Below are 144179 nucleotides of genomic sequence, written 5' to 3' on the forward strand. Positions count from 1 at the left end.
TTGATGAGCAAGAGGACCAAGGGGCTAATGTCTTTTAGATGTTAGCTTTTTATTCCATGCCTATAGGGACTAAGTTGGTAGGTGGAAAGATAAGGTATACTCCAACAAATAAACCTCCACAAGAGGATTGGAATCAATTTCCACCTTATTCATAAGGACCTTCAAGTGCTCCACCATCACCAAGTCAAGATTTATCTTGCTTGGATAAAGGTTCAGCTACTCCTCTCCCTCTGGGTAATGAAGAATAGGTGCAAGCTAAATAGAAAGAAGAGACACAAAAAATACCCACCAATGAAGTGTTAGAGGAAGGGATAATATATGAGGAACCTCAAAAAACTTCCCAAGATACATAGGTGAGGACTGTGGACTTGACAGACACATAGATGCCTGATGTGGATCTCTCACAAAAGGAGAAGACTCTAGAGAGGAGTGATAACTGAAAAAGCATAGCAGTACAAGCTCCTTCTTCATCAAGGATGAATCTCCAATGGAAGATGCTCCAAGATGGTTGAGAAAAGAGGTGATAGTTAGACACAAAATATAGTTGTATTGTATTGAGGAAGAGGGAATGGTAGAATTAATTGAAGCTTTGAAGAAACCTGAGCCACATATAGGTGATGCACAAACACTGGCCTTTGTTATGGGTGATCAAAATTAAGACTTGTCTGCCCATATTGCTATCCATCCTCCACATATAGATATTGAGGATTTGACTCCAAAATATTATCAAATCAAGAAGGTTTTGCTTGGAAAACCCACTATGGATACTACCAAATTGATAGTTACTACAGGAATCAAAGAAGTGTTTAGGCACTTAGAACAGAATGAGTGAGAATTGTTAAACCTCCAAAAGAAAAATGAAATCCTAAGAGGGTATTTGAATGAATTAGTTGGCCCATTGGATCCTAAAAACCTTGAGGAGACTCTAAATGTGGCACTTGATAAAAGGGATAAGGAGACTGCACAATTAGATCCATTTTTGAAGGCTTGTCAATAATGGTGAGAAAGTTTTGACTAGAAAGGTGTGCAGATTGTACAAGGAAATCTTAAACTACTACACCACATGCAAAATAATGCAGATAAGTTGGTTGCTATATTGAACTAGGATTTTTGGTTAATAGATGTACATACCTGGGGTAAGGACTTGTAAGCATTACAGTCAATAAAGGGTCAGAGATATCAGATGTTGATGGATGTATATGCTAGAAATGAGTTAGATAAAATAGATAATTGGATAGAGAAGATTGCAGATAGTAATAAAGGAATAGAAACATTACACGCAAATATTCATAAGGTCAAGGATTAAACCCAAGAAAAAATTTTGGAGGCAGAGAGACATTACAGTGATGCTTTCTTGGACATTTTTGAAGATGATTCAAGAGATAAACTAATGATTGTACAAGTGGTTGTTGAAAAATTTTGAAATATTTTTGAAGAAGCTTCCACTGATGAGGATATCAAATAGGAATTTAAGACTGAAGAGGCATTAGGAGATTTAAGGTCTTTACTTTTTGCTCTAGACTCGCATAGAGGTGGGAAACTATAGGTAAAAAGTAAAGGATAAATATAATGCTTTAGATTTTCTAGATGCAACTCAAGTCACGAAGATTATAGATGAATTCAAGAGAAAATAGCTAGACATAGCCCTAGTATGAAGGGGAACAAAACCCAGAAGCAAGAATTTCAATTTTGACACTTGGTAAAAAAATTTATTTTTTGGACTTAGCTTCTAAGGTACGCTAGGTGTGAAAGGTGCACTTTTTCAAGGTGCACCTCTTCAAAGGTGCGTCAAATGTGTTTGAAGAATTTAGAGGTGCACCTACAGTTAACTACTAGTTCCAAATTTATAGCTTTCCATGGATTGGAAATGCATTTTGACTATATTTCAACTCCTACAAACATCCAAAGAAGGTTGAGCTTCTATTTTTGGCACCTCCAGAGACTCCTACATCATCTAATAGCTTTCTTCTTCTTATTTTCTCATGCTTTCTTTGTTTTAAGACATGTAAAGGCTCATGCATCCATTAAATGATATAAATGAGGATGGAGTCCTACTGAGCACTAGTTAGAAAGTCAGTATGTACATAAATAGATGTGCTTTATTAGTTTAGAAGCATATGTTTGCATAAAGAGATCTCTCACTCTCAACACAAATTGAGGAGATGATTTCTTATAAATTTAGGAATGTAACATTTATTCTAAGCCATTTTTTTGATGCAATAATATATGCTATTAGTGCTCTCATTCATAGTGTAGCTATTCTTTCCTAAGTGTGTTAAATTTTGTGAATGTATGTTCATGGAGTGTAATGGAGTCAATATTTTTATTGCATTATTTTGATTGAGTGATATTTTAATTTTGGCATTTTTCGTGTCTCTACAAATTTCACTGATGTACTTATTTTGAGAAGATATCATCCTATTGTTCTTGCATAGCTTTTTATCTCGCATGAGTGCACTTTCCATGGCCGTGCAATATGATGAAAAATGAAACATCTTACACTTACTAAATTCCCATTGACGATTGCATTAGTGGAATTAAGGAAGCATTTCTCCTATTTCCATTGGTTACCTACTGATCTTTTCAAAGGCTTAATTTGCAGATGTGTTATTTTTATGACTTATTTCCATTAGAGATTTACTTTTCAAGTCATTTTCTTAAACTTCTTGTTACCCTATCTTTGCTATTTTCATTTACAAACACTTGGTTAATTTAGGAATTCATATAGTTGTATTGTTAGATTGCATTCATTAAAAAACAAAAAAATACAAAAATATATTTCTTTTGTGTGGTTTTTCTTTTGAGATAGCAAAAAATTCAAAATCTTATCTGAAATCGGTCAGAGCTAGCAAAGGCCTCCTCATGAACAAACACATTTATCTTCTATTGAGTGGATTCCAATAGGTCACAATATCACTCAGAACCTTGGAGTTGATCCCAAATTAGCTTTTCAAGAGAAGAGTTTGAAAGCATTCCTATCATTAAGCATCGTGCAAAATGACAGCTCAACACTTATGAATTATGGTATGGATATAAGCCTAATGCTTCTAATCTTAGAGTATTGAGAATAAAATGTTATATCTTAAAAGAGGTAAGAAAAGGAAAACTTGATGCAAAGGGTGATGAAGGAATATTAGTAAGGTACTCAAATAAAAGAAAGCAATACAATTGTCTAAATAGATCCACTCACAAAGTTATAGAAAGTGAACATGTGAAAATTGATGAGTTTGTTGAAAGAAGTGAAGAATAGAGCAACAAAGAGCCTAAGGTTTATAGAAAGTTTATATGCTATGAAGAACCTAAAACCTTGCCTTAGAAAGTTAAATACAATCAGTAACCAAGTACATCTAGCAACAGACTAGTAGTTCAACCTAAGTCACAATTAGTTCAACACAAGTTACAGCCCCAAGTAGTGCAACTTGAGTCACAAGCAGTACTACCTGAGCTTCAGCAAGATCAGCTAGAGGAATCTAAGAAAAAAGAGGAAAACCAAGTTAACCAAGTTCTGAGCAAAGAAAGAAAGATCCAAGGCTTGCATAATATGTTAGAAGGCATCATACATCTAACCAAATAATTTCAAAAGAAATAAATGGCATACTAACAAAGAAAAAATTAAAAGGTACATGTTTACTTATTGAAGTTGAACCAAGATCTATAAAATATTCTTTATAAGATGAAAATTGGATAGAAGAAATGAATCAAGAGATTGAGAAAATAGAAAAGAATAAAACCCGGTCTCTTGTTCCCAAACCCAAGGATAAAAAATTAATTGGTACATAATGGATATTCAGGAATAAAATGAATGAAAAAGGTGAAGTAACAAGAAACAAGGCAATACTTCTCCAGTTAAGAATAAGGTTTTGATTATGGGGAAACATTTTTCCATACTACAAGACTAGAAGGAGTAAGAACACTTCTACCATATGCAACACAAAAGTGATTCAAAATATATCAGATGGATGTCAAATCAACTTTCTTGAATGGGGTCTTGGAGGAAGAAGTCTACATTGATCAGCCTAAAGGTTTCATAGATCCAAGCCAAAGAGACATGGTATTTAAACTTCATAAAGCCCTATATGGTTTAAAGAAATATCCTAGAGTGTGGTATGAAAGACTTCATGGATACCTAGTAAAAATTGGTTTTGAAGAGATAAATGATAATAGCAATTTTTATATCAAGGAAGGACCTTAGGACATGATATTGCTTGCAAAAATATTTGTACAGATGATATCTTATTCATAGGACATGATAATTTATGCAAATCATTCTCTGAAGAAATGAGGAAAGAATTTGAAATGTCTATGTTTGGTGAAATAAAATTCTTTGTGGGTCTACAAGTCAATTAGATAAAGGATGGGATATTTATCACTCAATCAAAGTACATCAAGGAAAAATTAAAAATATTTGGAATGGAAGATTCCAAACTAGTTGTTACACCTATGTCTACTAGACATAAGCTCTCAAAGGATGATGATTCAAAGAAGGTAAGCCAAACTTCTTATAGATCAATGATTGGGAAACTTTAGTATGTGGTTCACCCAAGACCTGATATTGCATCGAAAGTTTGCATAGTTGCAAGATTATCTACTAATCCTTAAGAAAATCACACAATGGCAGTCAAAAGAATCTTGAGATATCCAAAAGGAACTGAGGATTATGGGTTATGGTACAAGAAAGGAGGAAATCTTAAATTAAGATCCTTCATTGATGTATATTGGGCAAGAAACATTGATGATAGAAAAAGTACTAGTGGATGAGCATTCTTTCTTGGAAAGAGGCTAGTGTCTTGGACATATAAGAAGTAGAATTGTATTTCTCGATCCACAACAGAAGTAGAATATGTTACTGCAGTAGTCAATTGTTCTAACATAATGTGGATCAAGAAATTGATGTTAGGAATGAAGAAAGAAATCAATGAAATAGTAGTTATCTATTGTGATAGCACAAGTGCAATCAATATATTCAAAAATTTAGTGATTCACTCTAAGACAAAATACATTGCAATCAAATATCATTTGCTAAGAGAATTGATTCAAGACAAAGAGGTGAGATTAGAATAGGTAAATATCAAGGAGTAGATAGATGAAATAGTCACCAAAATATTACCTCAGGGTGCAATTTTGCATCTAAGTGGTAAGATAGGGGTCATTCCCCTATCTGATGCTCACTAGAGTATAGATTAATGATGCATCAACCAAGTTATCTTGAAGATTTATCAAGTTGATGCAAGATATTTTAGAGTACATTGCATATGAATTAGTACATTGGGTACATTGCAAACTCATTGAATGAATTCTTTAGCATTTGATGTCAAAGAGGGAGAGATTGATGTCATGTCAAAGAAAATAATCAAAGAAAGAGATTTGTATAAGAGCAAGAGGGAGAATCTCAAAGAGTTTGAAGATAAGATGTGAAAGGGATTTCTCATGGATGATGAATTGGAATCAAACTAAGGATATTTTCTCCAAAGCTTTATTTGCATAATGACATCTTGTGTTTCCATGAATGCCAAAGAGGGATATTATTCAAAAAAATCCAAATATCTATTATCATTGATGTTACACAAATTTCACACTCTAGATGAGCACAACTAGTGTTAACCAAGCTCAGTCAAGCACTATGGAAGTTTCTATATCAACCAAGTAGATTATAGTATAAACTAAGTTAGGCTGGTCAATGAAGAAAGTTGGTGTAAACTGAGTCAGGTTACTCAATAAAGAAAGCTAGTATTAACCAAGTTTTATTAGTTATTAAAGAAATTTTTTTATTAACCCAGTGTTCAGTCTAGTGTTAGCTAACTAACAACAGATTATCAAGTTGACTAAATGGATTTTTATTGATGTTTTGAAAAGGTTTACAAGATGGATTTTCCTAGCCAAGTATATAAGAAAGGTCAAATTGTGGGGATAAGTGAAAGTATTAAGTTGAACAAATAAAGATGGATATGTGAGTAAAGACAAGGTAGAGAAAAAAGTGTCAAGGTTAAGCTAAATGAAACATCTGATTAGGAAGGATCTAGAGGCTAAGTCAAAATAATGATCTAAATTTGCAAATTTAGTTGCTTCACCAATCAAGTCAAACTGATGCTGCTTTCTAACCATTGTAGTAGTAAATAAATATCTTAATAGAGTTTACTTAATAGTCATTTTGTAAATAATTTTAACAAGGTAACATTTCTTGATTGAAGTGTCTAAAGAACTCTAAAAAGGCCACTCGTAATAGCATGATTCAAATCCTCTAATAGGGTCACACTTAACCATGTGTTGTGTAACCTTTAATAGGGCTGGCTCCTAACAAGGTTCACTTCAGAAGAGTGAAAGATGTAATTATTTACATTGGTGGTTTTTCCTAAATTGGGTTTCGAAACCCAATCTTGGTGTCTCGTGTGTTCATGTTATTTTCTAAATGTTTTATGTTTCTACAACTAAGTTACTAATGGTTAATATACATTAATATCTTAAGATTTCTTTGTTAACCAAGCTATAGTGAATATCTAGTTCTAACCGAGTAGTGCAAGTATATGGTTTAGGAAGTAAAAGTCTGTGTTGTCATCTAAGGGACTTGGATTTGTTTTTATGGTAACTAATTCACCCCTCCCCTCTTAATTACTTCTCTTACATTTCCAATAGTGTGATCTATTGAGGTTTTTAAACCTCTTTATTTCTTGAAAATTATTCTTGTCTATCCTTTGTAACTTCCTCTACTCCTTCTTTTGTTTCTTTAACTTTAGCCTTCTCTTCATCAAAGCTAGGATAATCAACTAGGTGCTCGGTGGCCAAATTGTTAACATTTCTATCTTGGTCCCTAAATGAATCTTTTGTCTCATCATCAATGATATGTGTGTTGTCAATGTTCATGGTATCATCATCAATGGTGATCTGTGGTAGCTCATTAACTGATTCCTTAAGGTTTACTTATGATTCCTTATTGATTCATTCTTCCATTACAATGTCCTTTTCTATATTTACCTTTGTGGTAGTAGGAGTTGGGGTCTCTATGTTGCTACTGCTATAGTTTCTAATATCTATATGCTAGGTGGTTCTACTAAATTTGTGACTCTTTGATTTTCTACCTCTTAAATGTAGGCTCCTCTCACTAGTTCACTCAGTATTTTCTTTACAAGTTAGTCGATGCCCTTTATCACTTCTTCCTTATGTCCTCCCATTAGTCTTATTGGATTAAGTCTATGCACTATCATTTTCATTTTTTCATTATTATTTACATCATGGAATCTTCTTATAACTTCTCTCAAAGTTGGAATCTTCTTATAACTTCTCTCAAAGTTTTTTCTTCCTTCTTTGTCCTCAATCTGACTTCATTCAATCTTTCATATAAATCTTTTGGTAGTTCTCCATGAATTATTAGTAAAGGTTTCTTGAATTTGATCATGTAATGAATAAATGTTCCATCCAAATTCATTTTCTCTTACACTGGTCATCTAACATAATATTGCACTAATTTCTTGAGATGTCCTTCATTCAAGATAAAATCATTTAGGTTCTCAATTCTTGGTTTCCAACTTTCTTTATTTTTGTTGTTGCCTTCTCCTTCCTCTTGATCTTGTTATGGTGGTTGTTGTTGAAATTAGGCTTTAGGTGGATTAATTTGTGCTCTCATCTTCCTCCCTTCATAATTAGTTATAACCTTATGTCTTTTACCTAGACCAATAGCCATCTCTTTAACTCTCTTGGGTTTAGATTCTTCTACTTGTTCTTGTTTAACCTCAACCAATTTGGCTAATCTCCTTATGCTTGGAGGTATGGATGATTGAACATGTATAAAACTGACATCTACTTACATAATTTTATCCACTACAACTATCAATGTTGATGGTGGTGAAACAAATTGTGATATAGGTGTTGATGGTGCAGTCCTAGAGCCTTCTATTCACAATGGTGGAACAACCAAAATTTTCTTTTGACCAATCTACCTCATCTCAGATATATTTTTCTTAACATCAGAAAACTCTTGGAATTTCATCTTAGACTCCTTCAAAATATTCCTCATTTCTCTATCAACTTTCATCTTCACAGACTTTTCAAGATTTATCTAATAAGCCATCTTCATGTTTTCTTCACAAGTTCCAAGTCTTGAAATATTAGGATCTAAATCTACATTTAGGATCCTTTTTGTATATTCTTCAATACTCATTTTGTGACTTCATAACCAAGTGGATCTATATACATCTCTCTAGGAGTGACTACCTCCATATTGGTGAAATCGGTGTCAACCATGAAGCATAATTCATCTCTATATTTCTCAACTATATATTTTAGTATTCTTGATCTCTGCATCATTTCTAACTAAAAGGTTTTCAAAATTAGTGTTGCATTGTCATAAACCTTCACCATAGGATGCTTCATATATAAATTTGTGATCTTTTCTATTACACATTTCTCACTTGTCCAATCAAATATAGGCATAAATGGGAATCTCTTCAATAGATGGAAAATATATATGTTATTCATGATTGAAATATGAATTGTGCATTTCTAGTTTTCCTTATCCTTTCCAGATTATCTATCAATTGAATTCTCATAATTTCACATAGGTTTACTTCAACTTTCTCAACACATAACTTATAAGCTTCATGTACAAATCCAACTTCTAACTCATCATTCCTTGAACTAGAACATAGCTTAGTGGGAATTATTTTATTTATAAACCTCACATCATCCTATTTAATCTTACTACTGACTATACCTCTGCCATTGTAGGTAGATTTGGTGCTTTAAGTCAATTTTTTCTTAAAATTATTTTCATTAAGTGGAATTGATCCTTTATTAGATAGACAAATTACCTCATGAATCAATTCAAATAAAATGTCTATTACATTGTCACCCATCCAAAACTTCTCATCCTGAATTTTACTCAAAATAATCTTGGTCAAGTCCTCATAATCAAACAAATGATAAAACATATACTTTGGTACATCAACTTGACCTAAGTGTTCAAACACTTCCTTGCATGACATATCATATTTGTATATCTTATAAAATTAATCTAAAATGTTGTTTTCTCCTATAGTCTCAAACTTACAATGGGTATAACTTCTAATCTTCCAAATACAAGACTCTTTTAGAAATTTGAGAAATGTGGTGTTAGGGTCATCTTCCATAAATGGTATAGGATTTATCTTCAATTTAGGTCTTGGAACATCCACAACATTTTGTAACATTGATTCTTCCATTTTTATATGATTAAAAACTCAACCACACTTCACAAAGATGTAAATACCTTTAATTTGCAAACTAGGGCTTACTACATAAAAATAATTGAACTCTTTGGAAAATCCTTCAAAGTGCTTGTAATTCACTCTCCACTCCACTTCTCAAGGATCTTTAACTTTTTGATTGATCAAATGGTTTTTATTTCATCAATTTCCACTATTATATTTGATTCAATTCAATTTTGCATTAATTGCACAAGTACACAAGGCTAAAATGTTGTTTCCTTTAACTAGAGAACTATTTTTTGTTTATGCACTCACATATGAACTTATAAGTGCATGTGCACTTAATTGTAGCTTCCTTTTATCCACATTAACTATTTCCAACTTCATAGGTCTTAATTCAATCTTGCAAGGGTTAAATAAATTTCTAGTGTTATTTCCCTTTTACCTTTTAATGAATAGACTTCTTATATTGATAAAGATTTGTCACCAACTATTACTGACTTTAACTTATTTTTAGATGCATTGTGTGTCTTATTTTCAACCCATATTTTTGTGCTTTCTGGTATCTTATGTTAGAATATATAGTTCACTTATATAACGAGGGGGTTGTGAATCAATTATCCAAATATTATCACAATTATCAACCTTAAATAAACTTAACCATATGAGAAATATAAACTGAAACCACAAAAAGATATGCATACACAATGACACTAGATATGTTAACTAGGGAAATCCTTGATCAAAGGGATAACTATTAGAAACAATTGTCCACCAAGATAACTAGGGGGTGGGGGGTGAATTAGTTATTCAACAATTTTAAAAATTTATCCTCCTTAAACAAACTTAACCATTCAACCAAAGTAAACAACAACCATAAAGAGATGCACATAAACAATTACACCAAATATGTTGACTAGGGAAACCCTTGATTAGAGGGAAAACCCCAGTGGGAATGATGCCCAGAAGATAATGTACTAATATGAATATTCCTTGTTAGAGGATGGACCCTGTTAGGAGTCTATTACAACATTTAGTAAAAAGAGTCCCTGTTAGGAGATTCTAACCCTATTAGGAGTTATGGAAACTCTGTTAGGAGTTGTGGTAGGTATTTGAACCCACTATCCAAATGACTTCAGGATCAGATCAATGAACCCACTATCCAATTGACCTTGGCACTATTCCTTTCAGAACAATAGATATAAAACAAATTTTTTTTACTTCTACCTCTATCTAGTACGTCGAACTTCTTCTCCTTCAGACCATGCAATCAAATCTAGAACATTTTATTTAGTAAAAATTACCCTTAAAGTCACTTACATGCATTGGTAAGTCACTCTTCTCTACTGCTCAATAATTTGCAATACTCATCTGCATGCTATATGTTAAACACATATAACATCTTTCCTTTATACCATGCTCAATACTAAATCCTCAAGTTAGGTTCCCACTTTATTATAATATGTTAATTAAATGAATACACATTTGATTAATGATATCGGCTCACTATTATAAACAAACTTTCACATGTGCGACTTCTGTACATGTGTACTCTCTGATATCATCAATGGTCAGTATGTTGGATACAGTTATCTAATTATGTGTTATCTTTGATGTTAGACAAGTGTCATATCAATTTTTAGTCTTTCTTACCTAGCTCACTTGGTCAACAAGGCAATTTTCCTTGTCTACTGAACATTCCTAGAGATTACTCTACGAAGACAATGTCTACTGAGCTCACTCGAGCATCAAAGGAAATTATGGTAGAAAGTAGTGTTAACCAAGCTCTCATGGTTAACAAAGGAAATTTGACCAAAGTTAGTGTCTATTGAGTTCACTTGGTTACCAAAGGATTTTTCAAGTTTGCAGTGTTAACCAAGCATCTGTTGGTCAACACAGGAAATCATTTTAGGATCAGTGTTTATCAAGCAGGGTCAGCCAATGAAGGATTTTGTTGACTTAAGATATGAAGTTTAATTAATTCAAGTATTTTTTCTAGCCAACTATGGTAATGTTTATTGGTCATTGTAAGTTGTAATTGAGCTAACTTGATAATTTGTATGGTATAAATGAAAGGTCAAGTTGAGGTTCTAAATGTATGAGCAAGTATGCAAGTGTATTGATTGTTTAAGAAGGAAAGCATGAGTGAACTTGAAGGATGGTCAAATATCCTTGAGGAGCAGCAAAGTTATATTCAATCAGGGAGGATCTAGCATGAAGTAGAATAGAGATCTATAATCAGCAATTTAGTTGCATCTCATTTAGTTCATTTCATTGTTACTTTCTTACCATTGTAGCAATTATTCCAAAATCTCTTAACAGAGTTGGTTTAATAGCCAATTGTAAATCCTCTAACAAGGTGATAGTTCCATTGAATTTTTTTAAGACCTCTTGCAAGGCCACACCTAATAGGGTGATTAAATCCTCTAACAAGGTCACACCTAACAGTATGTTTTGTAACCTTTAACTAGGTTGGCTCGTAACAAAGCTCACTTCAGAAGAGTAAAAATTAGTAGCTAGTTACTTGGTGGTTTTTCCCATATTGGGTTTCCATGTTAAATCGAGTGTCTCATGTGTTCATGTTATTTCTTTTATGCTTTCAAATTAATCACTATGAATATTTAAGATCTATTAAAGTATAACATATACTACATTTATCGAGTTACAGTATTTTTAGTATGTTTACTGAGTGACAGCAGTAAATAGTTTTATCAGACATCTAAGGGATCTATGAAATATTTTTGTGGTAACTAATTCACCCCCCCTCTTAGTTACTCCATCTATATTTCCAACACAGTATATTGTCTCCAGCTAACTACACAACTCTTCACTATATTTGTGATGAACTGTAGCAATCACATAATAGGAACTACTTTCCTAATACTCTCTTTCCATATAGTTCTTTTTAGATCAATCATATCTTCCATACACTGTCAAATTAGTTTTTTCATACTTTCCCTTGTGACAAATACATACTGTAGTATGCACTGGAAACTATGCATTATCAGATAAGTAATACAATGTCCTTAATGCAAAAATCACAGTTTATTTCTCTATTAGTCTTTACAAACTTATTACTATGTTGTCATCAATGAAAAACCTAGTCATGAATACATCATATCAATGTTTTTAAATGCTCCCCCATAACATGAGCATTCATGCTAACAATCTTCCCCTTTGGCATTAATGGCAACATAGATGAAAAACATCTAAGTTCGAAGAATACCAAATATACATCTTCTTCATCATCATATTCTACTTTCTTCCCAATTGAATGACATAGAATTTTTTTCATGTCACTCTCTCCCCCATTGACATCAATGTCAAAGATAATACACAAATGGTTCAATTACTTGAACATTCAATAATTTATCAACATGACCACAAGCTAGTCTATTGCTTTACAAATTTTGTATATAAATCCATAAACAACTCAAGTGTCTAGAGACACTATTTCATACCAATTACCAATTACCAAGAGTCCTTTGTTGACTCTATTCATCACAAATACTCCCCATTTGAGGAAGCATCATCATTCAATCTAGTCTAACAATGGTGTTATGTACCCTAGACTGGTGTACTTTTGCATCTTCTATTTAGAAGTAGGCAGGGGCATAACCCCAAGCATACCTCTTAGTAACTCAAATGTGTCCTTTGGTAAGGCATTTTTGAAAATGTTTACAATATGTTCCTTAGTGTTAATATACTCTAGTCTTATTTCTTTCTCTACAACTTTCTCTCTCAACACATGATACTTTATAGAGATATTCTTCGTCTTAGAATGTAAAATAGGATTCTTAGACATGCTTAATGTACTTATGTTATCACAATAAATGATAATAGGTTCTTTGAATGTAGTTCCAATATCCTTCATCATCTACTTCATCCATATAACTTGATTACACTTGTTTGCTACTACAACATATTCTACCTCTATAGTACTTTGTGAAGTGCAATCTTGTTTCTTGTTGAGCCAAGAAACTAGTCTTCCACCGAGAAAGTATGCTCCTCCACTAGTGCTTTTTCTATCATCCATATCTCCATCCCAATCAGCATCAATATAAGTGTAAAGAGTAAAATCATTACTTATGTCATACCAAATTCCATAATCAGATGTCCCTTTCAAATATATGAATATCCTTTTTACTGCTGCATAGTGATATTCTTTAGGATCAGCCTGAAATCTTGCCACTATTCCAACTACATTAGCTATATCTGCTCTACTATCAATCAGAATCCTCCAATCATAGATTTTTACTTCTTTTGTTCAATAGTATTTGTCTCATCCTTGCTTGATAACTTGTGACTAGTTGCCATAGGAGTTCTAATAGGTTTACAATTTTCTAGTCCAAATCTTTTTAGCAAATCTTTCAAATAATTAGTCTAAGAAATAAAGATACCTCTTTTATTTTGAACAATTTTCAATCCTAAGAAAAATTTCATTTCTCCTATCATACTCATCTCAAATTCATTCTTCATATCTTCTGAGAATTTGTTATTGGCTTCATCATTTCCTTCAAAAATGATATCATCAACAAATACAATGATTATCAACAAACCATTTTCTATTTCTTTCAAATACAAGTTTTTGCATGCTATCCCTTTAGCAAATCTAATATTTTCTAATTATTTATCTAACCTTTCATACCAAGTTCTAAGTGCTTGTTTTAATCCATACAAGGCTTTCTTTAATCTTCAAACCTTATCCTTCTCTTTTGTCAAAGGAAAACCTTATGGCTGCTCAATATAAACTTCTTCTTCAAATTCTCCATTCAAGAATGTTGACTTAAGATCCATCTGATATACCTTGAAGTTTTTATTTGTTGCATATGCCAAGAACATTGTGATTGCTTCCATTCTTGCTATAGGTGCATATGTTTCCTTATATTCTATTCCTTCTTGCTAAGAATAGCCTTTGTATACTATTCTTGCTTTATTTCTTATTACTTCTCCTTGTTCATTCATTTTGTTTCTGAATACCCACTTAGTGGCAATCACATCCTTTTCCTTAGGTCTAGGAACTAATTCCCATGTGTTATTCTTTATTATCTATTGAAGTTCTTCCTCCATTACTTTCATCCAATGATCATCCTTGATTTCTTTATTTGCACTCTTTGGTTCTACTTGAGATATTAGGCATAGTTATTCATTGATTCTACTTCTTGTCATTACTCCTTTTTCTTTACTTCCTATTATCTAATCATTAGTATGATTTCTCATCTCATTCTTATTTGGGGTAGGAGTTCCTATTTCAACTCTTATTTTAGGTATTGCACTTTTTTCTTCTCTTACTTCTTCAGTTTCCACATTATTCTGCAAGTCATTATTAGTCTTGAGAAATAATTCATTACATCTATTGGTGATCCCAGAATAATTATCTTCATCAGAGTTATAATCCATCATCTTCTTTTTGGTGTCAAACTTTTCATCTATTCTCACATTTGTGCACTCTACTATAGTTTTCTTTCTACAGTTGAAACATTTGTAAGCTTTACTTTTTAATGAATAGCCAAGAAACATACCTTCATTGCTCCTTGGATCAAACTTACCAATATCATCATCTCTTTTGATGTAACATTTGCTCCAAAATATTATGAGATATTTGACTGATAGTGAGTATCCAAACCATAACTCATAAGGTGTTGTCTTCATACTTTTTTTGATCTGTACTCTGTTTAGAGTGTATATTGTTGTATTGATTTCTTCTCTCCAAAATTTCTTTGGTACATCATTCTCAAATAATATAGCTCTTGCTACTTCAGCAATTAATTTGTTTCTTCTTTCAGAAATCCCATTCTACTCAAGTGAATGAGGTAAAGATAGCTATCTTCTGATGCCATGCTCTTCACAGTAGATATTGAATTCTCTAGAAGTGAATTCTCATATACCAGATCTTAAGCTCTTGATTTTAACTCTAGATACATTCTCTACTTTATTTTGTGCCGTACCAAACTGCTTGCTAGAAAATGAAACTTTCTTATGCTTAGCCAAGATACATTCCTTACAAACAATGTTAGTGGGCTTAGTAATATTAGGTAAATCTCTCACAACAAGTGTATTACTAGCTTTCACAATGTTATCAAAGTTTATGTGAAAAAATATTCTATGCCATAACCAACTATTGTCAACTTTAGCTACTAAACATGTTATTTTAGTAGTAGTCAACTGAAATACATTATCTCTAGTTTTTGTGCTTTTACCAAGAAATTTTCCTTCCTTGTCCTTGATGATACATGTGTTATTACCAAACTATAATTGGTAACCCTTGTCCATAAGATGTCCAAAACTCAACAAGTTATGTTTTAGTCCATCAAAAAAGTAAACATCATCAATATTTATTTTACCATCAAGTGTGATAGATCCAGTTCCTATAATGTGATAGGTTGCATTGTTCCCTAGTCTAACAATCCGTCCATCATTACTTTTGAATTTGACAAATTTTCTCATATCACTAGTCATTGATGTGAACAACCACTATTAATGACCCAATATTTTCTTTCAACTTGTGAAATTAGCACACTTTCTTCTCTAATCTCTTTGTCAAGATCATCCTCCTTTATATCTACAAATCCCAATTCATCTTCACTTTTTCTTTGATCAAATTCTTCTTCTTCATTAGCATATAAGCAATTCCTAGGTCTTCTAGATTTGAATCTTCCTTTATACTTCCTTTCTCTTTTAGAAAACTTAGATGCATTATGACCATATTCATTACATGTCCAACACTTAAAGATATCATTACCATATTTTCTTTTTCCACAAGAAAAGCCACTTCTTCCTTGATCTTTTCTTCAATAGACTTGTTGTTGCTAGCGATGTCTCCTTGCTCTTTTGTGTTCTTTGCTAGACTAAGTTTGACACTTAATGCACTAAATGTTGTCTCAACTTTAGCTAATTCACCATATTATTTTAGATCAAATTATGTAGCTTCCAATCTACCAAGCAATTTTTCTTTGGTGAAATTTTCAGTACAGGGTATCATCAATTGAATCATTTGTGTTATTGTCTTGAAAGGTGGTGTCAAACTTTTCAAGATGTTCCATATTACTTCATCATTAGATTTCTTTCCACCATGAGATGTGATTCTTGTAACAATCTTAGATATTCTATCAGTATAGCTTCTTAAAATTTCATCTTCCATCATTCTAGCATCTTGAAATGCACAATTGAAGTTTTGTAATCTAATTCTTTTTGCATGTGTATCACCCTCATAATTAGCTTCTAAAATTTTCCAAATTTCATGAGGTGTTTTGAGTAGTTCTACCTGACTATACTCAGTTTCAAGTAGAGCTAAAAATATTATTTCTCTTACCCTTATGTTGCACATAAATACTTCTCTCTTCTCCTTGGAACAACTTTCAAGATTTTCTTCTTTTGTAATATTCTTAGATGCCTCAGTTACAAGCCAATATCCTAAACCCATGCACAAAAGATGAGTCTTCATCTTATCCTTCCAGTTGTCATAATTGGTGCCATCAAATCATGGAATTTCCTTTCTAAACATGTTTTCCATGGATCTCCCAAAATTGTTAAACTTTTTATTTAAGGACCTAATGCTCTGATACCAATTGTTAGAAATAATAGTTCACCAAGATAATTAAGAGGGGGAGGGGGGGTGAATCAATTATTCAAAAAAATTAAAACTTTATCCTCTTTAAACAAACTTAACCATTCAACCAAAGTAAATAGCTACCATAAAGAGATGCACATAAACAATTATACCAGATATGTTGACTAGGGAAACCCTTGATCAGAGGGAAAACCCTAGTGGAAATGATGCCCACAAGATGATGTACTAATAAAAATATTCCTTGTTAGAGGATGGACCCTATTAGGATTCTATTACAACATTTAGTACAAAGAGTCCCTATTCGAAGACTTTGAATCCCTATTAGGAGATTCCAACCTTATTAGGAGTGGTGCCAACCCTATTAGGATTTGTGGAAGGTAGTTGAACCCACTGTCCAAATAGCTTCAAGATCAGATCAATGATCCCACTATCCAATTAACCTCGATACTATTCCTTTTAGAATAATAGATATGAAACAAGCTTTTGACTTCTTCCTCTATCCAGTACATTGGACTTCTTCTCCTTCAAACCATGCACTTAGATCTAGAACTTTGTACTCAGTAGAAATAACCCTTAAGGTCACTTACATGCATTGGTAAGTCACTCTACTCTACTGCTCAATAATTTTCAAGTCTCATCTACATGCTATATGTTAAACACGAAAAACATCTTTCCTTTATACCATGCTCAATAATAAATCCTTGAGTTAGCTTCCCACTTTATTATAATATGTTAATTAAATGAATACACAATTAAATAATGTTGTCAGCTCATAGTTATAAGCAAACTTTCACACATGTGACTTCCATACATGCTCACTCTCTAACATCATCAATGGTTAGTATACTATCTCCAGTTAATTGTGCAACTCTTCACTATATTTGTGATGAACTATAGCAATCACACAATAGAAAATTACTTTCTCAATACTCTATTTCCATACATTTCTCTTTAGATCAATCATATCTTCTATACACTATTAAATTAGGTCATGTGCACTTGCCCTTGTGACAATACATACTATAGTATACACTGGAAACTATGCATCATCAGATAAGTAATATAATGATCTTAATACAAAAATCACAATCGGTTGCTCTGTTAGTCTTTAAAAACTTATTACTATGTTACTATCAATGACAAACACAGTCATGAATACATCATATCAATGTTCTGCAATGCTCCCTCATAGCATTAGCATTCATGCTAATAAAAACCCCAGTGGAGATGGTACCCACAAGATGATGTACTATTATAAATATTCCTTGTTAGAGGATGTACCCTATTAGGAGTCTATGAATACATTTGGTACATATGAGTCCCTATTAGGAGACTTTGAATCCTTTTTAGGAGTTATGGAAGAGAGTTGGACCCATTGCCCAAATAGCTTCAAGAGAAAGACCAATGAACCCACTGTCCAAATGATCTTTGTATTATACCTTGCAGAATAATAGAAATGAAATGTACTTCCTCTATCTTTGTCCTGTCAACCAAACCTTTACTCCTAATATTTTAACCAAATCATAACACTCGCATCCAATAATCCTTTGGACCGCTTACATGTATTTAGTAAGCATTGTACTCCTTTTTTCACTTCGTACTTCATACAATTATCACAACACTTTACAAACAAGGAAAACATATTTCCTCTATACCAAATCTTCATAATAATTCCTTGAGTTGGTCTTGAGGCTTTCTCAATTAATTATAATAATATAATTAATTAATTACAATTACAATAACACTATTAGCTCACATTCTATACAAAAATTCACATGTATGACACTAGGGCCCGCACACTTGCTAACATCATCAATAGAATATCCTTTGTCACTACCTAACTATGCATCTTCTCACTACATCTCAGATGTAATGTAGTGGACAAACATTAGGAACTTCTTTCCTAATACTCTATCTGTAAATTTCTCTCTTTAAATTAGGTACAACTTTTGTATGTCTTGAACTTAGACTTTGCACACTCAACCATGTCATTAGGACAATGTGTTGAACATGTCCATAACTATGCATCACTGGACAATCAAACCATTTTCCATACCATTAAGACCTTTTTTTGGTACTTAGCTAGTCTTTATAGAAACCATGCTATATTGACATCAATGACAAACATGGTTATGAATGCAACATATCAATACTCTCCAATGCTTAGGATACTCCCCCAAAGTAGTATCATCAGCATTCATGCTAATAATATTCCCCTTTGACATTGATAGAAATATAGATGAAAAATCATCTAAGTTCCAAGAATACCAAACAATGTTCTACTATTGGTGTTGAATAGCATCAGTTGTTGACACGTTAAAAAGTCTCAATACAATATGTGCATACTATTACTTCTTAGACATCAATTTTTTACTTCACACTAAAAAATTCACAATACATCAAGTGAATATTCCTTCTTCATTTCATGAATATTTCTAAATCTCTCTCAAGAGATATATCTCCTTCATGCATATTCTCTCCCCCATACTTAGGACTTTTTTTTCATGCATATTCTCTCCCCCATTGACATAAATGTCAAAGGCATCAATCTCAAGGTTTACAAAAATACCAATTGTTATATATGAATTGCTAATATGTTTCTCCAAGTCTTCAACCAGCTAGAGTTTCCAAAGACATTGTTCAAAACCAAATACCAAGAGTCCTCAATAAATCTTCTCATCACAAATACTCCCCCAAACAAGAAGCATTAGCATTCAATCTAGATTAACAATAGTTCTTTGTACCACTAGACTAATGCACTCTCTACATCATCTACTCAGATGTAAGTAGGGGCATAACCCCAAGCATACCTCTTAAGTACTCAAATTTATCTTTAGGAAACGGTTTCATAAAGATATCTACAATCTGATCTTTGGTACTCACATACTCCAATATGATCTCCTTTTCCATTGTTTTCTCTCTCAGTACATGATACTAAATAGATATATGCTTAGTCTTAGAATGTAATACAAGATTCTTAGACATACTCATTATACTTGTGTAATCAGAGTAAATGATGACAGGTTCTTCAAACTTAATTCTGATATCCTTCAGCAACTACTTCATCTATGTAATACATAACTTGATTATAGTTATTTTTTATTGCAACACACTCTACCTTAGTTGTACTCTAAGAAATGCAATCTTGCTTCTTGATTGGCCAAGAAACCAATCTTCCTCCAAGAAAGAATGCTCCACTACTAGTGCTCTTTCTATTAGCCATACTTCCTACCCAATCCGCATCAGTATATGCACATAAAGTGAAATCACTTGATCTATCATACTAAATTCCATAGTCAAATATTCCTTTCAAATATCTGAATATTCTATTTACTATTGCAAAATGATACTTCTTAGAATTAGCTTAAAATCTACCTACAATCGTAATTGCATTTTCTATATCTTCTCTAGTGTGAGTCAGATATTGTAAACCTCCAATTGTGGATTTGTGCTTCTTCTTCTCTACTACATGTGTCTCATCTTTGCTAGATAACTTGTGACTAGTTATCATAGGTGTACCAATAAGTTTACAACTTTCTAAACCAAACCTTTTCAACAACTCATTTAGGTACTTAGCTTGTGAAATGAAAATACCATCACTATTCTATATAATTTGTAATCCTAGGAAAAACTTCATTTATCCTATCATGCTCATTTCAAACTCATTATTCATTTTTTCAAAAAAAATTATCACTTGCTTCATCATTACCTCCAAATATGATGTCATCAACAAATATTACTATTATTAGCGAACCATTCTCAACCTCTTTTAAATACAAATTGCAATTTATATACCTTTAGAAAATCCAAGCGTTGCCAAATAATTGTCCAACCTTGCATACCAAGTTTTAGGTGTGTGCTTCATACTGTATAGAGCTTTCTTTAGTCTGCATACCATGTCTTTGTCTTCTAATAAATTAAAACCTTTAGATGTTCAATAGATACCTCTTCTTCAAGTTCTCCATTCGGGAAGGCTGATTGAGCATCCCTCTAATAAACCTTAAACTTCTTATGTACTGCATAAGCCAAGAACATCCTTACTACTTCCATTATGGCTATAGGTGCATATGTCTCCTCATATTGTATGCCTTCTTTCTATGTATATCCCTTGCATACAAGTCTAGCCTTGTTCCTCACAACTTCTCCTTGTTCATTCATCTTGTTTTTGAATACCCATTTGGTTCCTATCACATTCTTGTCTTTAGGTCTAGGAACTAACTCCCACGTATCATTCTTCACAATCTGATCTAATTCTTCCTTAATTTCTTGAATCCAATGATCATCTTTACATGCTTCATTTTCACTCTTAGGCTCAACTTGAGATATCAAACATATCTCCTTATTTACTATGTTTCTTTTCATTGCACCTTTGTCTTTGCTTCCCATTATCTTCTCAGGAGGATGATTTTTTGTCATATTTCTATTAGAGGTGGGAGTTGACATATCAACTCTTATCTCTTCTCTAGGTTTAGATCTCTACTCTCCTCTTTTCTCAATAGTTAGCACATCATTCTGCAAATCATTGTTAGTCTCAAAGAGAACTTCAACATTATGTCCAATGATTCCATAATTTTCTACTTCATCATCTGAATTATAATCTACCATCTTTTCCTTGGTTCCAAACATCTCATCAATTCTTACAATTTCACATTCAACTATTGTCTTAGAAACATCATTTCCAAAGAACATTGCTCTTGTTTCTTCTACTACTGACTTATTCCTTCTTTTATCAATCTCATTCTACTCAAGTGTTCTAGGTGAAGATATTTTTCTTTTGATTCCATTCTCTTCACAAAATATGTTAAACACTGTAGAGGTGAATTCTCCTCCTCTATTAAATCTAAAAATTTTGTCTTAACACTAGATTCATTCTCAACTCTATTCTTAAATATCTTAAACTTCTCAAAAGCTTCAATTTTTTCTTTAAGAAATGCTACCCACATTATTCTAGTAAAGTCACCAACAAAAATCATAAAGTACCTTTCACCATAGAATCCTCTTATTCTAGAGAGACCACCCAGATTTTTGTGAATGATCTCTTTCTTCTCTATGGTAGTGAACTTCTTGCTATGAAATGATACTTTCTTTTGTTTAGCCAAAATACATTCTTTGCATGCAACATTAGTAGGCTTTTTAATCTTAGGCAAGTCTCTAACTAAAAATGTGCTACTAACCTTTATAATATTATCAAATTTTATGTGATAGAATCTTCTATACCACAACCAATTATTGTCCACTTTAGCTACCAAACATGTCATTTCAATAGGATTCAACTAAAATACATTATCTCTAGATCTTTTGCATGTTCCAATCAGCTTACCATCTTTTTCTTTGATAATGTAGGTCTTCTTAGTGAATTGAAACTGACAACCCTTGTCCACCAACTTTCCAACACTTAATAATTTATGCTTCAACCCATCAACAAAATAAACATCATCAGTGTTAGTTTTATCATCAAGAGTAATGGATCCAATTCATGTTATATGACAAGCTACATTGTTACCAACTCTAAAAATACCTCCATCATGATTCTTGAACTTAATAAACTTATTCATATCACTAGTCATGTGATATGAACCACTATCAATTATCTAATTAGATTTCTTGTCCACTTGGGAAATTAGAGCTCTTTCTTCTCTAATTTCTCTATCAAGATCATCTTCCTTGATAGCCAAAAATCCCAATTCATCATCACTTTCACTTTGACCTCTCTCATTAGATTCTTTATCTTCATTTACATACAAATAATTTCTATCTCTATCTCTTCTAGGCTTAAACTTTCCTTTATACTTTTTCTCTCTTTTAGGACATTTAAATATTTTCTTACCATCTTTTTCTCTTCTCACAAGAAGGGCTATTCCTTCCTCAATCTTCTTGTCTTCATTAGATCTACTACTACTATCAAAAGCTCCACGTGTTCTTGCACTCCTTGTTAGATTATGTAAAATGTTCAAGACACTAAAAGATGTTTCCACTCTAGCTAAATCTCTAGACTATCTTAGATCTACTTCTGTAGATTCTAATCTTCTAAGAAACATTTCCTTTGTGAAATCTTTAGTGCAGGGCATTACTAGGTGAATCATGTGAGCTACTTGCTTGAATGGCAGTGTCAAGCTTTTTAGGATCTACCATATTACTTCATATTCTTCCTTGATTCCACCATGAGACCAAATTCCCACAATAATTTCTAATATTACACCAATATAACTTCTTACATATTCATCTTCCATCATCTTAGCATCTTGAAATACACATATCCAATTCTACAATCTTATTCTCTTTGCATGTGTATCACCTACAAAAATAGATTTTAATGTTTTCCAAATTTCATAAGATGTTTCAAGTGACTTTACTTGACTATATTCATTCTCTATAAGAGATTATAGTAGATCTTCTCTTTCTCTCATGTTACACATGAATAAATATCTCTTGTGTTCACTACATCCTTCAAGCTTTTCTTCTTCAAAAATTTTCTTCTTACTCTTTGTCAAGATCCAATATCTTGGACCCATGCACAATAGATGAGTCTTCATCTTCTCCTTCCAACTACCATAGTTGGCCCCATCAAATCTAGGACAATCAGTTCTAAAAATATTTTCCATCGATCTCCCAAATCTATTAAGATTATCCTTCAAGGACCTAATGCTCTAATACCAATTGTTATAATATATAATCCACTAATATAACTAAGAGGGGAGAGTGAATTATTTATCCAACTATTATCATAATTATCAACCTTAAACAAACTTAACCATATGAGTAATATAAAGTGAAACCACAACAAGATACTCATACACAATAACACTAGACATGTTAATTAGGGAAACCCTTGATCAAAGGGAAAACCCCAGTGGGAATGGTAATCACAAGATGATGTACTAATATAAATATTCCTTGTTAGAGGATGGGCCCTATTAGGAGTCTATGAATACATTCAGTGCATATGAGTCCTTGTTAAGAGACTTTGAATCTTTGTTAGGAGATTCCAACCCTATTAGGAGTTGTGAAAGATAGTTGGACCCACTGCCCAAATAACTTCAAGGGAAAGACCAATGAACCCATTTTCCAAATGATCTTTGTATTATTCCTTGTAGAATAATAAAAATGAAATGTACGTCCTTCCTCTATCTCTTTCCTATCAATCAGACCTCTTCTTCTTTTGATCTTGTAACCAAATCACAACACTTGCATCTGATAATCCCTTGGCTTGCTTACATGCATTCCGTAAGAACTCTACTCCTTTTCACACTTCATACAAAAATAACAACAAATTATAAATGAGGAAAATATGTTTCCTTTCTACTATATCTTCACAATAATTCCTTGAGTTTGCCTTGAGGCTTCCAAATTAATTATAATAAGATAATTAATTAATTACAATTACAATAGCATTGTTGACTCATAGTCTATACAAAAATTCACACATGTAATACTAGGGCTTGTGTACTCAAAGATATCATTAATACACTGTCTTCTATAACTATTGGACTACTTATCTTCTCACTACATCTTAGATGAAATGTAGTGAACAAACATCGGGAATTGTTTTCCCAATACTCTATCTCTGATGCTCTCTATAAATTAGGTACAACTTTTGTATATCTACAACTTAGACTCTATGCACTTGACCACATTATCAAGATACTATGCCAAACATGTCTATAACTGCACATCACCAAAAAATCAAACTATTTTTCATACTATTAAGATATGTGTTTACTACTCAGCCAGTCTTTATAGAAACCATGCTATGTTGACATCAATGACAAACATAGTCATGAATACAACATGTCAACACTCTCCACTGCTTAGGATACTACCACAAATTAGTATCATTAGCATTCATGCTAACATCTTAGCATTAAAAAATGTTTCATTGAAGTTCCCTACATGCTCTTTCACATTTATTTTATGTCTATCATTGCTATTTTCATTCCTTCTCATATTGATGTTAGCATTCCTTCTATAATTAGGCATCTTTGCATTTTGTGATCTCATGTGACTTGGTATTCTCATATTGTTCATCCTAAAAAAATTTGTTGTATGTCGCAAATTATTACAAATATGATAAGCTATTACATTGTTTCCATTTATGGGTTCTAACTAACTAATATGTAATCTGCAATCGCTAGCAATATGCTAAAAATTATTGCACTTATAAAAGATAGCTCCATTCTTAATGACATTAGTTGCACCAATAGGTCGACTAGCTACAAGGTTAGTTCTTTGATACATATTATTAGCAAATCTAGGTTTCCTACATTCATTAGCTTTATGTCCATAAGCATAACAATTATAACAATAACCAAAAATAAGGTAAGTATACTTACCTATGCAGTTCTTCTCATGTGACCAATTTCATTGCATGCAAAGTATCTTCTAGTAAATTGTCTCCTCAATTCTTTTGGTTGATCATATTGATTAGGTACTTCCTTGTTTAGATCTTCTTGTTGTTTAGGTTGTTGGATCACTAGATCTAGTTCCTTGATAACTTCAAATCTCTTAGATGATTCTCCTTCATAGTAGCCAATACCAGTCATATCACCTATAGGTCTTTGTGCCATGATCTTCTCATCAAGATTTTCAGTGTTGGAATAAAAATTCTCAAGATGTTTCTTTGTTTGTGTATGCTCTCCTTTCACAATAGTTATTTATTTTTCAATTTATTTATATTAAAGCTTTTGTTAAAATTCTTTAGAATAACTGAGAGGGGGGGTGAATCAATTATTCAAGGTCCAAATGCCCTATTAATACCTTTTTACTACTTTTAATGAATCCATATCCTTTTCATCTGATCAAACTTAAATCAATCATATAAGCAAGTTACAGTGAATCAACATGCAAAGATAAAACACTCAAGATCAACACATGACACAATGATTTACGTGGAAACCCAATTTGGGAAAAACCACCAGTAACATGCTACTTTATTCTCACTCTTCTGAAGTGATGCCTTGTTAAAAGCCTGCCCTGTTAAAGGCTTACAACACACTGTTAAATGTGACCTTGTTAGAGGATTTCACCAAACTGTTAGGAATGGGCCTAGTTAAAGGTTCTATGCCACCAACTCATCATTCTTATCTTTCTTTTAATTCATAGATTTCTAGATAACAACCTTGTCGGCTCAGATCTGGCGAATCTTCGATTTCCTAAATAATGTAGCAACTCAGCATTATTGAGTTACTGGTGCTCGACACCTCTATGTTACTCGGCACCTATACCAGCTTGACACTTGAACTTACCCGGAACTTGAACTTGCTCGGCACTTGAACTTACTCGGCACTTGAACTTACTCAGCACTTGAACTTACTCGGCACTTGAACTTACTCGGCACCACTCGGCATCTAAAGCTTACTTGGCATTAACTAGAACTTTCTCGGCTCTTACTAGCTTGCCCGGCTCCTTCTCTCTAATGAACTTAGTTTGAGCTTCACAAAAGACTTAGTTAAAACTTTAAATCTTTTATATGTTTCAGTGTGCCCATTCTTTGTAGTATGTCATCAAATACATTCTTTCATCAATGGCTTAGCTGATCCTTGCACTTCATTCCAACATCATAACTTCAACCTTTCTCTAGGTATTTTAGTTACATCTTATTAATTGTCTCCACCTTGACAATTAACTAATTGATAGTATTTGGATCACTAAAGCAATTGTCATCCCTGCAAGTAGCAAGTTTGACATCAATGACAAAACAATGATTGAGGACATTCTTTACTAGTTCCATATTTTATTCCAACAATCTCCCTCAACTTTTCTTATGATTATTTCAATCATTTCCAACAATCTCCCTCTTTGGCATTGATGGCAAACCAAACTAATCAAGTAATCAATTCAGTTACCACCAAGATTGTATACGTTGTCTTGTTGTATTTCACTACTGATCTCATATATCTCCCTCTTTCTTTGCATTGATCAGTTTCCCTGCATATTTCTCCCTCTTTGACATAAATGTCAAAGATGTAGCATTTTTATCATGCAAAATATAAGCTTTGGCTTTTTGTTGTTTTTCTCCCTCTGTCACCATGCTTGTGACCGATTTGGAGTTTTTGTTCCTATTGTCATCCTTTGCATCAACCTATTAATATTTCAATGATTTATTCCTGTTGATGCAAGGCAGCTTCCTTGTTGCCTTAAATTGCTTGGGTTAAGGGTATGACCCCCAATTTGCCTCTAAGATATTCATAGGCATCCTTGGGCAATGGTTTGGTGAAGATATCTGCAATTTGTTCCTTTGTGTGAATGTATTCCAACTTCACTTGTTTATCTTCCACAAATTCTCTGACATAATGATACTTGATTGCGATATGCTTGGTTTTTGCATGCATCACTGGATTTTTGGATATGTTTATAGCACTTGTATTATCGCAATGCAATATCACCAATTTTGTTACTTCTTCTTTCATTCCATTCAATAGATGTGTGAGCCATACAATGTTTGTACAATTGACTGCTACTGCCACATATTCTGATTCTGCAGTGGATTGGGATATACATGTTTGTTTCTTGCTAGTCCAGGTAACCAGCCTTTTGCCTAGAAATAATGTGCCTCCACTTGTGCTTTTTCTATCATCAATTTTTCCTCCCCAGTCTGCATCTGTATATGCATTGAGTTCAAATTTTCCATTCTTTTTTTAGTATAGACCAAAATCATTAGTCCCTTTGAGATATCTCATTATTCTTTTTACTGCTATGAGATGATTTTCTTTAGGATTAGCAAAAAACCTAGCCACTATTCCAACTGCTAATGCTATGTCTGGTCTACTATGCACAACATATTGTAGTTTTCCAATCATGGATCTGTACATTGTTTGATTGACTTCAGTTGACCCATCATTTTTGGATAGCTTATTTCTTGTGGCCATTGGTGTGCTTACTGGTTTGGATTCCTCCAATCCAAATGTTTTAAGAATTTCTTTGATGTACTTTGATTGTGTAATAAATATTCCATGTTTAAGTTGGTGTACTTGCAATCCAACAAAAAATTTGATTTCTCCAAACATAGACATTTCAAATTCATATTTCATTTTTTCAGCAAAACTTTTGCAAAGTACTTCCTTACCACCAAATACTATGTCATCCACAAAAATTTTGGATACAATAATGTCTTTACCTTCTTCATCTTTGATGTACATGTTGTTGTTATCATCAATTCTTTCAAATCCAATTTGCACTAGATACTTGTGAAGTCTCTCATATCATGCTCTAGGTGCTTGTTTCAAACCATAGAGTGCTTTATGTAGCTTACACACCATATCCCTGTTGTTCTCATCAACAAATCCTTCTAGTTGTTCAATGTAGACTTCTTCTTCTAGTATACCATCTAAGAAGGAAGATTTTACATCCATCTGATAGACTTTGAAATCTTTGTAGGCAGCATATGCAAGTAAAATTCTTACTCCTTCCATTCTAGCAATAGGAGAAAATATTTCTCCATAATCTATTCCTTCTTCTTGAGCATAACCCTTGCATACTAATCTAGCTTTATTTCTGGTAACCTCACCATTCTCATCTAGTTTGTTTTTGAATACCCATTTGGTACCAATCACATTCTTGTTAGTTGGTCTGGGAACCAAACTCCAGGTTTTATTTTTCCTTATTTGATCAATTTCTTCTTCCATAGCTTTATACCAGTCATCATCCTATAATGCACCATATACTGTCTTGGGTTTAGATTTATTGATCAGACATGATTCATGTCTTAGTTTATTCCTTTTCATTGGTCTTGCATCTTTGTAACCAATTATCTGTTCAGCAGGGTGATGTCTTTTTACATATTTGGATAATCTTGGCTCTATCCTTGTTTCCATGTTTGATCACTATGCACTTCATTGTCAGGTTGTTCTTCATTATGTGTACTATCTTCTGAATCAGATTGTGCATTTTCTTCATTTTGTAACTCGGCTTCTGAATGCAACTCGGCATTCACTGGTTGTGAATTGGCTAAAACTGACACTTGTTGTTGACTTTCAATTTGATTTTCATCATCCTCATCAGTAGTCATTCCTTCATAAGAATATACAAAGGTTTTGTATTCTTCCATTTTCTTTGGTTCTTCAGCTTGGACTTCTATGTGCTCATCAAAATTTACATTTGCACTTTCCACAATTTTGTTAGTGTTAACATTCAAACACTTATAGGCCTTACTTCTAGTGGAGTAACCAAGAAATATACCTTCATCACTTTTTGTATCAAATTTTCCATTTCTAGTATCCTTCAAGATAAAATATTTGCAACCACACACTTTGAAATGTTTTACATTGGGTGAGTAACCATACCATAATTCAAAAGGTGTTGTATTTGTACCTTTCTTGACTTGTACTCGGTTCAGCGTATGAACAGCTACACTTATAGATTCTCTCTAGTATTTTAGAGCAACATTCTTTTCCATCATTAATGTTCTGGCACAGTCAATCACAGATCTATTTCTTCTCTCAGCAATTCCATTTTGTGGGGGAGTTCTAGGAGCTGACGTTTGTCTTTTGATTCCATTGTCATTACAGAATATCTCAAATTCTTTTGATGTAAATTCACCACCTCTATCTGATCTTAGACATTTTAGGCTTTTTCCAGTTTCTTTTTCAATTCTAGCCACATACCACTTAAACATTTGAAAAGCATTAGATTTTTGTTTTAATAACATAACAGTCATCATCTTGGAATAGTCATCAACAAATAGCATTATGTATTTATCTCCCCTATAGCTTTGTATTTCCATTGGGCCACATAAGTCAGTTTGAACTAACTCAAGTATCTCTTTAGATGTATAGTTCTTGCTTTTGAAACTTGATTTTGTCATCTTTCCTAGCTGACATTGTTTGCACATGATATTATCAGGCTTTTTCAGTTTTGGTAGACCTCAGACTTTCTTCATTTTACTGATGTTGACTAGATTATCAAAATTGACATGACATAATCTTCTATGCCATAACCATTCATCATAAAATTTTGCAAATAGACAAGAAGCATCATCCATATCAAGGTAAAACAAATTACTCTTTGTTTGATCTCCTTTTCCTATTAGTTTACCATCAGTATCATATATTTTCGTTGTTTTGTTTACAAATTCCACTCTGCAACCTATATTGCCTAACTGTGAGACACTCAGTAAATTGTAGTTTAATCCTTCAACATAGTATGCATTATCACATGAAATCTATTCTGTGAGCTTAATGGAACCTTTTCCTTTGATTTGACATGGAGCATCATTACCAAATCTAACACTATTTCCATCATACTGAGTAAAGTTGACAAACTTACTTTTGTCTCCTGTCATGTGATGTGAGCATCCACTATCTATGATCCATCTATCATTCTTGTTTTTACAAGTCACCAGTGTTGTGGCTTCTTCTTCATCAGATTGGTCCTTCATGGCTACATAAACAACTTCATCATCATTGTCATCAGAATTTTCTTCAACAATATAACACTTCTTACCTTTTTCTTTGTAATCTCTTTTGTCATCATCTCTTCTGTTCTTGTATTTATTGCTTATCTTGGAATCCTTTTTCTGTGGACATCTTGCAGCAATATGACCTACTTCATTGCAATTGAAACAGATGATAGGCATCTTACCTTTGAATTTTCCTTTGCCCCTGTGAAATCTTCTAGCAAGCAATGCTTCCAATTGTTCCACATCTTCCTCATCAGTGCTACTGTCACTAGATACATACTTCATTTTTTTTCCTTTTTTTGATTTTACCTGTTCGGCATCTTTCAATGATAATTTTGCCTTAAAAGCATATTCAACATTTTCAGGTTTGTAGTTGTCAAAGTTAGATAACTCAAATGCTGTGAGTCTACCTATTATACCTTCAAAGCTTAGATTATTTCCTGGTATACATCTTAGTTCTTGTATTGTTGATACTCTAATAGCATAGATAGGGAGTAGGGTTCTTAAGAACTTACTATTAATAGTATCCTCATCCAGTTGACCATTCAGGCATCTTATTGCACTTACCACTTCCTTTATTCTTGCACCATACTAAGTAGCATTCTCATTTTCCTCCATTTTCATGTCGTCAAACTTTCCTCTGAGACTTTATCTTTTTTCTCTTTGTACATTCTGATCTCCTCCATAGATGTTTAATAGTGCTTTCCACATTTTGAATGCTGTGTCACATCCTTTGATATCATCAAATTCAGCATAGCTGAGTGCAAATGCAATTTCCAGCATTGTCTGATTGTGTTCTTGTTTGTTTTTCATGTCTTCTGTAGTAGGAGCACCTGTTGGATCTACATTTTCAGTGACAATTGAATTTTGGGCATAATCTCCTATGGATCCAAGATGTAGCTTCATCAAACTTTTCCAGGCAACAAAGTTGTCTTTGTTGAGCTTGGGAACTTCTCTTTTTGGCATTTTGATCTTTTCTGCTAGTAGTCCCTTTAAACTAAATTAGCAGTTTGGCTCTGATACCAATTGTTAGAATTTTTTAGAATAACTGAGAGGGGGGGTGAATTAGTTATTCAAGGTCCAAATGTCCTATTAATTCCTTTTTACTACTTTTAATGAATCCATATCCTTTTCATCTGATCAAACTTAAATCAATCATATAAGCAAGTTACAGTAAATCAACATGCAAAGATAAAACACTCAAGATCAACACATGACACAATGATTTACATGGAAACCCAATTTGGGAAAAACCACCAGTAACATGCTACTTGATTCTCACTCTTCTGAAGTGATGCCCTGTTAAAAGCCTGCCCTGTTAAAGGCTTCCAACAAACTGTTAAATGTGACCTTGTTAGAGGATTTCACCAAACTATTAGGAATGAGCCTAGTTAAAGGTCTTTAGAACATTCACTTGGAATGTCACCCTGTTAAAGGATTTTTCTAATGGCTGTTAAACCAACCTAAGTCCATAGGATTTAGACTTACAGTTACAATTGCTAGAAAGTAACAATTATGGTCTTTTGATCTGATATAACTTACAACATGCTTTGCAGATTTCAGATCACACTTTCAGTTCAATCCTTATGCTTGGCTTTAATCTCTTTAGCTTTGACGGGTTGTCTTCCTCTCAAGCTTCGTCTTCTTGAGTCTTCTCACTCATTCTACCAATGCAATCATCTTTGTGGTCATCTATACAAATAGAATTTATGTGCTATCTTCTCCTCGTCACATTCTTCAGCATTTCATGCTTTTATGCTTGACCACTATCTCCTTTCCTTCTTACCCCTCTCGCTCTCTCTTTCTTATTTTTTTATTAACTTATGTCTTCTTATATAGAAGTCTGATTTGCCTTTACCGCTCAATTTTCCCTCTTCAATTTTAGGGTTTCAAAATTGATTAGGTAGGATACAATGTATCTACCCCATATCTTGTTTTCTTGAAACTTTGCCAGTTGAATCTTAAAAATGTTCTACATGGTGTTCTGTGCCACCAACTCATCATTCTTATCTTTCTTTTAATTCACAGATTTCTAGATAACAACCTTGTCAGCTCAGATCTAGCGAATCTTTGATTTCCTAAATAATGCAGCAACTCAACATTATTGAGTTATTGGTGCTCGACACCTCTGTGTTACTCGGCACCTATACTAGCTTGGCACTTGAACTTACCCAGCACTTGAACTTCCTCGGCACTTGAACTTACTCGGCACTTGAACTTACTCAGCACTTGAACTTACTCGGCACTTGATTCTACTCGGCACCACTCAGCATCTAAAGTTTACTCGGCATTAACTAGAACTTGCTCGGCTCTTACTAGCTTGCCCAACTCCTTCTCTCTAATGAACTTAGTTTGAGCTTCACAAAAGACTTAGTTAAAGCTTTAAATCTTTGATATGTTTCAGTGTGCCCATTCTTTGTAGTATGTCATCAAATACATTCTTTCATCAATGGCTTAGTTGATCCTTGTACTTCATTCCAACATCATAACTTCAACCTTTCTCTAGGTATTTTAGTTACATCTTATTAATTGCCTCCACCTTGACAATCAACTAATTGATAGTATTTGGATCACTAAAGCAATTGTCATCCCTGCAAGTAGCAAGTTTGACATCAATGACAAAACAATGATTGAGGACATTCTTTACTAGTTCCATATTTTATTCCAACAATCTCCCTCAACTTTTCTTATGATTATTTCAATCATTTCCAATAGCTTTGTAGTCTCAAGTTTAAATATTGCCTTGGCATGTTTGGATTTCAGATGTGCATTCTCATATCTCAAATTTGATTGAATTTTCTTCTCATCTTCCATCAAAATTATCTTAAGATTGGTAATTTCAAGTTCATGCTTTAGAATCTTATTTTCCTTTTTTATCTTAGAAATTTTATCACTATCCTTGATATGATCATTTGACTCATTCTTCTTGGATTTCATTGATTCAATCTTCTATTTTAACTTCTAAATGCAATCTTTTACCTCTTTATATTTTTTCTTTAGATATGTCTCATTCTTTTATGATAACATAAAGCTCCTCAAGAGCTTTATCTAGGTTCTTTTGTAAGTTTTCCATGGATATAGTGATCTTACTCAAGTTTTTAGGCCTCTTCTAAGTATCTATTCTCTGATACCAATTATTAGAAATGGGAAATACTAAGGGGGGTCTGGATGAACCAATATTCCACAAAAAATTCCAAACTATGGATATCATTAAAATATTTAAAACATACACATGTGATTAAACTATAAAGTAAATATAGTAATATAACACAATACAACTCACAAAACCATTATTTTTTAATTGGGGAAACCATGGCCAAGGAAAAACCCCAATGGGGATGGTACCCAAAAAAATATCCACTAATAAAAAGTATCTTGTGAAAGATATTGACCATGTTAGGAGTCTATTACATCTATATAGTGTGTATGGTCTTGTTAGAGGACTTAGCTTTCTTAGAAGCCTCAAACCTATTAGCAGTTGGTATTACAATTACAAAAGTAGAAAGATGATCCTACTACTCAAACATGCATATAAAATGATATATTATGTATATAAAAGTTGTAGATATAAAACTACTTGATAATGATGATATCTTCAATATCAAATTTTTCCTTTGTATCTTTTAGCACACAAGTTCACATGTATTTTCCTTTCTCTACTCTAACATAGATTCTACATCATATAATAATTGTATTTCAATGACATAGTCATCACAAAGTAATTACACTACTTCACATATAATTTTTTTTCCTTTATACTCTTTTGTTTTGTCTTGTTGACCTTCAAGTCTTAACATGTGTCACATAATACAAAATTGACCTTTTCTCACTTAGGGTTAACATTTAGGTTTCACCCCTTATTAGTTATGTAATTATATTTCCAAACCAAAATAATTCATTAACACAATTTACCATTTCCTTTCCTCTACTCTATTTTGCATGTACATGACTATAGTTAATAAAACTTTAATAACTCTATCTATATAAATCATAATAACATGTACTCTAAGATATTGGATTCTCATATCTTGTATTACCTTCCTTCAAGTGTGTACATTCCAACTCACTTGCTATGAACCTCACCAATCAATAAGGTGTCTCTACTAAAATTTAATCTTCATGACACATAGATAAATTTCTAAGTTATCTTCTACAAACCATAACTCTAGAATATTCTCACTAAATACAACATATATGTTTCCATAAATGACAATCTTAAAGTATCCCCTCATCCAAGTTTCCAACATAGCTTTGTATGTAGCATGTGTACCATCTTAAAATGGATACAATTGTCAGAAAGTAAAGTCCACTAAGATAACTTAGAGGAGGGGATTGAATTAGTTATCAAATCAATATAGCTTTTATCAACCTTATTAAACCTTAAGCATGTCAACAATATAATCAGCAACCATAAGAATATACACATACACAATAACACCAAATATGTTAACTAGGAAAACCCTTGATTAGATGGAAAACCCCAGTGGAGATTGTTGACATTACAAGTCAAGTTTGTTTATTAGTGACACATTCTTATTTAGATATAAAGTTTGTGGCTATCATCCTCACCCTGGTTTTACTTTCTATTTGGAAGGTTTTTGGGTCACCATATTGTGTGTCAAAGTGTTATGAATGTTTTAATGCTTTCAGTATTTCATGTATAGATCAGAATACACATGAAAGATTAATTGATGAATTAATATTAAGTTTTATTGGTTACTAATTCACCCCTCCCCTCTTAGTAACTTAGACTATCTTATATTTCCAATAGGGATGGTACCCACAAAATGATGTATTAATATAAAAGTTCCTTGTAAGAGGATGGACTATGTTAGGAGCTAATGAAATACATTCAGTACATATCAATCCCTTTTTGGAGACTTTGAATCCCTATTAGGAGTTTCCAATCCTGCCAGGAGTTGTGGCAACCCTGTTAGGAGTTAATTTAGAAGGCATATGGACCCACTATCCAAATAGCTTTAGGGGCAAGACCACTAAACTCATTGTCCAACTAGCCTCTGAATTATTCGTTTCAAAATAATAGAAATGAAATTTAACTTTCACAACTTGAACACTTTCTCTATCCTCTTACTATGCCAATACCACACCAAATACCTTCTTAGATCTCAATAGTAGGTCTTCAAACTCGTATCATATTGATCCCTTTGATTTCTTACTTGCAATTACCAACTTCGCATATCACTTTATGAAATACACAACTACATTTTTTTTCACAAGGAAAATAACCTTCCTTTATACCATATCCTCAAAATAATTTACTAAGTTATCCTTGAGCCTTTCCTAATTAATTAAAATAGAACTTCATTAATATAGTACAATTCATTAAATCTTTTTGCAATTACAAAACATTGTCATCTCAAAGTAATTACAAATTCTCACACGTGTGACCTTTGACTTTGCACACACACTAACATCATCATTAGGTTGTCTACTATCATTGTCTAACTTTTCTCCTCGAGATTCTATCCATGTTAAGAGATAAAATCCAAACATGAGAAATCACTTCTTAGGTACTCTATTTGCACATTTTCCTCTATAAATCATGAAGAACTATCACATGACTTTGACTCACTACATGTACACTTGTCCACATCATCAGGACATATTGTAGATAATATCCTTAGTTATGTTTGACCTCATCATCAATACACAGTATGTACAACCTCATTCTTTATTTTTTACTATACCAATCTTTATAGAAATAACACTATGTTGACATTAATGACAAAAATAGTCATGAATTCATTATGTCAATCACCTCAACTATTCTATTAATTCTTAGGATACTCTACCAAAGGAATACCATCACCATTCATGCTAACAAAAATTTCCATTTTAAGACCTTTTAGCACTCATCCTTTACTAACTTCTTGAACCATGGATAGATCTCAATTTGATGTTATTTTTCTTCTATTATGCACTATATCTTCCAGTTTCATCTACTCATCCTTCGAGGCCTTTCGGGAGCTTTTTCTCTCCATTCTCTCAATCTAGGTCAACCTAGTCCTTTTTGAGGCCCTTTTCCTCCATCTTCTAGGTCAAGCTTAACCAAGTTCAACTTGGTCTAGGATTAGATTGACCCCAATCAACTATGTCCCTAATAATTGTGATTTTTAGGGCCTGAAAGGTCTTGAGTTTACTAATTAATTTAGTTCTCCCCCTTGTCTACCTAAATTTAACTCTTCATTTAATAGTTAGTTTCAGTTTACTCTCTATTTAACTATTTCACCACAAAATTTTTAAAAGAGGAGGATTGGGGGCTTCATTTTCACATCAAGCATTCACAGATCATCAAGTACTCAAGGCATTGTAGAGATCAAGGCATCCAATCATTAAAGTAAGAAAATTTCATCAAGTAGAAAAAGATCTTTTGTTAGAATGTTCTCTTCAAGATCTATCATTTTGTTGGTCATCAAGGGAGGAGATCTACATTGAGCAATTCATTATCTTCTTCACTAGTTTACATTTACATCCATGGCTCCATGATGTGGTTGTGGTATATCCATTGCAATTGTTGAGATATTTTACATATTTCATAATGAATTCAATATCTATGACATACATCATTATAAATTCTTATTGACAAGGGTTTTTACAAGAAAGGTAAATATTTATATATATCTTGTTTCCTTTACATACATTTACATTTACATTTCAAGGTTGATTCATCAATCTAGGGCTTGACCAAGGAAAGCCTTGTTGGAAATTTGGCTAAGGTTGACATTGTATGTGGTCATTTATGGAAACATATCTTCAGTATGAAGAAGGAAAACTTTGAGGATTAAGTTATGACATTCAATACTTAGAAAATTGTTGAAGTATCATACAAATTATTTGGCAAAACACATAGAGTTTTAGTTGGCAAGCTTCAAAAAATTCATATTGGAATGTTCAAACTTGAGGACAAATAGTACAAACTATGATGATGATGTATGCAAGAGCACAACTTGGTATAGATAGAGTTATGGGAAAATTACTAGTTACGATAGTATTGTTGCCAAGTTTTAGTCTTATCCCTTTAAAAGCTTGAGGTCATTGGTTAAACTGAGTAAGAGGTGTCTAAGTCTATACTAGGTCACTTACTTCTCATCTTTCCCAAAGCACTATGCTATCTTCATTTCCCAGGTGGGTTTCCTATTATTTTGGTGTGCATGGGGATTAGGTGATTTAGGTATGGTTGGGGTGTGATATTGCATCCTCTTGATGAGAAATAAATGTTCTAAATTTCATTCTCTGCTATCTTTCCCTAACATTTCATATCTCATGGGTTCTGAGCTATCGAGTTGATCTCCCCATCAAGCGAACAATACCATGTGTGAATCCAAAAGTTGAAGCCATGGAAAGTGATTAAAAGGGCTATGAATGTGCTTTTTCAAAATGCTTAAGGACCTGCAAAGTTTTGGATATAGGATAGGGTGATTATCATTTAGATATGTGGAGATAAGATCAAATATTGCTTATAAATGAGGGTTTATGGTTTCATTGTTGCATACTCATGCAAATGGAGCCATTTTGTTTTATTTCTGAAGCTGTAAGAACTTGAGCCAAATCTCAGTTTGAATGATCAATTAATGTTAGCATAATGTTAAAATAACTACTTAAAGGCTCATAATAAGTGAAGCATGGTCAAGATCTAATCTCAAGGCCATTAGGTTGAAGTTAAAAGTTGAATGTTATTTGTTATGCTTTAGTCCAGAAAATGCTACTAAGAAAGGAGTTTTCCATCCAAATGTAACAAAATGGGCTACTTTTTTGGAGGCTTTGATAATATAGTCTCAAGTTATCCAAAATTTTCAATATCCTTTGGAGATGCCCAAAAGATTCATTTGGAGAAGTGTTGAACATGCAAACCTGTTATGAAGGAAAAGCAACATTAAATCCTTTGGCAGAAAGTGGAAGAAAGGAATATGCAAGCTAGCAAAAGGATGCTCCCTATGTTGCAATTGTGAATAAAAGGAAAATAATGTTATGGAAAAGCTAGGTGTTTCTTTCTCTCCCACATATATTAATATTATTAAGAATATCTTCATTCTGGATTCTAAAGCAAAGTGAGGCACTTCCTACAAGGCTAAGTATTTATGTTGTTCAATGACTTTTAGTCATATCACTTTACTCAATATTTTAAGTACAAATAAATGAAAATTTTAAATAGTTGTTACTTGTGGAACTAAATGCAAATTCAGGTGTTATAATCATTGGCTAAACTTAATTTCATTCATGTGGCACCAACATTTTAATTTCTTAAAGCTATTTCATTAGATTTGCAAGCAATTGGTTTCTACAAGTTTATTTAATGGCCATTTATCGAGAATTGCATCTTGTGCAATCATAGCAAATGGGAATTAGAGCTATTGGTTACAACAGATTAATTGGCTTGGAAAGTGAGTTAAAAAATTATATAGATACATCCTTTAAGTTCTATGACTTGGATGATCTACATGGGAGGCTAAATTTCCAACACATTCACCCTATCACTCTAAAACTCAAAGAGAGTGGATTGGTGGATGCAATTAGCTTTCCAATGGCAATTCATGCACCTAAGTTAGTAAAGGAGTGAATTAAGAGATATAATCTAGAAACAAGGCAGATATTGTTTCTAGATTAGTCCATTCTCTTATCAATCAACAAGGCATTGATGCAGTTAACATTTGGTATCCCTGTGAAAGAGAAGTATTTTGATATTGATTTTGGGTCATCTATATCCATGTTTAATAAAAAGAAGACCCAAAGATTGGAAGACATGCAGAGGACCTGGTTCTAGATTTCCCGTTTGAACAAGAGAAAAATGTTGAAAACTTTGTTTGGCACCAATCTAAAGTGAGAGATCATGGATATCCTTGCACTCCTTCTCAAACTAAAGGGAAGAGAGGAGATTTTGGAGTTCATCAAGCACCATTTCTTCCTAGTACAAGATATCTATGCTGAATATATGAAGATCGATTGGGCATAGATCATCTATGATGAGCTCACTTCATGGTTGAATTCTACTAGAGGATTCAAGAAATTTTACATGTCTCTTATTTGGTCTATGCTCTGGAAACACACCACTTGTGGCTTGGTCTCCCAAGTATCCCAAACTATGATGAGTGCACCAAGGTCTATGAATTCTACCTGCACCTAAAACTATAGAGGAGCTATGAGGAGTATGTAGTTATCAATGATGCCTTTATGATGAGATTGTGCTAAGAATTGCAAGGTTGTCCTGAAAGGAAATTCTCACTAGAGGCAATTTTGGCCATAGCCTAGTTCAGTTGCTCATTTATTCAGTTCCTAAGATTCTCCTATTTGTGAATAAGACCCTATGATAGATTTCTCAAGAGATTTCCCAAATGTCTAGAGGACAAGGTAGTTCTAGTCGAATTGTGTCAAAAAATTTTGGAGGTGAACAACCCATGTTCAAATATTAAGAAGATTGTTGGATTCCATTCCCTATTTTGGTAGGCCCATATTTATGTGCCTCTAGATTAGATGCTAGGAACCTGGTAAAGATTTTTGAAAGAAAGATCAAGTTGATAGACAATGAGGTGCTCAAGCCTCAATATGGTCTAGTGAATTTTGTAAAGGATCATCTAAAATTTGGTTATGCCTATAGGCATATCTCGGATATTGAAGATTTATGGTCTAGGTGTCTCAATGAGTACCAAACTTGAGAGAGATTTTGGTCATGGCTAACTATTGAGGAAATAAAGCTATATAATGATTATGCAGATGTTTCTAAACTTACAGATGATGGAGCCTACATGCACCCCACATCTTATGAGAAGATCAAGGGAACACCTATGCTATCTATCCCATCCACTGAGCTAGTCATTGATACAATGGAGGTTCTCATGTGAGGGATAATTAGAAGAATAGAAAAATGGTTGGAGTGGACCTAAGAGAGGAAGAAAAGGACATGAGCTACTAGTTCAATAGATAGAGTATCAAATGGAGCTACCTAGTTAGCTTTAGCTATGACCACAATGGCCACTACAACAACATCTATTGGGCCATCAAAATCCATTGGCCAAGGAGGAGACTAGATACCATAAAAGAATGTGCCACTTACTCCCACCTATAGAGATTGTCCTCTTCTAAACATTGGGAAGATGGGAAAGAAGGAAGATGACAAGGATAAGGGGAAGGAACAAGAGAAATTAGTGGCTAAGCCATCCTCCCCTATTCAAGTCATCAATTTGGATGGAAATAAAAATCCCATGGATGGCTAGGAACATGAAGCATCTTATTAAGGGGATACATTAGCCCTTTTGATAACCAAGGTGGCTTCCTTGCCTATTGCTTCCCAAAGAAATCTAACTATGTTGATTCTAAGGAAGTTTTTTGATTCATCTGCACTACAGTCTGCTATCAATGTGCTCTCTATAGGATCTTGGCTCAAAGAGACCATTGATAGGAAGAAGAGGAGATACAAGGATGTAGCCCCATCAAAGAACTTGATCACAAAACTCACCTCCTCTTAGCCATCAAAGAAGACAAAGAAGTAGAAAATAATCGTTGTCCTATATATAGATTCAACAATTGGCCATATACTAGTTGAAATTGCAGAGCCTCAAAAGGAAGAAAGATTTCATGAGCTCTCAAAAGATGACTTCCAAATCAAAAAATTGGATCTTGGAATTCTAGTTCATGACTCCATGGTGAACATGTGTAAGTCAACCAATGAAACGATTGAGGACAAGTTGGAGGATCTAAGAGTAAAGAAGGAGAATTTGAATGTCATCAGAGAGCTAGTAGAGTATATAAGTCTGCACTTGGGAGTACTTCTTCCAGTCAATTTGACCCAAATGCAAAAGAAAACAAGAACTTAATACTCAAGTTATAGCAAGAGAGATAATTCTTGCAAGTAGGTCGAACATGGGTAGATCAAATTAAAGCTCAAGGTCCACCACTAGTTGAGAATCTAGGGAGGTTAGTACTGGGCACTCACAAGCTCAAAGAGGCTACTTCAAATCATCAAAAAACCATACAAAATTCAGTGAACAAGTTGATAGAACAATTGGCCCTTGTATAGGAAGTGATATATATGAAGGCTAGAGTGGCCAATGCTCATGTGATTTTAAAGACTGGCCAAGAGTCAATGTTCCATTGGAAGCAATCCTTGGAGTCTCTCATAGAAAACTATGTGAGATCTATGAATGAACTCTAGGATGTGTACAACCTAGTGCAAAAGATTGTTGGTAAGTTGTTTCAATACTTGAACATCTTACACATAGAGTCCTTTGTGTCTATTAACAGAAAGTTGGTGGACATCAAAAGAATGAAATCCAAGTTCTTGGGATTTGTTGATGAAGTTGTTGACCTATGTAACTTCCAAGTGGCCAAGATCTAGGAATTATCAGTAGCTGATGTAGTTGTAAAAAGGGAAATTGAGAAGTTACAATCGAGGGTGGCTAGAATTAATGGACTTATAGAAATGCATGATTATTGGATGATCAAAGCTAACAATATCCTCATACCAAGTGTCGAAGAGTTGGATAAAGTAACCAAATTTATGAAAGCATATAGGAATAAATTAGTTACATCTAAGAAGGCATGATGATTTTGATGCTTCTCCAGACATCTATCATTCTTCCCCTTTTCCTTCTTTTATTGCCATTCTTGGCATTTTGCTAAATCTCTATAATGGACAATGATTCAAGATTGTCCTATTTTTAGATTTTTTGTTTAGAAATGCTCTATTGAGCAATCATCCAATGTAACTAGCCATTTTTAGAAGGCCTATAAATGTAATCTTTTAAGATGTAAATAAGATTAGCAAAATTTACTTTGGGCAAACCCCTATAGCAAGGACTAATGTGTGAGACTTTGTGTTCATTTTAAGTTTTCTTTTTTTATTTAGTTTAGGTGGAGTTTGTGGAATGAATATGTTAATGTGAAAAATTGAATGAATGTGAATGAACTTGGCTTTATTTCCTTAGTTCAACATATTGTATGGTTTACTCTCTTCAGCATAAGCATGTCTTCTGTTTGCAGTAGTCTATGTGTTTAGTTTTAGTTCTTTGCATAAGGAAGCTAGAAATTAGTGTGGGAGTAGCTAAGGAATAGACAATCCAGGTATTACCAAACATTGGCTAACTTTTTAATCTTGGAATTACTTGTTTCACTATCTTTCCTTTCTTCCTATTGTTGTAGTTGGTCCTGCATGTTTCTGTTTCTCTACATTTTTAGTTTGAGTAAATTGCATATTGTGAGATAGTCCCTTTCTTTTCCTAGGTTTTTTAAGGCATTAAGCAACTTGACTTTTTCCTCTTCTTCTCTCTAGTTAAAAGCATACCCCCAATACCCAAAAGACAAATTCATTTCATATCTTGCACTCATAAGGGAGTTGTACCTTTCAATTTAGGGGTCTTTGATAGATTACTACACTAACCTATTCTATTGTTAACTTTTTTGTTTTCCATAAACCATTGGGAAAGTAAAGAGTCAAGGTATAAACCAATATATCAAGGAAGACAAACTATTAACCAAAAAGTATATAGGTAGAAAAGAGCATAATAGAGAAATGGGTATTAATATAATACATTTTGTATCCTAGATGTTAAACCTAAGTCAGTGAATTAATATAATACATTTTGTAAAGTATGTAAAATCATGAAGGTCATATGGGCAATAATATTGTAATTTTAAAGGTATAAAGGAAAGATTGGAAATGAGAAGTTTAAGTATGGAATATATGTGCTATTTGATATGTGAATTCGGATGTATGATCAGAGGAATGTGAAGTAAAGTGTTTGTGTTGAGAAGCAAAGGCAATAACATAATATTGATGATGTCAACAATAGTGTGAAAGATTTTTTAATATCTAACTCTTTCTATTAAGGAACTACATTTTATATTGCATGTTTGGGCAGTGGGTTCATCTTACATACATTTTGAATTTGTATATAAAAACTACTAATAGGTTTGAAGCTTCTAACAAGGCCTAAGTCCTCTAACAAGGACCAAGAAACTATATGGATGTAATAGACTCCTAACAAGGTCAATATATTTAACCAGATGCTTTTGATTAGTGGATCATTTTGTGGGTACCATCCCCATCGAGGTTTTCCCTTGGCCAAGGTTTCCCCAGTTAACAAATATGGTGTTATGAGTTCTCGTATTGCATGGTTAAATTTACTACTCATCATAATTTGTTAAATTTCATATGCAAGTTATAAGGTTATTAATAATATCTAGTTTTAGGCTAGGCTGTGGTTTATAAAATACTAAATCCGCCCCCCCCCAATCCCCCTCTTAGTATTTCCTATTTCTAAAAATTTGTATCTGAGCATAGTTACTCAGAAGAGGCACAATAGCTTTATTATATGGAACAGTTGTAGAAAAACCTATAAGAAGCTCTTAAGAAGATTGATATTCTCGCTAAAGAAAGATATTGTTTAAAAGAAAGATATAAAGATGCTAAAGACTACATTGGGAAGATGAAAGACAAGATTAATCATCTTAAATCCAAGAAAGAGCCTAAAGATCAAATCAAGGATTGTGATGAAGTTTCAATATTGAGGAAATAAAATGAGATCTTGAAGCATGAACTAAAAATTACTAATCTAAAATTGAACTTGAAAAAAGATGATAGAAAAATTGAGTTTGATCTGAAATTTGAGAATGCAGATCTAAGATCCAACCTTTAAAAAGTTACATCTAAACTTGAATTCAACAAATTGCAGTATGCAAAACTTGAGAAGTAAAATTGTATTGTGAAAGGAGAGATAACCCAAACTAAGAAACAACTAGAGAATATTGATGAAGAAATGTATTATATGATAAGACTAATCTTGGATATTTTATTGGAGAAAAATTAGCTAAGGAATCTAAAGCTAGAAAAGAACCTAGTCCTAAAATTCATCAACCCATGCAAGAGAAAGAAGATTTGAACAAGGTTGAATCAAATCAATCTAATAATGCACCCCAAGATGATTGAACAAGTTGATCAACCTAAACAAACTAATGAACTAAAGAAATTTTAGAAAACTGAGTCACCTAAAGAAGTGAGATGAATTCAAAGGTAGATTATGTGCATGTAATGAATTTGATCATATGAAAAGGGAATGCATAGGTAAGCAATTTAAACATGTTACTGATTTTTATTGTTATAATTCTTGTGGTTTTGGTCATAGATTAGTTAACTATAAGAAACCTAAGTTTGATAATAGTAATAGAAATAGTACAATGTTTAGAGGTACTAACCCTATAGGAAGAAGATCTGAATAAGGAAAAAATGGAGCAAGGAACAACATTGTGTATTACAAGTCTAGCAACTTTGGACACATATCCAAAAATTGCAGAGCATGTGTAAACTAGCCTAGACCCAGATTTGGAAACAATGCACCAATATGCTAGTTGTGTAAAAAAAATTGGGTATATAGTGATATTTTGTAGAATGGATATGAGGAGCATTAACAATAATTGAAACTTCAAAAGAAAGATGAACAAGAATGACAGAAGAATCAATAGTAGCAATGACTGATAGAAAGAAAGCTTAAAGAAACATGTAGAAGAATTTAAAGAGGTGTTTTTCAAAGCTAAAGATCCATCTAGCTCACATGTAGTGTTAGAAGAATAGTCATTTGAAGCATCTGAAGGAAAATTGAAGTCATTAATTGTATTTGATTCATCTTACTTGAATTAAGTACTTTAGATAAGAGATCGAGCATCAAAAAGGTAAAGATGATGATAGAGAGTGAGTTAAGGTATATTTAGTTAGTTTGAGATACAACCTTATGTTGTGAACCCGTTTTTAAGAGAATAGATGATTTGGAGATTGTATGTGAGAGCACAAAAGAAATTGAGTTTCCTAGTAGCCAAAACCAACTTTTTGGTCATTGCATACTCATGCAATTAATGCATCAATGACTTGAAAGAAATTTAAGGATTGAAATTGATTGATGGAGCACTATTTCATCATAGAAAGAATTGAAGAAGTACTTTTAAGAAAATTTGAGGCAAAATTGAAACATTTTTCAAGTGTGAATAGAAGAAACTCTAGTTCCATGAAGTTGAGGTATTTAACAAATTTTAAAATATTTATCTATGAATTTGATTCAAAATTTATGATAAGCATGGATAGTATTTTGATTCACAATGTCAAGGTTAAGGCTAAACATAAGGTCAAGATTAATCCTATTCAATGCTTTGAGGAAGATCCTATGGTAGCATTTTCCTTTATTCCAGTTGGAGTGATGTATTTGGAGAATGTAGGAAGTTATCTTAAAAGAAATTTTGTAATAGTAGGTGAGGGAAGAATATCAAAGGATTTTAATAATGTGTATAACTAAGACATGAGCTTTAAATATGGTTATGAACACCTTGAACAAGTCTAGGTAATTAAGTTTTTATTCTCAAATGACTTTGATAATGAGGATTGGAAAAAATATATATTGAGCAAGATTCATGATGGGCAGTTCTAGTTTGGAGACAATTTAATAGATATATCAACTAACCTAATTCATGAAGTGTCTAGCTTGTGCAATGAAGGATCAATACCATTCAATGAAAATAATGTAAGAAACTTGTATTAGGAAACACCAAGTCTGAATACAATGGAAGAGGAATTGTGATAAGAAAGATAAAATAACATAATGTGAGATTTATATGCAAAATCATGGCATCTAAGGTATGTTTTTGTTCTAGAGAGGATGACATGCCTATAGGTTTTATACATGTGACCTACAAGATTTGTGTAGAAAGAGTAAAAGTCAGCATGTGTGAAATCTTAAGAGAGTAGTTGATAGAGAGCTTAGAAAGGATAAAGGAAGAAAAGAATAGTCAATTTAGAATTAGATCATTGATCACTTATATGTTTTTTTCTATTTGATTAAGAGATTCCCATTCCTATCTATGACTAAATTGATTAACAATGATATGTGCATGGTTGACAAGGTAAATAATATGTATATAAGACATCCATTTGATAAGATTGATAGAAGTGCAAATCTTATTGTGAAGACATTCCAAGAATAAATGAAACAAAGGTACAAGATCCCAGATATTGATTTACTCACATACAACTAGTTGAACCAAGAATGACTTATGTTGAACCACTTGGTTATGAGGTTACTAAGGAGCTAGTTGAGGGATATGTGGATGTGATTCTAAAATCAACAAGAGATGATGAATTTTATAGGGTTTGAACCTATCAAGAAATTATTGAGACAACTAATCAAGCTCATCTTGAGAAATCTTCAAAGAAGAAAGTAGAAGCTACAATGAGGAAGATCATGGTGAAGCTAAAATGATTCCAGAAGAAGTAGAAATAATAAGAGAAATAGTTACTAGAATAAGAAAGAGTTGTCAAGAAGGAATCATGTATGCAACGTTGCTTGCAGTAGAAGGACCATCAAAATTTAGAACTATTGCATAACCCCAAGCAGCAGCATCAACTATACCCTATACCGCAGTCTCTCAAGTGTTGTGTTTTCACAATGTGTGCCCCATTTCTCCTATAAATGGGGACCCCCTAGTAATTTTTTTTGTCTCCCAAACCCCTAGTCTAGGGCCTAGATCAATTTGGAATTCCCCGTGGGGTTTGGGTCTAGCCTTTGTCTCTAACTAAGCAGCCCCCTACTTTCAAAATAGGGAAAATTTGGGAGAAAAGAGTGTTTTGTGCATAAAAGCACACTTAGTGCACATGCACACCTATCCAAGCTACAAAGGTGTGCTAAATTTGCAAGGGTGTACTCTTTTTCCTTTGGAGATGCGTACAAGTGCACCTGTGCATGTGTGCACCTCCAAAGGGTGCGCACACTAGGCCTAGGCCTATATAAGCTTGGGACCCCTCCACCCTCTCCTCATTATTTGTGTGCCTCCATAATTTATCACACCCCCACACCTCCAAAGGTGTACTAAACCTAAACACAAAGACAAACAAGTGTTAGAGGACACTAAAAGGTGCACACATGCACACCTTTTAGTGTCCTCTAACCAATTAGGGGTCATTAAGTGCGCCTAGCACACCTGTCAAGGTGCACAGGGTGCATTAATTTGCATTCTATGGCTATTACGGGGGCTTTAAATTTTTTTTTCTCTATTTTTGTGTTTTGGGCTAGGTCTATTGACAAATAGGGTTTGTGTTTAGCTTTAAGTGTGGCTTTCTAGACTAATGTCTTTCTTTTTGTGCAAATAAAATGGCATCATCATCATCCTTAATGGTAGAAAAGATTTCTCTTGAGCCTATTGTCTTTAAATACCAAGGTACACCTAAGAAATCCCTCTTTTAGGATGGACATGCATAAATCAGAGACACTGAGCTCAGATATATTGACTGGAATTCATTCCTCACCATTTGCAACAAGTTTGAAGAAAGATTCATAATGGTGTCATCTATGATCAGGTCAAGGCTAGTAAATATAGCATCACATCCAACTTATGTACAATCCTCTGAGTTGATTATGACCTTGGTAGAACATTATGTGCCTAAAGAAAAGGTTGTTAGACCAAAGAATATTGATAAAATGTTTTATCTCCCAAAGGTTGATCAATATGTAAAGTTGACCTATGACCAGACATAAAGATGGTATAGGGATAATGAAAAGGAATCCAAAAATAATAATTTAATCTTCCTTCCTAATATACAAAACACTAGTGGGTCATAGATTCAAGAAAGTAAATATGACACGAGGGTACATGAAGGATGATATTGGATATGCAATTATAGTTTTGAGTAGAGCCATGGGACTCCCTGTAGTGGGACACCTTAACATTTGGATGGTGCACTTCATAGAGACCATCAAGATAACAAAAATACTAATGAATTGGGCTACTATCCTCACTAATAATCTACATGAATAGTTGTTAAAACCTGATCCAATATTTTGCATGATATCATACATGGTGTACTTAGTAGCAACTAGAACAACCAACTACCTAGGACTTCACAAAAAAGGTAGCATGCAAGATTCTAATGCATGCCCATATGTGGTATACCCTTTTCTGGTAAAGAAGGCTTTTAGATCAGAGCAAGGAGTATAGCATAGTGAATGATAGTTTTATATTCGTAATCATCTAATTCATAGAGGGTGATTATGCTAAACCAATGTTAGGAGGCAACAACTAGAATCATAAAAATTGGCACCTACTAAATCCAGTTCAAAACATTCACATACCTAAGGGTAATAGGCACATAAGTGAACTCAATGAAGATCCTGAGATATCCTTCTAATAGGCTCATTTTTTGAAGATTACAAGGCAACTCACATCTGTATATGATAAATTAAGGAAACAACACAAGAAGACATGGGTGCATTTAATCACCATAGGTTCTTTCAAGGTCAAGTACAAGCAAGACATTATGACCTTTGATTCAGAATGGGATGAGTATCCCTTGGAAGAGTACAACTCCCCTCACCCATACTTTTTTGGAAATACCTTAGGGAAAGTAAACTCTGAGAGGAGGGTTGAATCAGTACTTCAAAAATTTAACCATTAAAACATTCACCACACATCCATCTCACAATTTGCATGTAAATTAAAGTACCAAACTAAATATATTCATCCATAGCATGAAAACAAATAAACATGTATGACACAAGATATTTGGTTGCCTAGAAACCCTCCAATGAGAAGGTAAAACTAGGGTGTACTATTGCAATTGTAAAGTGTATCCAATGAAGGTTACAAATGTTTGATCATAAACTATGATCTACCCTATGAAAGGTCTTTCCTACTAAAGGCTTACAAATATTGTTAGATCTTACCCTATTAAAGGATTTCAACACCATGTTAGAAGTGTGCCTAGTTAAAGGACTTCAACTTACAATGAAGTAAGCACCTTGTTAAAGGATTTACAAAAGCCTACTAGGACTACTTAGTTAAGATATTTTACTTATTTACCTATTAGAATGTTTTAGCCTTGATCCTTTGATTAGCACCTCTTTGCTAGATATTAGATCACCTATTTTCTAACATATACTTGATCCTCTCTTGTTAGATGATCACTTCTATCCTCTCTCTTTTTTTCTTTGTTCTCTCTAACTAATTCTACAATTTGATCATTTTTCACAACTCCTTAGTCACTATTAATGCTCTATCTATGCATGAAAACTTCTCTCTTCACTCATAAACTCTTTAGGGCTTGCCTATGTAAGAAGATCTAGGTGACCTAAGGTTAGGTAAGAATAAACAATTGTGATTCACCCATTTTGTTGCTTAATTCATCCCTTTAACTAATTGGTTCCATGTATTGCATAGGGATTTTCAATATAGATTCATTCTTATCACCTAGAATCCCAAAAAAAATCCTTAAGTCATCCCAAAAATGCTTCACATAGGAGTTTGTGTCATTACAAACAATTATGTCCAAAAATTGTTTACTCAACACTTGAAGCCTTTGATGCTCAGCATCCACTCTATCTTCAATGATGTAACATGACCTCTAAATGACTCAACATCCACTATTCCTTTGGCGTCTGAATCACTCGGCATGTATTAGCTTATAACTTATGCTCGACATGCACTAAGTATTGTTAAGTAATTACTTAAGTATATTGCCACTCATATATCAAAACCAAAATGAGATAAACAATCTCCCCCTTTGACATGAGTGGAAAAAACACTTTGTCATGCATACATAACCTTAACTTGAGCATAACTCAGATAATCTATATTCTTTACTTGGCTTACATACAAAATTTCAAAAAATGTTAAAATTTTACAAAACTAATGACTTATCAGTCATACCTCAAAACTTCATAACTCCCCCTGAGTTGATTATTATGTGATGTATCTAAATCTAATACTCCTATTGAGTAAATTTACTTCAACTATTGGCTTACTTTGTTTCTCCATTTACTCCTCCTTTGTGCAATCAGTGTTTTTCTTCAATATCCAAATAGTATCCCAATATCTTATATATATCCCACTTTTTTGACACTTATTTCATGGGTGGTACATGAATAGTGTGTTTGTCCAAAAAAAATTGATGGACCTCTAGTATAATCTTGATTTCATCCCAATTGTTGTATGCTACCTCTAGAGATTGAATTTGAACATCTAGCTTAGCAACATGGTCTACTAGGCTTTTGTGAGTAGAAAGATGAGAATATTTCTTCATAATGTTTCTACAAAGGCTAGTTCCTTCTGCAACACCTCCATGTGTGTGGGGTCAACATGGCTTGAATATTTATCAAGGTAGCCTAAATATTTTCATCCTGTGCATGTAATGTGGCTAGCTAACCTTGAGCAGATAACAATCTTTGAAAATGAGTCTAGTTGTGACCAAGAGACAACTTAAGAATATTACATGTTTTTAAATTTCCCTATAGCCAGTCAATAGCCCTTTGTGCTTCTTGTGTGAATAAATTCACATCACAAAGCTTTGTATATAGAGAAAATACATTCTCTAACACCTTCTTTACATCTTCCATCTTGGTTGCTAAGTCAACCTATCTTAGTGCAATGGCACTAGAAATCTTATCATCAACCTTTATTTGAAACCTCTTCTCAGACCATTCTAGAAGTTTAGTATTTGTGTCCAAGTCTACATCACTAATTTTATCAACAATATTCACTAGTTTCTGAATAATAGTTTTTTCCTCATTAGGTGTTGGGAGGCTAAAGGCATTAAGAAAGATTTATTTGATGTCATATAGAACTTGTCTTTTCTTGTGCTCCCTTCTAAGTAACTACTAGTTCATCTTCCTTGCTAAAGCTTCCTGTAATATGCTCATTTCTTTTATGGTTATTGTTTCTAGATCAATCTTTGGAAGTTCAATCACCTCATCTAATTTGACATCTCTGTACGATGTACCTTCTCTGACCTTATATGTTTTAGGACTAGGCCTTGATGATTGCAATGGTGTAGCATCTACACTTGGCCTATGAAGAGTTTGACTAGGAATAAGAGATGTGGAGATTGGTAGGGTAACCAATGTCTAAATTTCTATTTGTTCCTCTAGTTTGATAGTCAAAACTGACTCTTCAATCCTATTAGCTTCCTTCTTTATTTTCTCTTCCTCACCTTGTGCCTGTGAGTTAGGTCTAGGACTGCCTTCTTGACCTATATGGACTTGTGTCCCATCTTGCTCAACTATCAATACTACTTGCATTGAAGCATTTGGTACTAATGTGTTGATATTTGATGTCATTTTTTCCTTCACTTGATATGGTATAATGGGCATTCAAACATGAGTGCCAATGGTTACACCCTATAGTGCTTCTAAACCTTTTGTCTCTATAGATGAAAGGGGTACACTAGATGTGTCAGTTGTCTTCTCTCTTGTTGATACCTTGTCAATATCAATTGTGCTGACTAATACATGATTAGTGCATAATTTTGTAGCTAAAGTAGAATCCTATAGTATCCTTTTCAAATCAAAGGATTGATATTTTGCACTGTGTTATTAGAAACATCCTTTATCTTAATTGTTTCATGTTGACTTGCTAGGTCCATATGAGGGGGACTGGCACTCATTATATGTATCACAGGTACATTATGATCTTGCTGTTGCTCTTCTTTAGCTATAGCCTCTATATCTACTTCCTTCTTTGTGCCTCCCTTATATCCATCTTTGATAGATCAATCCTTAGTAATCTCTACTACCTCTTGTTCATCTTTATCTTCACCTACCTCCTCAAGTGTATGTTCAATTCCATTTTCTATTATCAACCCATAGATAACTTTCCATAGTTGGGTGCTCTATTTAACAACCTTCTTAATATTATTCTACAAAATGTTAAAGGATTTGTATTTAGGAGAAAATCTCTCCTTGTATTTGTTTATGGCCTTAGTCATGGATGACTTGTCCAAATCTAGCATTACACTAGCTAGAGTAGTCTCCCTTATATTCCTTTCAGTTCTTAAATTGTATTGCCATCTTTGTTCAACTCTATCATATAGACTTTTGGGTGATGAGTTGGCAATCTCAATAGGTGTATTTTTAAATGTGGCCATTGTAGACACCTAAAAATCCTTTAGAAAATAAAGTATTTTTATTTTCTGAAAAAGTCCCTGATGACATCATCATTTATTAATTATTTATTTATTTATTTATTTTATTTATTTTTATGCCATTAAATCCCTTTCTCTTAATTAAAAATATTTAATTAAGGAATCCCTCCCAAAAATGTTTAAATCTTATTTAAACATTATTTCCTTATTTATTAATTATTTAATTAATAAATTGACAAAAAATCCCAAAATAAATTATTTATTTATCTTTTGCCCAAAACTTGGCCAATTTCCTCAAGACCACTAACCTCTTCCAAAATCTTCTAATCCTTCTTTAATTTTGATTAAAGGCTAATCCCATCATTTCCTATCCCTAATCCCAACTCAAAATATTTAATTAAGATTAAATATTAATCCTCAAGTTTATTAAAAATATTTTAATAAATATCTCCTCAACCCAAACCCTTGAAATAAATAAAACTTTATTTATTTCCTAAAAACCTTATTTATCCTCATCCTAGGAAGTTCTAGACTCTTCTAGAAAGTCTTCATCCTCATCCAAAGCCTAGACTCTTCTAGAAGATGTCAATCCTTATCTTTGACCCTAATCCTAATCCCCCCCCTAACCTTGTCACATTCCCTAAACATAGGTTAAGACTTGCTAACCCAAGCCAAAGCCAACAAATATCTCCTCCTTCACCCCACCCTCATTAAATGCCATCCACTTGCCCATATCTAACAAGCCTAATCTAATCTTAACCCAAGCCTAATCTAAGCCTTAATCATGTGCACATTCCTAAGTCAAGCTTAAGACTTTCTTAATCCAACCCAAGTCAAAATATCTCAACTCTCTCACAAATATCCCAACCATAAAATTTTATGAAGCCCACAAAGCCATAAATGACTCTTACAAGCCCATTCATTGCTCTTACAAGCCATTATGAGGGTCTTTATGAGCTTTGAGCCTCCTTTGTTGACCCCTCAACCCCTCTTTCTCTAACCAATGACCCTGTGATATGTGTCACTCCCTGATTGGCTGTAAGGAAGCACAATCCATGTGCTCTCCTCTCATTCAATCGAAACCTTCCATAAGCTTTCTCCCATCCTTGCATCCTAGCCCTTGATCCCTCAAGACCTTTGCCTATTTAAGGAATCCTCTCCCAAGCCATTTTAACACAATCACCCATAGTAACAAAGTAATGCCATTTTGATCACGAAGTAAAGCCATAATGCCATTTTTGAGAAGCCATTTTACATCAAATCCATTCACCCAAGACAAAATCCATCAAGAACACCATTGAAGCCTTTGGAGAATCGAGCATACATTCTATCTAATTAGACAAAGCTACTCAACAAGAGAGCTTCTCATTGAGAGAGCCCATTAATGGCTCATATTCTCAATTGAGAGCTCATCTTAGTCTATCTTGAAGTTATGTTTATTTAGTTTTGTCAATACTTTTGATTTGATATTTAGTGTTCTTTGCATTACTAATCCTCGTATACAGCCATCATTTTATATATAGATTTCTTAACCTTATTAATTTCTACCTATCCAAGTTTATCAAACTCAACATGCGTGAACCCTAACAAATTTGGATTATTCTTGATATTATCACACAAGTTTTCTAAATTAGAAGAGGGATTATGGCTTACCACTTGGAATTTATTGTTTTCATCTAATTCAATCCTCTCCTCATCTGATTTGGCTACACCTACAAACTTTCTCCTATGTTTCTTCTTAGGATCATGCTCCTTGGTAGTTGCAATAGCTCTTTATCCTTTAGGCTCCTCAACTTCTTAAGTCTTCTTTGTAGTTACCCTTGTGCTAGCCCTAGTAATAGGTACCATTGGCTTTTTTTTTGTAGGCTTCCCAACTTTCTTTGGTTTACTTGTTGTTGGTTCCTTGGATTTTCTTCTCTTCTTTTCTATAGGTTTGGGTGCTTTATTGGCTTCTTCTTCCTTGGCACCTTCATCGTGTTCTACTTCTTCTTCTTGTTCCTCTCCTTGACCTTGTTTAAGTGTAAGAGATGGTTGAGCTTGTTAATCTTCTTCATCATCTTCATCTTCATCTTCATCTTCTTCTTCCTCTCCCCCTTCACCAACTCTTTCATTTAGTTTCTCCACAATTTTATTTTTCTTTCCAACCACAGAATTTGTCTTCAAATATATTGTAATTCTTGATTTGACTTCCTCGTAATTTCCAAATAAGGTTGCACTCTTGTCTACTTCTTCTGCTAATAGTGTTGTGATGGTTGTTGATGCCTCATCCACATTGATTTCATAGGACAATGGACTAAGCCATTTGACCCTTGGAACATCTTCTTGTGCATATGTATAATCAGCATCAACTATAAAACAAACATCATCATAATATTTCTTCACTAGTGACATTGGTATCCTTAGTCTCTACTTCATAGACTTCTTGAAGTCCTCAAAATAGATTTTCATGACTGACTCAAAGTTTTCCCCAAGTTTCTCTATGAACTCTCTAATTTGAACTACAATAGACTTGTTGGTCTTCTAAGAAACTTTTCCAAATGAAGAAAATGTGTTCTACAAATAAAAGAATATGCAAACTAGTAATGAATCAAATTTGCATTGTGCACTCTTCGTCTTTCTTATGGTTCCCAAGTTTTTTGATAACTACTGGAGTTATAACTTGGCAAGGTCATAAGAGTGATCCTTCTATTGGAAATATGGTCAGTTAGATATCTTGATGGTTTTCATTTATGGAAACATGTATTCAGTATTTCATTTATGCATTTAGAGTTAGAAAATTGTCTAAGTGTTAGACAATTTCCAGTAGTAAATAAAATAGATCTTAAGTGTACAAATGACTCATTGAGAGTTAGCTTATGTGTAGTTAAGAAAATATTCATGACACTAACATAATGATGTGGTTAAGTGTGTAGATGTGTACTAACAATATGGTGCAAGATATGATTAAAATACTAGTGCAGGTTTTTAACAAAGCAAAATAGAGCATATTAGTAAATAGAGTTTTACGGCTTGAGGAATTAAATTAGTTATAGAATAATTACTAAATTATGATGAGTTGACTATTTGGATATTAATCCATAAAGTATTTTATATCGTGAAGGTCGACTAAGCAAATTTTTGTGAATGTGCTAGGTATAAATGAAGATCTTATATTATGCGGTTAGTGTGTCATATGCAGAAATAATGTAAAGTCATGAGATACTATAATTGGATGTGAACTATTATGTAAGCCTTATGTGATGTGAGATCTAATGTTTGATCAAAGCAATTGTGAGTTACAGCAGGAAAGCAAGTATTATATGTATACTTGTCTTGTGAAGAACTAAATTATATTTTGCATGTTAGGATAGTGGGCTCTTCTTGCATACTTTTTATTTATTCTACCAACTCCTAATAGGGACTTGAGACACTATATGTATTCATAGACTCCTAACAAGGTCAATATCCTTAATAGGGTCCTATTGTTTAGTGAATCATCTAGTGGGTATCATCCTCACTGGGGTTTTCCCTTGGCGTGGTCAGGGTTTCCCTAGTTAAAAAATAATGGTGTTATGAGTTATCTATGTGCATGGTTATATTTACTATTCAACATTGTTGGTTTACTTTCATATGCAAGTTATAAAGTAAGTAATAATATTCAATTGTGGGCAAAATTTTATAGAATATTGATTCACAGGGCCGCCCCCCGCCCCGCCCTCCCTCAATATTATCTATTACTAACACCTTCTTCACTCTCTTGTAGCCTAAATCCATAGCCATACAAGATGCATTGTTCAATCTGCTAGATTGAAAGAACTTGTGAGCAATTATTCTCACTGCAAATGCAATTAGGGGATCTAAAATTATGTCTATTGTCATTCCTCTTTTATTCCATACAACTCTTGTATTCTTCTCAATTAACTCCTTAGCATCACTTCGCATGGTCTTTGGTCTATCTAGGGTAGTATACCCTGTTACTCATTGAATGATCCTTTTTTTATTCTACTAAAGTGATCATGTATTCTACTAAGTACCATCTTAATCCATTTTATTTTGTATACATTTGGAAAATCTAGGGCACGGGTTAACCCCATTCTCTCTATAATTTTGTTTTCCTCCTTCAACACTACATCTACACATAGTTTTCCATATAAATCTCTGATTTCAATATCTCTAATACTACCAACCTTACAAGTGTAACAACATCTTACATCTTCTATCATCAAAACCTTTTGTGGTACCATAGATAATGCACTAGTAGGATCTCCCTTGTATGAAATCTCAGGAATAGCTCAGAAGGGTGATTGTTTAATCTTATTTCTTATTAATTGAACATTCATAACCTATTTTCCTTCCTTCCTAATAGTAGTAGAAGAACTAGACACCATTTGAAATAACTAGGGTTTGTGATAATTTAGATAGTGTAGCTCGACACACGATAAATACCTTATGAATCTGATGATTGGTGACTAGTAGAAGCTAAATCCAATTCAAAAATGCTTGAATCCTTTCACTGAGTTCATCTTATGCTCTTCATGCTCTCTTCAATATTTAATAAATGCAAATGAGTCAAAAATTGACCATATAACCCTTAAAACTTAGCAATAAATGCTCAGTGCTTACATAGGTGTAAGCTTAACTACCATAGCAATTTCAACTCACTTGGCTTACACATTATTTATTCTACACTCAAAAACCATAGTGAACTCAACCAATACTATCACCTTTAATAGCTCCCTATCAACTAAAATTTCATTTTTACTCGGGAACAACTATGAAACTTTTCATGCTCGGCAACAACATGAAAACTAACAAAACTTATAGATTTCTTCCAGGTTCTAACCAATAAATTGCATCTTATTTCATGCATATATAATCTATTTAGAACTTAGATTCTTGGAAATGATGTAAAATATATCATTGAAATATCAGTCCCACAAACCTTTTGATTGCCTAGTTGGGGTTGATGTGATTGCCTGATCCATTGGATGAAGTGACCTCAATTGAACTTGATGTGCCACAATCTTCATTTTTCTTCCATGTCTTGTTCATATACACTTTGACTTTCACAACATCAACCTTCTCTTTGCCTTTGTTGAATACCCTACTAGGTTCCTTTTATCTTGTTGGACAGTTTGTGCTAATGTAACCAGTCTTCAAATAGCTAAAACATGTCATTTGACTCAACCATCGATTGTAGTCACTTTTCAAATGTGTTCTAATGCAATTCTTAGCAACATGTCCATAATCTTGATAACAGTGACAACTATACCTTGTATTTTAATCTCAATTGTATGATTTTCCATTGTGTTGTACCTTTGTCTACTTGTTTGTTATTTACTTGGCATTAGATATGCATTCATATGCTTTATGTCCATACTTTTAACGATTGTGACAATGCCCTTCAAATATTTTTGTGCTTGAATTCTTAGTCCTACATTCATGTGCTTGATGTACTTACTTCTTACACTTATGATAGTAACCCATGAATCTTTGCTTGGGGTTTTGGTTTGCATTGTTTCTCTTGAAAACATTTTTTGTATGACCTAACTTTCCATAATTATGACAAGTGGGTTTTTAGTTCTTACCTTTGTTGCTTCTTTGTTCACCACTTTTAGATGATTGTCATTACTTAGTACTAGTATATCCCAATCTAGTAGTATCATTGTTAGATCTAGAGATCTCATCAATTTCTCACAGTACTTGATGGATTCACTTGGTCTGTTGAAACTTTTAGAAAATTCTTTTTCTCTTCTTAGATCATTTCTCAATTGTTCATTCTATTTTTTTAGGGTTGTGATCTCAATATCCTTACCCCTCAATTAATGATTAGATATCATTGCTTAATTCATTGTTTCTAGTTACATGTTTGCAATCCTTTGTACCTCTTATGTCTTCTCTTCTAGTTTGTTTGTTAGTATCCTTTTGTCATCTTTAATTATTACTTTTTCTTCCTTGGCTTTATTTTTCTGCTTAGTCACCTCACATAGAAATACTTATTGGACTTCTTGTTCTATCTTCAGATTTTTGACCTCTTTAGTTAGGGAACCATTCTTTTCCATTAGATCTATAATTGCTACATCAAACTCACTTGAGTTTCCATCTGCAAACAATTCAATAGTGTCTTCCTCTTGATAATGTGTGTCATTTTCCTCAATAGCTATCTCTTTCCTTCTCTTTAATGAGTTCTTCAACCCATCTCTTGCTTCATTTAGATGATGTAGGGAAAGTTGGATTCTAATCTTCTAGTTCTCAATGACTTTTCCCAACTTATAGACTTCCATCTTCAAGATCTTTCCTCAAAGCTACAAAGCTTTCCTTTCTAGAGAACAAGGCTCTTATACCAATTGTTGGAAATAAAATAGGGAAAGTAAACTCTGAGAGGGGGTTCAATTAGAACTTCAAAACTATAACTATTAAAATATTCACCATACATCCATCTCATAATTTGCATGTAAATTGAAATACCAAACTAAACATATTCATCCATAGCATGAAAACAAATAAACACATATGAAACAAGATATTTGGTTACCCAGAAACCCTCCAGTGAGAAGGTAGAACTAGGGTGGGGATAAAACTCACAAATATTCACTACTATAGTTGTAAAGTGTATCGAATAAAAGTTACAAAATTTTGATCATAAACTATCATCTACCTTGTGAAAGGTTTACCCTATTAAAGGATTACAAAGATGATTAGATCTTACCCTGTTAAAGGATTTTGGCACCCTATTAGAAGTGTGTCTGGTTAAAGGACTTCAACTTGCATTAAATTAAGCACCCCATTAAAGGATTTAAAAAAGCCTGCTAGGACTGCTTGATTAAGAGATTTTATTGATTTTCCTATTAGAATGTTTTAGCCTTGATCCTTCAGTTAGCACCTCTCTGCTACATACCATATCACCTCTTTCCTAATGTATACCTAATCCTCTCTAATTATGTCCTCTCTCTACTTTCCTCTTTTCTCTCTAATTGATTATGCAATTCAATCCTTTGCCACAACTCCTTAGTCACTGTGAATGCTCTATCTATGCATGCAAACTTCTCTTTCACTCATAAACTCTTTAGGGTTTTCCTTCCTTAAGAAGACCTGGGTGACCTAAGGTTAGGAAAGAATCAACTATTGTGATTCACCCATTTTGCCACATAATTCATTCCTTTAACTAGTTGGTTGCATGTACTGCATAAGGATTCTCAATATAGATTCATCGTTATCATCTAGAATCACAAAATGATCCTTAATTTGGCCCAAAAAGGTTCACATAGGAGTTAGTGTTAGTACAAACAAATATGTCCAAAAACTATTTACTCGACACTTGAAGCCTTTGATGCTCAGCATCCATTATATCTTCAATGTTGTGACATGGCCTCTGAATGATTCGGCATCCACTATTCACTTGGCATCTGAATCACTTGGCATGTATTATCTTACAACTTATGCTCATCATGCACTACTTGTTTGGCATACACTAATTACTATTAAGTAATGACTTAAGTGAATTGTCACTCATATGTCAAAACCAAAATGAGATCAACATACTTTGATAATATTGGGAGGGTGCAATATATTGCAAGGAAGCAATTCATACATGAGGATACATTGGAAGACCACTGGATGAATGCAATAGATGACTACAATATCCAAATAATAGATTATTGTAGGATGACTTTGTATCTGGCAAAAAAGGCCTTAAAAATGAAGATACCATTAAAGGCTATTGAGAAAGACAAAGAAGATGTCTTAGATCCACTATATAACAGGGCTAAAATTTATGATAGGCTGATAATGAATGTAGAGATTGATTGAGATGAGAATGCAAAAATTAATAATAGAGCCAAACACATAGTCCAACTAATAAGGAAATAGATCAAGAAACTCTTCAAACTTGATCCAGTTCCCTAAGCTATTCCTCTTCAAGCCACAGCACACACAACTAGGGGTAAAGGTGCAAAAGTCACAATACCAACCTTCCCTACTCAATCCCCAGTGAGGATGGAAATAATATATCAACATGAGAGGGAGGTTGAGTATTTTAGGGTGGATAAGGAAAAGAAAAAAAGGAAAAGAGTGTCTAAGAAAGTTGAACCTGAAGCTCCAAAGCCCCAAGCTAACCCAAAAGCTCAAGTCTAGGAGACTGAGCAAGTACCTCCACTAGGAGAGGAATAAGAGTAGGAAGAGGATGAATAGAGGGTGCCACCAATAGGTCAAGAGGAAGAATCCTTCCCCTCAATTCCCAAGAAGGTGAGGGTTGAGTCCACTATGGGAGGGTCACATAGGAGGCAATTAAAGAAAAAGAATACTCCTCCCCCATAGTTTCCTAAAACCATTCTAGTAGCCAAAGAAGAAGGGGAACAAATTGAATATGTCCCCTTAAGTTAGAGGACTTGCTTGGTTAGGACTACAAAAGAGAGAAGAAGAAGAAGAAGCTCCACCATAATGTCACCATCCATTTAGAAAGAACCTATTGAATTTATTACTTTAGAGGATGAGTAGTATTAGGGGATTGCAAATATGGAGGGTCAAGAGATAGATGTCTTTGACCTCTCAAATTTTGATTTCATGCCTGTCAGCACTAAGATGGTGGGAGAGAAGATAAGGGATACTCTAATAATTTAATCCCTAAGAGAGGACTGGAACCAACTACCACCTCTACCTCAAGGACCTCTAGGCCTACCCCATTACCATCTCAAGAATTGTCACTCCTAGACAAAGGTTTAGTAATTCTACTTCCTCCTATAATAGATTCTAAAGAATAGGTAGTAAGAGAAGAAGAGCCCTAGCAAATGCAAGTCGATGAAGTATCAAAGGAGGGGAAAATATATGAGGAACCTTAATAAACTCCTCATGATACCAATGATGGGACCTTAGCCCAAGCATAAATAGAGACTCATACTGGTAATCTCACTCGAAAAGAAAGGACTCTAGAGAGGACTAACAAGGGAAAGGGACCTATGCAAACCCCCTCTTCAATCAAATATATGTCTCCAATGGGCACTAAACCCACTTGGCTAAAGAGGGAGGTCATGGTTCAACAAAAGAGGTAGTTAAATGTAACTACTAAAGAAGAAATGGATGAGCTAGTAAAATCCATCAAAAAGCTTGAGCTACCTACAGGTGATGCATGACCATTGGCCTTCACTATGAAGAACCAAGATTAGAACTTGTTTGCATGTATAAACATCCCTCCTCCACATGTTGACATTGAGGATTTGACTTCTAGTGATTACCAAATCAAGAAAGTCCTATTAGAAAGTCCCAAGTTAGTGCAATCAGTTGTCTAATCATTTTGAATAGCTTTCAAGGATGATTCATCTGATGAAGATATCAAGAAAGTATTTAAGACTGAAGAGGTATTGTTGGAGTTGGACACTAAAATTGAAGATTTTGCGAAAACAGGTATGGAGGTTATTAACTACTAGTAGATAGTTAAAGATAAGTATGAATCTTTATATTTTCCAAAAGCTTCCCAAGTAGCAGATTATAGAGAAATTCAAGAGAAAAAATCCAGACATCACTTTAGGATAAGGAAGGAAAAAAAAACCAAATGGTGGAAATTTATTTTTAACACTTGGGAAAATTTTGGATGTTTGGAACTTATCATCAAGGTGCACAGGTGCACAAGGTGTGTAGGTGCCAAAGGTGTGCAAGGTGCATAGGTGCACTATTCATAGAGGTGCACTGATAGTTAATTACCAGTTCCTAATTTAGGGCATTTCCTAGAAACACCTAAAGAAGGTCAAGCTTCCATTTTTAGAGCTTCCAGTGACTCTCAGATCCTCTTGTAGCTTCATTCTTCTTATCTACTTCTTTCTTTTCTTTAAGTCATGTAAAAGGCTCATGCACCCATTAATTGATATAAACAAGAGTGGTGACCTACTTAGTACCATTTAGAAAGTTAGTTTGTATATAATTAGATTTTTTTTATTAGTTTTAAGCATATGTTTGCATTCTAAGAACTCTTACTCTCAACACAAAAAGAGGAGATTATTTCTTATAAATATATAGATGTAATATGTATTTCAGGTTGTTATTTTTATGCAATAATATATGCTATTGGTGCTCACATTTTGAGTGTAGTTATTCTTGTTAGAATTTGTTATTTTTGTGAATGCTTGTTTATAAATAATAATGGAGCCAATGTTTTTTTTTGTTATGATTGTGTGATCTTATAGTTTTGGTGTTTTCCTTGTGTTAACAAATTTTTCTGACATACTTGAGATGGATAAAAGATCACTCATTGTACCTACATAGCTCCTTGTCTTGCATGAGTGCACTTTCCATGGCCTTGTGATTTGATGAGAAGTGAAACATCTCTTGGTTATTACCAAGTTCCCATCAACAATTGCATTATTGGAATTGAGGAAGCGTTGCTCCTATTTTCATTAGTTTCCTACCTGATATTTTTGATGATTTAACTCGCAGACATGTTGTTACCATGGTTTATGTCCATTAGGAGTTTCTCTATCTAGTTATTTGCTTTAATATCTCATTACCTTATCTTTTTTATTTTCTTTGCTAATACTTGGTTAAATTAGGAATTCATATAGTTGCATGGATAAATTTCATTCATCATAAAATATAAAACACCAAAAATATATCTCTTTTGTGGTTACTTTTCAAAACAATAGATAAAACATCTTATCCAAATTGGTTTGAACTAGAAAAGACCTCCCTATGGACAAATATGTTTATCTTCAATTGAGTGGATTTTAGTAGGTCACAAGATCACTTGGAACCTTGGAGTTGATCCTAGATTAGCTTTCTAAGAGAGGAATTTGAAAGGATTCCTATTGTTAAGCATCGTGCAAAATGACAGCTCAACAGAAGTGGCACTAGAAGGAGGGCCCTATACCATTTAAAACAAAAAAACATGTTTTCAAAATTTTGAAATTTTCAAAAGTTTAGAAAATTTTCCATTTGAAACTATCAAAAGGTGTGTAGGTGCACAAGGTGCATTTTTTTTTAGAAAGTGTCCTTCTATAGAGGTGTGCTTTTTCCAAAATTAATGCAAGCTAGAAGATCTTGATCTAACATCTTTCTTTCAGTGAGCTAGAGTTCTTAGAGCTTAGTAATTTTTGTAAGCCTCACAATGAAAAAGAATTTCCTAGAATTCTACCACTTCCATTCTAGATTTCATCATCTTTAGTTCCACCTCTAAACCAACCTCCACCCATTGTTCCATAAAATCCTCCACCAATGGCCTTCTTTGAAAATGTCATAGATTCATCAATTAAGTTGCAAGGTGCACTTAATGACCTTTAAAATAATCTTGAGAAATTCCTCCCAAAGTTTATCTATGAAGAAACATGAACAACTGAGGACCATGTCAAAGTTTTTGAAGAAATATGTAATCAAAAGCAAGTTCGACAAGAGAATGTTGTCCTTCATTTATTCACATACTCATTGGGAGAAGTTACATTTAACTGGTACATGAATTTTCTGCTAAGATGTATGTAGAATTGGGCCACCTTTGAAAAAAATTTCCTCAAATAATTCAAAACATTTGTCAACTCGATTGTGATACATCATCAGTTTGTATCAACAAAAAGAGATCCAATGAAGACTATTTCACATTTCAATCATCACTTTCATATGGATTTCTAAAATTTGGAAACACCCTATACTATACTAGTTGAAGCTTCAATTCAAATTTATCTAAACGCTATGGACCATTTGATGCTATCTTTCTATGAAAATTCCCTACTGCAAAAATTGACACATTAGAAAAGTTCTTCGAGGAAGAAATTACCTTTACCAAGCAAGCCAATCCTAATAGAGGAGGATTGATGGTTCCAACTCAAGCAACTACAATGATACCAACATATCCTGATGGAACACCACTAATGCCTAATCAATTCATTCCAATGAATCCAGTCCTACTACAACAAGCATCAACAGTATCGGTCCCAACCATAACCTATCCAAGATAAGAACCTCCAAAATTTTCTTTCTTTGAGAAAAAAGAAGAAATTTTTGTTGAACTAGAAAATAACGTCAACTCTGAGTTTGGTCAAATGAAGAAAGAAATGTCTCAAATTACCAACAAATTAACCCTCTTGAGGTTGTCACAAAGGAAAAACAACAACTTTCAGAGAATGAATGCAGCCCCTTGCAACAAGAACTTCAATGGAAATAATAATGTGAGAAATAACAATGCAAGGAATAATTACAATCCTTTAAATCACAATAATGGATTCCAAAGGTAGAATCAAAAATGGAATACTCATCCTAACAATGAAGCATGCCTACTATTACTAACAACAATGCTCAGTATGTGGACATCAACTAGTATGATAATAACCATAATGTACTTAACAATTGTAGCTCATATTTCAATGGAAATCAAGAGATGAACCAGAAATCACAAGGAAATAATGGTAAGTCTTCTATGCAGTACAATGCCATGGTGTTAGAATCTTATGATTCTCCATAAAATCCTAAAATGGAACAACCAGCTAGTGAAGAATTCACTTTTCCATTCAGTCAAAAATAAGATCCTCAACCAAAAGAGTTGCTAGCTTTTCAAAATGACAATCAAAATACTTACAATTTGCACAACTGAAGGGAACCTATGACTAATGGGATTCCTCCCACCTTGTATCCAAGACCTCCTAATCGAAGAGCTAATAAAAATCTAGTACCTACCAGAGCACCCTACTTTGGGCAACAAAATCAAAATCAAGGGAATGTACCTACGATCCTGAAGAATCCTATTTTGACAACTAAAAAGTATAATATAGTGGAATATCTAAAGAGAACCAAGGCTAATATGTCCATGTTTGATATGCTACAAAATTTTCCTAGTCAAAGGGAAGAAGTGTTGAGGACTCTAGATCATGCAAAGGTAATGCCAAATATGAATATAGTTCCTCAAAAGATATTATCACAACAAGTCAATACTTCTGAGGCAATGCCTACCATGTACAGAGACAAGGCTAAAGTTCCTCCTTTCTTGCTTAGTCTCAAAATTTTCAAAAAGAACCTACACAATTATCTTATAGATTCAGGATATTCTTGCAATGTTATGCCACTTTCGATAGCTCAAACATTGGGAGTCACTCCTCAACCCTCGAATCAAATAGTGATACAACTCGACAAGATAGAAGTAAAAGTTATCAGGTTATTGAAAGATGTTAGAATATAGTTAACTGTAGACCCCAAAAATTAGGATATTATAGACATACATGTGGTTGAAATCCCTAAAACTTATGGATTATTGTTAAGTAGAGAATGGAAAAAGTGCTTGAGAGGATGCTTATCAACTGATTTTACTCAATCATGGCTATCTTGGAAGGGGTTGAATAATCATATCAAGATTGATGTTGAGCCAAAACTCAAGACAATGATCACAGAATACAATGCACCAAACAAGGTAGCATTTTTTCAAGCTGAGCTAGGCTCCTACAAAGTGATGTCTCTTATAATAGATGCATCTGAGAAACCCAACCATTTGAATGAAGAATAAATGATCCCTACTCCAAAAGAAGAACTCATTGCTCATTTTTTAGATAGTATGGTTGCAAACTTACAATTCAAAGCAGACCCATATATTTTGCTTCTACTAAGATTTTGTAGGTTACACAAAGTCAGTCATTTAGAATTTGAATGCCCGCATTGTTAGGAAGCAGTCACTAGGGTAGGTACTCAAATAATGCAATTGAAAAATAACCAAATACCAAATAAGGTACAAAAAGAAAGTTCAAATTCTACAAGCACATCTAAATTGGTTGAGATTTATGAAGAAAAAGAAGAATCCAATGCATCATATAGTGACACCTCTTTAGATGGTGGGGGTTTATCCAATCCTCCACCTAGAATGATCAAAGTCCAGAGGAGAAGATATTTTGTAAAAGACAAGGGTTGGACCTCAGTGGTTGTTCATCCAAAACCCTAGATTGATAAGATCATTGAATTGATTGGGGATATTCAAAGTCAACAAGAAAAATAAATGGCTTGTGTATCCAAGATAAACTGTGGTGACTCACCAATTTCACCACGTGAAAGATTGCAATGGCTCCCAATGAAACATTTTTTTTAAACTCAAGTCAAGGAAAAGTTGTGTACAAATAAGCACAAGATCATAAAGCCCAAAGAATAGTCAATCTAGACACTTAGGTTTGATGGCTCTAAGTGAAAATTAGGATCTAGTGTAGGCATTGAGCTAACAAATCCCAAAGGTAAGTCTTTTTATGTAGCATATCATTTAAAATTTAGATGTACTAACAATGTTTCATAGTATGAAGCCTTGATTTGTTGACTCCTCTTCATGTTGGAGAAAGATGTCAAAGCTCTCATAATTCAAAGAGACTCTTAGTTAGTCATCAAATAGGTGAAATAAATCTATTTGTGCAATGATAAGAAACTACTTGCATACCAAAAAAGAGTTTGGGGCTTGTTGGCATATTTTGAGGCCTTGGACATAAGGTCCATCCCAAGGAAAAGGAACATGGTATCTGATGCCCTTGCCATTTTAGAAGGTGCATTGCAACCCATTGAAAGGATGAAGCTAAAGAGATTTTTAGTTGAATTAGTTACTACCCCATCTATTTGAGATAATATTACAAACTTCTAAGTCTTTAAAGATGACCAATAATATGTTGGAATATTCAAATATGGAAAGAGTACTTATGAGAGAGGGGGGGGGGGGGGGGTGAATCATAAGTATCAAACTTTAGCCAATAAAATTTTAACTGAAAGTAAATTGCATGCATATTGAATAAACATGTAACAAAACACATGCATGAGTAACTCACAACACAGGAATTTTGGTAACCCAAAAACCCTACAGGAATAAGAAGGTAAAATTGGGTTGGGGATGATACCCACAAAAATTACTGCAGCAATATTTTTCAACCACTTATGATGGTTTTCCCTGTTAAAGGCTTTACACTGTATTAATAGTGACTTGGTTAGAGGATTTGCAAACACTTAACATGAAGTGTCACCCGATTAAAGGATTTAATCACCTAATCAAAAGGTTCTTACAAAATAGTTGTAAAGCTAACCTATCATCATAGGATTTTCATTCTAATACAATTGCTAGAGAGTATTAGATGCAATAAACCTGATTGATTACAATCCTTGATTGCAGATTGCAGACACTTGTTATGCTTTCTCTGATCTGGATCCTTTTTGCTATCTGAATAATCCTCACTTTTGAAAATATAACTCCTTTCGAACCCTTGTATGTCTTCTCACACCTCTTATCTTATTCCTCATCTTTTTTTAATAAAGTTTCATCTTCCTTATAAAGACATTTGAAAATTTAGGGTTAGGTATGGATCTACGATCCACATTCAATCTTCATTTTTCGTTCAATACTTATCTTTTGCTAATTGGCTGCATGCCTTTAGCTTTTTTCTTATTGGCTACATGCAAATTTCATAGGAAAAATAAAAGATTGGATCTTATCATTCAATCCTTTGAGATTTACCTTCTGTCGGCTGCAAAAATTGTTTGCATCATAGTTTGTGCAATTCCAAACTTTTATGTTGTTCTACTGAGTTACTCAACTCCTGAAGTATTTTTGATACTCGGCACATACTGTTTCTTGGATAGCTCGGTACTTGAACAAAAATTGTATCACTCAACACATGTTGTACTCGGCACTTGTTGCACTCGGCACCTGTTATCACTCGGCAACCGTTATCACTCAGCACCCGTTGTCACTTGGCACCTGTTGTCACTCGGCACTTGTTATCACTCGGCACCTTATCTTACTCAGCACTAAATCTTGATCTTGGTTAAGTGTATTGACACTCAGTTATCAAATTTATTCTTTAAGCTAACAATCTCCCCCTTTGACATGAGTGGCAAAAACACTTAATTAAGATCCATGTGACTCAGTAATTTATCCTACATTTAAAATTTGCTATCTCAAAAATTTGCTCAAAATGTGTTATCTCCCCCTTTTTACTATCTCCCCCTTTTATTATACTTATCGTTTCATTCCTGTACTCAACTCTATACTTATTCTCCCCCTTTTTGACACTTATGTCAATGGTCTTTACAGTGAAATGCCATACTTGGCCAAAAATGAGTTGTTTACTTCAAGGAGTACCTTCAGAGCTGCATCCCAATTTTCTAATGCGACATCCAATGTCTTATGTTAGATGGAAATCTCTTCTGCTAGGTGTACAAGTCCATCAGATGAAGAAAGGTTGGGATCTTTCCTGAGGATTGTCTCTGCATTTATCTACTCCTTGTGAAGTAATTCCAAATGAGGAGTAATTGATGATTGAATTTGTATCAATTTGGCTTTTTTGGTTGCCTCCTCTGCTGCTACAATAGCTAGCTCTCTTTGTGTGTGAAGTGATTGGACAAAATGCTTCTCACTCTGAGCTGGATCTATGGGGAGTTGCATGCTAGAAGTTTTTAGATTGTTTTCCAAGCTCAGTATTTTCTGGCTAGTGTCTTGTGTGAATGTGGAAAAATCACACAACTTGTTGTACAGGGAAAAAATGTTTCCTAGTACAATTTTAACCGTTATAACTTTCTTTGCCAGTTCTTCTTGTGACAGTGCTATATCACCAGATATTTTACTATTTACTTTACCTTGGAACTTCTTTTCTGACCATTCAAGCAATTTGGCATTTGTTTCCTAGTCTTCATTAGTCACCTGGTCAACTATATCAAATAGTTGTTCCATGATTGGTCTTGACTCATCTAGAGATTGTAAGCAAAAAGCTTCTGTGAATATGTCTTTAATTTCATTTAATGTAAGTTTATGTTTTTATTCCTTTCTTAGTGCTTCTTGTCTCCTTCTTTTGTCTAATGCACTCTGAATTTCATTAATCTTTTCTTCAGTAAGAGTGCTAGATTCATAATATGGGATCTTTATTTCTTCATCAAGCTCAGGAACTCCATAGTGAAGTCTCCTGACTACCTTTGATGAGCTCGAGCCTAGTGTCCTGATTTGCCACTATAGTCCATCTGTGCTTGGTTGTTGAAGAGTTTGTGTAGGAGTACCATATTTTGGTAATGCAACCAATGTTTGTATTGCAGTCTCCTCCTTTTTTTGTGTCTCTTTTTCTTTAGCTTGAAAATCCCTTTTATGAATGCTAGGTGGGGTTGAACTTGTTGATTGTTCAGATGTTTCTTTTATTTCCCCTGCTACTGTACTTGGCACTTGGAGTGTATCAGTGATTATACTTGGTGGAGGTGGTGGTGGAAGGAATAGAATATCAGTAGTTTGTGTGGTCAAAGGTGGCACTTGTTTTTTTACCTTGACTTCTAGATTCTGTAATTCATCAACACTGACCAATACAGGATTTGAACTTAATTTTGCTACTAGTGATGATTGGTCAAGGATTTCCAAATCCTCTGCAGTTAATGGATTGATGTTTAGATTTGAAGTATCTGTAACATCCTTTATTTTTATGATATCTGCAGGTGTGATGGTTGCATGAGGAGGACTAGGAGGAGATGCCTGTATGTCTTGCATACTTTGATCTTGTGGCTTAACTGTATCTTTATCTTCCTCTTTCTCCTCATTGTGTGCCTCTTCTTCCTTTTCTTCTTTACTCTCCTTCTCCACTAGTTTCTTCTCTTTTGTTTCTGATGCTTTCTTTTCCTTTGTCTTGGCAATTGCTTCTACCTTATATTCTTGATTATATACATCTTCAATTTTCTTGTAAACTATTTTCCACAATCTTGTGGATTTGGTAACTACCTCTTCAATTTTATTCTGCAATATACTAAATGCTCTATACTTGGGAGTGAATCTATTATTATGCCTTTTTACGGCATTTATTATTTGATCTTTAGTCAGATCAGGCAACAATCTTGCTAATGTAGACTCCCTTATTTCTTTTTCCATTTGTAAACAAAAATGCCATTTATCCTCTACAATTTTATACAATTCTCTCGGCATAGATTCATCTAATTCTAGAGGTGTGTGCTTATACTCGGCCATCATAGCATACACAGATTCCTCTAGTTTATTTTGCTCTTCTTTGGTGAGCTTAGAAAAATTTAGGTTCTTTAGACCTTTTAAATCATTATTTCTAATTTTTGAACATAATTTATCAACAGCAGTTTGAGGTTTGTGTCTTACCACTTGAAATTGACTGTTGTCCTCTAACGCTATTTTCTCCTCATCTGTTTCAGGTTGGGGAATAAACTTCCTTTTCTTTGTCTTAGGAGTAGTCTTCTTTGATTCTTTCTTCCTTCCTTTTTCCTCTTCTTGGGCTTTTCGTGTTGTAGCCCTTGTGGTAGGTCTCTTTGATGCAGGGGCAGCCACTTTCCTTCCTTTGGATTTAGGAGCAGAGGGAGTTTTGGTCTTTCTCTTAACTGGTGCTTCCTTGGCTTCTTCTACCTCAGCACTTTCCTCTTTGTCTTCTTCTAACCCTTGAGTCTAAATTTGAAGTTTAACTCCTTCTTCTTCAATGTCTTCTCCTTCTTCTTCTGTTGTTCCTTCTTCTTCTTCCACGCCAAACTTTCTTTTGATTTGTCTCACCATTTTCTCTTTCTTCTTTACTGTTGAAGCAGTCTTCAAATCTGTTATTACCTTTGATTTGACAACATCATAGGCTCCAAAAATTTGTGCATTTTTATCAGCTTCTTTTGCAAGTAGAGTTGTTATTGCTGCAGAGGCTTAATCGACATCAAGTTCATAACCTAGTGGCCTAAGCCATCTTATTCTAGGTATAACTGCTTGTATGTAAGTATAATCTATATCTACAAGAAAACAAATGTCTTTTTCATATTTATCAATTAATGAGACTGGAATTCTCATTCTTTGTTTCATGGACTTTTTGAAGTCCTCAAAATAACCTGTCATTTGGGCATCAAAATTTTCACCCATTTGTTCAATGTATCCATTAATTTGTTCAACAATTGTTTTATCTGGATTCCATTTTACTTTCCCCATAGAAGGAAATTCTTTCATTAGATAGAAGAACATACACATCAAAACTGATCCAAATTTGCATTGAGCTCCCTTGCTTTTCCTTAAAGCTCCCAGATTTTCATTAATCTGTTGAAACATGAGCTCTGCCAGATCATAAGTGTGATCTCTTTTGATTATCTTGTATGCAACATCAACTGCTATATAAGGTACACTGTTCAACCTACTTGATTGATAGAATTTGTGTGAAATAATTCTCACAGCAAAATCTAGTAGGGGATCTATGACTGTTTCGATAGTCATTCCTCTATTGTTCCATTTGGCACCTGTATTTTTCTCTATTATTTCCCTTTTGTCACTTCGCAGGGTCTTTGGCCGATCTAGGGTTGGAATATCAGTAACCCTATGAATAGTTTTCTTGGTAAATTTTACTGGCCCTGACTCTAACCAAAAAGCTTCGTCATGTATTCGGCTCAAAATTATCCATACCCATTCTATTTTGAAAACAGTCAGAAATGCTAGGGTTTTGGTCAATCCTTTTCTTTCTACTATTGAAAACTCATTTTTCAGTACTTTGTTTTCACACAGTTTATCATATGCATTATGAATTTCTAAGTCTCCTATGGCACCAATTTTGCAATTGTAACATCTGTGAACATCTTGTACCATAACAACCTTATTCAGAATAATTGATAATGCTCCTGCAGGATCATTCTTGTATGCTACTTCTAGAATGGGCTTAAATTTAGGTTTTTTTACTTCGTTACTAACCAACTGAACTGCATGACTCTCTAAACCCTTGGTGGTTCCTGACCCAGATGCCATTGTTTGCCAAACTAGGGTTTATAACTCAAACAAGTTTATAAGTCCTACGTAGCTCGACACTTAAGTAAAATACCTTAAATTGATGAAGTTTTTGTTGAATCACTGTTGAAATTACGAATGGCTTCTGAGCTGTTCTTGATCTTCTCTGCTCCTTTTTCGGCTTTGCTTCTTGTTCGAATGGTGAGAAAATGATCAAAAATTGGATTTATGTACCCTTCAAAACAAAGTAATAAATGCTTAGTATGCTGCCAACTGTCCACTTGGCTCTTGAAAGGTTTCGTCATAACTTGACTCCCATTATGTTTTACTTTACTCGGCTCCTATTGATATTTGATAGCTCGGCATCAACTATTAACTCGATCGTTGTTAGCAACTCAGCTCCTGAAGACAATTTTGACATATTTTCACAAAGTTCTCAATTTTGACTTAGGATATTGATTTATGCTAATTTCATTTTTGCAGCTCTTATATGTCTTGGGACTGATTTATGATGTAACTCGGTTTATCAATCCCTCACACTTATTCTTTACTTAATTTGATGAAGTGTGATCACTTGACCTATTAGGTGAAGTGATCTCTGTATTTGATGTGCTAGACTCATCTTTCTTCCTCCATGTCTTATTCATTTCACTTCTGATATGTCCAACATCTATCTTTGCCTTTCTATTGGTGAACTCAGAACTTGATGCCTTGACCTTGTTGGGCAATTCCTGCTGGCATGACCAGTTTTTAAGCAACTGAAACATGTGGTTTGACTCAACCATCTCTTGTAGTTCCCTCTAAAATGTGTTCTTATGCAATCCTGTGGGATATGTCCATATTCTTGACAATAGTGACAGCTGTTCCTGGTGTTGTAATCCCAAAATTCATGGTTTGATGTCTTTGTTGGTTGATTTACTGTCCACATAGGTTTTGATCTACATTCAAATGCCCTATGTCCATATTTTTTGCAATTATAACAATGTCCATCAAATATTTGAGTCCTTGTAACATTGGATTTGCAATTTTGAGTCATATGTCCTTGCATGTTGCACTTGTGACAAAAACTTTTGGGTATGTTTGATTGATTGAATCTTCTACTCCTGCACACATTAGTTGTATGTCCCTTCTTATTACAGAAATGACAAGTGGGTTTTGAATTCTTACCTTTATCACTTCTTTGTTCAGCACTCTTTGATGATTCTCCAACTTTAGTGCTATTGTATCCTAGTCCTGATGTATCATGGGTAGATTTTGGTGATTTCAGCAACTGTTCAAAATATTTGATTGCTTCACTTGATTTGTTGAGATTCTCTGCTACCTCGTTTTCCCTGTTCAATTCATTCTACATTTGTTCATTTTTCATCTTCAAGGTAGAGATCTCAATATCCTTTACATTAAGTTCATGATGAAGGTTCATCATTTGCGCAAGTGTATCCATCTGCATGTTTGAGATCCTTGTCAGTTCAGTACATTTTTCTTCAAGTCTGTTTGCAAGATTCCTTTTGTCATTTTCCATCATGACCTTATCATCAACTGCTCTTTTCTTTTGTTAAGTAATTTCACATATCATTATAGCCTATGATTCATGTTCCATCTTGAGAGTTCTTATTTCTTCTGCTTGAATTTTATTTTTCTCCATCAGTTCTGCTATTGTTGCATCAAACTCTTTGGTGTCTCCATTGGAAAATATGTTGGTGGTATCAATCTCCTTATAGTGCATATCATTTTCAGCTATGGCTAGATCCTTCCTCTTTTTTAATGAGTATCTCAATTTGTTTCTGAATTCCTCCAAGCTATGCAAAGCAAGTTGCACATCTATCACCTGATTTTCAATGATCTTTCCAAGTTTGAAAGCTTCCATCTTTAGATCTTTTCCCTCCAAGCTATTAGGCTATTTCTTGTGAGAACCTGGCAAGCTCTGATACCAATTGTTGGAATATTCAAATATGGAAAGAGTACTTATGAGAGGGGGGGGGGGGTGTGAATCATAAGTATCAAACTTTAGCCAATAAAATTTTAACTGAAAGTAAATTGCATGCATATCAAATAAACATGTAACAAAATGCATGCATCAATAACTCACAACATAGGAATTTTGGTAACCCAAAAACCCTCCAGGAATAAGAAGGTAAAACTGGGGTGGGGATGATACCCACAAAAATTACTACAGTAATATTGTTCAACCACTTCTGATGGTTTGCCCTGTTAAAGGCCTACCCTATTAAAGGCTTTACACTGTGTTAATAGTGACCTGGTTAGAGGATTTGCAAACACTTAACATGAAGTGTCACCCAGTTAAAGGATTTAATCACCTAATCAAAATGTTCTTATAAAATAGCTGTAAAGCTAACCTATCACCATAGGATTTTCATTCTAATACAATTGCTAGAGAGTATTAGATGCAATAAACCTGACTGATTACAATCCTTGATTGCAGATTGCAGGCACTTGTTATGCTTTCTCTGATCTGGATCCTTTTTGTGATCTAAATAATCCTCACTTCTGAAAATATAACTCCTTCTGAACTCTTGTATGTCTTCTCACACCTCTTATCTTATTCCTCATCTTTTTTTAATGAAGTTTCATCTTCCTTATAAAGACATTTGAAAATTTAGGGTTAGGTATGGATCTACGATCCACATTCAATCTTCATTTTCCATTCAATACTTATCTTTTTCTGATTGGTTGCATGCCTCTAGCTTTTTTCTTATTGTCTGAATGCAAATTGCATAGGAAAAATAAAAGATTTGATCTTATCATTCAATCCTTCAAGATTTACCTTCTGTCGGCTGCAAAAACTGTTTGCATCATAGTTTGTGCAGTTCCAAACTTTTATGTTGTTCTACTGAGTTACTCGGCTCCTGAAGTATTTCTTATACTCGACACATAATATTTCCTAGATAGCTTGGCACTTGAACAAAAATTGTATCACTCGGCACATGTTGTACTTGGCACTTGTTGCACTCGGCACCTGTTATCACTCGGCACCCATTGTCACTCGGCACTTGTTGTCACTCGGCACTTGTTATCACTCGGCACTTTTTGTCACTTGGCACTTGTTATCACTCGGCACCTTATCTTACTCGACAATAACTCTTGATCTTGGTTAAGTGTATTGACACTCAGTTGTCAAATTTATTCTTCAAGCTAACATAATATTCTTGAGTTTATCATGTGCAATGGCCTTTTCAATACAAGATATCGATAATACTCCAGATGAAAAACCTAAAGAAGATGAGCTAGAGGATGAAGATGGAATTATAAATTTGAAGACCAATGTTATTCCCAAGGGGATGGTAGAGTTAGAATGCATCTTTTATTGATATGAATTGGCATGTAGTAGAAGAAATGTTGAAGAAAAGGGGGTTGAAGAATGTGATTCATATAATTAAGGCACAGAAGAAAATCCAAAGATGGTTAGAATTGGAAAATCTTGTAACTCTCAATAAAGAGAGAGTATGCTTCAATTTCTTATAGAGTACAAAGATGTCATAGCATGGAGTAATGAAGAAATCAGGACCTATGATCCTAAGATCATCACTCATGACATTATGTTGAAACCTGATGCCGAACCCTTTTTTAGAGACAACGACTAGTGAATCCCATAATTTAACCTTTGATAATGAAAGAAGTAGAGAAGTTACTTGATGCTAAAATTATCTTCCCCATCCAAAATTCTACATGGGTTTCTAACTTGGTTTGAGTAAGGAAAAAGATTAGAGAAATTCACCTTTGCTTGGATTTTCAAAATTTGAACTTGGCTTCCCAAAAGGATAATCACCCATTACCCTCACTTGATGAAGTGTTACAAATTGTGAATGGGTCTAAAATGATGTCTTTTATAGAGGGATATTCCACATACAATCAAATGATGGTAGATGAAGACAGGTTGAAGATGGCATTTACCACAAAATGGGGAACCTTTTCATACTAAAGGATGCCTTTTGGATTGATCAATGCAGGAGCCACATTCCAAAGTAAAATGGATCAATTATTCAAAGGGTTGATAAATAAGTGCGTAGTCATCTACATGGATGACCTTACTATCTTTTCTAAATATAGGAGTACTCATATTGTAGACTTGAAATAAGTGTTCAAGCAATGTCAAAGGTATTGTGTATCACTGAATCCAAAAAAGTGTTCATTCAGGGTCACCAAATGAAAGCTTCTTGGTCATATTATTTATGAAGTTGGGATATCTATTGATCCTAAAAGGATAGATTCCATTCTTACTCTATAACCTCCTCATAGTCACAAAGAGATGAAATCTTTCTTTGGAAAAATCAATTTTGTATGTAAGTTCATTAGTGGATTTTCTGAGATAGTATGTCCTCTTAATGATCTTCTCAAGAAAGGAGAAAAGATTGAATAGGTTCATAAAATAAATAAATATTTTGAAGACATCAAAGTAGCAATCTCTATGGCCCCAGGTCTTGTAAGTCCATATTATGAGATACCATTCAAAATCTATTCATTTGCTTCAAAACATTCATGTGTTGGGATTCTTACTAAAAAGAAAGACAAAGAGGATGAGAGACCTATCGCGTTCATGAGTTACCCACTAAAGAATGTTGAGTTGAACTATTTTAATCTTGACAAATAGTCTTTTGCATTGATAAAAGTAGTTAAGAAGTTCCACCATTATATTCTCAAGAGCAAGATATATGCAATTGTGCTTGATCCCATGGTTAAGACATTGTTGATGTAGAATGAACTAGGTGAGAGACGAGGAAAATGGATGGCTATATTGCAAGATTTTAATTTGAAGATTCAGCTAATGAAGTTGGTAAGAGGACAAAGATTAACCAAGATGATAGTTGATAATGAAATCAGTAATGATAAAAAAATTAGATTTGATGACAAAATTAGCATTAATAATCGAGAAAAGATCATGGTGTCTCAAGTGGATAGTGATCAAGGAATAATAACTGATGTTTGGTATCAAGATATTGTTTACTATCTTTTGAAAAATCAATACCCCAATAGGATGAATAGTTCACACCATAGAGGACTCAAGATGAAATGTGAATCCTACATGTTGCAAGATAGAAAACTTTACAAAAGGAACTATGAGGGAATTTATTTGAAATTATTAGGATGCGAAGAAGTGAAAGAAGTTTTGGAATAGTTTATGTTAGATATGGCATGGGACATGGATCAACACAAGCTACGGTGGTTATGATTTTGAGATCAGGTTATTTTTGGCCTACCATCTTTAAGGATACATCTGAACATGTATATTCTTGCCATATTTGTAAGACAAGTGCAAATAGAGAAAGGCATCCAGCTATTATGCCACTACAACTAGCGTTTGAGGTACACCCTTTTGCTAAGTGGGGGCAAGACTTTATTGGTCTAGTAAACCCACCATCATCTATAGAAAATATGTCCATCCTCACAACTATAGACTATTGCACGCACTGGACATAAGCTAAAACTTTTAGAAATTGCACGGAAAAGGTGGTTACAGATTTCTTTGAAGAATACATTGTCTCAAGATTTGGTATGTTGTTCTTCCTAGTATCTGATAGTGGATCATCATTTGCATCAATCTTACTTACTTAACGGGCACTAGATAATTAGGTTATAATCAAGTTCTCTTCAAATTACTATCCCCAAGAGAATGGTGTGGTTGAGTCCACCAATAAGAACTTGATCACAGTGATAAAGAAATTGCTACAAGAAAATCCAAAATATTGGTACACTTAGCTGAAATATGCATTATGGATGGACAGAGTCAGGATAGAAAATTCTTTGGGGGACATCTCCTTATTTACTCATCTACAAACAAAAGTTAGTGTTCTCAATTAATCTCAAGATTCAAGTATTGAAATTTATGAAGGAATATGTTAAGGATATGGATAGAGTTCAAATCAGATTAATGAATCTCTTGGAATTGGATGAGAAAAGAACAACAGCCTTGGAGCATATGGTGAAACATCAATTTTTCATCAAATGGTGGTTTGACAAGTAGGCCATAATAAAATCTTTCATAATATCAAACCTTATTCTCCTATGGGATAAGGAAAAAGAAAAATCGAGCAGTCCCACTAAGTTTAAACACTTGTGGATTGGCCCTTATCAAATTGTGGAGATTTTGGGAAAATAATTTTAGGCTAAGTTTCTTACAAGGGGATTTGGTTTCATTTCCTATCAATGGCCAGTTCTTGAAACATTACTTTGAGGCTTAAAAGTGAAGAAAAAAATCCCTTTTTGTAAGCGTGTTTATTTTCAGCAAATGTGTTTATTTTTTGCAAGTGTGTTTTCTTTCATTTGTGCGTTTAATTTCAGTTGTGTGTTTGCTTTTAAAGTTGTGTCATTCTAGGGGTTAGGTCCAATTAGACTCATTCTTGATGCATTTCATAAATCACTTCTTATGGTTTTGACTTTTAGGAAGAGGTATTTCTTTGTCAAAGCATTCAGATGATTTTGTTTCTTATATCAACTGGAGAACAAATATTACTTTTAGTCATAAAGGACTTATCGTCTTGAAATTAGAATTGTTAATCAATAGTTCTCAACACTTGAAAAATTTAAAGATTGACTATCTTGGTGTTTTCAAATTAAGGTTGACAATAGCAAGAGATATTCTAAAACTTGCCAATTCAAACAAAAGGTATTTTCAAGAAATTTCTAAGGTCACTATTTGGCATGAGAGTTTTCCAACATTTCTTAAAAGATGAACATAGAGGTTATCAAACTAATGAAAGAATCTAAGAAATGATGCCAATGCCTTGGCCACACAGTCTAAGCATGGTCAAGGTACAAAAAAAAAAAGAAAAAAAAAAATGATGGTGTTAAGAAAGAAAGATTGTAAAAGGTCTAAGAAAGGTAATCTGCTAATAGGGATATGCCCTCCAAAATGGCTATCTAGTACTTATATAAATCACTTCATGGAAGAATCAAATGGAAACATGCAAGTTCTACGAAGTAGGATTCAAAATATTACTCAAGACCTGAAATACAAGTATGATAACTCATCAAGAGCCCTCTGAATGGATTCTCTCATCTAGTTGCACAATTATTGATTGATGCAGGAGCATCCTAGGTGTAAAAGCAATCTTGCGTCACCCAAAAAATATTTTTATTTTTAGTCTTTTTTTATTTTAATAAGGACTAGTAGATAGGGGGTTGCTATTTCTAGGAACTTGCTATTTTTAGTAAGTTTTCCATATGAGCTTGAAATGTTCTAATTTTCTACTTGAAGGTTCATTTAGAATTATAAGCCTACCATAAAAATCTCATTGCTCCAACTTAAGTATCGAAGAAGTTATTGTGGATTTTTGATGGAAAATTTATGAGAAAAATCTTCAAGCTCACTATTAGAGGCCTTAGAGTGCCTAGATGAGGTATGAAAACTCAATAGAAGGGCACTTGCGTAGTTTTGAGCTTGTAGATCAAGAGTTGGCATTTTTGAAAAGTGGTTATAATAGCCAATTAGAGCAATGGTTCAAGAGTTATGGCCTTCTGAAGTTGGGCTACCCAAAATTTCTAAAATAATTGTCAAAGATGTATTTGGCCAAATTTATATGTATTGTTAGGGTCTATTAGCCCTAGCTATTAAGTTTGAGCATCTAGAACCTTCCCAGGTGACATAAAATTGCCTATTTAAGAGAGCCCCAAACATTCTCTAGGACAGCTCTGGGTGGTAGTTCACAGGTTAGTCTTGCAGATTACTATAATAAAGGCACCCATGTAGGTTAGCATATTGTACTTGTGAATTCTGTAATTTTTCATTTGCAAGGATAATAAGAAGTCCATATTTTGTTCTCGCATTTGTTGTTGCTCTTTTTTTTTGTTATGTTTTTATAGTATTAAGGGGAGCACCCTTCATCATTGATACACATGATATATGAGGATTCCTGATGAATCAACTAGTGAAGTGGAGGATTGTTTCCAAGTTTCCACAAACTCATGATAGATTACATCTTGAAATGTCAAAGGAATGAATACACTGTCCACACATTGAGCTTGAAGATTCAAGATTCTAAAGTTTTTGACTATTAAGGAACTTGAAAGTTGTTTGAAGTTTTCATGATTTAGTTATTATTTGAAACATGTCAGAAGAATGCTTGGGGGTAAAGAAATGCCTTTTTAATTTATTCTTTTTTGTTGGGGCTATTTGTTGTGGTTTCACAATCCAGGCCCCATTTCTCCTAGAAATGGAAGCCCCCTAGTAATTTTTTTTTGTCTCCCAAACCCCTAGTTTAAGGCCTAGGTTAGTTTAGAATTCCCCTTGGAGTCTAGGTCTAGCCTTTGTCTCTAACTAAGTAGCCCCTTGGTGTTAGAACTGGGAAAATTTGGGAGAAAAGAGTGTTTTTGTGCATAAAAGTACACTAGCCCACTTAGCACACATGTGCACCTATCCAAGATGTGCTAAATCTAAAAGTGTGCACTATTTTGGTATTGGTAGCAATAGCAATAGCAAAAATATCATAATCAACTTCATAAGTCTCTATTGGTATTGATACCATGAAAGTGGACATGACAAGGATCACTTTAGACATTACAAAGGATCCATTTAAGGACTATGGCACTAATTTTGTCAATTTGGTGAGCTACCCCAACTCTTAGAATAAAGAAGAAGAAGGAAAGAAAAAGAAAGAAGAAGAAGACAAAAAAAGGAAGCTAAAAGATGAAAAGAAAATAAATTGGAGGAAGAGAAGAAGAGAAAAGAAGAGAAAGAAAAGTTAGAAGTAGAGGAGAAGAAAGAAATTTAAAGAGGATGAGCAAAAATAGATGAATATAAGAGATTGGAAGAAGAGGACAAAAACAAAACAGAGGAAGAACAAAATAAAAAATAGAAAGAAGAAGAGGAGAAGAAAGAAGAAGAGAAGAAGAGAAGAAGAAAAAGGAGGAAGAAGAGAAGAATAAGGAAGAAGAAGAGAAAATGAAGGCAAGTGCACCTAGTTCTTCTAGGACACCCCTTATACTAGTAGCCCTAATAGGATCAGATGATGATGATCAAACTGAGTTGATCTTGTTAGAGTAATTATTATTTTAAGCTTATTAATTAGATCATCTTGAATTAGTTAATTAAGTTGTTTATTACTCTAGTTACTTAAGCTATCTTTTAGGTGCATATAATTTATATTTTATATTAATTATAATGCAACCTAGTTTTATTTCCCTTTAGGGTTTCATTCACCTTTAAGGTTAAACTCTTGTATTTTTTGCTTTCATAATCTTGGAATACATTTTGCTCTCACACCGTTGAGATTTTCCAAGCTCTACTTTTTCATTCTCTAGTTTCTCTTCAGTACAGTTTTTTTGCATGTAGGTGTTCTTGGTGATTTGTGAAGTTGGTTTTCACAACTTCTATAGATCTCATCACTTATTAAAATAATAGAGAAGAATATAAAAGTAAATATTTTGTGGAGTTCACTGATGGAAGTGACTGATAGACTACAAAATACTATTTTAGTGAAGATGAATGAACCATATCCTTAGGATAGAGAAAAAGTTGTAATCTAAGATTTTGAGATGGAATTCATAAATGTGTCATACATTATAGTAGTTAGGGCATAAACTTTGCATGATGCACAAATATTTAGAAAGGTTTTTGCAAACATCAAGGGAGATCTAAAAAATCTTGATGAAAAGATTAAGGATTTAAGACATTGTCTAAATAAAGAAAAAATAATTTATGGGAAGTGTGTTGGAGTGCACACACTGATTAGGGATATAACAGATGAACATAATAGTGAATTTAGAGAACTTGAAGAAGTAATGAAAGAAGTTCAAGATCCCTCAATCAAGATTATAGATCTTGAAAATATAACCAAAACATAAATGATGACATGAGGCTTTTAGAGCTACAAAAGCAGATGAAGTTTAAAATATTTTCATTGCTAATGGAATACCTTGCTTTGAAAATTGATTTAGTGCAAAGACAAATGGAAGAATGCCTATTTGTAAAGGCATCTGATGATAAATTTTCTTATACAAAGTTAGATGTAGTGGAGATAGTGGCATATGCTTTATGTGCAATTTTGAGTGTAGCAGATGTGGTGAAAGATAAATGGTACATAGAGTTCACCATGTTGAAGAAAAACTTTGGTGACTACATTACACAAATTTCCAGCCAAAAAACCATGAAGGTAAAGCAAAAAAATTTGATTTGTACATATATTTTTGACACTTTTGTTGTTGATGTCAAAGGGGGAGGGATAAGGAAAATTATATATATATATATATATATATATATGTATATGTGTGTAAAGGAAAAATAAGCTATATGTTAAGGGGAGTAATATAATGGCCAAAAATATAATCAATGGGGGAGTTATAATGTAATTAAGAAGTATAAGGAAAGATGGTTAAAATGTAATGATCCACAAGTTTTGAAATTTTGAGAAAACATTATTAGGCCAATTTTGTAAAGTTTTATAATTGCAAGTTTTTAGGACTTAGCCAATTTTTCCATATGTTTCCATCAATGCCAAAGGGGGAGATTTTTGTAAAGTTGGATAAGGTAAAAATTGGATTTTTTCATTTATGGCAACCTATCTTCAGTATGAAGAAGGTGGGTCTTGAGGATTAAGTTATGGCATTTATACTTAGAAAATTGTCTAAGTATCATACAAATTATCTAGCAGAATAGATAGAGTTTTGGTTAGTGATCCTCATAGAATCCATATTAGTATGTGCACACTTGAGGAGAGATAGTACAAAATTTTATGATGATGTATGCCAGAGCGGAGGTCAGTACAGACAAAGTTATGGGAAGATTACCAGTTATGGTAGTATATAGGCAGAACAGAGCATAACAGAGAAATGGGTATTTTTGCTTAAGGAATTATTATTTTTATGAAATAATTACTTAAATAAATCCTAGATATTAAATTTGAGTCATAAAATTATAATAATACATTTTGTAAGGTGTGTAAAAGCAAGAAGGTTGACTGGGTAATAATATTGTAATTTTAAATGTATAAAGGAAAGATTGGACATGTGAAGTTTAAGTGTGGAATAAATTTGATATGTGATGTGTGAATTTTGATGTATGATCAGAGGAATGCAAAATAATTTATTTTGTGTTGAGTAGAAAAGGCAATATCAAATATTGAAGATATCAGCAGTAGTGTGAAAGAGGTTTTTGTATCTAACTCTTTGTATTAAGGAACCACATTGTATATTGCATGTTTGGGAAAGGGCTCATCTTGCATGCATTTTGAATTTGTATATAACAACTCCTAATAGGTTTGAAACTTCTAACAAGTCCTAAGTCCTCTAACAAGGTTCAAGACACTATAAGGATGTAATAGACTCTTAACAAGATCAATATCTATAACCAAATACTTTTGATTAGTGGATCATTTTGTGGGTACCATCCCCACCAAGTATTTCCCTTGGAAAAGGTTTCCCTATTTAAAAAATGTGGTTTTATGATTTCTCTTATTGCATGGTTATGTTTATTGTTCAGCATAATTAGTTAACTTTCATATGCAAGTTGTAAGGTTATTAATAATATCCAATTTTGGGCTAAAGTTTGTAAAATACTAATCCCCCCTGCCCCACTTAGTATTTCCTATTTCTAACAAGCCCTTCCCCAAAAAAATCCCAAAAAAAAGTTTTTTATGTTTGTAGGAATGAGATATTAGAATTTTGCATGTAGATCTAGAAATAACTCATCAAAATATTTCTAGAAAATTTGATTTAATCTTGTTATAGTGTCGTCGGACTATGTCAACTTCTTGGAAAGATTTCATTCCCAAGATCAACCTAGTTCTTTTGCTTTCTTGATGAACAATTTTGGTTTTTGTTCCTAATTTAATTAATTCCTTTGAGAATCCACAATTGGATTTTTAAATACAAGCTTGAAACCATGACTTTTAGAGCTAAAATAAATATTCCTCTACCTATTTCAAGGTGATTCTTTTAAATTTTTTTTCCTTTCATATCTTTATCTTATATCTATATCTCAATTAGGATTATTGTATATACATAGCATCTAGATATACATTATTTAAGCATTTAGTTCAATTTTACCTACATGTGGTCCTATAAGGGCCAAAGAGTGTATTTCATTTTATTGCATTCCCCTTTATAATTTAGATTTAGTATTGGCACACTTCTTCCTTTGGGTTTTAGCTAATCTAATTAGGATTATAAGTCAACTCATATTTGAAAATTCCTCTCTTTCCTTCACATATATATTTGAATGGCTTAGTGGCATGCAAAAGTGGAGATTTGTAATCCTATTAAAGTGTCTCCATTTTCCCCCTAAACATTATGGTGAACCCAAATTTTTCATCTCTTTATTTTGTGGTTTTAGATTGCTCCTTTTCATTTTATTAAGTGTTTACCTTCTTTTGATGAGCCCAAACTCTTACCCTCTTTCTTGGAGTTAGATATTTCTTTCTTGTAATCTCTTCCCTTTGGCATTAGCTTCATCTAAACATTTTGGTGAACTCATCCACTTACCCCTTTCTTTTGGAGTTAGATCTTTCTTAAGATTTCCCTTCTTTTGCATTCCCTTATTCTATATTTTTGGAGTTATATCCTTTGATTTCTCACATTTTCTTCTTTTAATTATATTTATTTATCTCTTCTTTGTGGATCTAGATCTATTTTTGTTTGTATTTAGCTAAATCTCTCTCTTTCATGGATTTTACAATATTGAATATGTACCCCCTTTTACTTCATGATAATTCCTCTATGGTGTGATTTATTGATATAGATGAACCTTTCACTAAAAATATCACTATTTGGGATGAACCTCTAGATAAATATGTTGACTATTCTCTTTCTCATGAAAACAATAATAGTATTGATACCTTTTCTTTTCAACATGACATAGTTGATAGTTTTTACTCTCCTAAAATAAGCCTTCCTCTTAGGAATATTTTGAAGAAATAAGAGAGCATTATTAATAATTTTTTTGATGTTACCTTTCCTTCATTTGATTCTCCTATTAGAGATGATTCATTAATGGACATCCATAATCCCTGTTCCACAGATTCCTTGAGAAAAGAGGATAATGTTAATCTCCTTAATGCTCTCTTTTCTATTGATGAATTTATGGAAAGATGAGAAACTTATCAAGTTAATATGGTTCATATTCCTCAACCTCTTAATAATCCTATTATTACTCTCAATGGCTACCCTTCATAAAATAAACCTCTCCTTACCCTTAAGGGTTGTCCTCAAATAACTCTTAAAGGAGAACATAATGATTCTCTGGATTATCATGTGGTCTCTCACACCTATTGTACAAGGAATAATCCTCAACCTACTACTTCTCTTCTATCTTTTGAACCTATTCTTTCCCATCTAACTCATCTTTCTCAAAATCTTACGTTGGATTATGATTTGGTATCCCAAATATGTAATAGCCCTATCAATATTTCTCTTTGGGAACTTCTTCAAACATCTCCTACATATCATGAAGCACTAAAAATAACTTTATCCACTCTTCTTACTCAACTTCCTAATCAAGGTAACATCAATTTCTTTCTACAATTCATGAATTCTACCCTTGGTCCACCTAAAATTGTGTTTACTCATGATGTTTTTGTTAGAGTAATTATTTGTTCGCACTTATTAATTAAATCACTTTGATTTAATTAATTAAGTTACCTATTACTCTAGTTTTCTTAAGATATCTTGTAGGTACATATAATTAATATTTTATTAATTATAATGTGCAACCCTAGCTTTTTTAGGCTTTAGGTTACCCTTTTTGGGTTTCGATCTCCTTTATAAGGATTGATCTCTTTGTATTTTTTCATTATGAAGATCCGTTGAATAATATTTTCTTCATCTAAGTTTTTCAGATCAAACCCTTGCCTCTTCTTTTCTTTTTCTTCTCCATGACAGGTTTTCTGCATGTAGGTTTTCTTGGGCTTCGTGGATTTGTTGTGCACTTTTGCTCAAATCCTACAATTTTTCCTCCTAAAGAGATTCAAGATTTCTATGACTCTCTTATGGTAGCTATCCTAGTCAATGATAACCTTATTCATCAAACTCTAGTTGACAATGGACCTGGGCTAACTATTTGTAGTATGGATATTGTTAAACAAATTAATGTTGATCTTTAAAATATCAAACCCAATAGTAATTCTATATGTGGCTTTGATAATGTTTCTAAGAAAACTTTAGGCACAATCACTTTACCTATCAAATTAGGTCTAGTTATTTTGGACACTCATATTCATGTTATGTGTGGACCTCTTAATTACAATTTTTTTTGGTAGACCTTTCTTATATGATATGAATGTTGTTGCTTCAAATATTCATAAAAAAATTCAAGTTTATCTATAAAATATGATGTACACTATTCATGTGGATGCTAAGTCAAATTGCTGTCTAAATGTTGAGGAACAACAAAATCAAGAATCTATTAACGATCCTCTACAAGTACCCTTCTAGATCATTATTAGGAATCCTTAGATTTCACACCATCCCTTATTGGGGAATAAATATTTAAGGACCTTCCATTCATGAGAAATCATGCAACTCCTCTCTTCACAAACTTTTTTTTCTACTTCTACTCCTAACAAATCTATTAAATATAGTGATAATAATCATATGTCCTTAGGGAATGAGAGGCATAGACACTCTTTTAACACCATTTTTTATCATAATTTATTATGTGTGTTGTTGAAAAAAATATACAATTATATCTTGTCTTTGATGTTACACAAATGTCAAATCTTTTACTGAGAAATCAGTGTCAATTGTACTCACTCAGGTGATAAAGGAAGTTTTCTATGTATGTCAAGCATTCTAGGAAAGATAACACAAAACCAATGTTAATTGAGTTCACTCGGTTACCAAAGGAAGTTGGCACAAAACTAGTGTTAACTGAGCTCACTCAGCTACCAAAGGAAGTCTGAAGGAAATTTGTTTCTAAGTTAGTGTTGACCGAGTTAGGTTGGCTAACGAAGGATTTTCTTATATTAGTTTATTTGATTTGAAAGATCTGTTGGTTAGTTCTAGCTAACTCATGGGATGAATTTCATTTGCTTAAAAATGCATTCAACCCAACCTGACAGGTAAAACATATAAATATAAGGTCAAGTTGAGGATTGAATTGTGAAGAAGCATGGGATTGAAAAGATAAATCAAGGAAGTAAATTAGAAGCATAGCAGACTATCCAAGTTGATTGAGTTACAAAGAAAATTTTGATCAAGGAGGATCAAGTATTCAACCTAGAATAGAGATCTAAAATTAGAAAAGACAATTGCATCAAAAATCAAGTCAAGTCATTGTTACTCTCTAATAATTGTAGCAGTGAATCAAATCTCCTAACGGAGTTACCCAAATAGCTATTTTCCAAATCCTCTAACAAGGTGGCATTTCTAGATTGAAGTATCTAAAAACCTCTAACAAGGCCACTCCTAATAGGCTGAAATAAATCCTTTAACATTGTCACACCTAATAGTTTTTTTTGTAACCTTTAACTAGGTTGGATCCTAATAGGGCTCACTTCAGAATAGTGAAAAATATTAACTAGTTACAATTGGTGTTTTTCCCAAATTGGGTTTCCATGTTAAATCTTGGTGTCTCTAGTGTTCATGTTATTTTCTTTATGATTCTACAACTAAGTTAATTAATTTTAAACACACTAAACATCTTAAGAAGTAATTATTTCAGTGTTTACTAAGTGACAATAATTTTTAGTGTAAACCAAGTATTCCTATGTAAACCAAGTCACGGTAGTATTTCAATTTCAGAAGAGTTTGGTTTTGTATTGTATTAGAATATTAAGGGATCTAGGATTTATTTTTATGGTAACTGATTCACCTCTCCCCTCTCATTTCCTCCTCTTATATTTCCAACAATTGGTATCAGATATTTTTGGTGCTTGCAGAGAAAGTTTCAAGGACCTAAGCTAATTATCAATATGTCTTACAGAAAGGAGATTCCTAAGCTGAATAGAGATAACTTCCAATCATGGTAGGAAATCATGAAGCTCCATTTTGACACCATTCATGAAATAGGACTAAAATATCTAGAGAAAAAATATGTGGCACCTACTAGAACTTTGATTGTGGATCATACTGTAGTAAAGAAGAACCATAACATAATGATGATTGACATTTCTTCCACTCTTGATTATACTAAATTTGATGAGGTCAAAGAATGTGCTACTACTCATGAAATGTGGAACAAATTGAAATATATCCATGGAGTGATGAAAATGTGAGGAGAGCTAAGATAGAAAGTCTTAAAGGTCAGTTTGATCAAATGAAGATGAAAGAAGATGAGAACATTGCACAGTATAGTGAAAGAAACAAAGCTAGTGTAAGTACAATCAGAGCCTCAAGTGGGAAAATTGATGATGTAACAATGGTCAACAAGGTACTCAAAACTATTCTTCCTATTTATTTAATTAAAGTGTCAGCTATTAAAGAAATGAGATGTGGTCCTAAGAATGATATAACTTTGGATGCACTAGTGGGAAGACTGACAACATTTGAGTTTGATAACTTTGACAATTATATTCCTAACTCTAGCAACCTTGAGTTTAAATTTCAAGCAAAGCTATCACTCAAGAAGAAAGCTGAAAAATCTAAAAGAAATAATTTTGGTAGTGAAGATGAAGATGGTTCTAATGATGATCTTGAAGTCATTGAAGCATTTATTGCAAGAAGATTTTCCAAAGGTAAATGAAAGTACAAAGGCAAAATTCCTTTGATCTTCTTTTCTTGTGAAGAAATTGGTCACATTATTGCAAGATGTCCAAAAAAAAGGAAAATAAGAAAAGGAGCATGACAAGTAAAAAGGAAAGAAATATTTCAAAAGCTACAAAGACTACAAGGATAAAGGTAAGAAATCTTGTTACATGGTTAAAGATTGTGACAGTGGTGATGAAGATGAAATGGTTTATATTGTTGTTAAGGATGAATCAAATAATGAGAATGCTACGATGGACCTCATCTCTCATGTTAGTAAGAATGATACATGGATCATTGATTGTGGTTGTTCTAACCACTTGATTGGTGATAAGTCTAAATTTGAGCAGTTGGAACACTGTGATAGAGGGAGTGTCAGATTTGGAAATGATGAACCTTGTTATGTGAAGGGAAAAGGTTGTATTACAATAACCAATAATCTCAAATGTGATAATATTTATTGGTTTAAAGGAGTAAAACATAATCTACTCAGTGTGGCACAATTGAATAACATTGGAATCAAGGTAGAATTCATGAATAGGAAAGCCAGGCTATTAGATGGGAAAGGAAATCTAGTTGGGACTTACAATCAAACAAGAGGTAATCTATTCTACCTAGATCTAACTAAAAATTCATGTTTCATACCTCAAGTATAAGAAAGGTGGTTATGGCATAAAAGGTTGTGTCATGTGAATTTTTATAACCTTAAAAATATAAGCAAGAATTAAAGGGTTAGAGGTATTCCAATCTTAAAGAAACTTGATATGGGCATGTGCAAAAATTGTCAAATTGGAAAGTTGGGAAAGACAAGTTTCAAAAGCAAGATTTACCATTATAAAGAAGTCTTGGAGCTGGTTCATATAGACTTTCATGTACCTATTGGCATAGAAAGCTACTTTTGAGATAAGTACTTCATTTTTTTCTTGATGATTATTCTATGATGATGAAAATTATGTACCTAAATGATAAATTAGAAGCTTTTCAAAAGTTCAAATGGTATCTAGAAAGAGTTGAGAAACAAATGGGAAAGAAACGAAAGTTTCTAAGCTTAGATAGAGGAGGTGAATTCATCGCAAGTGAATTTAGTGAATTTTGCAATGAAAGAGGAATCAAAAGATGGGTATCTACACCTGGTATACCTAAGCAAAATGCCATAGCTGACAGAAGGAACTAATGATAGAGAAGAATATTTCTATCAAATACTAGAAGGAAGCAATCAGCACAGCAGTTCATACCTTGAACCAAGCTCAGCTGAAGAAGGACTCGGATCAAACTCCTTATGAACTATGGTATGGCTATAAACCTAATGTTTTTTATTTCAAAGTATTCAGAAGCAAATGTTATATCTTGACGGAGTCAAGAAAAGGAAAATTTGATGTGAAAAGTGATAAAGGCATATTCTTGAGATACTCCAATAAGAGCAAAGCATACAAATGTCTAAATCTATCTACTCGCAAAGTTATAGAAAGTGCACATGTAAAGATTGATGAATTTGTAGAAGACTATGAAGAACATAGTAGAAAAGAACCTGAAAACTACATAAAATTTGTGTACTATTAACCTAATACTTTGCTTGAAGTTTAAGAAATTTAGAGTCTTCACCACCTGAGTCCCCAAAATCTCAAGTTCAACCTAACTTGTAGCCAATGCAACCTGAGTCACAAGTTGAAGGACCCAAGTCATAGTCAAAAAGACTTGGGTTTCAACCAATGCAAACTAAGTCATCTAATGGACCTGAGTCACAAACAATGGGACCTGAGCATGATTCAAAATATCATGGTGAACCTAGTGTTCAGAAAGAAGGAGCCTAGACTTGTTGGATATATCATAAGGCATCATCACCCAAGAAAATCATTGGAGATTAGTAAGAAGGTACAATGACAAGGAACAAATTAAAAGGTACATGTTTTTTTACTGAGTTTGAAACTAGAATTGTTAAAGATGCATTTAAAAATGAAATTTGGATTGTGGAAATGAATGAAGAGATTGATCAGATTAAAAGAAACAAAACTTGGACTCATGTTCCTAGACCTAAGGACAAGAATGTAATTGGCACAAAATAGGTATTCAGAAATAAGTTGAATTAAAATGGAGAAGTTTCAAGAAACAAAGCAAGGTTAGTATGCAAGGGTTATGCTCAAGAAGAAGGTATTGATTATGTAGAGATTTTTTTTCTTGTTGCTAGACTAGAAGGTCTTAGAAAACTCCTTGCATATGCAGCATATAAAGAATTTGAAGTATATCATATGGATGTGAAATTAGCATTCTTGAATGGAATCTTAGAAGAGGAAGTCTACATTGAGCAACCAGAAGGTTTCATTGATCCTACCAAAAGAGACATGGTTTGTAGATTACACAAAGCCTTGTATGGTCTCAAACAAGCCCCTAAAGCTTGGTATGAAAGATTACATAAGTATCTCATAAAGATTGGTTTTCAAAAAACTAATGATAACAGTAGCCTATACATCAAAGAAGGACTAGATAAGAAGATAGTATTGGCAGAAATATTTTTGGATGATATATTATTTAATGGAAATGATAACTTCTACAATATTTTTTGATGGAGATGAGTAAATAATTTGAAAGGTCAATGTTTGGAGATATTAAATTTTTTGTTGGCTTGCAAATTCAATAGATGAAGGATGGTATCTACATTACTCAATCAAAGTACATCAAGGAGATATTGAAGAAATTTGGAATGGAGGATTCTAGACCAGTTGGAACACCTATGTCTACTGGACATAAGCTTTCCAAAAATTATGATTCAAAAGAGGTAGACTAGACTACATACATATGAATGATTCAAAAACTGTAGTATGTAGTGCACACAAGACCTGATATAGCATTATAAGTTGGTAAGGTGGCTAGATTCTTTGCTAATCCTAAAGAAAATCATATGATGGCAATCAAAAGAATCATGAGATATATGAAAGGCAGTAAAGATTTTGGTTTGTGGTATAATAAAGGAGGCAATTTTGAATTGAAAGCATTCACTAATGTTGATTGGGTAGGAAGTGTTGATGATAGGAAGAGCACTAGTGGTGGAGCACTCTTTCTTGGAAAGAGGCTAGTATCTTGGACAAGCAAGAAGCAGAACTTTATCTCTCAATCTATAGTAGAAACAGATTATGTTGTTGCTGCAATCAATTGTTCCAACATTGTGTGTTTCAAACAATTGTTGTCAGACATGAAGGAAGAGATCAAGGACCTAGCAGTTATTTTTTGTGATAACACTAGTGCAATCAAAATATTCAAGAATCTAGTAATGCATACCAAGACCAAGCACATTGCAATAAAATGTCATTTATTGAGAAAATTGGTGCAAGACAAAGAGGTGATATTGGAATATGTGAATACAAAAGAAAATATTGTAGATGTATTCACCAAGCCATTTCGTAAGGATACATTTTTGTATCTAAGAGGTAAGCTATGGGTCATTCCCCTATCTGAATCTCACTAATTAGATTTTAGTGATGCATCAACCAAGCACTTTGAAGATTAGACAAGTTGATTCAGTATTAATGGAGTAGATTGCATATGAATCAGTACATCAAGTACATGGAAACTACATTGATTTTTTTCTTTGGCATGAGATGTCAAAGAGGGAGAGTTTATATCAATAAAGAGAAGAGTTTGTAATATCAAAATTCAAAAATTTTGAATCAAATGTCAAAGAGGAGAGTTTGTTATCAAAGAAGAAATTACAGTTAGAGAAATTAGATAAATCAAAGAGATTGATGCTAGAGGGAGTTCTCATGGATGAAAATCAAAATGAAACTATGGAGATTATCCTTCTATTTTTCTCTAAAATTTTATTTCCATCATGACATGTTGTGTTGCCATCAATACCAAAGAGGGAGATTGTTGAAAACAATTATGCAATTGTATATTGTATGCTGTTACAAAAATGTCAAGTCTTTTACCAAGAATTCAGTGTCAGCTAAGCTCACTTGGGTGATGAAGGAAGTTTCATTTGTATGTTAAGCATTCTAGGAAAGATAGCACAAAACCAGTGTTAACTGAGTTCACTCGATTACCAAAGGAAGTTGGCACTGAACCAGTGTTAACCAATCTCACTTGATTACCATAGGAAGTCTAAAGGAAATTTGTTTTTGAATTAGTGTTGACTGAGTTAGGTCAGCTAATGAAGGATTTTCCTATATCAATTTATTCGATTTGAAAGTTGTGTTGGTTAGTTCTCCCTGACTCATGGGATGAATTTCATTTGTTTGAAAGTGTATTCAAGCTTACTTGACAAAGTAAAACATATAAGTATAAGTTCAAGTTAAGGATTAAATTGTGAAGAAGTGTGGGATTGAAAAGATAAATCAAAGAAGTGAATTGGAAGGATATCAGAGTATCTAAGTTGACTAAGTTGCAAAGAACATTTCGATCAAGGAGGATCAAGTATTCAAGCCAAAATAGAGATCTGAAATAAGAAAAGATAGTTGTGCAATAGTTAGATCAAATTATTGTTACTCTCTAATAATTGTAGAAGTGAATCAAATCTCCTAACAGAGTTAGCCTAACAACTATTTTCTAAATCCTCTAAAAAGGTGGCATTTCAAGATTGAAGTGTCTAAAGACCTCTAACAAGGCAACTCCTAAAAGTGTGAGATAAATCCTTTAACAAGGTCACACCTAACATTGTGTTTTGTAACCTTTAACTAGGTTTCCTCCTAACATGGCTCACTTTAGAAGAGTGAAAAAGAGTAACTAGTTGCAATTGGTATTTTTCCCAAATTGGGTTTCCACATTAAATCTTGCTGTCTCTACTGTTCATGTTATTTTCTTTGTGATTCTCCAACTAAGTCAATTGAGGTTAAACGCACTAAACATCTTAAGAAGTAATTATTTCTCTGTCTACTAATTGATAGTAATTTTTAGTGTAAACTAGGTGTTCCTGTGTAAACTGAGTCACAGTAGTTTTTCAATTTTTGCGAAGTTTGGTTTTGTATTGTATTGACATCTTAAGGGATCTAGGATTATTTTTTTGGTAACCGATTCACCCCTCCCCTCTTAGTTACTCCTCTTATATTTCCAATAGTGCACAACAAAGTATTGAATCTCATTCTTTATCCACATCCTCTCTTCACATATCTTCTCCTACTAATAAAGAATTTGTTTTGCCTAAACATATTTTTCCTAAGGTGATTACTAGGCCTAAATTTAGAAGGAAAAGTAGTCAAAAGATTATGAATCTTCCATTTTGTATGTATCACCATTATCATGATCACTCTACTAATGATTGTCATGCTTTTCATTTTAAGATTAAACAACTTCTTCATCATGGCATTATTCATGCAGTCCCTCATGATGAGATCTATTTTAATCCTGATTTCTTCAAATAACATTTGGATCCTTATTATTTTTCTCCACACAATGTAACATTGTTAACTTCTCTCTTGGGGTCTCATTATCATACATGGGTTTCCTTGTGATTAGAATAATAGTTCCTCTCTTCTCTTGTTCCTACACTTGGGGAGAAAGGGAACCTTATACATCTTTCTTCTTTGGTTGTGTATTATTTATTTATTAACTGACATCCAATCTTACATCATTTTCAATTGGGTTTTTATGGTAGATGGATCACTTACCTTGGAGTCTCATCATAGTGTATTCTCATTTTTCAAGTATTTACATGTTCACTTTATGTATGGTGTCTCTATATTTGATCCTTCCATGACCTCATAGGAGTTGTGACCTATTTGGTTTGGACTAGGTGTTTCTTGTGGATACTATATTGATGTTGATATTTATTTATCCTTCTTCATCAATTCATTAAGATGTTAAAATAAGTAATTGTTTTTCCATCTTAAGGTGGAGGCAGACATGGTCCCCTTATCCTTTTTGTTTTTTTCTATTTTTCAAGCACACCATATAGATTACACTAGAGTTACACAACTTCCTAGGGCTAGCTACTCTCTACACATGTCTTGGATTGGTTGACTAGCATGCCACACACACTTTCTAGACCATTTAAACTATCCTAGCATATACACAAACCATTATCATGATATAGGAGTACTATTTTGTGAGAGTGTAAAGAAAATTTGTGAGATTGACTATCAGGAATACAAACCCACTAGACCATTCAATCCTCCCCCTTTCTTTTCTTTGTGGGATTAACTATCGAGCACACAAAAATTTAATTATGTCCCCTTTTGTGTGATTCATAATAAGGTATACAAGCCTTAATGGGCAAGTTGATCACACCCCCTTCTTTCTTTCCTATCATTGACATCTCTCTCATTGTAATTTTGGGATATGATGAAGACTCAAGTTCCTTAGGGGGAAATACTTGTTTTGAGTATAGCTTAGAGTGCTTTAGTCTTTCTAGCTTGGTATGATTTCTAGGTTATCTTCAAATCCATCCATTATTCCTAACTTGATTATTTCTCTATCTCCTAAGTTGTAATGATATCATCTTTTGATATATTGTACCACAAGTTTGAGGAAACTTATACTCATACTAAAGTGTGGGATAAATGTACCATCTTAAAATGGATGCACTTTCTTTTCTAAGACCTTTTAGCACCCATCCTTTACTAACTTCATTGGCCATGGATGGGCCTGTATTCAACGTTCTTTTTCACCCAATCTGAACCATATAATTTTGTTTCAACTGTGCATCCTTCAGGAATTTCCTGGTGCCTTTTCTCTACATTCTCTAGGACTAGATCAACCCAAGTTGACCTGGTCCTTTATGAGGCATTTTTTCTTCATTTTTTGAGTTAGTGTTGACCTAAGTCAACCTGGTCTAGGATGAGGTTGATCTAGGTTGACCTTTTCATTGGTAATTGTGATTTTTGGGGCCTGAAAGGTCTTGAGTTCACCAATTGATTTATTTATCTCCCTTGGCATCCTGATGTTAACTCTTTTCTTAATAGTCAACCTTTATTTAATTCTCCACTTAAAAATCATCCTATAGTTAACTCTCTCTTTAAAAAACAACCTTAAGTTGGCCTTTAATTATTTTGCTACTAAAAAACTAGTATAAAAGGAGGCTTGGGGGCTTTATTTTCACATCAAGAATTCATAGATCATCAAGTACTCAAGGAATTCTAGAGCTCAAGGTGTCCAAGCATTCAAGAAAGAAAGTTTCTTAAAGTATTCAAGGATCTTTTGTTAGCATTTCCTCTCCAAGATCTAGCATTTTTTTTGCCATCAAGGGAGTAGATCTACATTGAAGCATTCATTATCTTCTTCATTAGTACACATTTACATCCATGGCTCCATGATGTGGTTATGGTAGAGGCATTGCAATTGTGGAAATATCCTACATCTTTCATATCAAATTCATGATCTACAACATATATCACGACAAATCCTTATTGACAAGAGTTTTTACAAGCAAGGTGAATATTTTCATTTATTTTATTTCATTTACATTTACATTTCAAGGTTGATTCCTCAATCTAGGGATTTACCAAGGAAAACCCTTGGCCCCCAATAAAACCCCAAAACCAAGTTTTTTATGCATGTAGGTACAAGATACTAGAATTTAGCTTGTAGATCTAGTTACTATTTCATTGGACTATGTCAACTTTGTGGAAAGACATCATTCCTTGGGTTGACCTAGTCCTTTCTACTTTCTTGACAAACAATTTTCAAGTTTTGTTCCTTTTGTCGATTTATTTGGGAATCTTCAATTGAATATTTAGAAATAGACTTGAATCTATGACTTTTGGAGCTAAAATACATCTTCCTCTACACATATCATCTAGATCTACATTATTTAATCATTTCATCAATTTTATATACACATCATCCTCTAAGGGCCAAAGATTGTATTTCCTTGCATTACATTCCCCTTTATAATTCAAAGTTAGTATTGCAACCCTTCTTCCTTTTTGCGCTAGCTAATCTAATTTGGCTTATAAGTGTAAACATATTTATAAATTCCTCTCTTTCCCTCACACACATATTTGAATGTCTTAAAGGCCCATAAAAGTAGAGATCTGCAATCCTATTTAAGTGTCTCTCTTTTCCCCCTAAACATGTTGTTGAGATGGAAAAAACACTAGATATTAGGAAGCAAGGTACTTTTAGATAACTCTAAGGATATAGAGATTATTGAATATATCCATTTAGGGTGAGTCCTTAGCGGAGGATCTTACTTAGAATTTGGCTAAATGGGTTTAGTTTCCTTTTCTATATTAGGTGCAATTGCAATAAAATGAGGCACCACTAAAAATTTCATAGTATTTGACATATGAGAAGGTCTTCCATGATTAACATGCTTTCTTTTAGGCCATGGGGAAAAGGGAGAGAAGATGAAGCATATTATTAAGTAGGGGTGATAAGTATGTAGGAACAAAAGCAAAAATGCCAAGCACTACATATTGAACTAATTTGTAAGATATTTCCTCAATTTTGTACTTATTATATGCTCTAAATAATAGATATTATCATAGAAGCAAGAGATACACTAAAGTGGAATAAAAATGATCATGAAGGAAGACCCCACAAGAAAATAAGGAGAATTCCAAGTATCCTTGATTATGTGTATAATAACCTCATTGAAGAGCTTTAAACATTTATAAAAAAATTAATGGGACTTCCTCCATAGATATTATCCATGAGATTCCTAGCTTCAAAATAAAGATCACTAACTCAAGGATGGAAATTCATGTAGTTGACACTTCTCTTGTTCCAATGAGGACTATCAAGGTGGTAGACCCCATAGGAGGAATAGAGAATTGGTAATATTTTTGAATGGTCCCCTTGCACTCATCACATATTTCTTGATATAGCCTATTAAAAATGATTCTGGGGATAAAAATTAGTGGAAATTGAAATGTCCCCAATGCTCCAAGAATCAACACCATTATAGAGTGTTCAAAATTATGACTCCAATGCAAGTTGAATGGGCAAAATCATAGTCCAAATGACCAAGTTATGGCCAATCAAAGTTTGGTAAAACTAGGAATAGAGGCCATAAAAAGATGAAAAAATGATTATCTCATAAGTGGCCAGCAATGGATTTCAAATTGAAGAACTCGTTGAGAGCTTTCCAATGAAATTTGTTTCATCAAAAATGGAGACTGGATGTGGAAGTTATGGCAGTTTGAAATTTAGGTAAAAATATGGATTCTGATGACATCCCCATTACAATCAGCATGGTGATGTGGTGCATTGGGAATCAAGTGGAAAAAATATGTTGAGCAAATTCAAAATCCAAACCTCCATATCTAAACCATCCTCCTTAACTGCTAGGCCACACATGTTATTTACTAATTTATGGAGGGAATTTGTTTTTAAACTAAACAAACCATCAAATGGAGAATGGAAGCTGACAGTGGTGGAACACTTGACCATTGGCCTCCCAAAATACACTATAACTATTGTGCTATTTAAAGCACTTAAAAAAATTGTGGATTATATTTCATCAACCCGAAACCTATCCCATATATCCTTAATTAATAAGAGTATGGGCTAAAATAAACCCCCAAAATTGCATGGTGGAAAATTATTTGTAATTTTTAAAAGGGATACAGATGGGATCAGGTTTTTTAAATAGTGATTTTATAGTTATGGGGTTTTAGCCTAATTATGGCTAATTCAATGTATAAAAAGAGGCATTAGTCCTTTGAAAACCATCTAGGTGATGAGAAGGAGATTATGATTTTGGAGACTTGGTGATTATTTCTACACATTAGAGAATAATATTGCAATTGTGATTGAAGGGAATTATTTCAAATCAATTGTAATTGATTTTGGAGCTAATCAGATCAGTCCCTCTATTAGAGTAGGACCCGGAGACATAGTCTGACCCATAAATGAACTTCGTTATCAATTGTGTTTTGTCTTCTATCTCTTTATTCTATTTCTTTCATATCATTATCTTATTATGCTTTATTCATTTAAGCATTCTAACTATGTTAATTCCCTAATTAATTCTTTGGATTTACCTACTGTAATTATGTTAAACATGCCTTTGTAATCATCCTAGATCCTTATCAGATCAAGTTTGGTATCAGAGCTCTTGTGTGACTAGTATTACAAATTTGAATACTAACAAGATCCAGGATTGAGAAAGGTGAAGGAAAGCTTGAGGACTACAATCCTAAGATTAGAAAATGAAGGACTAAACCATCATCACAAATGGAAAACGAAGGTGGTGGACAAGTTTTTCAAGATAAGATTATCTAGAAGACTCTTCAAAATTTTCAGACAATGGTAGAAGTTTTGTTATAGGAAAGAGAAGAAAAGATGTGTTGGAAATACAAATGGGAAATATACACTTCTGAGAGGGGGGGTGAATCAAAAGTTCTAATCTCTAACCAATAGAACTTTTAACTCTAAAACAATGCATGCATAAACATATTGAAATAACATGTAAAGAAATGCATTCACATAAACAATTGACACCAGATATGATTACCCAGAAACCCTCCAATGAGAAGGTAAAACTAGGGTGGGGATGACACCTAGAATTCTTCACTACTGTAGCAATAAAGTTCACCTATTAAGGTTACATGATTTGACTATTCTCATGATCTATCCTGTGAAAGGCCTACCCTATTAAAGGCTTACAAAGGATTGTTAGATCCTACCCTATTAAAAGTGTGCCTAGCTAAAGGACTTTAAAACACTCACTTGGAATGTCACCCTATTAAAGGATTTCTCAATGACTGTTAAATCAACCTTAATACAAAGGATTTCATCCTACTAATATAGTTGTTAGAAAGTACAGTAGAATGTTTGATCTAATACACTTACAATTTGATATTGTTGATTTCATATCTCAGTTCAGTCCTTCTTAATCTTTTCTAATCTGATATGAAATTGTTGTATCCTCAATCCTCTATTCTAAAAACCAATTCTACAATTATGTCCTTCTTCTAAGTTAGCTTGAATGTATATTGATTAATTCACCCCTTTAACTACTATCATCACCTTCTCATGTGTATTCTCTAATGCTCTCTCTCACACACTTGAATTATAGGGCTTCATCTCCCTTTAAAAAGACTTTGGTGGCTTAGGGTTAGGTATGAGTCTACGAGTGAGATTCATCCAATTTTCTTGCTCAATTCCTTCCATTTTTCTAATTGATTGCATGTTTATTACATAGGGAATCCAAATAGATTTGATCTTATCTTCAAAGATTCAAAATCTATCCATATGTCATCTCAAAAATTATTTACATAGTTGTTTGTTCCATTACAAACAACTAGGTCAATTCTGTGTTACTCGGTACTTGTTGATACTAGTGCTCGGCACATACTATAATTTTGTTTGGCTCGGCACTTGAACCTGCTTGACATCTATTGTTCACTTAGCATTTGAAACTTTCTTGGCTCTGTCTATTTTCTCAGCACTCACTATTTACTTGGCACATGAGTGACTTGACACTCACTGCAACTCAGCATCTATACACATTATACTCAGCATATGTTACTAGCTCGGCATGAACTTAGTAAATTTCTTAAGTGTGTTGACACTCAATTGTCAAAACCAATCTTAGATCAACAATCTTCCCCTTTGACATGAGTGGCAAAAATACTAAACTATACATGATAAATTTAATCTCCTCAAGTATAATATACATCTAATTTGGCATATATAGAAAACTTCAAAATGTGTTCAAAATTTTGTAAAGAACAATATACCTCAAAATTTTATAACTCCCCCTTAGTTAATGTGTCTTTTCTATATCCAAAATCTCTCTAAGTAGATTGATTTTCCACCGCTGATACTCTTTGGGTTCATTCTGATACTCTTTATCTGATATGTTTTGATATGCCCCATTTCCTATTGTTTACTCCCCCTTTCTTTTCTCTGTTTATTTTGTAACTCCCCCTTTCACATGTCTCCCCCTTGCATAGATATTTGTTTCTTCCCCTTAAATATTTCTCCCCCTTTTTGACATTGATGTCAAAGGGTTTGTACACTAAGTGTGTATTTATCCAATAAGTTCTTATTAACTTTCATTACAATCTTGAGAGCAACATCCCAGTTATCTATTGCAACATTTAAGGATTTGATTTGGATGGTTGTCTCTGCTACAAGGTGAACTAAGCTATCCAATGTTGAAAGATTAGGATCTTTCTTGAGTACTGTTTTAGTATAGACTAGTTCTTTCTGTAGGATTTCCATGTGAGGGGTTAGGGAGGCTTGAATTTGGACTAACTTGGCTCTTGTGTTAGCCTCTTTAGCTATCAATACAGCTAGTTCCTTTTACGTGTGAAGCATCAAATGAAAGTGCTTCTCACTTTGAGTTGGGTTTTGTGGTAATTGCATACTAGATATTTTCAAGTTTCTCTCCAGACTCAAAATCCTTTGGCTCATTTCTTGCGTGAAGAGTGTGGGGTCACACAATTTAGTGTACAGTGAGAATATATTCTCAAGTACCTTCTTCACTTTTTCTATCTTTGTAGCCGATTCCACTTGTGATAGTGCTATTCCAATAGATATTTTCTCATTTACTTTTCCTTGAAACTTCTTTTCAAACCATTCCATGAGTTTTGCATTGGTTTCCTAGTCTTCATTTGTCACGTATTCAACAATATCTGACAATTGTTCCAATATTGGCTTGGTTTCATTAGGAATTTGCAAACTAAATGCATCTAAAAATATGTCTTTTATCTCATGAAGTGTTTTCCTTTGCTTATACTCCTTTCTAAGTAGTCCTTGATTCTTTTTCCTTTACAATGCCTTTTGCATCTCATTAATCTATTCAAGGTTCATGGTTGCATAGTCATACTTTGGTATAACAATTTCCTTATCTAATGTTGGGTCTCCATAGTGAAGTACCCTTGCAACCTTTATGGAGCTTGAGATTGGTGTTAAAATTTGGAGTGGCATTCCATCAGTGCTCAGCTTCTAAAGAACTTTTGTAGGAGTGCTAGTAGTTGGTAAATTAATCGATGTTTTAATTGCTTCATGCTCCTTTTCCTTTGGAATTTCCTTCTCTTCCTCTATTCTTCCTTGATCAATCACAATTGTTTGTGGTGCACCTTGTGTTTGTGCAGTAGGAACATATACCTTTTTCTATCCTATTTTTTCCTTTGTGGGATCCTTAGTAGTTTGAGTTTCTTATTTAGTCATGACAACTTTCACTATGGTATCAACCTTAGTTGATGTATCTTTTGATGCTTGCTCTTGAGGTTGTCCACTAGTAGCTATAGGGATGGTAGAAGGTGGTTCTTGTGTATTCACCTTGTCCCTAGTTAAGTCAACTACTACTTTTTTCAACTTATCTACACTGACCAACACTGGATTATCACACAAATTTTCTTATAATGTTGATTGGTCAAGGATCTTCTTTAGATCCTCTGTAGTGAGTGGGTTGATGTTCTGAGCTGAGCTATCAAGAACATCCTTTAGTTTTGCTATCTTTGTAGGTGTATTTGTGTCATGTGGAGGGCTTAATGGTGGCAATTTTGTGTCTTGCACACTTTGATTTATTTGTTTCTCCTCAACAATTACTATTTCATCTCCCTTTTGTTGTGCCTCCTCCACTGTACTATCTACCTTTTCTTTCTCTATTTCTCCTTTTTCATTCTCTTCTTCTTCTCCATTATTCCTTTCCTCAGAGGGATCATCGTCTCCTTCCTTAATAGTATTCAACCCATATATCAACTTCCACATTTGAGTTGATTTATTGACAACATCTTCAATCTTGTTTTCAAGTATGTTGAAGGCCCTATACTTGGGTGCAAACTTGCTTCCATGTTTCTTGTTTGCCTTTGTTATTTGTCCTTTTGATAATTATGGCATCACTTGTGCCAATGTGGACTCTCTTATTTCCTTTTCCATGTTTAGACAATAATTCCATTTATTCTCAACAATGGAATATAAGTCCTTGGACATTGTAGTGTAAAATTCAAGTGGAGTATTCTTGAATTTTTCCATCATGACATACACTGATTCCTCAACCTTATTTTGATCTTCTCTATTTAATTTATTGAATTCAATAGTTTTTAAACTAGTTAAGTTTTCATTATCTCTAATACTATCACAAATGTTCTCAACATTAAACTTGGGTGCATGACTTACCACTTTGAATTAACTTGTATCATCTGACTCAATCATCTCTTCATCAGATTTAGGTTGTGCAACATATTTCCTCCTTATTTTCTTTTGAATTGGACCTAGTTGCTCAGTAGTCTTCTTCTTCTCTTTCATTTTCTCCTTATCCTTCTAAGTGGTGGCCCTTGTGGTTACTCTTGTGGCTAGAGTAGTAGGCTTGGCAAGGCTAGGTTTTGTAATATTCTTACCCTTGGGCTAAGCTATAGGCTATGTCTTAGCCTTTCTCTTCTTTGGCTCTTTTTCTACTGGTGCTTCATTAGCTTGTTCCTCCTTAGCACCTTCTTCTTCATCTTCACCCATGCCTTGGGTAAGGGCAAGAGGTTCTTGGCCTTGCTCTTGTTCCTCTTCTACCTCTTCATCATCATCTTCATTATCATCTTCAGCTCCTTCACCAAATTTTTCTTTAAGCTTCTTAACCATTTTATCTTTATTTTTGAGAGTTGAGGTGGTTTTCAATTCCATTTCAACCTTGGATTTGACAACATCATAATTTCTAAATATTTTTATTGATTTTTCAAATTCCTTTGCAAGTAATGTAGTGATGGCTACTGATGCTTCATCTATATTGATTTCATACCCCAAAGGCCTTAGCCATCTCACTCTGGGTACTATAGCCAAGATAAAAGTGTAGTCAATATCTACCAAGAAACAAATGTCATTGAAGTACTTTTCCACCAAGGAAATTGGGATTCTTAGTCTCTATTTCATGGATTTCTTGAAATCTTCAAAGTAGCTAGTCATTATAGACTCAAAATTGTCTCCTATTTGTTCTATGTATTCATCTATTTGTACTGCCACAAACCTATTGGTCTTCTATCCTACCTTACCAAAAGATAGAAACTCATTCTGAACATGGAAATATATACATATGAAAATTGAACCAAATTTACATTGGGCACTTTTGGATCTCCTTATTGCTCCTAAATTCTCCATGATTTGCTACAATAGTAACTCTGCCAGATCATAAGTATGATCTTTCTTCACAATTGTGTGTCCTACATCAACTACAATACATGGCACACTATTCAATTGGCTTGACTAATAGAATTTGTAAGATATGACCTTTAGTGCAAATTCAAGAAGTGGATCCTTGATGGTATCAATGGTCATTCCCCTCTTATCCCACTTTGCCCCTATTTTTTTCTCAATTGCTTATTTTGAGTCGCTCCTTAGGGTTTTGGGCCATTCTAGGGTTGGATATCATGTAACCCTGTGCACAATTCTTTTTAACAATTTGATGGTTCCTCCTTACAACCATAGGAATCCATCATGAATTTTGCTCAAGAAAATTCATATCCATTCAGTCTTAAAGAAAGTGGGGAAATCTAGGGCATGGGTTAAGCCCTTCCTTTCAACGATTTGGAATTCTTCTTTCAACACTCCATTTTCACACAATTTTTCATATGCCTATTGAATTTCCATGTCTCCTATCCCTCTAACCTTACAGTTATAACACTTTCTTACATCATAAACCATTACAACCTTGGGTGGAATAATTGATAATGCACCTACCAGGTCATTTTTGTATGCAACCTTAGGAATATCCCTAAAGTTTGGTTGCTTAACCTCATTGCTAACCAGCTAAACTTTAAAGGGTTCCTTATCCTTAGGATTTCTAGAGCTAGAGGCCATTTTACAAGCTAAGGTTTAACTGCATAACTCGACTCATGAAGAATACCTTAAATTGATGGTATGATGCTTGATCTTATTTTGAATTCATGCAAATGCTTCAATCTCTACTATTCAACCACTTCTTCACTCTATCTGCTCTTCCTCTATGTTCATAACAACTAAAAATGGGTGAAAAACTACCATATACCCTTTTAAAATGTAGAATTTAATGCATGGTGCTTGTATAGCTGTAAACTTGGCTTCTATGCAATTTCTAATTTACTCAGCATCCATTAATTTCCCATCACTCAGTAGCTATTAGAATTATCCTTACTCAGCTTCAATAGGAATTATCCTCACTCAATAGATACTACTAACTCAGCTTCAACTGACTTTGGCTGTCAACTCGACATACACTAGAATTTACTCAACAATTGAAGAGAACTTTCTCACTTAGCAGTAAGATGTAAACTTAAAGATTTGACCTTGGTTTTTCCTTTTTGACTTGCATCTTTATTTATGCTAATTTATCCTTTTCAACACTAACTTTATCTTAGAACTAAAGTATGATGAAACATTTTAAATACTAGTCCTACATACCTCCTTTTGCTTAGTTTGATGAGATGTGATCACTTGACCTTTCAGGTGAAGTGATCCATTCATTTGATGTGCTACATTCATCTTTCTTCTTCCATGTCTTGTTCATCTCTCCTCTGATGTGCTCAACATCTACCTTGCCTTTTCCCTTGTTGAACTCTAAGTTAGGTGTCTTTGTCCTTGTTGGGAAATGCTTGCTGATATGACCAGTTTGCAAACAACTAAAGCATGTAGTTTGGCTCAACCATCTGTTGTAGCTACCATTGAAATGTGTTCTTATGCAATTCTCAGGGATGTGTCCATACTCTTGACAATAATGACAGCTATGTCTTGTATTGTAATCCCAATTATAGGAATTTTCATGGCTTCTTCCCTTATTTGATGACCATGTGGACTTGGATTTGCATTCAAAGGCTTTATGCCCAAAATTTTGACAATTGTAGCAACATTCTTCAAATTTTGGTGCATGCATGGTCCTTGTTCTGCATTCATGTGCCTGATGACCTTTTTTTTTGCACTTGTGACAATGAATCATGTTCTTTGGCTCTACATTCTAACTACCATTCTTGCTCCTACAAACATTAGTTGTGTGCCCTTTCTTTCCACAATTTTGACAATTAGTTTTAGAGTTCTTACCTTTGTTGTTTCTTTCCTCAGCAGCTTTGGATGATTCTCCTTCTATAGTGCTTGTGTAGCCCAATCATGATAGGTCTTTACTGGATCTAGGGGATTTTAGTAATTGTTCAAAGTACTTGATGGCTTCATTTGGCTTGTTGAAACTTTTAGCAAACTCTTTCTCTCTTTTTAGGCCTTTCTGTAATTGCTCATTCTACAAATTTAATGTAGTTATCTCAATGTCTTTGACATTCAACTCATGATGGGCATTCATCATTTGGCTTAGGGTGTCCAATTGCATGTTTGAGATCCTAGATAGCTCTGTTGATTTTTCTTTCAACCTATTTGACAAAATTATTTTATCTTCTTCCATCATGACCTTGTCTTCTATAGCTTTCTTCTTTTGATCAGTCACCTCACATAACAATATTGCTTGTAATTCTTGCTCCAACTTGAGATTTTTGATCTCCTTAGCTTATGCTCTATTCTTGTCCATGAGATCTACAATTGCTACATCAAATTCATAGGAGTTACCATCTACAAATAACTTTGTGGTGTCAATCTCCTTGTATTGAGTGTCATTTTATGTTATAGCAATCTCCTTTCTTCTCTTTAGCAAACTTCTCAAGGAATCTTTGGCTTCATTTAGTTGTTGTAGTAAGAGATGTATCTCAATCTCCTGATTCTCAATGTTTTTTCTCAAATTGTAAACTTCTATCTCAAGATCTTTTCTCCAAGTTGTAAGGATTCTCCTTATGAGAACTTAGCTCTAATACCAATTGTTGGAAATACAAATGGGAAATATACACTTCTGAGAGGGGGGATAAATCAAAAGTTCTAATCTCTAACCAATAAAACTTTTAACTCTAAAAAAATGCATGCATAAACATATTGAAATAACATGTAAAAAAATGCATTCACATAAACACTTGACACTAGATATGATTACCCAAAAACCCTCCAATGAGAAGATAAAACTAGGGTGGGGATGAAACCCACAATTCTTCACTATTTTAGCAATAAAGTTCACCTATTAAGGTTACATGATTTGACCATTCTCATGATCTATCCTATGAAAGGCCTACTCTATTAAAGGCTTACAAAGGATTGTTAGATCCTACCCTGTTAAAAGTGTGCCTGGCTAAAGAACTTTAGAACACTCACTTGGAATGTCACCCTATTAAAGGATTTCTCAATGACTGTTAAATCAACCTTAATACAAAGGATTTCATCCTACTAATACAATTTTTAGAAAGTACAGTAGAATTTTTGATCTGATACACTTACAATCTGATATTGCTGATTTTAGATCTCAATTCAGTCCTTCTCAATCCTTTCTGATCTAATATGATATTGTTATATCCTTGATCCTCTATTCTAAAAACCAATGTTGTAATTATGTCCTTCTTCTAAGTCACCTTGAATGTATACTAATCAATTCACCCCTTTCACTGCTATCATCACCTTCTCGCATGCATTCTCTAATGCTCTCTCTCACACACTTGAATTGTGGGGCTTCATCTCCCTTTAAAAAGACTTTGGTAGCTTAGGGTTAGGTGTGAATCTACGATTGAGATTTATCCAATTTTCTTGCTCAATTCCTTCCATTTTTATGATTGGTTGCATGTTTATTACATAGGGAATCCAAATAGATTTGATCTTATCTTCAAAGCTTTGAGATCTATCCATATTTCAGCTCAAAAATGGTTTACATAGATGTTTGTGTCATCACAAACAACTAAGTCAATTTTGTGTTACCCGACACTTGTTAATACTGGTGCTCAACACATACTATAATTTTGTCTGTCTTGGCACTTAAACTTGCTCAACTTTTATTGTTCACTTGGCACTTGAAACTTGCTTGGCTCTATCTATTTTCTTGGCACTTATATTTACTTGGCATATGAGTGATTCAAAACTCATTGCAACTTGGCATCTATGCACATTATACTCGTCATATGTTACTAGCTCGACATGAACTTAGTAAATTTCTTAAGTGTGTTGAGACTCAATTGTCAAAACCAATCTGAGATCAACAAGATGTGAAGACGTGCAGCTTAAAAGGGCAAAGGGAAAAAGAAAGGAGGTGATCATGATCCTCCAACCACACCTCCCTCTTCTCCTTCTTCTCCCTCTTCTCCTTCTTCCCCCTCTTCTCCTTCTTCCCCCTCTTCTCCTTCTTCTACCCATTCTGAGTTTTCTAACATTTTTAAGGGTTGGCATAAGCCTCAAATCAAGTTGGATGTAAAGTTTGACTTCTGAAAGTATTGTGGGGAGTTAAATGCCAAGAAAATAGATGGTTGGTTTCAGCAAGTAGAAGTCTATTGTAAAGTTCAAAACCTTTTAAATGATGCTGATAGAATTCAGTTACCCACTCTTTGGTTAGGAGCTATAGCTCTAACTTGGTAGGAGAGTAGGACTTAGGATGAAACTTCATAGCATGCTAAGTTTAATTTATCTTGGTTAGAATTTTTCAGTGCTTTAAAGAATCAATTCTACCCCCTAGGCCATATGCAATAGTTAACGATGAACTAGCAACATTTTAGGAAAGGGAAAGGTCAAACTATCTAGGAGTACATCCATGAATTTTTTTAAAAGGATATTTCATTAAATGTTCCATTTTACACCCAGGATACTTTACCCAATTACATAGGTGGTCTACATTCTTACCTTAGACATTCTATTTTGGTTTTGAATCCATGAAATTTGGATGAAGTATGTGTATAGGCTACACATTTAGAGTTAAGGGGTAAGGGTGCTTTCATTGATAAGGTTGATAAGAAGCCATCTAAGTTTGAAGGTAAATCCAAAGACAAAGGAAAGGGAAAAAAGATAGCTACAGTAAAGAAAGAGGGTAAAAAACCCACATGCTCACATTGCAAGAAAGAAGAGCATGATGATTCTAAGTATTGGAAGCTACACTCAAAAAAGAGGCCAAAGAGATATGGTGAAAACAAAGGGAAAAAAAAAGACAATTGTTGTAATTCAATAGGATCTTGGATCTAACTCCAGAGATGAGACAAAGATTGTTGTTGCCAGAACCCAAGGTATATCTCTTTCTCCAGCTACAAGTTCTATGAATATTAATGCAAGTACAAGTAAATAATCTTCTCCTAAGAATGATAAGCAAAGGGATGAATTATTTCATATTCGGGTTGTTATCAAACATACTAAGGTTGATACTTTGTTTGATATAGGTTCTCAAGTTAATTTGATATCTAAAGAATTTGTTAAAAAGCTTAACTTGACTAAAAGACATCATCCAAAACCATATCCTCTTGGATGGATTTGCAATGATGCACAGTTACAAGTAACTAAGCAATGTAAATTGAGATTTTCTATCACTTCAAACTTTGTAGATGATGTAGAAGATGATGTAGTCCCTTTAGATATTTGTGGTCTTGTGCTTGGGAGTCCATACTTGTATGATTAACAAGCTATATTTTATGAGGAGAACAAGTATCATCTTTTTAAAGATAAGGTTGAATACATAGTACGGGCACATAAGATAAAGAGTAATCTTGCACTAGTTAATGTTGGTTAGATGAAAAGGTTAGTCAATTCTAGTAAGAACTTTATATTAATTCTTGTAAAAGCCAAAGAAGATGAAACATCTAAGGCATTCAAGGGGTGTGATCCTAAAAATAATTCTAAAATGGTCCATATTGTTTCTACTTATGATGAGTTGTTTCAAGAATCAAAAATATTGCCTCCTAAGAGAGAGATTCAACATGAAATTCAGTTATAGCAGGATATGCCACTTCCTAATATTGGCATGTACTGTTTATCAATTTTGAAAAATGAAGAAATCAAAAATCAAGTTTAGGAGCTGGTTGAGAAAGAAGTTATTCATCCAAGTACTTCTCCTTGTAGTTCTCCTATTGTGTTGGTTCCAAAGAAAGATGGGACTTGGAGAATATGCCTTGACTATAGGGCTCTAAACAAGATAATGGTAAAGAACAGGTATCCTCTTCCTAGAATAGATGATTTACTTGATCAATTGAAACATACAATTTATTTCACTAAGTTAGACTTGCATAGTGGATATCATCAAATTCAAATTACAGATAATGATATTTGGAAAACTGTGTTTAAGACAAAACAAGGACTATTTGAGTGGTTGGTTATGCCTTTTGGGCTTTGCAATACACCAACTACATTTATGAGAGTTATGAATGATGTCTTTCATCCCTTTATTGATGATTTTTTCATAGTCTATTTAGATGATATCCTTGTATTCGGTAAGTCTTGGGATGATCATGTAATTCATGTAAAAAGAGTCTTTGATGTATTGAGAAAAGAAAAATATTTATGTAAAGATGTCTAAATGTGAATTTTCTAAGACATCATTAGTGTACTTAGGCTATGTCATAGGGGATGTTCAATTGAAAGTAGATCCTACGAAGGTTGAATGCATTGTAAAATGGCCTAAGCCAGGTATAGTTATAGAAGTTAGGAGCTTTTTAGGTGTAGTTCAATATTGGAGGAAGTTCATTGCAAACTTATCTTACGTTGCATCACCATTGCATGCTTTAACCAATACAAAGCCAACTTTTTAGTGGGGAGGTCTATAATAGAAGGCTTTTGATACTTTGAAGGAAAAGTTGAGCATTGCACTAGTTCTAGCTCTATATGATTTACATCAACCATTCAAAATTGAGACAAATGCAAGTGGATTTTCCAAGGGAGCTGTATTAATGCAAGGAGGTAAACCAATTTGCTACCGCTCTATAAAAAATTAGGAGCAGTAAGTAACTATCCCACTTATGATAAGGAACTTTATGCTTTAGTTTAGAGTGTTAAGAAATGGAAACACTACTTAATGGGGAAAGAAATTGTAATCCACATTGATGACTAGTCACTACAATATTTGCACTCACAATCTAAGTTACAAAAAAGTAGGCACTTTAGGTGGATGGGTTTTCTACAATAGTTTCATTTGGTACTTAAGTATAAGAAGGGTGTCATAACAAAGTAGCAAATATTCTCTCTAGGCCTCCTATTACAAATGCTTTGATAATCCTTCAGAATAGTTCTATGGTTCATGAAAGTTTTTAGGAACAATATGCTAATGATGAGAACTTTAAGAATATCTATGTAGCTTTAATCCAAGGTAAACATGTAGAAGAGAAAGATTACTATGTGTAGGATAATTTGTTGTATCGCTTGGGAAAACTATGTGTTCCTAAATATGAACAAGTACATGTAATCCATGAAGAACATACCTCTTTGATTGTAGGACATTTTGGGGTAAGTAAGATATTGGCTCAATTACAAAAACATTGTTACTAGCCTCATATGCAAGAAACTATCACTAGGTATATCAAAGGATGTGTAATGTGTGCAACTAGCAAACCAAGTAATAGGAAATTGGGTTTGTACACATCTTTACCTGTACCATCCTATCTATGGGAAAGTGTATCTATGGACTTTTTGGGGGTTTACCTATGTCTAGGAAGGGTCATGATTATTTGTATGTAGTAGTTGATTGGTTCAACAAAATGTGTATTTTAATATCTTGTAAAAAGCAAGTCACTATTGAACTGACAGCTCATTTGTACTTTCAATTTGTATGGTTCATTTTGGTTTGCCTACATATATTATATCAAATTGATATTCTTGATTCTTGGGGGAATTTTGGTCATATTTGTGGGGACTCATGGACACCAAGCTGAAGAACAGTATAGCCTTCCATCTACAGATCGACAAATAGACAAAGGTAGCCAAGGGGAAAATTTTTCATCTACTTAGAGGTTACTGCAGTAAGCATCCTAAGTTGTGGGATGAAAGTCTTCATTATGTGTGACATACTTACAACCATGCAACACATTCTTCTACAAAGAGGTCTCCTTTTGAGACTTTCTTCGGATACTTGCCTAAGACACCAATGGATTTTGCTTTTGGGAAGGACAATTTTGCAGATGGACACCATGATGTAGAAAAGGCTTTAAAGTTCATCTAGAAGGTCTAAGCAATCCACTAGGTAGTAGAAGCATAGTTGGAGCAAAGCCAAACAAAATACAAGGCTCACCATGACAAGCATTGCATTGATCACCATTTCCATGTTGGTGATTGAGTTTCGTTACATATTAGCAAGGAAAGAATGTAAGGTGAAGGAAGGAAGCTCAAGCCTATCTAGTATGGTCCTTTTGAGATCTTAGAGAAGATCAATACCAATGCCTTACGCCTTAATTTTCCTACATACATGCAAATTTACTCAGTTGTCAATGTTGAGAATCTGAAGTTGTATGAGCCTCTAATGATCTTGAATGAAGACACGAATATTCAGGTTCTATACATTGATGATATTTCACCAGAGTACATGTTAGAATTGCCAAAAGATGTTATCCTTGATAGGAATCTCAAAACTTCATGAAGAGGACCAGTTGAATATGTCTGAGTGGGATTGGTGGGGATGCATCCAAGCAAGGCAAGATGGATGGACATTGGTAAAGTGAGGGAAATATACCCTTGCCTACTTTTTGAGTAATCAAACTTTTAAAGGTCTCAAAGCTCTTCGGTGGGGAGGCTTAATCTGGTGGATAAAAATTAGTAGAAATTGAAATGTACCAATGCTCCAAGAATCAACATCATTACAAAGTGTTCAAAATAATGACTCCAAGGAAACTTGAATGTGAAAAATCAGAGTCCAGATGACCAATTTATGGTAGGAACAAAGACCATAAAAAGGTGAAAAATTGATCATCTCATAAGTGGTCAATAATGCATTTCAAATTGAAGAGATCATCGAGAGCTTTCCAATGGAATTTGTTTCGTCAAAAACAAGGATCGGATGTGGAAGTTATGGCAATTTTAAGTTTAGGTAAAAATATGGATTCTGATGACACCATGATGATATCACCATTACAATCAGCATGGTGATTTGGTGCATTGGGAATTGAGTGGCAAAAATATTCAGATGTGGAAGTTATGGCAGTTTGAAGTTCAAGTAAAAGTATGGATTTTAATGACATCACCATTATAGTCAGCATGATGATGTGGTGCATTGGGAATCGAGTGGCAAAAATATGTTGAGGAAATTTGAAATATCAACCTTCATGTATAAATCATCCTCCTTAACCACTAGGCAACACATTCTATTTACTAATTTATGGAGGCAATTTATTTTTAAAATAAACAAACCACCAAATGGAGAATGAAAGTCGACAGGGGTGGAACCCTTGACCACTGGCCTCCCAAAATACATTATAACCACTGTGCTATTTAAAGCACTTGAAAAATTTGTGGATTATATTTTGTCTATCCATAACCTATCCTGCCTATCCTTAGTTAATAAGGATATGGATTAAAACAAACCCCCAAAATTGCATGGTGGAAAATTATTTGTGATTTGTAAAAGGGATATGGATGGGATTGGGCGTTCTAAATAGTGATTTTATAGTTTTGGGGTTTTAGCATAATTGTGGCCAATTTCATGTATAAAAAGAGGCATTAGTCCTTTGAAAAACCATTTAGATGATAAGGAAATTATGATTTTTGAGACTTGGTGATTATTCTTGCACATTGGAGAATAATGTTGCAATTGTGCTTGAAGGGAATTATTTCAAAACACTTGTAATTGATTTTGGAGCTAATTGGATTAGTCCCTCTATTGGAGTAGCACCTGGAGACATAGTCTAACCTAGAGACGAACTTCGTTATCAATTGTGTTTTGTCTTCTATCCCTTTATTCTATTTCTTTCAGGTTATTACCTTATTATGCTTTGTTAATTTAAGCATTCTAATTATGTTAATTTTCTAATTAATGATTTGGATTAACCTACTATAATTATGTTAAGCATTCCTCAATAATCATCCTAGATCCTAATTAGATCAAAAAAATAGGACTTCCTTCATGATTGCATTGAATTTGCAGGTAGGATCAACCATAAATCCTTTGATTGCATTACCCTTTATCTCCATAGATATGTATAAAGGATAAGGATCCCTATAGTAGATTGATTCCAATGGTTTGAAGGTTTATATTAAAGTAAAAATAAGTTTTTATGCACGTGTATAAGGAAATATGACTCAGAAGGGGTGAAAAATAACTAATTAAAACAATCAAAACAAAACTTCAAAGAAACATCAAGACAATACATAAAAAGATAATCAAATGCAAACCCATGAAACATTTTTATAGATACTTTCAATGAATGCATTTGTCTCTCAAAACTCCAAATTCATGTGAGAAGGTAATAAAATAAAATTGAATTCTTTCAAAGAGGACAAGATGGGTAGTGCCCATAAGGAAAATTTAATGAAACTTATAGTGGGACTTGAGAGGAAACAATTTTAATTTATTTTAAAAGTGACAAGATATTATGGCCATTTAAGGATGACTCATTTACTCATGTCTATTACACTATGGATGGATGGGACAAAGGTTTCACTTTGGTTTCCTAATATTTATATTTAGGAATTCCCGTGCACTAGGTGAGGGGTTGAGTTTAATGACATAGGTTAATTAGGAGACAAGTGGATTGGGTAGGATTTTACAAGTGAATAGGGGGTAGAATAGGTAGGGATTAACTAAATAAATTGGTTATTCATTTAATTGAATTGGGATTAATTTATGCAAGTGGGATTTGTAGTACTTAAAGATATCTATAATTTTGAATATAGATTATATATCCATATCCTTTGGCAATTCCACTTCTTCAAAATCTTACAAGGTCCAAACTACTTAATTTTTATCTTATAGTAGGTACCAACTAGAAATCTATTCTTCTTAAAGTGAATCATAACCTCATCACCAACTTCAAAATATTTGTGTCTCTTCTTTTTATCATCTCTCTATTTATACTTCCAATTATTGTTCTCTAAATTTCTTTTAACTTCCTCATGTAAAGTCCTTATGAATACTAAAAAGCCCTCAGCTCCAACACTCCTTATCTTAGTAACAATATCAAAGGTGTTTTCCTAGAACTTATATCAACAGAATTATTGTATGCAAACTCTGCTTGTGCCAAGACTAAATCCCTATTAGCAAGCTTATCTCCAAACAAATATCTTATCAAGTTGTCCAAACTTTTGTTTACTACTTCAATGTCTCCTACTGTTTAAGGGTGAAATGTAGAACTAAACTTCAACTCTATATTCATCTTTTCCCAAAGTGTTCTCCAAAAATAACCAATAAAGTTAGTATCTCTATCTAAAACAATAGTCTTAGGAAAATCATGCAATCTTACTACTTCCTCAAAAAATAACTCAGCTACATGCAATGCATCAAAGGTATTCTTACACGATATGAAATGTGTCATTTTTGAAAATTTGTCAACCACTACCAAAATAGAATCATTACCTCTTTGAGTTCTAGGCAATCCAAGAATTAAAGTCATTCTCACATCTTCCTAAGGTCTATCAAGTATAGGTATAGGTGAATACAATCCCACATTCTAACTAGTTCCTTTTTCTACTTGACAAATTTTGCAACTTCTAACCATTCGCTACACATCCTTGTAAATCAATGGCCAAAATTATCTCTAAAAAATTAGTTTAGTAGTTTTATCAATCCCAAAATGTCTAGTAATTCCACCACTATGTTTCTCTTTTATTATGTTCTCTCATAGATCATCTAGGTATCATAGTTGAATTCCTCTGAAAAACATATCCTCTTGAATGAAATAATCAATCCACTTATCACTCATTGTCTATTCCTTACAAGTTTTCCAAGGTTTTGTGAAATCTAAATTAGTCTCATACAAACACTTCAAGTCATCAAAGCCAAGTACCTCAACTCTCATCTTCATCAAAAAATTTATTCTTTGGCTTAGTACATCAACAACTTTGTTTAACTGTCCACTCTTATGCTTCAATGAAAAGGAAAAACTCTGCAAGAACTCAACCCACTTCATATGTCTCTGATTCAATTTATTTTGACTTCTCAAATATCAAAAAGATTTATGCTTAGTGTACAATACAAAATCCTTAGGCATCAGATAACGTCTCCATTTCTTCAAAGCTCAATCAATAGAATATAATTCCTTATCATAAATTGAATATTTTCTCTTAGCATCATTTAACTTTTCACTAAAGAAAGCTACATGCCTTCCTTCTTCACTCAAAGCATCACATTCTACTCAAAAAACTTTATTGAAATTGGGTACAACAAGTGTAGGAAATTTTGCAATCTTTTGCTTCAATGTTTCAAAACTCTTTTTTTCTCCATGTGTCCATTCAAAATCTCTTTTATCTCCTCTCATAGTCTTAATCATAGAATTACAAATAGAACTGAAATTCTTGATAAACTTCCTATAAAAACTTGTCAATCTATGAAATGATCTTACCTCTCCAATATTCTTAGGCATAGGCCACTCAAGAATTACTCTTACCTTTTTAGGGTTCATCTTCAAACCATTAGCTGAAATTACAAAACCAAGGTATACAATCTCCTCATTCATAAATGAACATTTCTTCAAATTAATCAACAACTTTTCCTCCTTCAATCTCTAAAATACTTATCTGATATATTGAAGATGCTCCTTCTTACTTTTTCTAAATATTTGAATGTCATCGAGATATATAATCAATAATTTACTCAAGAAACATTTCAAAACTTTATTCATCAACCTCATGAAAGTACTAGGTGCATTATTTAGACCAAAGGACTTAACCAACCATTCATACAATCCTTCATTATTCTTAAAAGTAGTCTTCCAGTCATCTCCTTCTCTGATCCTAATCTGGTGATATCCATTTTTTAAATCAATCTTGGTGAAATATTTTACTCCACTCAAATTGTCAATTATGTCATCCATCCTAGGAAAAAGAAATCTATAGTTCATTTTTATCTTGTTTATATCTCTAGAATCAGTATACATCATCCATTCCTTATTCTTCTTAGGTGCTAACACAATAGGCACAACACATGGACTCAAACTTTCTCTAATCAATCCTTTCTCCAAAAATTATTGTACTAGTTTATTCAACTCAATCTTCTTAGCAAGTGTTAACCTATGTGGTACTTTATTAGGAAAACTAGCTTCTTGTATCAAATACATACAATGAATTATACTTCTCATAGGAGTTAAATGATTAGGTACATTATCATAAATGGTGTCATGAAATTTTGTTATCAAAGATTCAATCTCAATTGCATGTTCTAGTTCATCGTGTTTCTCAATTTTCCTTAGAATCAAATCATAACAAACATTTTGTTCTTCCATCTCTCTTATAAACTCATTACCCTCAACTGAACATACTCCGACTATATTATAGTGATTTTCACTCAACTTTTCCACCAAAGGAAACCATTTTTGTTTCTTTCCATTCATCCAAATAGTATATTGATTCAATCTACCATCATGCAAAGCTTGTCTATCATATTGCCAAGGTCAACCCAAAAGAATATGACAACAATCTATAGGCATAATATCACACAAGACTCCATCATGATAATTCCTAATTTTAAATTTGACAAGGAATTATTCACTTAAAAGTAATTTATGCTCCTTCTAGATCCAAGCAACATGGCAAGGCTTAGGATGTCTCAACCTCTATAACTAAAATTTTTTAACCATCTCTTTAGATACCAAGTTATCAGAACTTCCACTATCAGTGATTACCTTGCAACATTTTCTAGCAATCTTACACTTGGTTTTGAATAAACTTCTTCTTAGGATAGGTTCTTCACCAATTTCTTCATTCTACAAGACTCTTCTTATCATCAAGTTTTCACCCTTCTTAGGTTCATTAGATGTTTCATCAACTTCTTCACAAGCCAAAGCATTTCTAAATTGTTACCTCTAGTTTTCTTTCCAAAATTAGTACATTCAAAAGCTCTATGACCTTCTCCACATATGGCTTTAATTCTTTATGGAAGAGTTGGGTCACCCTTAGATGGATAATTATTTTCTTATAGATAGCTAGAGTGTTATTCATCTTGCAAAGAATTTTGCTTTGCATTCAAATACAAAGCACATATAGTTTGGTACCATTTCATTTGGTCTATTTTGGATTATCTATGTTAAAGTTGGTGAAGATCCATACAGATGTTAATCCATCAAATATATTTACCAAGGCACTAGCAAGGGAGAATCTAAACTCCTCTTTAGCTTCAGGTTAGTCTTATAAACTAAACATAATAAAAGAACAATAGAGTCTAGGGTGGTTTGATATTCCATTAGAAGTTACATGTTTAGCAGTGTTATGATCAGTCTCCAAGTGGGAGGTTATTTCTGTGGAGTCTGATCAATCTCCAAGTGGGATATTTTTGTGATGTGAAGCCTAATCAAACTTAGAGGTTAATTTTTCCCCACTTTATTTAGCATTTTTTCCCTCCAAATTTTACTATGGGGATTTGGGGCAGTGATTCTAAGATGGGGTCAAGAGGAAGCACCACTTGAGGGGTCCTAGGGAAGACTTATTCTAGCCCTAATTTTATAAGCTGCAAAAAACTAGTATAAAATTGCTAAGGGTTAGAGATTTCATAATGTATGATGAGATTGTAACTTCTTGTGGAAATATTGAGTTGTAAGGGATTGTGGATTGTAATCACTAAATAATAAGAATATTGGACTTGTTGGTGGACGTAGCTCAAGGATTGGGTGAACCACGTTAAATCCTTGTGTCTTATATTCTCTTTTATGTGATTTATTATTTTTTGATATTGGTTATATTTTTAGGTAATTATTATTTATGTCTATAACAAAGAGTGGGAATTCTAATAGAGTAGAATATTCTCTTAGTAGAAGACATATTTTTCTAACAGAGATGCAGATTGAGGTGGTTAGGTTCAAGGAGCTCAAGAATTTGTATCTAAAGGATCCTAATTTTGGGTAAGCTTGGAGAGCTTGTATAGAACCTATTACACTTGAAAGGACAAAGTGGTTGGATTTTATAATCCTAGATGGTATGTTGTTCAAAGGAAGTCAATTATACATTCTCATGAGTTGTATGAGAGAGAATCTCATCAAGGATAAGCATAGTGCATGGTTGGTTGGACACTTTGGTAGAGATAAGACCATTGCTTTGGTTGCTAATAATTATTACTGGCCATAGTTTCCACAAGATGTGAAGAATTTTTTGCAAGAGTTGTAGAGTATTTTAGATGGCAAAAGGAGTGAAGCAGAATATTGGGTTGTATCAACCATTACCTATACCAAAGAAGTCATGGGAGGATGTCAGCATGGATTTTGTTGTTGGTTTACTAAGGACATAGCAAGAGAATGATTTTATATTTGTGGTGGTTGACAGATTTTCAAAAATAGTTTCATTCCTTGCAAGAAGACTAGTGATGATGTTGATGTGTCAAAGTTTTTTTCAGAGAAGTAGTGAGACTAAATGGTCTGCCAAAGAGTATAGTTTCTATTTGAGATACACATTTTTTTTTGGGTATTTATAGCATACATTATGGAAGAAATTTAAGATAGGTTTGAATTTTAGTTCATCACATCATCCACTAAAGGATGGACAAATTGAAGTTGTGAATCAAATTTTAGGGAATTCCCTAAGATGTGTGGTTGGAGATAAACCAAAGGGTAGGGATCTAATTTTACCATTGGTAGAATTTGCATACAATAATTTTGTTAATAGGAGTACTGGTAAATCACCATTCCATATTATATATGGGAGAAGTTCTATAAATGCCTCTGAATTGAGGCATTTGGATAAACGATAAATAAGTAGTGTTGAAGCGGAAGATTTTTCTAAACATTTGAAGAACATCCATGAGAATATGTGGAAGCACATTATTAAGATAAATAAATAGTGCAAGGCTAAGGTAGATATCAAAAGGAGGTATAAAGAATTTTAGATTAGAGATGAATTCATGGTTCATTTGAGAAATGAGAGTTTTCTATTGGGTACATATAATAAGCTAAAAATGAAGAAGTTTGGACCATGCAAGATACTTAAAAGGCATGATTCTAGAAATCCCTATGAGGTAGAGTTGCTTGCTGAAATGAATATTTCACCTGTATTTAACAATTTAGATCTAACAAAATATTATGGATGTTATGGAGATGACATTACAGAAGCACAATGGAGCATTCCTACAACTAGTTTGGCGACAAAACGAGATTGAGGAGATACTAGACACTCGTGTTGGAAAAAGTAGAATGAATAGAACTTATGAAGAGTACTTGGACAAATGGAAAGGGAGACCAAGAGAAGATTCATTATGGCTAGCAAGTGAGGAGGTTAACCTTCTTGGTTTTCCTATAAAAACCTAAGACATGACGGGATCCCTTCTCAAATTATCTTGGGTGTCTAATGTAGGAGCATCCTAAGTGTAAGAGAAATCTTGCATCACCCAAAAATGTTTCCTTTTTTATTTCTTGAATAAGTGTTTTCTCAGTGTAGAGTTGTTTTTTCTAGAGGCTTTCTACTTAGTAAGTCAGAAATATGAGCTCAGAAAGTCCTAATTTCATATATGGATGTTCATCTTGGATATATCAGCCTACCACTTGAGGCTTAGTGATATCATGAGTATTTGTGAAGTTTGTAGAATTTTCATGTGTAATTTTGGTATAAAAACTTTAGGCTCAATTTTGAAGGCCTTAGAGGCCTCGAATGGGCTCCAAAATGGGGTCAGTTGATATTGAAAATAGAGAAGCAATACTTAAGAAGAAAATAGACAAGAGAAGAAGAACTAGCAACTTGATATTACCGAATAATGGAAGTCTATCTATACAGATGAATGAACAACCTACATATTGTTGTGGTCCACAACGTATGCCCCATTCCCTACTTTTTTCAACTTCCAGATTCATAGTTCGAGAGTCAAGAGAAGAAATTTTAGTTAGGAATTTTAGAGTTTTAAAAAAAACACTAGCATGCACATCAAGGCATAGTACGCTTGCAAAAGGGAGAGAGGGTTATAAAAACCCTCCCTCCCCTTCTTCCTTACTCATTTTTTGACCAAGAAGAAAGGAGGGAGAGGTAAAACACTCCCCCCCTTTTTCTTCAAATTTTGCGTGACCATGAGGTGCACGCGTGATGCCCCATTCCATGCACGCGAGTGGTGCGTTGTTGTGGTGCTACTCGCTGTGCCCTTTTGGGCATGCACTATTGCAACTGCACTCAAACAACTTCTCGCGCATCCCTTTTGGGGCATGTGTAGTGTTGTTGCAATGCTTGCACCTAGCCATGCCCCTTTTGGGGCATGCATGCAGTGCTGTCGCAGCACTCGTGCCAAGTTGCACTCCTTTTAGGGCACGTGCATGTTGCTCGCACCACCACACAAGTGACACGCACATGCAGGTCATGCCCCTTTTAGAGCACATGCATGCTACCTATGCCACTGCACAAGCGGCTTGTGCATGCATGCTACACCCCTTTTGGCATGTGTACACAGATGCCCTCACCACCACGTGCAGCGCATGTACTCCCTCAATTTTTCTTTTTAAAAAAAAAACAAAACAAAATAAATAAGTCCCTAAGGGAGGGACTTTTTTTTTTACATTTTTATTTTCTTTTTTGGTATCTAATAATTAATCATGGTCTTTTTTTTGTGACAAATAGGTAATATAATCATATGGCATCCACATCTAGATTAGCTACAAAACTAGTTGTGTACAAGTTCCAAGGCATAACCCTAAAATCACAGTTGCATGATGAATACTCTGAGATCAAAGACACAGAGCTTGGACACATGGACTTGGGAGAGTTCTTGAGAGTTTGTAATAACCCAATCGAAAGATCATCTTTGAGATTTGCCCTAATCTATTCCAAATTAGTAAATGTAGCATCACATCCTGGGACCATGTAGTCAGCTAAATTGATTATGAACCTATCTTGGCATTTTGTCCCTGATGAAAGGGTGGTAAAGAGCATCACTGGGGAAGTGGTCTTGGATCTATGACCTAATAATATTGAGAGGGTTTTTCATCTATCTAGATTTGATCAGTTCATCAGGCTTTAATATGAAGCAGCTGAGAGGTGGCATAAGGATCATTACAAGGAGGCTATTGACATCATATATTCCCCATACTTCATTGAGAAACCACCTCAGGGGAAGACAATCAAAAAAGTGGATATGACTCGAGGATGCATGAAGGATGACATTGGATATTCAATCATTTTCTTGAGCAGAGTTATGGGATTGCCTGCAGCAGGTCATCTCACTCCATTCATGGTCAACTTCATTGAGACCATCAGACATGCCAAGATGCCACTGGATTGGGCCACCACACTTAGTGAAAACTTGTGTGACTAGTTGCGAATAGTAAAGGACAAGAAGAAGTTCTATATGACTTCTTATGTGGTATATCTACTTGTAACAAGGGCAACCGACTATCTTGGGTTGTACAAGAAGGGCAATATGTAGGATCCTAATGCATGGCCATATATAGTCTATCCTTAGCTAGTGAAGAAGAAGCTCTCACCGTAGAGCAAGGAATATAGAATTGTGAATGATGTCTTTGTCTTTTCCATTATTCGATTCATTGAAGGGGATTATGGGAAGAGGTTGTCCGATGAAGCCAAGATGTAGATCACAGCTCTTGGTGCATATTTCATCCAATTTTGAACATTTTTGGTGCATCCATTAATCCAAAGAAGTTCCCAAGTTACCCAAGTGACAAGTTGGCTCTAATGGAAATTTCTCGGTAGATTGAGTCAACTTATGAGAGGATCAAAAAACAACAAAGGCCTTGTTGGGATTGGCCTTTTGTAATAGGAGCATACCAAGTAAAGAGAAAGTAGGATATCCTAACATTCGAGTGGGAATGGGAGAATTATCCTCTTGAAGAATATAACTCTCCTTGGCCATTCTTCGACAATGTTAGTAAAGTGGAAAACCTGGTAGGAAAAGAGTTCTATCATGAGGACACCATTAAAGATCATTGGATGAATGCCACAAATAACTATGATGTTTGTATTAAAGACTATTGTAGAATGACTTTGTATTTAGTGGAGAAGGCTTGCCATTTGACCATCCCAGATGAGATAAGGCTACAGGACTCACAAGAGCTACCAAATCCCTTATTCAATATAGATAAAGTTGGTGAGAGGCCCATTGTGAATGCAAAAATTGATAGAGAGGAAGGAGATGATATTAATCATCAAGCAAGACATGTCATCAAAATGACAAAGAGTTGGATCAAGAAACCCTTTCCACTTGATCCAATTCTGGATACAGTGATATTCCATGCACATGCTTGCCCAAAAAGGGTAAAGGGGAATAAAGTCACAATTCCTATATTTGCACTCCAGTCTCCTATCAAGCCAAAAATAGTCTACCAGCTTGATCATCTAGTGGGATACTACCATCCTTCAGAGAAGAAGAAGGAAAAGAGGAAGAGAGTTTCTCCTCAGAGGATCCAGGCAGAGCATGTTGAAGAACAGGCCCCTTTACAATGATAGGGATCTACTCCCCAGGAGCCCCAAGACTCTAGAATTTCTCATATCCAAGTTAATTTTCCATTGCCTCTAATTTTGTCAAGTCAACAAGAAGAGGGAGAAATTCTAGAGACATCCATTCATCCAGTGCATGAAGAGCCTATTTCTCCTATGGTTCCACAAAAGAAAAAGAGGATCAAGGTTAGAATGAACAAGAACCAAAGAGTTCATAAAAGATTAGTGCCTAATCCCTCTATTCCTGAAACCATTCCCAAGGAAGAATTAGATGAAGGGGAAACAAAGTCAGATGAAGAGGAGGAGCAAGTGCCTCTACAAAGGAAAACTCAACTGACCAAAGCCATAGAATTGGAAAAAAGGAAGACTATCACAAATAGCCCACCACCCACCCAAGCTGAAATGATAGAACTCTCTTCTTCAGAAGATGAAGTACAATGATGGGTGAATGAGAAAAGGGAGCTAGGTGATGATGTTCTCTCCATCCCAAATTTTGATTTCATGCCAGTGGGTATAGAATTGGTTGGAGATAAGATTAGAGATACTCCTACAGGTGAACTTCAACAGCAAGATTGGACACAGATGCCACCCTAGATGCAAGGTCCTCATCTTACTCCCCCATCTTCACCTCAGGTTATGATGGTAGATAAGGTTTTAGTGACACATCCACCTTCGAGTTTAGAAGAACATGTTTAGAAGGAATCATCATTACAAGGAGAACCAAAACCAAGGTTTACTGATGAGCCATCAAAAGAGGCACGGGTAGTAGAATGTATACAACAACCTTCTTAGGAAGTTGAGGATCAAACTATGGGATCTACAAAAATTGAGACTACAGAAGAAAAACCCTCACAATAGGAGACTCCAAGAAAGAGCGATAGAGGGAAGGAGGTAATTGAACACATCCCTTCATCATCCAGAGCCAAGGTTATAGAAAGACATATCCCAAGATGGTTTCAGAAAGAAATAATGAGAAGTGCTAAACATCAATTCCTTGCTTCAGAGGATGATATTTGTGACATTGCAGAGATTTTGAACAAACCTGACTCTCCATTACATGATGCAATGCCATTTGCATTCATTACTACTACTCAAAACTAGGACTTATTTGCACAAGTGGCTCACCCTCCAAAAGGTACAGATGAAGAAGTTGTTAGCCTTCAAGACTATAAAGTGAAAGATATCATGTTAGGAAAGCCTACACAGGATACTTCCTGATAGATGATGACTATGGGAGTCAAGGAGGTTCTCAACCATATGGAATAGGATGAGATTTAAATCAAAATACTTTGAAGGAAATTTGAGATCTTAAAAGGATATTTACCTGAAGTTATTGGTCCTCTTGATTCTGAACACCCTGAGGAGACTTTAAATACCATTCTTAGAGAAGGGGAAGGTGTATGACTCAATCCATTTTTGAGAGTTTGTCAAGATTGGCGAGATAGCCTTGAGGATAAGGGTGTCACTATAATCATAGGAAGTTTGAATTTATTGCATGCTACATAAGAGAATGTTGATAAGATCGTGGCAATTTTGAGGTAGGACTTCAGCATTATGGATGAGGTACAGGTATGGAGCAAGGATTTACAAACTCTACAAGCCATAAAAGGGCAAAGGTACCGCATTCTGATTGATGTATATACCGAAGAAGACTTAGACATGATAGATGATTGGATATAAAATATTGTAGATGGAAATAAAGTGATGGAAACATTGCATGATGAGATACATAGGCTCAAGGACCAAGCTCGAGAGTGAATTTTGGAAGCAAAAAATTTGTACAGTGATGCATGCTTGGATATTTTTGAAGATGAAGAATGAGAGAAGCTTTTACCAGTTGAGATAGTTGTGGAGAATTTTAGAAAGACTTTAGAGGAAGCATCCAGTGATGAAGACATCAAACAAGCCTTCAGGATAGAGGAAGCACTGTTAGAGTTGGACACCAAACTCAGAGATTTTGCAAAAACTTGAATTGAGGTGGACAACTACAGATAGAAGGTCAAAGACAAGTATGAGGCTTTGGATCTTCTGGATGCTACTAAGATTATTGAGATTATAGAGAAATTCAAGAGCAAACATCCAAACATATCTTTAGGATAAAGATGAGCAAAACCCAGATGCTAGAATTTCAATTTTGACACTTAGTAAAATTTTGAGATTTTTGACCAAGTTGAGGTCAACAGGTCTACAGCTCCGTAGGTCTCCAATTTAGAGGTGCACCAACAGTTGACTTCCAGTTCCAAAAATAGCACTTTCCATGCATCGGGAATGCATTCTGACGGGAGTTTAACTCTGACACACACCTAGTGAAGGGGCAACTTCTATTTTTGGTGTCTCCATGCACTTCTACTTTGACTAATGGCTTCTTCCTACTTTCTCTCTCATGCTTTCATTGTTTTTGATGGATGGATGGAGTCCCTCTAAAATATGGATGGAGTCCCTCTAAGCACCAGTTAGATTATCAGTTTGTATATATTTAGTTTGTTTAAATGTTTTAAAAGCATTTTATTGCATTAACATATCTCTCACTCTCAACAAAAATTGAAGAGATGATTTCTTGTAAATACCCCATTGCAAAATGTAACAAGGGACAATAAAGTTATGCTTTTGGTGCTAGCATTTGAAGTGTAGTTATTCTTGCCTGAATGTGTCATTTTTTTGTGGATTTTATTCATGAGATTGTGATTGAGCCAAAGGTTTATTGCATTGTTTCTAGTTGTGAGATCTTTTAGTTCTTATGTTTTCTACAGATATATGAATTATGTTGACGTAACGAGCTTGAGAAGAGATCACCCGATTGTGTCTACATAGCTTTTTGTCTCACATGAGCACACTTTCCATGGCCTTGCGATTTGATGAAGAGTGAAATATCATTCAATTTGTTAAAGATTCTCAACGACAATTGCATTAGTGGATTCTAGGAAGTGTTGCTCCAATTTTCATTGGTTTCCTACCAATTTCTTTGAAGGTTTAACTCTCAACGTGTTGTGTTCTGTGGTGTATGTCCATTTAGGAATTTCAATTTCAAGTTATTTGATTTCATGTTATTTTCTTTTAGTTTTTTTATTTGCTTTGCTAACCCCCTATTAGAATAGAACCTCATAGTAGCTACATTGTTAGAATTGTATTCATTGGAAAAATTAAAAAATACAAAAATATTGTTCTTTTGGTGTGATATTTTGAGACAACAAATAGATTTTACTTCAATTCCAAGATAAAAGAGTTTTTAGAACCAGCAAAGGCCTCCTTGTGAACACTCACATTTATCTTCTACTGAGTAGATTTTGGTATGTTGCAAGACAAACACTGAACCTTGGAGTGGATCCTTAGAAAGATTTGCTTTTCAAGAGAGGAATTATACTATGGATTCTTTTCATTGACCTCATGCAAAATGAACGCCCAACACATACCTAAAATATTGCAAAGGAGATTGACAACAAACTCTTAAGAGATTGACAACAAACTCTTAAGAGTTTGACAACACACTAAGAGGATTTGACACCACAACAAAAGTAATGGGCAAGTGGAATACTCTAGACAACTAACTAGATCTAAGATAAAAATCTATATTTAATCATTTTTTTTCAAACTTGAACTCTATGACACAACTACAATTAAACTAAAGTCTTGTTGCTAACAACTCAAACTTGAGTTTCCACATGTGCATCTTTTTATTCAATATTTTAACACTCCCCCTTAAGGAATAACAAAAAAAAAATTCACCCCTGACATCTCTCTAAATGTTACAAACTTTATTTTTCCCAAGGACTTAGTAAATATATCAGCTACATTGTTATTGGTATTACAATAGTTCAACTATGTCTCTTGAGACTGAACTTTCTCTCTTATAAAATGTTGTTGTGTAAGGACCCTCCTTGTATGTACTTATCAAATATGAATTCTCTATTAAAACTATTATAGGAGATTGTATCAAAAATGAAGTAATGTGTTATGTTGTGAATGTCCTAAAAGAAACTAAGATTAGCTGATTCATTCATGTTTTAGATACTTAGTGATTCAAGAACTACTACATCACCTCGACTATTAAAAACATTAATTTTTACTAATGATGGTATGAAGTGTTTTCACCTAATGATGAGGATGTTGATTTTGATACCACGATGATTAAGTTATATGCAATTTAGATGGTACAGTATGCCCTATTGGTAATGTTATGATGTTTAGGTATATGCATGCCTAACGATGGTTATTTTGGTATGTTAATCTAAATTAACGAATAAGTTATGCTATATTGACTATGTGATTCTAATGAGTAAATGTGAGTAGAAATGGATTAAACAGTTGATTATATGGAAGATTCATGTTTTGATTTATGTAACTATACAGATAAGTTTTGAATGTATGTATGTGATTTTCTTGAGCTACTGATGTGTGCAATGAGTGTGCAGGATACTCTAGTTGGGTGATCTAATGGAGGAATGAAACTGAACTCTATGTATCAATTATAGAAACTAGGGTTAAATCTGATGAAAGATGCAAACCCTATTGTTTGTATTTTATTTATGTTGTGGATTGAATAAATGTATCATTCTATAATAAGTAAATGCTAATGTTTCATAATAGTTTTTTTTTATAGTGTCACTTGACACTTGTGAATTGTATATGCATTTCAGCATGATAGTTAGAAGTAATTGAGTGATCTAAAGATTTAAGTTAGATTAGATTAGTGACCTCCTTGCTAATCAGTTAGTATTGAGATTAATTACCCCTAATTAGAATTAGTGAGTTATCTACTTTTTGAAGGTTGCTAGTAAATCCTAAAATATTCTTAGCTTTTGATAACTCTCTGGTTAATCCTAAATGCTTAAAAATATTAAATTTAAGTGCCCTAGGGGTAAGGGTATGGGTTGGGAGTACTTTCCACCCCCTTAGCCTCTTTGGTTGACTTTTAGGGTCACTCAAAAATCCTACTTTTGGTTGATTGCGAAAATTGATTTGTCTCCTTCATGAGTTGGTGACTCAAACTCCACCTTGGGGTTACCTAAAGCCTAGTTGAGTTAGGATCATATTTAGATGCATTTTGGAGAAGTTTTGGGGTTGTTACCCAATCTCTAGTTTTAGAGAGAAGTTTTCAAGATTGAAGGAAAGGAAGGAAAAGCTCTTCTCAACTTGTTCATGTTACGATAACCTTATTGTGGAGGTAGGCTTTTTTCATCCTCTTTTGTTAATGTTGTTCATATTGCTCATGCTTTGATTCATGCATAAAGTATTGTGTTGTTCATTGTATTGCTTGTATGTGTGTGAGTTGCTTGGGAGGGATCTAAACTTGTTCTTGGATGTTTTTCTTATGTTTTGCTTTGAATTTTGAGAGAATTTTATGGGGTTTTTTTGGCATTACTCAGCCTTGGATAGGAAATAAGTGGCCATGTATGGGGGAAGGGCCTTAGTTGGACCTCAATAGTGTAGAGTCTCCTCTCATGGTGAGAAGAGGCAAAGAGGGTAGGGTGTATGGACCCCTACTTGTCATCACATATCATGTTTGAAATTTTGAATTCTTGAAGAAGGGAAGGAATGAAAATCCTTGTTGTATTGGTCCTAAAAGGGCATTTGTAGAAAAATAGAAGTTCTTGATTTTTAGCCCCGAAAAGACTATTTTATGGTATGGTGCTTGACGTCTCCTATTGAGAAAATCCACCTCCCCCTCAAGTATGGTTCAATATTGGGCCTATTGTGCAAATCGGGATGGGAATGCATGCTTGATTTGTTTCCAGGTCAGTTCTCGTCTTCTCCATGATCACCGTGATGTATGGAAGATATTAAAAAGGATCCTTATTAAGGACCAAGAAGAGAATTCAAATTGGCATTGCAATATGATGTAAATATGTATTTTAAACTCTTGTTGTAGTGGCAAGGATGTCAGGTTTTCTTACTGGTTCTTTCCTGATGGAGCCTTGAACCAGGTTTATTAATAGAAGAGAATGATTGAAAAACATTCTTGCATTGTGTCTTATGTTATTTCAATTCTTGCATATGTGCGTTGATGAGTGGATAAAATGGTAATGAACACTTTTGAAATTTTCAAGTTCAAACATGTGATGGGAGAAAGTATGTTATGTTAGAACTTCAATCCATATTGTGTTATTGGGAAAACTATTAACCTCATATTGTTGACAAACAAAATTATTTAACCTTCTTGCTCAATTAAATAATTGGTGAATTCAATTTGAAAGGAAGATGATATAAACCTCCTTGTCATGAAATCCTATGAGGCACAAGAGTATGTCACTTGAAGAATTATGCAAGCTAGAAAAATTGCACACTTAGAAACCAAAAAAAAGATACTCTCCCAGGAGCTAAAAAGGCTCTCTGGATTTTGTATGAGCCAATGAATTACTTCACTTAAGGGAATAGAGGATATTCTCTGTGGATTCCTTATTCTAACATTTAGTTTTTTTTTTTTTTTAATAATAATAATAAAGAAAGAAATATCCTATGTATATGTCCTAAGACCCCAAAAACAAAACTTTATAACTTAAATACTTACCCCCTCGCCCCACTCTTCCCTAAATCCTAGCTAACCTATCCCACTCATATTCATCTCCTTTCTGCCATCCCAGGCATACCTTGTCCATGCTTTATGTCTTGGGCTGAATTTTCATTATACCAAGAAGCTAGTGGGAGGAGCTTAGTCAACTTATTTATTAAATGTTAAGGGGAAGATTTCTTTTTACATCTTATTCTTTTTTTTCAAACTGCATCATCCTCAGTCTGTGTGGGAAGCATTGCAGTGTGCTTGTGACAGCTTGATGTGACATAAGGGAAGGCTTTTATAGTGGCAAGTATTTTTTTGAATCATGACAAAATAAACTTTAAAACTTATTCCTTAGCTGCATTTTTTCTTGGGCAGCAAGTATATTAATTGCTTTGGACCACGTATCTAGTCATGCATTAGGATAGCGCTTGGGAAGTGTGAGGAGATTGGTGGGTAGGATATTGGATAGGATGTGGGTAGGGTTAGTTTAAAAATAAAGTATAATGTTAGTGAAGCTAGGTTAGTAAAGGGGTAAGCTTTTAGGATGTTAGTGATTATTTCTTTTGTTTTATTTAGTTGTTGATTAATATGTTAATTTAGAATTAGTATTAGTAATTGTAGTTAGTTATTAAGATTAGAGTTAGTATCAATCTAGTTTTATTTTGAAGAAAGATAATTATTTAGTGTTTCAAATATAAGTTGTTTAATATAATTTATTTTAGTTTTAAGTTAGTGTATGATTAAAAATTATTAGTATGTCTTTTTTTTAAATCTTAGTATACTTTAATGTTGGTAATTATATTGGGTTGTAAATTATTTTATACGTTAATGTGTTAAAATCTTATTTATCTATTTAATTTTAGTTGTATTATTATTTTATTAGAAATGTTTTATTTTAAATAGATTTTAGAGCGTAAAACAAATTGATATATGAGTAAAGTTTATTTAATCAGATGTGAGACGTTATTTTAGTTAGTGGGTGCTTTTATCTAAAGTTTTGAATAAATTGATTTATAATATTTCAATGGGCATTCAAATTGATTAGTCATATGGTTAATTGATTTTTTTATTTTTATTTTTTTTGCCTAATAGATTTATTATTGATTAAAGTTAATAAGATTGTAATTAATTGTAAATTATGTTATCAATTCAATATTTTAATTTAATAAAGTATTTTTAAATTACCATTGTCATATCCTTATGTCAGTTAATAATTAGTAGATTGTTTCGGTTAGTGATTAACATGTGACTTGGTACCCTAGGTTTTAATTAAGATCATGTATTATTATTGCTATTATTGAGACGTTAGAACAATATTGTGTATTTGAATTTCAATGATTTTATACTATATTTGGTCTTGGCACTGGCTAGTGCTAGGAATAGGATCTAGTATATTTTTGTTAGAAGTTAAAGTGTAGTTTTTTTTATTTATTTTATTTAGCCTTTATTGAATGTCTCAATGTTTTAATTAGATCCAAATGAGTTATGATAATATCCAGGTTAAGTTTTAGTATGTTTTGGTGGGTTAATCCTCTAAATGCAGAACTTGATTCCCCTAAGGATTGATCTAGTATAAGGGATAAGGATATCATCATAGTAAATCTAAGAACTTGAAAAAAGCATAATTACACTTTGAGCTTGATTTCGCACCTTAGCAACTTGAATCTAATGTTTTAAAATAAGCAACTCATTTAATCAAAACTAAGTGTTTCCGTAGTGTTGGTACTTTAGGGTTTTGAACCCATGCAATATGTAGAGTAGTCAACTCTACATCTTACTATTATTTATTTGAAATTCACTTTATTCCTATGTCAATCTATCCATACCCTGTTCAGTGTAGCATATCATTAACTCAGTAGATTTATTATCTTTAAAATAAAACAAATTGTGTGTTTTTGCCCCGTATTTTTGGGCATGACATGTTTTGTTTCAATATGCTTTTATCTTGCATTATAAATAAGATTTCTTGCAAGTTTTCTTGTGCTTTGATTATCATACTTGATTGAAGTAGGCCCCTCTTGCTTGTGTCTCATATCTTCAAGAATTCTCCTTTGCCAAATTGCTTCATAGGTAGCACTACATAATACATTTGAATGACTTTGCATTAAGTTTCCTTCTATTCTCTTTTGGAATATGACACTATGCCTTACATCCAAAAATTCTCAAATGACTAACAACTAGCTTAATTCTAAGAAGTGCTTCATAAGGATTTTTGTTTGCAAGATACTTGGTAGGTATTCTATTTAACAAATAGATAGCTATATTAACTACTTCAATCCACACATAATTAGGGAAATTCTTTTTTTTCAACATTGTCCTAGTACATTAAACATCTTTTTTCTTTTTTCTTTTAGCTATACCAATTTTTTCAGGACTATGGGAAACTACATATTGTTGAAGAATTCCATTATCTTTGCAATAATTCAAAAAAATATTTGAATTATAGTCTCCCCCCCCCTCCCTTGATCTGATCTAAGAATATTCACATTGTGAGTTGTTTGTTTTTCTACCATTATTTTGAATAAAACATTCAAAAACTTCACTCTTATTCCAAGAAATACACACAAGTGTATCTAGTGCAATCATCAACAAATATAAGAAAGTAAGATGCTCCCCCAAGTGATTGAGTTTGCATAGTACCACACACAAATGAATGTACTAATTCAAGAATAGTTCTTTCCTTTACATTGGTTCTTATTAGAAATTCATTTCTATGTTGTTTTCCTAATGGACATCCATCACATATGATTTGTTCATCCTTAAATATTGGAAGATGTTGAACCATCTCTTTTCTTTGTAGAGAAATTAGATCTTTTAAATTTAAATGAACACATTGGAAATATGGTTAGTAATATGTCTTGATAGTTGTCATTTATGGCAACATATATTCAACATTTCATTTATGAATTTGAGTTATAAAATTGTCTGTGTTAGATAGTTTGCAGCAGCACAGAGACAAATATTATGTGTATGGATGATACACTTTAAATTAGCTTATGTGAATTTGAGGATATATTTATGACAATATCATGATGACATGTTTAAGTGCACAAATGTGTATGGATAGTACGATGCAAGTTACAATTAACATACTAGTATGAGTATTTGACAGAGCAGAACAGAACATAGCAAAGAATTGAGTTGTATGACTTAAGGAATTATTTTGGTAACAAAATAATTACTAATTCATGATGATCCAACTTTGTGGGTAATAATCCATAACTTATTTTATATTATATCAAGTGTGTGAAGACATGAAGACCAACTGAGTAGAGAATTATTAATTTTTGAAGTATAAGTAGAGATCTCATCTTGCGCAAAGAATGAAGAAGTTGATGTGATGAGATATGATATGTGAAATATTGTATGGATTGTTTGAGATATAAGTGAGCCTTATGTGATGTGATATCTAATGTATGATTAGAGGAAGTGTGAATTACAAAAATAAGAAAGTATTCTATGTATATATATTCTTGTGAAGAACTTTATTGTATAAATTGCATGTTAGGGCAATGGGCTCTTCTTTCATATATTGTATTCAATCTACCAACTCCTAAAAGGGTTGAAATAACTCCTAATAGGTTTGAGGCTTCTAAAAAGTCCCATTCCTCTAATGAGGACTTAGGACACTATATGTACTTCATAGACTCCTAACAGGGTCAATATCCTTAATAGGATCCTTTTGTTTAGTGAATCATCTTGTGGGTATCATCCCCACTAGGGCATTTCTTCAGCCAAGGTTTCCCTAGTTAAAAAATAATGGTGTTATGATTTCTTTATGTGTATGGTTATATTTACTATTCAAAATTATTAGTTTACTTTCATATGTAAGTCATAAAGTAATAAAACAATATTTAGTTGTGGGAAAATGTTTATAGAATATTGATTTACCCCACCTCCCTCCCCCTCTTAGTATTACCTATTTCTAACAATTAGTATTAGAGGAAAGTTACTCTAAAGAATCTTAACAGCTTGAGTAAGATCCCTATGGATATGGAACAATTAAAGAGAAATATTGAAGAAGCTCTTGAATAGATTGACCTTCTTATAGAAGAAAGAGATAACCTGAAAGATAGGTATGAAGATGCAAAAGTTTACATTGGCAATCTGAAAGACAAGATTGATGATCTAAAATCTAGTAAGGAATCAAATATGAAAATTAGTGACAATGATGAAGCAATAAATCTCAAGAAATAAAATGAGATCTTGCAACATGAGCTGAAAATTGTGGAACATTAGTTGAGTCTTAAGAAAGATGGTAGTAAGAATGAACCTAATCTAAAATATGAGAATACAGATCTTAGATCCCAGTTGAGTCAAGTAACATCTAAATTAGATTCTATTAAGATTAAGCATGAAAAATTAGAAAAGTGCAATGTCATGGTGAAAATAGGATTGACACAAACTAAGCAACAGTTAGAGAAACTTTATTCTAGTAGTGAAAAGATTGATGAACAGACATTTCATCAGAGACCTTCTTATGATAAGACAGGACTTGGAAATCTTATTGGAGAGAAATCAGCCAAGAAATTTGAAATTAGATGAGAACCAGTTCCAATTGTTGAATTCCCTAAAGAATCTAATCTGAGTAAGGTAGAATCAAGCACAACTACTGAAGTATCAAAAGAGATTGAATTAGTTGATTTGTCAGTGAAACATGATGAACCTAAGAAAATAGATAAAGTTGATAAACTTAAGGAAGATGAACCACCCAAGGAAGTGAGACATGAATTTAGAGGTAGATACTTCATATGTAATGAAGTTGATTATATGAAAATAGATTTCATATGTAATTCTTTCAAACCTATTACTAATTTCTATTGTTATAATTGTCATGGTTATGGACATAAAGTAGTAGATTGTAAGAAACCTAAGTTCAATGGTAATAATGTAAATAGTAGAATGTTTAGGAACACTAACCCTATAGGTAATGAAAGAGAGAGATCACAAACCAGATATAATGATGGAGGAAGATCTGATGGAGAAAAGAAACAATTTGTGTGTTACAAGTGTAACAATCCTGGACACATTGCAAGGAATTGTAGAGCATCTGATAGTCAGAATGGAACCAATCAAAGAATGAATGCACCTATATGTCAGTTATGTAATAAATTTGGACACAGTGAGATATTTCAAAATGGACAGAAGAAACTTCAATAGGAATCCCAATTACAGAAGAAACAATAACAGAAATAATAGGAAGAATGATAACAACAATGATAATAGTCAGCAGGAAGAAATCAAGGAATATGTCGATGAATTCAAGGAATCATCTATGAAAGCTAAGGATCCAAGAAGTTCTTATATAGTTTTGAAGGAATAGTATTTTGATGCACCTGATGATAAATTAAAGTTAGCAATTTTTTCTGACTCATCCTATTCGAATTGAGAAATTGTAGTAGAGATAGAGTGTCAGTTGGTCAAAACCAATGTTAGGGAAAGGATTACAATTTGCATAGCTAACATGAGGTAGAAGACATAGAAAGGAAGCTATGGTTGAGTGTGCAAAAAAAGATATGAGAAAGAAAACTAAGTTACTGGTAAACATAGATAGTTTGTGAATTTATGTTAGATAAGTATTTAATGTGTAGTGTGATTTGAAATTATTTAAGGATCGCAAGAAAGATTGTGTGTACCATTTGATCATGCAAAGTGTCTAGAGTGAATTGAAGAGATTTGATAGAAATTTGGAGTGTGAAAAGAATTCCTTGAAGCATGAAGTTGCAGAAGCCCTAAACATGACATTTAAGGTATTTTATGGAGCTCAAATTAAAATTTTAGTACATATAGTTAGAGATACAGTGGCTAGACAGTCAGTTTATGATATTAGTGAAAGTCCAAGATATATATTCAAGAAACATCCATTTGTTTCTCTTGTGGATGATCCATTAGGCACATTTTCACAAGTCCCACAGAATGTGCTTCATGTAGAAGATATTAGAAGTTATATCTACTACAAAATTGAGAGTATAGGATATAAGGATATACACAAGGCCTTAGGAGTCATCTGTAATAATGACCTAACTATTGAGTTGTCATTTTGCATGATGCTTAACAGTAGGAATCCTTTTGAAATCCTCTCTTGAAAAGCTAATCTAGGATCAACTCTAAGGTTCCAGGAAATCTTGTGACCTACTAGAATCCGTTTAGTAGAAGATAAATGTGTTTGTTCATGAGGAGGCCTTTCCTAGTTCTAACCAATTTTGGATAAGATTTTGAATCTGATTGTTATCTCAAAAGAATAACCACACAAAAGAAATATGTTTTTTTTATTTTTTTCTTTTTCAATGAATGCAATCTAATAATGCAACTATATGAATTCCTAAATTAACCAAGTGTTTTTAAAACAAAATAACAAAGATAGGGTAACAAGAAGTTTAAGCAAATGACTTGAAAAGTAAATCCCTAATAGACATAAGCCACAGAAACAACACATTTGCAAATTAAGCATTTGAAAAGATAGGTAGGTAACCAACAAAAATAGGAGCAGCACTTCCTTAATTCAATTGATGCAATTATCAATGGAAATTTAGTAACCATAAGATGTTTCACTTTTCATCATATCACAAGGCTACAGAAAGTGTGCTCATTTGAGACAAAAAGTTATGCAGGAATAATAGGGTGATCTCTTCTCCAATTAAGTATGTTAGTGGAATTTGTAAACTTGTAGCAAACATCAGAATTAAAAGATCACTCAATCAAAATAATGCAACAAAAATATTGGCTCCATTACACTCCATGAACATGTATTCACAAAATATAACACACTCAGGAAAGAATAGCTACACTCTAAATGAAAGCACCAATAGCATATATTATTGCATCAAAATAATAGCCTGAAATACATATTACATTCCTGAATTTATAAGAAATCATCTCCTCAATTTGTGTTGAGAATGAGAGATCTCTTAATGCAAACATATGCTTCTAAACTAATAAAAAAACTATTTATGTACAAACTAACTCTCTCACTAGTGCTAAGTAGGACTCCATCCTTATTTGTATCATTTAATGGATGCATGAGCCTTTACATGTCTTAAAAAAAAGAAAGCATGATAAAATAAAAAGAAGAAAGCCATCAGATGATGTAGGAGTCTCTGGAGATGCCAAAAATAGAATCTCAACCTTCTCTCGAGGTTTATAGGAGTTACACTGCTGTTAGAATGCATTTTTGGTGCATGGAAAGCTCTAAATTTGGAACTGGTAGTTAGATGTCAATGCACCTCTGACTTCTTCAAAAACTTTCAGTGAACCTTGGGAGAAGTACACCTTAGAAGAAGTACACCTAGTGCACCTAGCACACCTCAAAAGCTAAATCCAAAAAATGCAAAATTTTACCAAGTGTCAAAACTAAAATTCTAGCTTCTGGGTTTTGTCCCCCTTCATAATAGAGCTATGTTTGGGTATTTTCTCTTTAATTTATTTGTAATCTCTATGACTTGGGTTGCATATGGAAAATATAAAGAATCATATTTATCCTTTAATTTTTACCTATAGTTTCCCACCTCTATGCAAGTCTCTACAAAATCTCTTAATTTCACATCCAAATCTAGCAATGCCTCTTCGGTCTTAAATGCCTGTCTAATATTCTCATCAACAGAAGCTTCTTTAAAAGTCTTTTGAAATTTTTCAACAACTACTTATATAGTCATTATTTTATCTCTTGAATTATCTTTAAAAATTTCCAAGCAAGCATCATTACAATGTCTTTCTGCCTCCAAAATTTTCTCTTGGGTTTGATCCTTGAGCTTATGAATATCTGTGTGTAATATTTCCATTACTTTATTACCATATACAATCTTCTCTATCGAGTGATCTATTTTATCTAACTCATCTATAGTATATATATCCATCAACATCTGATATCTTTCACCCTTTATTGAATGCAATGCTTACAGGTCTTTACCCTAAGTATGTACTTCATCCATTAACCCAAAATCCTGGTTCAATATACAAACAGCTTATCTACATTATTCTACATGTGGTGTAGTAGTTTAAGATTTCCTTGTATGATCTGCACACCGTTTTCTTCAAAAATTTCACATCATTGTTGACAAGCCTTAAAAAATGGATATAATCGCATAGTCTCCTTATCCCTCTTATCAAATACCACATTTAGAGTCTCCTTGGGATTTTTAGGATCCAATAGACCAAATACTTCATTCAAATACCCTCTCAAGATTTCATTCTGCTTTTCGAGGTTTAACAATTCTGACTCATCCTATTCTAAGTGCCTAAACACTTCTTTGATTCCCATACTAACCATCAATTTGGTAGTGGCCACAATGGGTTTTCCAAGCAAGACCTCCTTAATTTGATAATCTTTTGGGGTCAAATCCTCAATATCTATATGTGAAGGAGGGATAGCAACATGGGCAAACAAGTCCTAATTTTGATCACTCATAACAAAGGCCAGTGTTTGTACATCACCTACAGGTGGCCCAAGTTTCTTGAGAGCTTCAATTAATTCTTTCATTCCCTCCTCCTCAATACAATACAATTTTCTTTTGTGTCTAACCATCACCTCTTTTCTCAACCATATTAGGGCATCTTCTATTGGATATTTATCCTTAGATGAAGAAGGAGCTTGTGCTGTTATTCTTTTCCCTTTTTGACTCCTCTCTAGAGTCTTCTCCTTTTGTGAGAGATCCACATCGAGCATCTCTATGTCTATCAAGTCCACAGTCCTCACCTTTCTACCCTAGGAATTCTATTGAGGTTCCTCATATATTTTCCCTTCCTCTGACACTTCATCAGTGGGTATTTTTTGTGGCTCTTCTTCCTATTTAGCTTGCACATGTTCTTTAATACCTAGAGGGAGAGAAGTAGCTAAACCTTTATCCAAGTAAGATAAATCTTGACTTGGTGATGGTGGAGCACTTGAAGGTCCTTGTAACTGAGGTGGAAATTGACTCCAATCCTCTTGTGGAGGTTTATTTGTCAGAGTGTCACTTATCTTGTTGCCTACCAACTTAGTGCTTATAGACATGAAATCAAAATCTGACATTTGAAAGGCATTAGGCCCATTATCCTCTTTCTCATCAATCCATTGTTGTAATTCATCCTCCAAAGTTGTAGCCTAACTAGGCTATGTAGGAATGGATGGTGGTGTAATAGTAGAGATTTTTCATTCTACCTATGTAGACCTAGTAAGACAAGTCCTTTGACTCAAGGGAAGGTTATCTTCTTCATCTTCATCATCCTCTTCTTCCTCTTCTAGAATAACTTCTAGGACTGGTGGAAAAGGAATAACCTTTCTTATCACCTTTTGTCTCCTTTTAACTAGAGTTTTCATCTTTCTTCACTTGGGAGCTGATGGGGATGTTTCTTCCTCTTGCATAGGTTGAGACACTTCTTGTGCTTCTACTTCAACTTCTTGTCCTTGTTCTAGTGGTGGCACTAGTGATTTATCCAAAGTCTGCATGACTTCTACATTTTCTGCCCCTTGTACATTTTTTACCACTTGGTTTTCTAGTGCTTGAGTTGCCCCTTCTTCAAGCTCAACTTGTTGAAGGGAAGTTCTTTTCCTTTTGTTTTTACCCTTGGTGGTCCTGAAGTATCCAACTTCTCTATCAAGTTGATGCACTATTTCTACCCTTATTAGAGACTGAATTGTGAATGTTTGCACTGTCACCTTTGCTTCTCTACCTTTTACTAGGTGAGTTATAGCTTGGAAAACTACAGTTTACAGAATTAGATCTAGCTTGAATGGCCTTTTGATCCAATCCTTGGTTAATTGTATGACATGCCTTGCCCAATGATTAATATATGTGTTTTCCTCTCTATCATTTTTTGTATTCATAATAGGTTGATCAGATATCTTATCTCTATTGTACAAGGGATCTAGGACCTCTTCAGTGTCTTACTGCACTATCTTTAAAGGGACCTTTATTTTCAAGGAACTACCTGCCAAATAGAGAGTTATCCTACAATAATCCCTTATTCAGATTTCCTAGTCATCCACTGCATTCATCCAATGATCCTTTATGGCATCTTCATGTTGGAATTGTTTCCCTGCCAAGAACTAAACTCTACCAATGTTATCAAAGAAGGGACAAGAAGAGTTATAATCCTCCAAGGGATATTGACCCTAGTTAGACTCAAAAGTCACAATATCTTATTTCCAAACAACACTAAATGAACCTATAGTGATGGGCCATACCTAGGTCTTCTTATATTGCTTCCTTACTCTCTCATATATAGACAAGAGTTTTCATGCAATCTCCAGCAATATGATTATGTCACACAGATACTTAGAGAGCTTCTTTCTATTCATAGTTGTACCTACTACCCTTGAATAGGTGAATATTTTAAATTGGATGTAATAGGTGCCATTTTCTATAATCTTTTCCACTACCTCATCTAACATCCTTTTTGAATAATCTCCCTTAATGAACTAGATGATTACAAAAATGAAGGCATCATTCGCTATTTTGTGCTCCTTACTATGCTCTAAAAGCTTTTTCCTTGCCAGTTGGGGGTATACCACGTAAGGCCATGCATTTGCATCTTGCAAGTTTCCCCTTTTGAGCAATCCCAAATAATTTTTTTCTCTTGTAGATAATAGGTACACCAAATAGGATTTCATATAGAACCTTTGGTTGTTCTTTACTACCACTAGTTTCTCATCTAAATTCTCATTGGGAATTGAAGCCCAATCAATTGGCATCTTTGTTGTTTTGATGGTTTTAATGAAGCATACCATCCATATATTCAAGTGTCTAGCAATTGGTAATCCCATAACTCTACATAGGAGCACTATAGAATGTTCGATATCATATTTCATATAGCCCCTTGTTATATCTACTTTGCTTGCTTTTTGTCCAAGAGGAGTCTTATCGATGAGATATGAGGATTGAATGATTTCTGACACTTCCTCTCCATTCTCCCTATACCACCTTTATGCTTGATGATATGTTAACATAATCTACTAATATACTCTTGGAAGATGGAATACCTTCTCTATATTCTTAGGCCTCAAATAAAGGATGATCTCTCTAGTGATTATTTTCACAACTCTTTCCTCTAAAACATAGTTCTCTACTAATGTCATGATCAACTCGAAAGACTGTATTGATACTAGGTGTGACACTTCATTAACTAGCCATGATCTGATAAGTGCAAATACCATAGGATACCTCTCAGTTGGTATGTTGCATAAAACTAGGAATGTGTTCTAGTTGATATGACCTAGCTCAGTATCTCATATTTTTTAATATTCATCCTAGAAACATGACTTTGATGGAACACCTTAGAATTTGAAGACTACTAGTTTTGGAGCCATCTTTGTAGTGAGGGAAGATGAGGATGAAACCATTTAATCTACCCAAAATCAATATCCATTAGTCTAAAGGTAAAAAAAACTAACTCAAAAAAACCCTAATTATAACAGAAACATAGCCCAGAGACCCTAAAATCCAAAAATTGAAACAAACACCTAAAAACTTTCCTAAAACCTCTAGAAGACAAAAAAAAATGGCACACCTTGCACACCTTAGAGGTGTGCTAGGTGCACCTTCTCCTACATAAAATCATCAATAATAAGGGTGTGCACCTAGCACACCTTGTGGGGTGCACTAGGTGTGCACCCTTATGGTACAAAAGTAGGACAATTGTAAAAGTGTGTGCATATAGTGAACCTTTTTGGGTGTGCTATATGTGCACCCTTACTACACTTAGGGGGATGCTTTACCATAAAAAGGTGTACATGTGCACACCTTACACTAGGTAGAGTTTTAACTTAGTTTAGGAATCTTTTTTTTAAGTTTTATTAAGTTTTTTATTATGTTTAGGGGAGAAAGGGTGCACACCTTGCACACCTTAGATAGGTGTGCAAGGTGCACACCTTCTTCCATTGTTTTTATGTTGTGCATGCAAGATCCAGGGAGATAACACACTTGTGGAGCTGTGGATGTGCAATTACTAGGGGATAGAGAAAAAACAATGACATAGAACGGAGGGGCCTCAAGCTTTTATAGGCCTGAGGTGGAGCACACCTTTAGAGGGTGTGCATGTGCGCAAGTGTGCACTTCCAAAGGGAAGTGCTCCCACTAATGTATGTGGTGCACTAGTACACCTTTTGGGGTGTACTAGGTGCACCAAGTGCACTAGTATGCCCCTTTATAAATTTTTAAAAAAATTCCTCCTAAGAACCTCCAATTTTTGGCAAAATGGGTTCTCAGGAAGAGACCTAGACTAGGTAAAAATGTTAGGCAAAACCCTAAAAAGACTTAGACCCTGAACTAGGGATCTAAAAAGATAAAAAAAATATAATAGGGGGTCCCCATTTCTAGGTGAAATAGGGCATGTGTTGTGAAACCACAACACTAATTTTAAAGTCTGAGTATGTGCACCTGAATGAGTTGAACCTAGTGAAGTATGTGTTTTATACTGAGTTTGACAATCATGATTTGACCTAAATCATTTTGAGTAGGGTACATGATGAAATGTTTTGGTTAGGATATGCACATGTTGTAACTAATAATGACCTAATTCACAAGGTCATGAGACTAAGTAATGAGGGATGCAACCCTATAAATGAAAAGAATGTAAGGAAGATGGTTGAAACAAAACTAAGTACAAGATTTGATAGAAGAAACATGAAGGTAGGAAAAAGGAGTAAATTTATTGAGTAAGATCTTAGGATACAAGTTTAACCATGGTTCAAGGATTAACCCAGTGCCAGTTGGATTCTTGCACACAACTTATGTAATGGCAGTTCAAGGAAGGAAAGTGAATCTATGTGAGATAATTAGATTATAGTTACTGACAACATTGCAAAACTAAAGAAGAACAAGAATGTAGTCTTTAGATTTGAGTCTTTATTAACTCATTTATTTTTCTATGCATCAACAAAGTTCCCAAGGATGACAAATTGGGAAAGTAACGAGTGTACAATTAAGATGGTAACTTAGTGTTACATGGCTAAATTGGAAAATTTCAGAGATAGTGATATTGATAGGATGATGAAGACTTTCCAGACTGAGATGAAATAGAGGTACAAAATACCTCCTTCCATGGTAGAGAAGTATAAAGATGATTTATGCTTCATGGTGGAAATAGATAACACATGCATGGAGGAAATTGAACCAAGGTAATATTTATTAAAATATAATGGGTTATGAAATGGGTGAAGAATTCATTGAAGGGTATGTATAGATCATACTCTAGTTAGAAAGGGATACTGAGTGCCTTATATGGGGTACCTATGATGAGAAAGTGAGATAAGTTCATTTTGAACTTCATAGCAAGGAAAGCAAGAAGAAATTAGAAAAATTGATTGAATCCATCCTTAAAGAGTTAGGCATGACTTGAGAAGAATTCAATGAAGTTAAGGGAATTGCACTTGAAATGAAGGCAAGTGGGAAATTTTATCTAATAGAAGCAACACATATTATTGTTGTAGCACCCTTAGTAGGTGTAACTATTGTTGAACCAAGTGTGCAGGTACTTTATGCAGTAGTTGTGCAAGTGCAACCATTGAGAGCTTAGAGGCAACCAAAGGTTAAGACACCTATTGTGTAGAGAAAGTCAGAGAGATTGGTGAAGGTGAAGCAAGAAACTACATCATCTACCAAGAAAATGGTCAAGTAGACCACAAGTGGACTTGGTAAAAGAAGGAAAACTCTACAAGTTAGTGATTCTAAGGATTTTGAGGAAGAAACCCAAGGATAGACCAATGGAGCAAGTAGCACAAGAAGGCAGAACACCAATAGGGAAGAAAGCATGAAAGCCAAAGGTAGAAAACCTTAACATTCAAATCATTAATGATGACAATTTTGTATAGTTAAATAAGTATTATAGTTTGTGCAATAACATGGATAGAAGGAAACTAGAAAATTTCATAGTGAGGAATATGATTTTGTGGAATAAGAGATTTGACAACATTCATAATAAGATTCTAGAGGACCTATATAATAGATTATTGAATAGAAAGAAAAGAGTGACAGAGGAGGACACCAAGTTGAGGGAAAAAATGATTAGTAAATTATACAAAGTGAACTCTAAGGAGGACTTGGGCAAAAATTTTAAGGGTATTGAACTCTTGCTGAGGAACAAAAGAAAAGAAATTCTTCTGATGGGAGGAAATTATGAAGATGTAAGGAAGGAAATATAAGAGGCAATTGTGAAACATGACCTCAGTACCTACAATAGCAAAGGAGAGTGTGCAGACTAAACCTAAGAGCCCATTGTATGTACAAGTGAGTACACCTTCCAGTGATGAGGAAGAATTTGAGGAGATACAGCAGGTACCCTCACCACTGCACATAGTTATGGGTACTAAATCCATGCAAGTGGACATTACACATATAATAGTGGATACAAAGGAGAACCCTTTTGTAGGGTATGGAACATTCATTGTTAGCAATATCATAGCTTACTTGAGCTCTAATGATGAAGAAAAAGAAAAGGAAAAGAAGATAGAAGAAGAGAAGAAGAAAGAAGAAGAAAGTAAGAAGAAGCAAGAGGAAGAGAAAAGGAAGATATTCTAATAAGTGTCTGAACTTAAGTAGAAGTGGAAGATTGTACTGTACGAATCAACATTCTTTCTTAATCTGAAGCATGTGGAGATAGACCTTGGGAAGGTAGTGTTATAGCATGAGGCTAACATACCTTATGTAGCCCCAACAATTATACTTGTTGTAGTGCCAGTAGCTAGTCCATCATCAAAAGTTAAATTTTTATGAGCATTATCTGATGATGATTATGATGATTGGAAGGGACTGATGAGCTCATTGAGAAAAATTTTTGAGAAGAACAAATCTATGAAGTCTTTGGAGAAGACTCTAACTAAAGTCTTGGAGTGGATAAAGAAGATGATTACTACAACTATAGTTAGTCTAGACTTGAAAACAAATGCCAAGGAATTGGTGAAGACCTTCAACAAGGAATTCACAACATTATCTGAGGTAGCTTCAACACAAGCCCATGCCAAGCATGATGCAGCACTTTTTGATACAGTGTGCACAAATGTGAGAAATGGCTTGAAGGAACTTGATGTATGCATCAATGAGTTGAGAAAACACATTGATGAAGGTAAGAAGTTGTATGGATAGTACACATTTTCATACAAGTACCTAACAAATTTTGAGAATTAAATAAAGGGTCAATTGAGTGATCTTGACACACTCACCATAAAGATACAGCTCTTTGAGGCTAGTACTGAAGATTATGGAATAGAAGTGGAGAAGATTCATAATGTGATTAGAGTTTTGGAGTTTGATAGAGA

This window comes from Cupressus sempervirens, chromosome 3 (assembly GCF_028749045.1).
Source record: "Cupressus sempervirens isolate cs-2001-9-10 chromosome 3, ASM2874904v1, whole genome shotgun sequence".
In the NCBI taxonomy this organism is placed as follows: Eukaryota; Viridiplantae; Streptophyta; class Pinopsida; order Cupressales; family Cupressaceae; genus Cupressus; species Cupressus sempervirens.